The sequence below is a fragment of the Sceloporus undulatus genome, chromosome 1 (assembly GCF_019175285.1).
Source record: "Sceloporus undulatus isolate JIND9_A2432 ecotype Alabama chromosome 1, SceUnd_v1.1, whole genome shotgun sequence".
Lineage (NCBI taxonomy): Eukaryota > Metazoa > Chordata > Lepidosauria > Squamata > Phrynosomatidae > Sceloporus > Sceloporus undulatus.
The window spans coordinates 150,791,054-150,935,232 of NC_056522.1; the positions used below are offsets into that span (position 1 = coordinate 150,791,054).

Sequence of the window (144,179 nt, forward strand, 5' to 3'; positions counted from 1 at the left end):
AGAGGGTTCCCTATGACACCTCAGGTTAAAATTTGGGCTAGGTTTGGCTAATCTCAGTCATAAAACATTTTTTTTAGGTTGTTGTCCTTTAATAGCTGTGGATGGTGATTCCTACTAACCTTCTGACCTGATGATACTAGGCCGTCTGATGTGTGCTGAAAGAAGGAATGGGAGAGTACTTTGCAAATAAGCCCTTGCTTTGTACATATTTTCTCCAAATTTTTTGTTGTGTTGCAAATATGTTGGCTTATGTTGGTTTCCACATTTAAAGTGTGTGAGCCACAGCAATTTTACATAATTTTACATGTGTGTGTATCTTTGGATTCTGGACAGTGCTGGTCCTCAGCAGTTCAGAGCCAGAGCAGGAAGTGCATTCCCATCACCACCAATTTGGTGATAAAGTGACTCCTCAGTTGTGTTTGACCCCTATATATAGGTTGTTCCCTATACCTGCCAAAACATTCCCCTTTCAAGATTAATCCATGGTATAAATAGCTCTGATACTGAGTCACTTGTATATTGTCACTGGAAATTATTTAATTGTATAGAGCGTGCACATTTTAAAGTACTAGTCTCCTGTTGTTAAGAAAAATAAAGGCTGCTGTTCCGTTGCAGAATTAGAGCAATATGACACTGCTTTAAATGTTGTGGCTCCATCCTATTTAATCCTGGGATTTGTAATTTGTTGTGGCACCAGAACTCTTAAACAAATATGGTAATATCTCACAAAACTAGAAACCCCATAATTCCATAACAGTGTGCCACAGCAGTTAAAGTGGTGACAAATCCTATCAATGCTACTGTGCAAATGCAGTCAAAGACTGATCCTCAGATACCCATACTGTCTTCAGTCATGACTGCAAATAAAGGCTATCCCATGCATGAAAAGAGAAGATGTATCTACTAAAGGCATTCAATGGCCTCAGGACTGAGTTCCATGCAACCAGGACTAGTTCAAGACACTTTAATGTCTGAGGCAAAGTAATCTATTTCTCTCACTCATAGCAAGGTGTACAGTATTCAAAGCCAGCCCAACTGTTTTGGTAAATGAGGCAGAAGGTTCCACCAAAAAAATTTCTTCTCATCTTTGCCAGATAAAAAAAATAACAACTAGCAATTTGCTGCTCTTCCAGCTCTGAAGTCTGAGGCACTCTGCCTCATAGCTGACTGTGATCATAGCAGCTGAACAGGATTTCTGTCTGCTCTCCTACTTGTGTGAGCACCCCTGAGCCTATTGATCAGAATATTTGGCAGACTTTGTCCTCTCAGAAAGGGCTACTTTGCAAGCACGTTTTATCTCATTTAATCTAATTAAACTAATTCTGCCCCAAAGCAAATGTATTATAGATGCTTGTGGATTTCTGACTGAAAGTCAACCAGGAGCCCCAAAGTTCAGATTTCCTGAAGCAAGGCTCTGATTCAGACTTGCAATCTACCCAGAGATCCAGGCCAAGTTTTGCTGTTTTCTAGACTGCCAAACCTGTTTTAGAACATGTAAGAATGTGTTTATACTACTATACCTGCCAACATTTTGCAGATGATAATGGGGCATGTAGGGCCAACCAACATCAGAATACAGTAGAGGTGGGAAAAGTTATTAATCGGGAAGAACATATAAGCTAGGCAAGGGTGTGGCAATTTGCCTGAGGGTGCATCTACGTCTCTTAATTCAGGGCCAGCCTGGAGCAACATGCCCCAGACTAGCCTCGACTAGCTACAGTGGCAACCAAATGTCTGGTGCAATGCTGTATCTTTGTGTACGTGGAACATCTTTGGGGCTTTCTCAGATTCATGCAATCCATATATCAGATTTTTTTCTCATTCACCTGTGACACTCATTTTACAACACCCCTATGGTTGGACATGATTTACAGAATGCCAGTGGGAGCAAAGAGATAGAATATTGGCTTTTGACCCCACATGTAGAACTTGAAAATGTTTCTTTCTTTCACCACTGGCCTGGTTGGTTGGGGATACTAGGAGCTATAGTCCAAAACCTTATCCATGTTCTCCTCATGTGTATCACAGAGACGGAAGTATTCCCCATTCAACTAAACCAAACCATCTTGCATGTCTTCCTTTCCTCCATAATAAAGGCATTCAGGTGTTTCTTAGAGAATCCTTATTAAACCACCTTCATCCTCTCATCCTTTCCCTTACCTCCCTCTCCCTCTCCTGCAGGATCTCACCACAGAAAATGTAAGGCAAAGCTCAAACTAATTGTTAATAGGATATTTTTAATAGGGATTGATCACTAATGGCTAATGGAAATATGAGCATTACCTTGTTTCTCTGGTGTTTTTTTTTTTTGTGTGTGTGTGTGTGCATCTTAGGTGGTAAGATAGACATAAGAAGATGGACACTCACATCCTGATTTTCTCATTGCATTTTCATAGGCAGCCTTTTGTGCATGCATTCTCCAAGTCAGTAAGACAAACATGTTTATGCATAAAGCACTTTTTAAAAACATCACATGCAAACATTTCTTCTGCAGAGACAATGTAAGGAAAGTACTTTTAAAAAGTGGTGGTGAGGAAGAGGTAATTCTTAGAAATAATGCAAGGAAGGTTTTGTTGCAGTACAATGGGCAAAAATTCAGCAAGTGATGCTTTTCATGGCACACACAATTGCACACATGTGGGGAGACATGACTTGCTGGGTTTCTGTCTGCTCCACAGCTATAAAGGGCATAAGGCCTCTTGGGCAAACAGGTAGCAACCTGACTGCCTTTTTATCCTGTGCCAAACACTTCTGAAAGATAATTGGGGCAACAGAAATACACCGCACCCCATTCCTTGTACAAAATGGCCATAAGAATTTGCCCAGAAGGTGACCGTAGAGGCTTGTTCTAGACCACCATGAGAGTCGATAGCTAAACAGGAATTTACACTTAGGTCAAAAGCCAATCATCTATCTCTTTGCTCCCACTGGCGTTCTGTAAATCATGTCCAACTTAGACTATTTCATCCTAAGAAGCCAACCGTAGGGGTGCTGTAAAATGAGTGTCACAGGTGAATGAGAAAAAAAATCTGACACATTGATTGCATGAGTTACACAAACTGTCTCTCTGCCCAATGTGCGGGTCAAGGCAGGCCATTACTTAGCATAGTGTTATGATTATCAGGCGCTACAATGCGCATATCCTGTCTCAACCTGTAATCATTGCATTGAGGAAAGTGATAACCTAGGAACAAAAGAATGAATCTGAGATCCATCTTTCCTGGAAGACAGCAGGATATTACTACCTTGTGCCATGGCTCTGAAAATAGAATAGGTTGCTATGCAGAGACTGGTAATCATGAAAGCCAGGATATTGAGGGTGGGATGATATTCTGCTTTTCTTTCTGAACATGACTAAGACTGAATCTACACGAGGGCTGTATACCAGCTCCACCTCATAGTATCCCTGCCCTGGATTGACCCCCTTCATGTCACACACACCTAGTTTTATCAAAACTGAAATCATTTTGGAAAGCCACAAGGAACCCTTATTATATAGCCATACTGGTGCAAGGGGCTGTTTCCATTGTATGCACATGCTCACCATATTGGTTTATGTTGTCGCATGACCACAGCAACTGTGGTTTTTAAAAAAATTCCTGCCACACATGCACATATTCACATATTTGCTTAAGCATATAGTCTTTGTTTACCCATCATTCCAGTTGCCCATCTGAGCTTCTATAAAGTGAAGCCGCTAAAGCTGTTTGGAGATGAAATGCTGACCTGAGAATGTGTGCCATGGTATATCTGTTATGGTTTGCATACAAACACTAAAGAGGAAAAAACAACATTGCCTTTTTTAGATGCCAGTGCAAACAAAGAAGCTACCCTTCCATGATCAGATGACTACCCACCAACCTGCCCCATCCACACCCCCAATGCCACCATGATACCAATTCAGGGGTCAAACCATACATTTTAAAAAACCCCAACCATATATACTCAACTATGAGTCAACCTTATGTCTAAGTCAAGGGCAGGTTTTGGGGCCAAAATAATAGATTTTTATATGACCCATGAATAAATGGAGGGTAAAAATTAGAGGCATGTAACAAAGGATGTAAAGGATGAAACAAAGGAAAACAATGTCGAAGAACTTACAAATTTCAGCAGTTATAACTGTTTGTTGTCATACTAAAAGCTGGATGGATGAGAGAGAGTGGAGGGTAGTCAGTGCTTCCAACACAGATTATATTTTTTGTCTTTCACCAGGGGATGGTTCCTTTTTTTTTTTATAAGAGTTAAAATCCAGTACTTACATTGACCCATAGATAAGTCAATTCAGGTTTTTGGGGTCAGATTTTTGACTAAAATTTCTAGACTTATACATGAGTATATACAGTAGTACTTCCCCAAAACAGCAGAGTAAACAGAATTTTTTTTAAAATTGCTTTAAAGCCATCAGTCAACATAAAGAAGTATTTTCACATTGGAACAGGAGGAACGTCATGTGTTCCAACAGGTCTGGGATTGAGGAAAGAACACATTACTTAGCCTGTGTAGATTCAGCTTAAATGGTCCCATTGTCCCACCTCTGAATCAGTTGTGTCAAACTCAAATGGGCAGAATAGCTCACCGAGATTTCTACCTCTTTCTAACTGCATAGCCCCATTCCACCATTTAACTGGTCTTGTTAGAACAGGGGTGGGAATTGTGAGATTCTCAAGATGTTATTGGACTGTGATTCCCCGTTTTCTCACAATCGACTATTCTGACTGGGGCTGATGAGAACTGTAGTCCCAGCCGCCTTCATTCACATTAGTCTCCTTAAAACCCAGTTTGGGAGAAAGGTGGAATAGAAATCCTATAAATAAGTAAATAAATAAATAAATAAAGTCCAACAACATCTGGAAAGCCACATGATTCCCATTCCCGTCTAGAGTGTATCATAATCTTAGGACCTTGCTGCTTTCTGTTGGTGCAGTTTTCAATGCAGAGGATGCTGCAAAGGACAATAACCACTTAACAAAATTAGTCCCTCCTGGATTGTGTTTAAGGCATAGTAGTTTGCAATCTGCAGCACATCTCAAATTATTGTGCTTTCTCTTTAATATTTTGAATCATGTTGGGCAACTTGTGCCCCTTTAGATGTTGCTGGACTGTAGTCTCCATCATCCCTCACCACCAGCTATGATGGCTAGGGCTGAAAGGACAACAACGGACACATCTACACTGTAAAAGTAATGTACTTGGACAACCTTTAAGTGCTATAATGTCATCCTGTGGAATCCTGTGATTTGTTATTTTACAAGGTCTTTAGCCTTCTCTGCCAAACAGTGCTGGTGCCTCACAAAACTATAAATTCTTGGGTTCTGTATGGTGGAGCCATGGCAGTTAAAGTGGTGTCAAACTGCATTATTTCTACAGTGTAGAGGCTATCGATATCTGGAAGGCCACAGATATTTCATCAAGTTATATACTTTGTCAATAACACTGTTTAGAAAAAGGTAGCTTGTAACTAACAGTTAACTGGATATAACACAATTCTTTTAACAGGGATGGATCACTCACAGCTGTAGCAAATGTGAGTATTATTTTGTGTGTTTCTTAGGTAGTAAATAAAGAAATACTCTGGGAATCTCACACAAAGAAGTGGGTTCCATAGATTTAAGTGGGATTTCCTCCAAAGGAAGTCTAATAAGCTTTGCAACATTTTCACAAAACAGCAGGTAGAGAGGCGGAGATCTATACAGTGCTCCCTCGGGTTACGAAATTAATTCGTTCCGCCGCGGCGTTCGTAACCCGATGCATTTCGCAAGCCGAAAAGGGCTTTCCGTTAGCGCTGGCAACGCCGCGCGTTTTGAATTTCGCGCCGAAAAAAAATTCGTAAACCCAAAAACCTTAGTATCCCGGAACATTTTTTTCCAATTGAACTTTTTTGTATCCATAAAATTTCGTAAGAGATCAATTCTATCCGGGTTACCACTGTGTGTGTGTGTGTTTGTGTGTGTTGTATGTGTGTATAATATATATATATATAATATATATATATATATTATTATATATATTATCAAAGGTAGTCAAGGCATACAGCATTCCGTCGACTGGAATTGAACTGGCAGTGTATTTGTTCTTGGGCCAAAAATGTTTTGTGTCAGTTCCTGGTTGGTGTAGGGGAGGACCTGGGTTAAAATAATAAAATTGAAGAGGGAAAACTGCATGGGTCAGAGAGCCAGAAACATGGCTTACATTTCCAGAGCTGTCTCAGGTCTGTACTAAATTGAACCTTTTTGCTACCACATCTTTAGAACTTCAGAGGTGCTCCCGCTAACCTCTCAGGAAGTTGTGTGAAGATTTTTCACAGCCCATAACTTAAATGATCCCATTGGGAGTGCCTGCATGTGAAAGCAGGACAGAGGAGAGAGCATGCCCTCCCGGCCCTGCCACTGATGGGGAAAAGATTAGGCCCCATTGACCCAGACACTGAGCAATATGATCAGGAAGATAACTCAGCAGAGAGTCTCTCCCGGCAATGATTTCACCCCCTTCCCCCTTTCCTTCCACCCTTCCTTTTTCTTGCTTTCTTGCTTGCTTTTCTTTTTATAAAATTGCAGCAGTTAAAAAGAATGTTTTCCTTGACAGCCCCCCTACTAAACTGGGATTAACTTCAAGGCTGCAAAGTGGGAACAGCTCCAGAGTGACCAGTAATCAAGACAATAGACAATGCTGCTTTCTTTAATCTCAGGCCTGTTGAAACAGCCCCTTGACAGGTGATGGATTAGCAGAAACTAACACAACTTCCTAATGTCTTCATAGAACACACTGTATGGTTTATCTTCAGACACACTGTGGCCATTATTTTGCCTCTTGCGGAGGCCTGCTTTCCTTAATCCTACTATTTCCCCCTTGCTGCTGGTTCCTTCTCCTTGGTTTATCCTTCTCTCTCTCTCTCTCTCTCGCATTCTCTCTCCAAGGCCACTAGAATCCCCTTAATCAGCAGCTAGCCGGCTGCTGTCACAGCAGGAAAATGGATAGGATCTGCATTGCAGATGAATCGCCAGAGAGCCAGATTAGCGGCATGAACGCTGAGGCATCCTCCTTTTGCGATCACTGGTGCTTGTTTCTCCAGGCACTTTCTTTTGTCTTCAAGTAAGCCTAAATGTGTGTGTGTGTGCATGCGCACATGAACATGTGAGTGTGTAAGAGAGAGAACACTGTCGGATACTTTCAGCTGTTAGTGCCAGCCAGATACATTTCTGCTGACAGATGGTGCAACTTCATCCCCACAGACCAGCCACAGCTCAAGCCAATCTAGATGGATCGATAAAGTGCGATGTTATTGGGCTGACTGACAGCATGCCTTCTGGACAAAAATTAAAAATGGTCTGGGGAAAAAAAAAAGAAACCACATTGCTCCAAGCTTCACAAAATGGCTAAGGGTATCTAAGGCAAGCTGCCTCTAACAGGAGTCCCACTATATCTGGATGCCTTGAAAGAAAGCATCCAAACCTGGACATCTGTTTCTTTGGTGATATTATTGGTGACATAAAATGGCATAACTGCCATCGAGTCAACTTTGACTTATGGGGACTCTATGAATGGGTCGCTATATAATCAGCATACAAGTTAAACAGGGTGATAAGATGCAGCCTTGCCCGACCCCTTTGTCAACTGGAAAGCATTCTGTTTCTCCATTCTGTCCTGAGAGTAGCCTCTTGTCCTGAATACAGGTTACACAGCAGGCAATCAAATGCTGTGGTACACTTATTTCTTTAATAATGATCTATAGTTTTCATGATTTATTTATATATTTACTGTATTTTTACCCTGCTCTTCAGCCAAAAAGTCTCTCAGAGTGGCTTACAGATAGTTATTTAGACATTTTTCTGCCCTCAGGCTTACAATCTAAAAAAGATATGACACAAAAGGAGAAGGGAATAGCAGTGGGAAAAGGAATAAGTCCAGTGGCTCTTCTCTCACTCTGAGGCCTGGACCATGGCAGATGGACTGGAGGGAGGGCTCTTCTTCTTACTTTTGGCCAAGTCTGATGAAGCTGGCCGGCCTTTCTCTCCCTCTGAGGCCAAATGATGTCAGATGGTAAAAAGGGAAGACTCGTCTTACCTTAGATCAGGCCTGATTAAGCTAGCAGGATTTGAACCCTGAGCACCAGAGTCACAGTACAACACACAAATCACCCTACAGGAGTCCTTGGTCATTTTGTTGTGTGCCTTCCAGTCATTTCTGATTTAGGGCAACCCTAATATCATGGTATTTTCTTGGCAAGATTTGGCAAGTAAGTTTCATCATGGCCAAGCTGGGAATCAAACCCGCTGCACCATGCTGGTTCCAAGAGCTACACAATCAAAGGTTTTGCTATAATATATAAAGCCAAGGCTGATTTTCTTCTGAAATTTTTTGATGTGCTCTATTATCCAATGTATGTTTGCAATATGATCCCCTGTGTCCATCCTTTCCTAAACTGAGCTTGGACATTTGGCATTTCTCACTTCATATATGGTAAAGGTATTTGTTGTAGATGTTTGAGCATCACATTGTTTGCATGGGAGATTAATGCAATGGTCCTGTGGCTACTACGATGGTGTACCCTGGAATGTATATTGAGTGTTTCCAGTGCCATTGTTTTGTTTCCCATATTTGCTGACAGATTTTAGTTAGAATTAGATTCTGTATCTATAACTTGAGCAGTTCTACTGGTATACCATCTCTGAGTGCTCTGAATACAGCTTCTACTTCACTTTCTAAAACTGTGATCTCTATGTATACAAATACCTCTTTGCTTTCTTGAAGAATGTGTTTGCAATGAACAATGTGTTGGCCTCAAAAATTCAATCAGTTGCTCTCCTACTTCATTTCTTGACCCTAGGCCAAATTTTCCGATAGCCATTGACTCTGCACAGTTTATAACTTTTCCATTTCAATTGCCTATGATTAACTACATATCCTGTTTTAGTGTGTGATTGATTTCTTCCTGGACTCCACCATAGAATCTTTCAATTTTGTCATCTTCTGCCTCTGCATAAACTTTGATTATGGTTATATTGATGGTTATATTTCCTGAAGTTGTATTGATATGATTCGATCAAACTTTGTATTATATCTTTTGAATTATTGTGCTACATCTCTCCTCAGTATTAATGCCACCCTATTTCTTCTCATATTTTTATTTCTTCAGTAAAATACTGTGTAATTATCTAACTCAAAATGGCCATTCCTGTCCACTTTAGCTCACTCACCCCAAGTATTGAAATGTTTATAAACTCCAGTTCTTAGGCTTTCATGGCCAGCATCCATAGTTTTCTGTGGGTTTTTTGGGCTATGTGTACCATGTTCTAGAAGAGTTTATTCCTGCCATTTCACCAGCATCTGTGGCTGGCATCTTCAGAGATGGCTGAAGGTGCCAGCCACAGATGCTGGTGAAACATCAGGAATAAACTCTTCTAGAATATGGGCACAGTCTGAAAAACCCACAAAAAACTCCAATTCTTGTTTTGCTATGTCTAGATTCATCTGATTCATGTTTCTCACATTCCATGTTCCTATAATATGTGTTGTGCAGCTTCAGACTCTCCTTTCACCTCTGAATATGTCTACAGTTGAACATCCTTTCAGCTCATGTCAGTTGCATCATTAGCCACAGTAAGACTCATAGATATAGTGCTTTACACCAGTAGATCAGTGAGTGCAATCTGACCTGGAAGTTTCATCTTCTGGTACTATCTCTTGTTTCATTTTGGATCATCTCATCATAGTTTTTTGTTGTTGTTGTACAAGGCATTCAGAAAGGACTTACTGTGCTTCTTTCTGTGCAGTACTGTAGTGTTAGCTACAGAGTTGTTAACCATTGTCTCTGACAGATACTCTGACAGATACTCCACCAGTGTCATCCTTCCTACTGCTGCTGCTCAGTAATTGTTTGGCACATTCATTGTGGATCCTTATCAAATATCTGTCTGATGTGAGAGACCCTATGTACTAGGAGCACTGGCACACATGTAGTGAAAGCCTGGTGCACTTCCTAAATGTCAGGGAATCATCAGTTCCCCTCCAGCCTTGATGAATCATTCAGGGAGAGGAAATTTCCCCTGATCGCAGAGTTTCTGTTCTTTGTATCTGGCACAAAGCTATCCAATCAATTTACAATTGATTACAGTTTTTGATTACAGTGTCAAATACATTGTAGATCTTAAATTATAATGTTATGGGTTTATGAATGTAATGTGCCTTAGAATTCAGTTTGAATTCTCTAACCTAGAATTCTTACCCCAGCCCATTCATTCCCATATGGGTAGAGGGTGCCTGTGGCCACACGGTGGTATGGGACTAGCACATTGTAGCCCTAACAATCTATGGTATCGCTCCCATGCAGTTCCATTTTAGGACATTTAGCAGTTCACTGTGATGTTTTTAATAATCACTTCACAAAATCTCTTGAATAAGAGCCACCTTAGATGCCATCATGATAGCAGAAGTTGACACCGGGGCGTCCAGTGACTGTGAGTAGGATTACACTGGATCAGTTCCAATTGGTGAGTAGCACTCATGTGAACAAGTTGCTGAGGCAAGTAATGCAGACAACTTGTCCTCTTGATCACTGTCCTTCTTGGCTGGTCATCCAGGGAGGAGGTGCAGTTAGATTCCAATTACAATATATTATTAATGCATCTTTCATGGAGGGAAGTTTTCCATCATGTTTAAAAGAAGCAGTGCTTTGACCACTTCTAAAAAAGGCTTCCCTGTGGATGTAAATAATTATGAACTGGTATCAAAAGTCCCTTTTATGGACAATGTGATCAAGAGGGTAGTTGCTTCGGAATTCCAGGGAGTCTTGGATGATACATGTTATCTAGACCCATTTCAAACTGGCTTCAGACCAGGATACAGAGTTATGACTGCTATGGTCACCTTAGTGGATGATCTTTGCCTGAGCACTGACAGGCGAGTGTTTTCCTGCTGGTGCTTTTGGACCTCTCAGCAGAATTCGATATGATTGATCATGGTATCTTTCTGGAACACCTGAGGGATTTGGAAATTGGAGGCAATGTACTTCCGTGGTCCTGGTCCTATCTCTTGGGCAGAATCCAGATGGTGGTACATGGGGATAGCTGCTCCTCAAAAAAGGAGCTGTTATATTCCATACCAAATGTGCCATTCTATCCCCAGCGCAAGGTCTGGAGGTCTGTCAACCAGTTCTGGATGGGGTTACGCTCCTCCAAAAAGAATGTGTTGACAGCTTGGGGGTGCTTTTGGATCCATTGATCCAAATGGCAACTCAGAAAGCTGTGATGGCCTGGAGTGCTTTCTATCAGCTTCAGCTGTTATGCCAGCTGCAGCCCTACTTAGAACCAGAGGACCTAAAGATGATAGTGCAGATGCTAGTAACCTCAAGGCTGGACTTCTGCAATGCACTGTACATTGAGCTACCCCTGTACCAAGTTCAGAAACTTCAATTAGTTCAAAAAAAGGAGTTAGATTTGCTACATTTGTTAATCAGAAATGTACTGTAAAACGCACTGTACAGATATGTTTTTCATGGGACAGCTTAGTTTTCTACATGGTTCCCCCATCTCATTGCAAATCTCAGGAAACTCAGCTTTGAGCAAGAACTAGATGGTAGTGTTACTTCCATTGCAACAGCTACTCAACCAGGGTGCGAAATGTCACTTTAAAAAAAAATTAATTATATGACTCATTATTCTGACTTCTTATTGTTATTGCAGTCTAGTGAAAGAACACACAGCATTACTTATTCTTAATGAGTAGCTGCTACTCTTACTATTGTGCTATTAAAACAATTGGCAAATACAAGAAAATGCTCTCTGGTGCACCCAAGTGACCAGTTCAGGTTCTGCTCTTCGTTGTTTTCTGAGAAAAAACACTCCCCAAAAATCCTTCCTGTCTAGAGTCCTTGGGCTAGAACCATCTCATATAATCCAACTGGAGATGAGATTAACACCAGGCTGCATTTTACCTGTTTAATTTATACACGGAACATAACCTACATAAAGCAGGATTAGACTCAGAGGAAGGAGATGTGAAAACTGGAAAAAGGAATATCAACAATCTAAGATATACGGAAGTCACCATGCTATTAGTAGAACATAGCAAAGACTTGAAATGGTTATGGAATAAAGTCAAGGAAGAAAATGCAAAGGCAGGGTTACAGTTGAACAGCTGGAGAAATCTAAATGGTGCACAGAGTAGGAGAACTGGCATGCCCTCAGGAGGTGGTTTCTTTTTAGCTGTTCTCAGACAAAGCCCTCAACAACTGGTGCTCGTAAATAATTTCCTCAAGCACTTTTCAGATTGGGAGTGTTAACACTTAAAATATGGCTAGACTCCAAGCTGGGTAAGTCTACTGCATACATGCCCAAGTATAAGTTCAGTTGTCTTTGCAGCCACTAGGATGAAAGCAGAGTTTCGAAGTAAGCAGCTGCCAATAACCTAGGCCTGGATTTTATTGGTATTCCCAAATGGGAGTAGACCCATTAGAGCAATGAGATTTACCTAAGTATTGATTCAACACTCAGCAGTTGAATCAGTGGGCTCAATTTAGTTAGGACAGCCAGTAGAATTAGTTCCTTTTTTCACAACAGGGACACAATGGAGGTATGTTTAAAAAAGAATGTCATTGGTGGAAACATAGCTGCAGCACTGATATTAAAGATTAACATTTTCTCAATTCACCTAATTTTATAACCTGAAAAATCCACAAAAAAATTTTTTCTCAGGGCCTCAACAGATGGGCAAAAAGAGCTGGCCTCAGGGCGGAGTGGGGGTATGGCATCTGCATGCCAGCCACCTGGATGCCACCCCCATGCCACCCGCCTGACCAAATGGCAGGCATCATCAAGCTGCGTCTTCAGCGCAGCACTTACATGTGGTGCTCCGATGAAGTGGCGAAAAAGCACCGCAGCAGCAGCTAGGGCATCCTTTTTGTGCTGCAGAAAGGCCAGATCAGGTCCATGGCGTGCAATTGCCACATCCCTGATCTGACAAGGAAAGAGGCAGCGTCCTGTCATGCCTTAGAGGCCATCTGTACAGCCCCTGAATTGCCTTATCAACATTCTCTTCTGAGGGCAATTTTTATGGGCAATTTTTACAGACATTCGCCAAGTTTTGGAAAGATTTTTACAGGTATTTCCCAAGTTCTACTTATCAATGTTAAATCCTTTTCCCAAATAAAATTATCAAAAGTAACGGGGAAAAAACACTATGGTTAATGCTAGTAATAAAACTAAGTGAATTTTTAACATTGTAACATATCCACAACAATGAATTACTCTTTCAAAACTATTGTGACGTTTGAGGACAAACTAAAAGGAGGAGGGTGTAGGTTTGTTCTCTGCTGCCTCGGAGGGTAGAACTAGGCCTAAATGTTTTAAGTTGCATGAGGGCAGATTTAGGCTGAACATTAGAAGGAACATCTGGACATTAAGAAAAGTTCAGCAATGGAATCAATTGCCTAGAAAGGTGGTGGGGTCTGAAAATGTAACTTTCAAAGCTCTGGTCCAGGGTAAGCAGTTTATAAGCCTTGCACAAGTTGGATGGGGACTCTTCCAGCAAGCCAATGGCACAGGATGGTAGGAGTTGCAATCCAACAACATCAGGAGGGCCACAAGTTGCCTGCTCTTGATGTTGGCAAAGAGGATTTTTTGGGGGAAAGAAAAGGCAAAGTGAGATTCTAAGCATTTTAATGCTTATCTCTATGGTACAGAGTCAAGCATCTGGCTTAGTCTGGATAATACTGCTGCCCTGTGTGTGCTAGTTTGGACAAAGACAAGAAATGGCTCAAAGCCATGAGCAGCAGCATTGCTGTGATTTCCAGTCCCATGCTGACAGCTGCAAAGACAGGTGAAGAGCATATCTAGTTTGCTAGCCAGCAGCTGATCACACTGGGCAGGAGCCAAATATATATATATATTTAAAAGTCTGTAGTGGGTCACCCTTTTTTTGGGTTCTGTGTGTGCCATTCCTCTTCTAAGAGCAAGTGAGTGAGCGGACAGAATGCCTTTTATTCTCTTTGCATCCCTGCCCACATATTTTTCCAGCAGGGAGATGATCACAGACAGCTGAAACAGCTTGCTTTAAAAGACGCTATGTTGGGAGGGGGTTAGATTTATTTTAATTTTTTTTGGTTTTGCTTTTTGGCTCAATATTTAGAAATGGTCAGCACCTGACAGTGAGGAATACATCATTAATGCACCATTCTATTAATGTACCACTGATGCTAGGTGCTGTGCAGCCAGGACGAGGGCATTTGAACAGAATAAATACAGCTTAAGGCTGGAGATGAAACTGGCTTCATTGATCGTTAAGCCTGGAAACCTTTCCAGGTCCTGCTGAAATGGCTGCTTTGGTTTTATCCATTCATCAAGGGGGCTGGCAGATGGTGTCAGCATTTGTGAATTAAGCAGCCTCTTAAGCACAGCCAGACATTAAGGCGGAATTTTTCCTGGACTGTCAGGCTTGCTATAAAATTTGTCACCTTCTTTGTCTTTTAGCTGTTAAGTCAGGTTGTGGGGCTTTATGATAAAATCCCTTGAGTTGTGAGCGGAAGCGTAGTGCTACAAGAGAGAGGAATTACTTGCATTAAAGCTAGCTACTGAGCGATACAAACCAGGAGAATCCAATGAGTCTAGCTTGGAAACTACCTTCTGTTTTTATGAGCAGCTTTAAAGGAGGGTCATAACAATTCAGTGAAGATTGCTCTGTCAATGGCCATGACAAGTGAGACCAGCAACATAATGCTGTAGTCAATGTTCACAGAGCTGGGCAACACTGTGTACCTCCTGCTCCTTTTTTTTATAACCCTCCAAATGCCTGCTGTGGAAATTGCTACTAAATGAATGCATTGCATTCCACTAGCATGAAAGTGCAGGTACTGGAGAAGTGGTGTTTTTCTTTCAAAACAAAGTGCATATACAGTCATTCTGCCAACAGGGGAATTCTAGTGTGGGAGTTGCCATTGAGAAGGCTTTCTCCTGTGTCCTCACCCCCTTGAGGATCTTAAGATTTAAGGCAGGTTTGTATTGGCATAGATGGGCTTTCAAGTAGTCTGGACCTATGCCAAACAGGGCTTTACAAGTCATGACCAGCATTTTGAACTGGGCCCAGCATTTTGAACTGGTAGCCAGAGGAGCTGTTTCAACAAGGGAGTAATATACCTCTGACCATATGGGCCCGATTCTGTCTTCTGTCTTATGCAGGGATGTAATTCTTTGCTCATTTTATGTTCAAATGAAACAACATGTAATTTTAGCAGTTTTGTTTCTCCTTGTGAGAAAGCATGCAGTTTTCAACAACAATTCACAATTAAGAACTTATTCTGTGCAAAATCGTGGAATTTTTGCATACAAAACAGCATAGTCTGTGCAGGAAAGATACATGTAAATTTGGTCCAAAGATAAGCTCCAAGCTGCAAATATTCTGATCACTCTCCTCATCAGTGTTTTCTGGAACTTGAAAAACACATTTTCCAGCCTTTTTTTTTTGGGGGGGGGGGGCGAGGGTACATTTTCAAATATCCCTGCTTGATAGTGCCCACAATCTGAGTGTGCTGTCAAAGGGAGTAATAGTCAGTGGCATTTGGTGGGTTTGTTGTCAATATAGCTGGGAATCTACTTCAAGTTTAGTGCAAGCTTTAAATGAGCTATCCTTTAACATCTTTCAGAATATGGTTAAACAACTTGAGTAGCTCCTCTAAATCTGACTAAATGCCAAACTGGATTCACTGCTTCTTTGAGATCAAATCCATTAGCTACCACTGACTATAGTTGTGTGGATCCTTCAAGTACAGAGGCAATTGGCTTTATTATGCCTTGGTTGTGAAATCTTAGTCTTTAGCCTTGACTTCCTGGGGATACCAAGATGTCCATGAAAGTGATCCTGATGACATGTTAGTCTGTTTCTGCAAGGCTCTTCTGTGCCCCAGGTGGGAAACCAAGCTGCAAAAGATGGTATACGCCAAAACAGCCAGCAATGCCTATTTTATAAATTGCTATTTTTGGGGTGCAGCTATAAGAGCAGTTTCGCTTTCTATTAGGGCGATATTAGGCTGGGTGCATAGAAGGGCCTTGAAATCACCTCTTAAACCTGGTCCACTGTAGGGATCCCTGAAGCAACCCTTGCACATATATTCCACTGAACAGGAGGTGGACCAGATTTTCACAGAGCATCTTTTTTTGTACCCACACAGGTGTGAGAAATGTGTCCCTCTCTGGACAGTCCTAGATTGCAACTCTCAGCATCTCTCTCAACCAGCTGTGCTGGCTGTATCCTACTCAGGCATTTGAGCAAGAAATAGTGAAAACAACAGCGATCAGGACCAATGGCTGAAAGATGAACATTGCATCCCCACCCAGACACATACACCTTAGTAAGCCACCAGCAGTTCAGTTACTAGCAGTAAGAGGTTTAAGCTCAAATATACAGGTATTTTCTGGTCTCACCCACTTGCTTTTGACTCCTGCCACCACTGAGATGCAGCCTTTGGTGGGTCTACATTAGCCAGAACACTCTATGCTGCCCCTAGAGTATTCTATCTCAAAGTTGCACTGAATCCCTGCTCCCGTTACCTGCACATTCTGGAGTGACACCAAATGGATATTTACATAGCAACTTGCTACACTGCCCAGCACCATCGCTGCACGTTGCTCTCTCTGAGGTCAAAAACAAGGCACCCAGGGTGGATGCCTTGTTGTGACCCAGTGGCACTGGGTGGCACAGCAGGATGCAGTGGCACAGTAGGTGGCACAGCAGGGCAGACTCCCAGCATTGCACCAGAGTGCTCTGGATTTTACTGGAAAATCCAGAGCAAAAGCTAGGTTTTAAAAGCTGGTATAATTATAATTGTTATTGTTATTATTATTATTTGTATTCCGCTTTTTCACCAAGTAATCAAAGTGGATTCCATCAGTATAATTAAAACATCAAACAATTAAAAATTAATGCCAGGGATGGTCCAGATTTGGCATGGAACTCCTCAGATGAAGACACTTTGCAACCACATCAGGGCTTTGGACCTGTGCCATTCTGATAGGGTGATGTGAGGGCAGGGGGGGGGACTGGTTTTAATGGCCCATGTAGACATGCACCTTGACAATTTATCTGAAAGTGAATTTGACCCATTGGTCTCCTTGCACAGACAGGGATTTTCTAAAGAGGACAGCCTCCTCTATCCATGGAAACTCTTCAGAAAGTTATGCTCCACACACCCACATGAAAATCTGGGGGTGAGGACTAGCACACTCTCCTTCCTCATGCATTAAAGTCTCCTCTGATTCCTGGTGGCTAAATAGGGCTTTTGTCTCTTTCCTTATTGGAAGAGCTCATTATTTGAACATTCTTTGTGCTTGACAACAACCACGTCCCTGATGCTAGCCGGCAATAACTACATTGAAAAGGGAACCAATACAGAGGTTAGCAAAAGAAAGGAAGAAAATACCATTATTTCTACACAGCAGATAATACACTAAATTATTTTCTGATACCACAGCAGCAAGCAATCCAGACGGCTTCTGTGAACTCTCTCTCTCTCTCTGTTCTTCACTTTGTTTCCTAGGTTGTTAGTATTCCCATTTCACAGCCTGATTTTACTGCATTAAAGGGCAAGGGAAGTTTACTGAACAAAGAGACCTTAGAGTCTACAATATCAAACAGTGAGGTGACCTTAAAGAAAAACATATTCCTTTAAGGGAGAAAGTGGAGGAGAAACAAAAGGGGGGGGGACTAACTCCCAAAACAGAAATATAGTTTCCTTGGAAGCCCTGTTGTTTAACCCACCCATATCTGCTTTTGTGGTAACACATGTTTCATATGAGCCTACATTAAGATGAATTTTAACCTACAAATAACTAGATACAGCTATGCAGTAGGAGGGAATTCCTCCAGGATGATGTCAGGTTTCTTAAGCAGTCAAATTAAAAATAGCACATAAAACCTGACCAGTCATCTTGGCTCTGAATCCAACCAACACATTTGGGAAACATTATCAGGTTTATGGGGGGGGGATGTATCACAGTAAATCTGCTTCTGTTTATATATCATTTTATTATTCATTTTTGACATATTCCTTTTTTCTCCAACCAGTTCTTCCTCTGCCCTCAGCAAATAAACATTAGCGTTAGTTGAAATGCAAAACAACAGTGTAAGATTTCCCCATGCCCCCAAGGCCCAAAAAATCTACTTTGAAGCATATACAAATTGAAAAGTTACCATTTAGAAGCTCTAGTTCCTACGAACTGAAATCTAAGAAAAGTTTTGAGATCGAGTACTATTTGTCTTTTTAAAAAACTCTGAAAGAAACAACACAAGAAAAACATGTTTGATGGGAAACAGATCAGACATATTTAAAATGGCACCAGACACTTTGCATATAGCACATTACGACTGAGAATTCAACCAAAAAGTGGTGCTATAGTACATGACAATAAAATACAACAGACCATATTCTCTTCCAGTCCAGTAATATGTTTCTTAAAAATAGAGTATCATAAATTTCAAACCCCAAACTTTAGTACGATGGTTTTAATTGTATCAAGATTAACAACTTGAAGGCAACTGCCACAGTACAGAATGGCTATAATACTGGCCACAATTTATAGGAGATAGGATACAAAATCCTTGTAAGATAGGAGTTTGTTTTTGTAGGCAAATAGCAGAGTAATTTCAGGTGATGAAGTTAGACCACTTTCAGCATTCACACTATAATGCCCCATTTGTACAAATTTCCTGACTTCTGAAATCATCTGATCTTGCCAAATGTCAATTTGTTGGCTGGACCTTGGGATACATTTAATGGGTCCAAATTTGCAGGTATGGATCAAAATCTTAGTCAAGGTGGCATTTAAATATGGTGGGTAGGCTGATGGGGGGGATATAGAATACCTCATGGGTATAGAATACCACATTGCAACTTTTCACACTTAAAATCCAAACTCAGCTATTAACAGTCAAATATGGATCTTTGTGTAAGAGTGCACATAGGTGAATTTAAGTCATGCCCAGGCCCTTCTGATGTTGTGCATCAGATGGGTCTATTTGGGCACTCTAAAATCAAGCTTAATAAACATACAAGTGCGGGTAGAACACTAATCCTACTCCTCTTTAAAAATCTCCCTCCGATTTAGAAGGTGACTGTGAAAGAACAAACTTCTATCGATGAAGACTTAACACATATTTTAACTCTTTATTTTTTCTGGGCTTAAAATTGCACCAAGAGCCTCTGTTCATGGATTGACGGTCCATACAAGCAATGACATGGGATAGAGCTAGTACTCCACTTGGTTTATATTTGTCAACTTTAGAACACTGGAAGAAGGTGAATGTCCTGTTGAAATAGGGCTCTATATGCCTAAGTGTTTCCATGGTTGGAATCCTGTTGAGACATTCTACTAGTGTACCTTGGGCTTACACCAGAGCTTATACCTTTTGCATACTTGCGTAAGGTGTTCATTGCATCTTTATGCTAGAAATAGGAAGAATGTTCTAAAATAAATTAAAATCTCTTGAAAAACATGTGTTTCCAGTGTTGAGAAACCCCAGTAAGAATCCTGAACTGACAAAGAACCTTTGTAGTTTGGGACAAAATCAGCACAAAATTTGCAAAAAATAATATTCTGCACAAATATATGTCTATCTAGAAATGGTTCCTGTGCAGAAATGACTGTTTTCTGCACAGAAAATTCTGTAATCGAGGACTTGCTCTGTAGAAAATTCAGATGTGGGTGATTTGGAAAAACAGCTTTTTCCTCACAGGAAATAGTATTTCTGCATAGAAAATGCTGTGTCCTGTACAGAAATGCTTTCTTTCTGCACAAAACAACCACATGCAAATTTTGTGCAGAATTCATTCCAAATTGCAAATAGGTTTTCTCATAGTAGGAAGAAAATGGCCTAAATTATTCATTACTTACTTCAAAAAAGAAATTTTGGCCTGTTACAGACAGCCAAAATAAAGCTGCTTCGAATCACAGTGGTGGTATGGTGTTTCTATGATGCATGCATCCTAAGAGTCCAAAAGTTGCACCAAAGCCACGCTCCAGCTCTAAGGACGCATGCATCATTGAAACACCATACCTCCACTGTGACTCGAAGCAGCTTTATTTTGGCTGTCTGTAACAGGCCTTTATGAAGAATTGCACTTCTTCTTTATGGAAGCAGTACCACATTTGCCTGCAGTACATTGTATTGGCCTTAAAGACTGTCCTGGCATGTGGGCACAGCTCTGCTACTGCCCTATGAACTGAATAGCCAGTGGGACATTTCTATTGTGGCAGGGCCTTATGCAAAAGTTGATTTGTGCTGGCTGATGGATCCATTACTGACCATCAGCATCACTTGGGTCAACCTCTCCTCCTTGCGGATTGCTTGCTTGCCTTCTCCAAGAATGTGATCAGAGCAAAGAGGGGGAAAATGGAGAAACAACTTGGCTTTATTTCTCCTGGGCAGTGTTCCAGTTTGGCCCAGTAGGAGACAGCAAGCAAAAGTGGAGTGGCAACATTGGCTAAATAGCAGCTGACCCAACAAGGAGACACTTGGCCAAACTCTCACCCTCCTAAAGATGGAATGAAGTGGGCATGCTTGCAAAGAATTATTATTATTATTATTATTATTATTATTATTATTATTTATATCCCGCCTCTCCCACCCAGGTTCTAGAGTATGCAACTGTTACCCTATGGGGTAAGCATTAATCCTATTGCTCAGACCAACATGATTACATTTCTATTCTAATGTGGTGGCTTAACCAAATATCAAACATTAAACACCCAATCTGGAGATGTTACGACATTCACCGAGTTGGAATTGGCCTGAAAGTCATTCAGATTACTCCAAAGCCACGTACCTGCTTGAAATCCCAGGAATAAACGATTAGTCAAGAGTCTTTTGATTAGATTTAAAACCAATTGTGCTTTGAGTATCAATGTCAATTTTATCTACACTTTATATTAATTTGACCCAGATCAGATAGCAAGTACTTGCATTATTTCAGACCCCTGATTCCCATTGCAAATTCTGCCCCCGCCTCCAGCTTTTTACCCAAGTGCTAAAGCCAAACTTTTGTGCCAAAGCTTCCACTCACAGTAGAAGTTCCTTTCCCTCCTCCCCATGCAGGCCCCAAAATCTGCTTTAGAGGGTCCTGCTATTCTGTACAGAAAATTTTGAGCATGTATATGGGTTCTGGGTGGATATTTGATGAGCGCACAAGGATTCAATTGTTAATATATTTGCATGGAAAAGGTAATGCAAAAGGCCCAATGTGCATTATTATCATTCCTGAGCACCAGCTGGGAAAAAAACCCCAAGAGTCTATTTCTTGAAGTTATATTTGCCTTACCTGTTATTTTTATGCTGTGTTTTATCTAGTTTAAATGGCCTTACTTTGTTCTTTTATAGTATTGTGAATTACTACAAACAGCAGCCCAGAAATTTTAAAACTTACAATGGCACATTTCCAGTTAGATCACCACGGCTAGGCCCTTTGGGAATAATAAGAAGATATTACACTTTTCACCTCATTTCATTTGTATTTTGTCTGTCAAACTGCATATATCTGTTTACAATGATATATTGTACCTACCCAAATAATAAATATAATTAAAAAAATTATTTCCATAAACCTCAAAACAAACATTTCTTATAGCGCACTGATAGGTATGCACAGCTTGCCACTATCACAAAATAGCTTTTAGAACTTTTTATTATATAGAAGACAATAAAAGTTGCTTCTTCTGACCTTTATTAGCATTGTTAAAACATTAATTCCAAGTACAGCTAAATCGTGAGTACTCAGCCATGTAAATCTATCACATCGCCAGCATATGTACAGAGTTGGTGTAGCCTTTCTATTTTCTTGTAGCACAGAAACAGGTTGCTTAATGTGTGTAGAGATAAGCAGTGGATCTGCAGTAACTATTTTTCCTTCCACTGCTCCCTACTTCCCTAATAAACTCCTAGCACCTTTTCTCTTGCATCAAGCCATTTTGACATGTTAGCAACAGAATATGGAACTAGTGATACCACAGAAATACTCCTATATGCAGCACTCTAAAAACTGGGAGTGTGCTTTTAAATTCCCATATTACAATTCCCAGAATCCCTCAGTCAGCATGATCAGTCAGAGATACTTGGGGTATCTCCAAGGAGGTAATTTTTAGAATATCAGGGAATAGAGGACAAGAAATGTCAATTCAGTAATCAGTTTGCTGATTATTTTATCTCGCTTTTCCCTTTGAATGAGGTCAGGTCACACAGTGAAGGAACAGTGTGTTGCAGTTCTTTATTCTTTGTTAGTGGGCACACTCTCTCACCGTTATTGGAATCTACCTTTATATAAACCATCAATCATGATGCCCTAGTTCCTCTGAACATCCAGGGTTTATTCACTGGGTCTCAAGAACAGCCAAGGCCTTTGTGTTCATCTGCAATCAAAGGTAGGCTAGATCACATCACATCATGTACTGGCAGTTGTTAATATTTCAGAACAGAGGCTGGTTCAAATCAGAACAGACCCCTGTACAAATTAAAGGAGAGAAATACAACTAGAAAGCTACCCTTGCCCTAAGCAATTTGTACTAAGGCCTGAAAGGTTGAAACCCAAATAACTTCCTCCAAACCAACATCACCATGACTAATCTGAAATATTTAGCTTTTGGATTTGTAGTGAGACACTGTAGTTTCCAGCCTAGACGATCTTACCTGTCTACATTGTCAGAGTCCCAAGTTTCCACCTACTCACATAAAGACATGTCAGCCAGCCTGCACAAACCTGACTAATTCAGAATAACAACAAAGTAATAATTTGGCAAACTACATAATTTAAATATATAAATACCATATGCCATACACAAAAGCTGTCATACTTAAAAAAAACTGTATAAGCTACCCACATCACAACTGCTGCACATCACTCTGAAGATATATTCAAAAGTGAAAATGGCAAAAAAGTGCTCTTTGACTGGGGACTCCAGTCTGTAATACAAGAAACACAGCTGAGTGCAGACACTTTGCTATCTGGAAATGCGACATTTGGAAATGAAACATAAAGCTCATGTTCCACACAGTGGCCAACTGATGTACACATCAATAAATGGAATTGATTGACATTCCTGTAAGCAAATCATAATGGAATCATTTTTCCCCATCATCTTATCCTTTATTAACCTGAAGTAAGCACCTGCAATGTCAGTGTGGTAGAACAGCACACAAGCGCTGTGTAATGTACACACTTTAAGTCTGTGCTGTGCAAAATGTTTGTCTTGATGCTAAGTTGCATCTGGTTTCTGAACCTAAGAAAAGCAGTGGATTTATTACCAACAGTAACAGCTGTATTCTCATGCATTATAGCTGGATGGCATCAAACGTCCAAGAAAATGGCATGTGTTGGCAATATCAACACATTTCAAAGCTATCTGATATTCCGAGACAATAAACATTTTAGGGCTTATGGAGCATAACCTTTTAAATACATTTTAAGAGTATTTATTTCTAGATGTTTGTCTCCACTATGCGGAAAGGTAATATGTGTGAGATAACATGCCCTTTTCAGCAACACGTCTCTACATGCCCATGGCAGAAACCCGAAGCCCTTTCACACTACAGTATTATAGCACTATTATTCCACTTTAACTGCCATGGTTCCATCCTATGGATTCCTGGTATCTGTAGTCTGTTGAGTCACTAGAGGACCCTGTTGGAGAATTCTAAATGACTTTTCCTAAACTACCAATCCCAGGAATTCACCGGATGGAACCATGGCAGTGTAGTGTGAATAGACCCTGGGTTGTTTAATCAGGAATTTATGCACTGGCTTCCTAATATTAAAACTATATAATACTGAAAATAACTTAGATTTGTGTGTTCTCTTTAGGATGTTGTTGCCAAGAAAGGAAACCATTAATTTTCAGAGCAGCTTCCCAATACCCAAGTGTTCATGCAAGAAAGGGGAAGTTTATATCATAGGAGTGGAGGCATTAAAAACGAGAGTAATGCTGATACAGTCAATTCTCTCCCTCTTCTCAAGATCACATGGCATCACATGGTATCATATTGTGTGATACATTGAGTGTATCACACAATGGCTACAGATTTAGTTGAGGGCAGAATGATCAGGTCCTGTCAGCCTTTGGAAATTTCTCTACCCAACTATTACACCACAAATATAATCAAGATTTGACCCACAGGAACTAAAAAACAGAGAACAGCTTATTGTTTATTTTGTAATTTTCTAACATCCTGTCATGTGGCTCAACAGAAACTCTGTAAGGACAACTGAAAACATTAAAATATACAAAACAATTAAAAGAAGTGACTGAGTTTAAATGGCTTGCAGTGAGCCTCAAATGATGTGAAGCTTCCGCTAAATAAATCTTTCACAAATGGTGCCCAAAAGAATTGGTTCTTCGGGAAGTTTCGTCCTTGTGATTCCCAAACGACTTCATAGGGACTTATAAATAGGCTGGGCTAGGAGGCCTATGCTGAATCTAAGCCTGCATCAACAGATTTCCACAGTGAGGGAACATGTGAACACCAAGTCTGGTACACTGTCTGGTTAATAAATATGAGTGGCATCACCTGTCACATGCAGAGATCTCTGAGCAGTGAAGAAAAGCATAAAGAGAAAAGCAAGAAATTTCATATAGAACAAAGCCAATCTCAGTGCAATTTATAATGAGAGCATACAAAACCAGGTAAAGATATATACAACAGTGCTGCCCACCTCTTGTTGGACTTCTGAGCATTCCCACATATTGGCCTGATTCAGATGTTTGTTATGTTTTGCCCTAAGCTGAGATATATATGAGCTTTGTTCTCCAGTATTTTGTCTGTGCACTCTTTTCCTCCAACAGTTTGAAGTTATTTTAAGATCTAGGCTTGATTCAGTTCTGGTAATGAGAAGTTTCCCAATCTGGATGAAACAGCCATGGTGAACTGCAGCATGCAGAGGAGGAGGACTGAATGGCACAATTATAGAATGTGTGGGCACAAGGCTTTTGCATATCTTGGCTCAATAAGCTAAGATATATACATCTGAACCAGACCAATATTTCTTTGTATCAATAATTCATATTACACTTACTTGCCAAAAGGCACTCTGCAGACATATGACTACAGAAGGCTTAGTTTGTTTGTTGTTTGTTGTATTTTTTTTAAAAAAAATTAGATGTACATATGCAGGCCCCTTTGCATAACTTCTTTAAGTTATCAGGAAAAGGAGACCCCTTCCACCTAAACAGAGGGCCTCAACACCTTACACAATCTGTGTATTAGTGTCAAAGGGACTAATGTACTCAGTATCCATTGTGTGATACACTCAATGGCTACAGATTTAGTTGAGGGAAGAGTGATCAAGTCCTGTCAGCCTGTACAAGATTCTATACACCACGGTCTTTATAAGCCAGAGCTTGAAAACATTTACCTTCTTGGACTACTAATGTCAGAATCCCCAATATCTCCACTGGCCATCTGATTGAAGGGTTCCAGGAGTTATAGGCCACAAAGTTATGCTTCCAAGCTCTATGGCATGCCCATTTGTGGAACTGCTCAGAAACCACAACAAAGAACTTCTGCATACTTCCACAAAAACAAACAAACAAATCCCAACCAACCAACAACAAAAAAGCAAGGCACATAGACCATGTTGTTATTCATATATTCAAATTAAAGGTATCTTTTAAAACGGTTGAAAATCAAGACTAGCCATATAAAGAAGTTGCTGTGGCTACAGTCAGTCAGTCATGTTATTGATACAAAGTCCACATATTACAGCAACAGGAAGAAACCAGTTGTTCTATTGTGTAAACTACGCATATGTATTAACACCACACACTATTAAATTATGTAAACAAACATGTTCTCTAAATAATACAAAAGTCCATTTGTCAAAGGAGGGTGCTACTGAAGCATAGCTCGAACTTGTTTTGAAGTAGATTCATCGTTCAGATGTTTCGTGGTGAACCTAGAAGTTACAAAAAGGGATAGTTAAAACTCTTATCATGTGAATTTGAACCACAATCATTTTCACGCTTCATTCATTGCCTGGATAAAGGATGCTGCCACATCTTGCTGCTTTGCAAGATACTGCAAGCACATCTCCTTTCTCCACATCTTGTGTGCCGGTCCAGCCTCCATCTACTTCCTTTACCACTTCCTATCCCCTTTCCCTTCTTCATCCCCATAATTATGCCATACCTTTTTCCTTGGTGAACTTGTATTACCCCATTTTCCTCCCTTCCCATTCTGATACTTAAAAACCTATGGCCCTGTGCAAACCTTAGAAAAATTACCCTTTTGGATTTCAGCTCCCAGAATCTCCTAGCCAGCATGGCCAGCAGTCATGCTGTTTGTCTGCAGAATTCTGGGGATATAGCTCCCCCCCAAATTATGTCTCCAAGCTCTAGTTCTGCAAACCCACTTACACATCTCAACCAGTATGCAGCCCAATTCTGCTCTAGTACTCATCCCATATTACAGCATCCCACCACCTTGGCCTCCTGCAGCAGGAAAGATTTCCAGTTACACTGACAACAAACAGGAGAGCTTCTCCAAATTGCAATCCGTCAATTTTAATTTTATTACTCTGTGGGTGGTGCCACACACATTATGAATATAAAACAACCAGACTAGGAAAAATTAAGAAAAACACTTACCTGAGTGCGTTCAAGAGTCCTTCAACAGTGTCTGGTGGCTCTTCCCTTAAAACCTTTATGCAACCCTTCATCTGAGGAAAAACATATTCAAGAATAAATCCTAATTCGTTTTTTAAAAAGGGTGGGTAAGAATCCCACGTGTAATTATCTAGTCAGAATGTGAATGAAACACAGACTGATTCTACTTGCAGACAGCCATGAGATCACATAGCTCTCTTTTGTTCTTCACACAATTTATTCTGTTTCTAGGCTGCCCTGTAACAACTAATCTCTGGGTGGTATTCATAGGTGATTGTAAGCTCCTCTTCCTGTCATTTTCAGTTTTGAGTCAATTCAAAATATCGTCTTCATGGTGGGAGAAGATTTCACAGGGCTCTCTCAAAATTCTATGACAAGTACATCCAGGGGGAACTCAGAATAGTTGGGAAGCACAGACTAAGGACTGCACTGACTGAGTGACATTAAAGGCAGACGATCAGGTCTCCCACCTATTCTTCAAATAAAATAATAATAATAATATAATAAAATTTTATTTGTATACCGCCCTTCTGAAAATCAGGGCGGTGAACAGCATCCAATAGCATACAATTAATCAAAAGACCATACAAATACATTAAAAACAATTCAATAAAAATAATAAAATTATCATGGCGGCATACAATGCTGACAACGGGGGGGGGGGGGGAATTACTGGTCAGGGGTAGGCTTGTTCGAATAGATGGGTTTTTAGCCCCTTCCTAAATTGGGCTAGGGAGGTGGCTGAGCGGAGCTCGAAGGGCAGCGCGTTCCAGAGGTTTGGGGCTAAGATGGAGAAAGCCCTCCTAGAGGTGGAATTATATTTCACCTCTGGAACTCTTAGCAGTAGCTGCCCTGAAGATCGAAGTGCGCGGGGCGGATTGTACGGAGAGAGGCGGTCCTCCAGGTACCCTGGGCCCAAGCCATTTAGGGCTTTATAGGTGATTACCAACACCTTGTATTGCGCCCGGAAGCAAATAGGCAGCCAATGTAAGTCTTTAAGGACAGGTGTTATATGACTGGCCCTGGCAGTGCCAGTGACCAGACGGGCTGCCATATTCTGCACAAGTTGCAGCTTCCGAGTATGGTACAAGGGTTGCCCCATGTAGAGCGCATTGCAGAAATCCAACCTAGAGGTTACCAGGGCGTGTACAACAGTTTCAAGGTCTCCCCGGTCGAGGTAGGGAGTTAGGGAGTTAACATGTAGTTAACTCTTTTCTCAATATCCTCACCTACCAATTCCCTTTCAATGTTATGTTCCCTCACTGTAGCCAGGTTATGAAATGAGAAAAGAACTCAGTTTGGAAAAGCATTTGCAGCAGAAAACAGGTATACAGAAGAATGAATGTGTGCTTGCAGACCCCCAGCGCCTGCCAACCAACACACACACACACACACACACACACACACACCATCTCAGCAAATGTGGATTTGTTAATATGCATGTATGCGTTTGCCAAGGTTACTCTGCTGTTTTTTCTAAGCCTAGAAAACAGCTCATGACTAACACATCCACTGTCCTCTTGACAATACCCATGAATTTTTGCTGAGAACTAGAAAACTCTGGTCTACATTATTCTTACATCTATCTTGGAGGCCTTGCAAAAAGCTCCCACAGGATGAACGTGGTCATACAGAATGATGACGCCAACCATGACTCTCATGCAGAACATAAGGCTTTCTTCACTGGTGAATCTACTTCTGTATTCTCTGGAAAAAAATGAAGGGGGAGTGGGATCAATCACAGCTTTTATTGTGCCTTGATTTCCTCTTTCAAATTAAACAATTTCACTTTCAAATTAGCAAAGGGGTTTAATTCATGATAAAATTAAAGTTAAATGACAATGACCTCAAAGAAACTGGCACCTCAACTATTCCTGGAAAATCAAACGAATTTGTAACAAAGGGGAAATGAAAAGTAACTCACAAAGATGAGAGAGATTTATATATGTCTAATAGGATTTACATATTAGTAAGCATGGTACAGTAGTTAGGATGTTATGTAGTGAATCCTGGATCGATCGTACTCATCCCCCTTATGCAAGCTTTTGCTGGTTTGAGGGAGAATTGTAACTGGGGTTCTGCTTCAGTCTGTTGCACCAAAAATCACTCACTAGACAGGGTAGAAATGCCAGCCAGCTGCTTCTTAATTCTAAGCAACTCGGGAACAGACTCCACAAATCACAGTGGCTGATTTTCAGTAAATAGTGACTGGGGGAATTGGTCTGATATTCACTGCATAGCACCCTAACTATGGTGCTTATGCATCCCCAAATCCTACATAGGATTTTGCCTCATATTAACATACCTTGATATGCTGGGGTTTCTTCTGTAGCACTTAAGAATGTAATATCTAGCATGAAAAATTAACATCCTCTAGGTAGCAGTAGGCGGTAGAGAAAGAGTTCAGACCCAAGTTTGAAAGAGAGGCAAAGCATGCTTAGGATGTATATATACTCTCTGTAGACCTGATTCAAGATTAGTGGCCATGCTCCTTCCTTACACAAATGAATTTTCCTCTACTATGGCTTCCTGTACTCTACTAGATTCTCTACTATGATTCCCCACTTGGCCAGCTGCAAGCAGCCCGCCAAAGGATTTTGGGTGGCCTGCGAGGATGTGGAAAGACTTCAAGGCTCCTCCAATGTTTGGCATTCTCCTGAGGAGAAAGCCAGGCAGCAGAGGAGAAGGACAAGCAAATGCTTACTGAGCAAGGCTCCTCCAACATCTGGATTTCTCCTGAGGAGGAGGCCAGATTGCAGAGGAGGAGGAAGACAGGCAAATACTTGCCCTACAAGGCTCCTCCACTGCTAGGCTTTCTCCTGAGAAGGCCAAGTGGAAGATGAGGATGGGTGAACACTCGCAATGCTCCTCCACTGCTCGGCTTTCTCTTGAGGAAAGGGTCAGGCAGAGGAAGAGAAGGACAGAATTAATATGAAAATATTAGCTAATATTTATTAATAGTTAATTTAAACCTATCTGCTGCCTGAAGAACTTAATTTATTTTAATATTGGCCCTTTCATACTGCCAAGTTGTGCAGGTCTGCCTTAGGCAAATCATATGCTCTCAGGGGCAGGCAATGACAAACCTCCTTTGAACAAATCTTCCCAAGAAAACCTCATGATAGGTTAGCCTTAGAGTCGCCATGTTGGAAATGGCTTGAAGGCACACTACACACACACACAATGGCTTCATGGTATATTTTACAACAGGGGCAAAGTGTGGACCTCAGGCCACATGCCTATTCTGGGACTCATTTTGTGGCTCCTGGAGGCCCCCAGAACTCCTAGAATGCTTTTAAAAATATAATGTAGCCAAAGAAGCTTAAAAACACTGCCACAAAGAATTGAAGAAAATAAGAAATAATCTACGAAGAGTTTAGAGATTAGAATAGAAGAATGTTGATTAAGATAAGAGGAAGATAAAGTAAGTGAAGAGGAAGGTAAGAGTAGGTAGAGTTTTAGATAAGAGAAAGAGATAGGAGAGAAGTGATAGAGGAAGGAAAGTGGAAAGGGAGAGTTTAAGGTAAGATGAGATGGTTAAGATAGGATATAGAGAATAGAGAGAGAAGTAACGAATAAACTCTTGCAATAGAGCAATAAGACTAGAGCATAATGTATAGTTAATTATTATATGTTTATTTTTGTATGTCTTGGTTGTATTATTATTGTTTTTCTTTTTTGTTGGTCTGTTTTGTTTTTGATTTCTTTCATATTTGTTTGTGGTCATAATTGTATTATATTGTATATATTACGTATAATGTGTATTTTTAATAATAAAAATTTATAATAAAAACAAAACAAAACACTGCCACAAAAAAGTGATAATTTGGGTCTCCTTCCTCCCATGGCCACTCCAAAACTCAAAATAAATGTGAAACTTGGTCATATTTTTGGCAGATCCCAGAACAAGAAGTGATGTACTGGGAGTGACTACATGGCCCTCAGGAGAGCTGGGTGTGTGTGTTAATGGATTCTCTGCAGTTTCCTTCCCTTGTTCTGAAATCAAACAAGTATTAGAAATGCACCATAAGTCTCCAATGTTCTCTCTTTTCAGAAAAACAAAAAACCCAAAGCCAGCCTCTGTAATTTCTCATTACCGAGCTGAACAAGCAGCATTAGGAAATTTTAATATTCAATATTTAAAGTTGCCTCAGGATCTTTTCTGCAGTTTTTGCCACAAAACTGTTATTTTAGGCTACTTTACAGGAACGCTGATTTTTAGAGATTTGTAACATGGATTAGAGATTCATAACATGGATGTATGGATGGATGTCCTAAAGTTTCAAACAGCAGGGAATAGTGATAATGTTTCAAATAATAAATAAACAAAAAGTTAGGAAAAGATGAAGTGCAAATGTTTGCACTGTCTATAAACAATCATGTCAGCATGGGTGATGAGCACAAGGTTCATTAGGTCTCCCTGACAATTTCCAAACATCAAAGCTTGTAAAAATATACAATGGGCTAGAAGGGTAAGTCATATGGAAAGTGACCTGTTTTAAAGAACTCTGACCCATCCCTTTCTGTCCTGCTGTATCTCCCCCCGCCCCACTTTAAATATTTGTACTTTAAAGATATATTGATAGCAGGGCTAGCGTAATTAACTTAAGCATTAAACTCTTATCCAGTATGTCCTTTGTCGACTTAGAGAAAAAAAGATCTTTATAAACATTTTTGCCTCAGCTTGGAAAAACCTCAGTCAAAGAGTCTTTTGAAAACATGACAATAAGCATACAAGAACCATTAAAGTAATATTAAACATGGATGATGACTTGGATTAGGTACTGTGTTTTTAAAATAGGGTTAAAACTGAAGAGGGCTCCTGGCCCTTTAATGGCTGTGCAGCAGAAGGAATTTCAGCAGGTGTTACTTGTCACACAACCAGATAAAAAGCAACCTCTACAGAAATTCCTTCTCCCCACAACCAATAATAATAAATAAAAAATAAAACTTTACTTATATACTGCCTCTCTGTCCTTGACAATGAAAACAGGAGCCCTCTCCAACTTTTATTCTGGCAATCCCAATTTAAATCACAAAGTACAGTTCAGCCCATCCTCAATTTATGCTCATTCACACAAAACAGAACTGAATCCCGCATCCTATAATGCACTGGGTCTATAACCATGCCCAATTATTATAGGAAATTGAAGGCCCTTGTATACCTCTAGCAACTCAGTATGGTGAGTTGCCATGTGCAGCAGCGAGGAAGAGTGAGGAGACAAAGTTTTGGGGAATTCGGTCACATCTGGTGATGAAGGACAAAAACTTTAAGCAGCTATAGTTATAATTACAACTGAATCAATGCTAGCAAAGACTGTCGAAAACAGCCTTTTTGGTTAAGTTGTTTCTACTTGTGAATGTTTCTAACAGCCTTATCGCATGAGAAAAAAAGGCCGAAATGGAGCATGAGAGTAGTGGCTTTCTCTGTGCCTCTCTGCATGCTGCTGTAGCGCTTCTATTCTCTTTCTCACAGAGATGGCTGTAAAAATGTGTCTTTTGTCGCACTGGAAAAATCGACAAAAGACACGCTTTTACGACTGTCTACCTCGGGAAACCAATGGAAGTGCTAAAACAACACGTGGAAAGGCGTAAAGAAAGTCACTACTCTCTTGCACTATTTCAGCCTTCTTTTGTCATGGAATAATGCTCAAAATAAGTTTCTAGTCTGCTTAAATTATTCTTTGCTGCTTTGCATTGTAAATGGTTTTAAAATTTAAAATGTGATTTAAACTGTACATTACCCTGGAATCCTATGATACAGCCGAGATATAAATATTTTAATAAATGAAAGAAACAAAATAAAAATAAAGACGTTTCACAACATGGAAACTTTATTTTGGCCTGTCTGTATGGGGCTATTATTTTGTATTGCATACTCCCTTACTTATACTTTATAGCTGAAGCAATTATATAGTTGCCATTTGTTTATTTGCATTGAAATAATTATATAGATGTCATTTGACTGTATATAATCTTATAAATTGTTATATATTCTTATACATTACTTTGCCTAAAGGCTTTTGTTGTTTTTTATTCTCCACATTTCTCATGGTGTTACTCACTTCCCTATTAATACTTTTTTGAATCTCTGTTCAGAGTTTTCTCCTTCAAGTTCTATACAGAGAGGAACACAGGGAAATTTGGGGTGGGGTAGAGGCTAGTGTCCCTCATCGTCTTTTGTATCTCATCCCTCTTTCAGGTCTACTTGTATTCCAGATTAACAGATGTAGAAAAGAGATACTGACGACTCCCCCACGTATGTCTTGCACCCATTAAGTAATGGAGTGGACTAGGAACAGTATGGTGTGATGGCAGGCTATACATAGAATTTCCCTAGATAATGGCACTATAAATAAACAATAGAAGCAGCAGCAGCAGGAGGTAAACACTTTGTATGCATGCCCACTAAGTTTCTTTAACACCAGTGTATTTGTTCACACATATTTTGTATGTTTTTCAATGCATGAAAAAAAAAAACTCAAAAATTGTTTAACTACGGCTGATAGGGAGATGAAAGCGAACAGCCAAGTCTACAATGCTTCTTTCATACTCTCTGAAATAATCTGCCTGTTTTACTCCCTTTTTCTACCCTTAGAGAGAAGGTTATAAATGAACTACTTCTACAAACGTTTAGTAAATTCAGATTTCTTTGAGGCATTACATCAAAGTAAATACATAAATAAATAAAATGAAAACATATGTGACCATTGCTCATAAACAACTTACGGTGTTTCCAGCATGACTTTACATACACTGGCCATTGTACTCAGACAGTCAGTTGTATTCTCGAGTGGCAAAGTTTTGTTCTAGGAAGATTAAAAACAAACCAAGAGAAATAATAATCCCAGTCATTCTATCATTTACCATAATTTGGTTCCATTTAAAAAAAAATTAAAAAGGAAATATTAAAAATTTCCTGATTGGCAACAGAATAAGTTACTGCAAGTGATTTTAATAACATATGTTACTGTTTTATCACTGTTTCATCACTAGACTTTATGGCATTTTTGTTCTTAACACTATAATATCGTAAACCATTTTGAAGAAAGTGGTACAAAACAGTTTTAACTGAGCAAATGAAAAAAATAAATAAAAGCACCACTGACTTCTGCAACAAAACGTGTTGTGGCATTGCTCAGAGTTTTCAGCACCGGTGTAGCTTCTGCATAAAACAGGGACATTCTATTAGCCATCTCGTTGTTCACTTCACTCTCAATGTCGAGCTGATAAGAAAAACAAAGAAATTCTATTTTAAAAAGAAAAGAAAAGAAAAGAAAAGAGAAAGAAAGAAAGAAAGAAAGAAAATAATTCTACTCCAGTGGCTGCCAGAATAGATTATTGGTCAGTTGACCAAGCGACCAGTCCATCATTTTGCTCCCAAGACACCCGGAAGCTGACCAGCAATCACAAGGGTGAGGCTTCAGGACGTTTCAGGGGCATGATGTTTACATGCTGCATGCTGCCAGTGTCTTGTGGCCAAGCCGCTTAAAGCGGCTTTTTACTAGCTCAAATAGGACCGGCTCCAGAGAAGATTGTGGTCACGGTGTGTGGTTGCCATGGCTCAGGAGCGACTGGCTCCGGGGTAGCCCCAATCAGCCCTTTTTGGGCAGTATGTTTTGTCCCCCTTTCTTATTGAGTAATTTTAGCAATTTTCTTCCTGATTTGAGAAATATATTTCTGTACAAGATAGCTGGTTCCTGCATAGAAAATGCTGTTTTTTCTGCAAATCAACTATTTGTGAATTCTGTGCAAAGTAAGTTCTCAATTATAGCATTTTCTGCACAGGAAACAACTTCTGTGCACGAAAAAAAGCACATCTACAGTACATAGAAATATAATTTCCTATGAAAAAAATCTTGTTTCTTGCCTAGAAAATGCTATTTTCTGGGCAAGGCAACCATATGTGAATTTTGTGCAGAATAAGCCCTGAGCTGCCACACTTGAAAAACACATTTTTGATGATTTTTCAAATACTTTTCATGAAACCATCGAAGAAAAAGGATAGTTTAAAGAAGATAAATTTTAAAATCCTAATGAATATGCACAAGTCCTTAAGTACACTTAAAATAACTCTTTATACCCTGCAGATACAAGTAAATAGAAACATCAGGAAGGGGCAATAGCTCACTAGTGGCATATGATGTACATACAGAACAGCCCAGTTTGAAACTGAAGCATATTCAGCAAAGGCTGGGGAAACACTGCAGTACAGCTGTCAGTGTGTAAAAGCGATACTGAGATAGACACTGATCTGGTGAAAGACAGCTTCCAATGTTCATTTCTTAGGGTTTACAGGTGTCCCTTATTATAAAGGATGTCCCTTATTTGAGATTTGGAAAGCTTTTCCTGTTACTGGTTGAGTCTCCCTTATCCAGAATTCTGAAATCCAAAATATTGTTGGCCCCCTACATTCACTGACTTCTCTTTTGCAGGTTTGATTAAGATGTTCTCTCTAGGAATCTCTAAGTTCACTAGTGAAATTCTATGATCAACTTCTGGCAGAAATGGCCATAGAGTCACAATGGAGGACCCAGAAATTACTGGAGAAGTGTTCTCTCATGTTAAAAAAAAAAAAAACCAGCATCTGCAATTTTTATTTATATATATTCATGGTTTTTCCACTTTCACGGGGCACAGTTGCCAAAATCCAAAAACCAAATCCAAAATAGTGACACCTCTGCTTTCTGATGGTTCAATATACAAAGATTTTGTTTCATGCACAAAAGTATTTAAAATGTATATGAAACATTAATTAATTGTGTGTTTACACTTCGGTCCTGTTTCCAAGATAGCTCATAATGTATGTGTATGCAAACACAGATATTCCAAAATCCCAAAAAATAAAATAAAACCCAAAATCCAAAACACTTCTTGTCCCAAGCATTTCTGATAAGGGATATTTAGCATGTATACAGACCAAACAAGACACCAAAAAATCCTGTATTTTGTGGTGTGAGATCTTCATACAGAACTGTGTGCACTATGTAATTTATGGATATGGGCAATATGTTAATTTTAAAGAAACACATGAAATCTATATTTGCATTTGGTTTTGGGGTTGAATACCAACTTGTTAATAACTACTTCCTAATTGTCAATCCCATATGTCATGAATTTTGACTGACCCTTTTTGTTGTGAAAACCTGGCAACACTACTGCTTATACAAGGCTCAAGATAGTTCCATATTCAGCTATGTACATCTATATTAATACTAACACAGAATCAAGACTTTCTTCCCCTTTCTGCTATAGTTCTCTATAAGGTCAAAAAGCTGTTCCAGAGCATCCCTCAGACCTCTAGAATATAAGGCACATAAAAGGAGGGAAGAGGCATCACCAATTTTGGCAGAAGCAGTAGAGTACAGCACAGTTAGACCACAGGATCTTGGCCACAGTCTCCCAGTACAGTATGGTCTCCCAAATTCCCAAGAGGAAGAGTTTACTTACATGCATGTTGTTTATTCTGTTGCGGCTCAGTGTCCTCCGATAATAGCTGAAGTCATTTTGAATTGCTGGGTTTCTCATCTTAATAGAAGAGAACAAGAGAAAAAGAAAACAAGAGGAGAATCAGTCTCCAGAGCTTTTAAATCAATAAAGCAATAAGATATTTTTGTCTTAGTTGATTATCTCTTCCTATTACCAACCTTGAGTTCATCAAAGCGGAGAGTGAAATGTAAGATCTCTGCAAACTGCTTTGCTAAGGCCTGTTCTCTCTCTAAGTGCTGAGTTGGTGTATAGGGAGGACAAGTCAAAGATTCCAGTAAGCTCTGCAGTGCTTTCTCTGGGGGAAAACAATGCACACACAGAGAGACAAACATGTAACTTTATTTCTATTTCAAAAGCAGAGCCCTTCAAATTATAGCACATGAACTTCTATATGCCTCTGTTTGGTACAACTGTGTCAGCTAATAAAATAATTTTAAAAGAATTACAGATTGTCTGACCTTTTACTTAACTGATTAAAGGTGTAAAGACAATGTACCTCTATAAAAACTACAGAGGATATTCAAGGAGGGAGGCAAATTATCCAAAGTATGAATAACTTATAATTTAATAAATAAAGCTATAATTTAATAAACAAAGCTAAACAAAGTCGTTATAAGGCATATCTACAATGGCTGCTTAATCTGAGGGCAGTCCAGAGCATTATGCCTCAGATTACCTCCAGACCAACCACGACAGCATCCACACACACTGGGCTGAATCCGGTGCAATGCCACATCATTGTGTACATGGGCCAACTGAGCCAACACTGCTTCAGCCTTGCTAGCCCATCCCCCTTGGTAGTGCTACTACCAATGCTGCAGCCTCACAAGCCAAGCAGTTCCCTGCAAGAGCCTATCCATTGCCATTGCTTCTGCTGCAGGTCACATCTGCTGGGGTCAGAATGGGGTGACCAGACATGGGACCAACAAGGAGGGAATTGCTCTACCTCCTCCTTGTTGATCATATGGGCACCCTATTCTGATCTCAGAATGGTCAGGCTCTCACAGGGAGCTGCTTGTCCAGCAATGCAGTAGTGGCAGTTGCTCCAAAGAGGATCTAACCCCTTTCTTGCATTGCTCAGTGCAGGGTAAGGGAAATGGGACATGTTTACTGTCAGGCTAACAGAACCTATCCAACTAGCAACCAATCCAGCTGTCCAGGCAGCCAAAAGAACTGGAGGCACTCCTAAGTTTCTTGGAGACTCTGGAATAAACTGTGGGTTCTCTTAACACTGGATATATGGCTTAAAACAGACATGGCTGTATGTCATCTGGAGAGACTGCGCTGGGACCAGGATGAGTCCTGTGTATATCTTTAGAGCAGACAAGCTCTTAGAAGAAACACCTCCTCTTCCAAATACACTTTTATAATATACACTTTCATGGAATATAACTTACTTTATCATATGGAACTGATGTGACTGATTCAATGAAACCTATGCCATAAATGAATTAGTTTTAAGATGCCACAAAATTCTTGTTTGCTGTTGTCGTAATAAACTAAAGCGGCTTCCTTTCTGGAAATTTTATGCAATATTTTCAAGACTTTCCTTTTTGGTGGCCTCTTTCCAGTCCTCTAAACCCATGTATTAAAGAGGCATCATTTTCTTGCTTACAGATGGCTAGCAATACAATACTATTCCTAAGGGTATTAAAAGAGATTTTTTAAGATTAGCAGTAAGCCACTAGACAAAAAACAGGAGAATGAACAAATGCACTTATCTAAGCAACAACAACAACAGCAAAAACACCATTGAGGAGCATATATTTCAAAAGAAAGAAAACAGAATGCCACTGTCTAAGTAGTGGAGCAGAGGATAATCTAACTGAACATTCAGAAGCTACTACATTCCTTTGATGCTAACAGGTAGCTTCTTACCTAGTCGAAGAGAAAATTCGTAGAACCTCTTCAACCTCACAACCAGAGGACACACTGAATTCCAGGCTCTTTCCTGAAGCTGGATATCATTTGGATTTTGTATTGCCTGGAAAAGAAACACAGTGAAAATTTAATCCAGTTTATTTACTTTATAAGGGTGGGTACGCATTGCTCAGATAGATAGCATCTGAGAAATATCAAATACATAAGAGTGCACAGAACAGCAAAAGAGTAAGTTAGCAAATACACAAATTTGCGTATCCCTGAAAGAAATGTCTCAAATTCATTTATGATGGGATGGGTGAACTGCAGCCCTAATTTTATACATTTCTTAACCCAACATCACCCCACCCCCACTGAATGATGTATCCCTCCCCTTTTCAACCTATAGGGAGAAAAACAGAAAGGAAGATATCAAAAAAGGAAAGAGATATTCCTACTTGATCATTGGCTTTGGACCAATCCACCACTAACAGGTGCCTCCTGAAATTACTTTTGAAGGCATATGAATCACCCCAAATGTATTAGAAGAACGGTTCTAACTGTTTTTCTTTGGTCCAAAACATACTGCAGAAAAAATCCAGTTTGAGACTACTTTAACTGCACTGGCTCAGTGCTAGGTAATCTGGCAATTATAGTTTATTGTGGCACCAGAGCTCTCTGAGAAAGCAAGCTAAATGTCTCACAAAACTACAGTTCCCAGAATTCCCAAGCACCGAGCCAGGGCAGTTAAAGTGGTCTCAAGCTGGAATATTTCTGCAGTACATTTTGTTACCCTTGTCCTTCCCACTTTAAGCTTACAGGGCAGACTCTTATTATGTGTTTTTTTCCTTGCAAATGCTATTCTGTAAAGTATTATATAGATTGATAGTGCTTTATAAATTAAGAGCACATCATCATTCATAAGATCCTGTAAGATCTTAGGAAGAACTTCCTGACAGTAAGGGCTGTTCGACAGTGGAACACACTCCCTCGGAGTGTAGTGGAGTCTTCCTCCTTGGAGGTGTTTAAGCAGAGGCTGGATGGCCATCTGTCAGGGATGCTTTGACTGAGAGTTCCTGCATGGCAGGGGGTTGGACTGGATGGCCCTTGCGGTCTCTTCCAACTCTGTGATTCTATGATTCTAAGATAAAACAAAAAGGCACATACATCACCTCATCATGCTATGGTAAAGACTATATTTGAAGTCACAGCTATATAAAATCTCTCTTTGAAGTTTACCACACCCCGGCAGGTATGTCAGAAACCCTCTTGCCAATGGAAGTGCACAGGTTCCATCATCCATTACTTGAGTCATTAAAATATGTGCTTGCACTTCTTAGAATTAAGGCCAACCCAAAACAAAACAAAACAAAACAAACCCACTCACTTCCAGGCACAGATGAAATGCACAGCATCTACACCTGTACCATAAAGTGAAGAAATCTATGTGAGTCAAATTTGGGGTTGGCCTTAATTCTAAGAAGTGCTAGCACATATTTTAATGAGGTTATTGGTTTGTTTTTTTCCATCTTTGATGGGTTTATGTGCAATGAACATGAATGTCCTCACAATTTGTAGTTTTAAATTTTGCAACTTATGAACCCACACTTAAAAAAAGAGCTTCAGTACAGTCCTTGGGTATGCAAACTGGGGAGGGGGGCACCACTTCAGATTATTTAAATCTTTTTTTTTCTTCTTAGAAAAGCTTTGGTGTCACTGTATGGTTTAACGCACATCTCTAATCTCTTGTCCAGCTCCTTTGTAAGACTGCAGGTCGGACAGCATGCTTTCTGAATCCTGTAAGACAGCATTGACTTGGTTCCATACTTCCCTTTCTCCATCTGAAGGCTGAGCATCTAAGCAAAACATACAAAACAGGTATTTTAAAAAGTGTTGGAAAGGGTATGAAAACACAATTAACCTTTGCAGATTACAGTACACTGGTGCTTGATTTATACTTCATTAGCCAACAGACAATTCAGGTGATGCTTCACTAGTTTTCAGACATATGCCTTGGTTTTCAGGTCAAACATAAGTAGGATTACTTATATTTGCAGGATTATTGTTCTGATCTACTCTCCAAAAGGCAGATTGTTTGCAAAGAGAAAAAAAATGGACACTGATTAGTTTAAACAAACTGCAGGGCAGGCAATATCATGGATGCCAGTCAGTCAGTATGTTGGATATACTATGAAAAATGTAGGTCCAAAACACACAGGCCAAAAGAAGCAGCTTCTGGCTACTTTGGGGACACGGTGTTTAGGTGATGCATGTCGCCAAAGAGGTCAGAAGCCACTCCGATGCCATTCTCTGGCCCAAAGGACTGGGTCAAAAAGGAGCCATTTTAATTCGGTTCCTGTGGCATGCATCTTGGGACTGCAGGTGGTGGCCCACTTTGGGAGTGGGTCATGCAATCGCCATGGTGCCAGCCCAAATGCAGCCAGAGGCTGCTCCTTCCCAGCCGTCTGCTTCGCACCATAGCCCCAAACCTTCCTAATGGGCATTTCTAGTCAGAAGTCAATAGAATTATGTCTGTACTCAAATGATGCTAGAAAATGCTATGCTAAGACCAAATGAAAGAGAATCTTCTCCCACTCATTATAGTTCTGTGTTACCCCTGTCTATGACCTAATCACCCGCAAATGGCTAGAAATAGAAGGTCAACCTTCACAACATCAGATTTAGAAAGAATACAACAAATATCAATTGATTAAAAGAGCTTGCTGAACAAATGTGGGGGGGGGGGGGGGGAGCAAAGGCACAGATTTACAGAAAAACTGTGTACAGGTTCAAATTAGCCAATTATTTAAATTACTTAAATAATTAGCTAAATTAACTGTGTGTGTATATGTGCCTCCAAGTTGCCTGTCATTTTATGGTGAATCCCTGAATTTGATAGGCTTTTCTTAAGCCAGGAATACTCAGACATGGTTTTGCCAGTTCCTTCCTCTGAAATGTAGCCTACACGATCTGGTATTTGTTGGCAGTATCCTATCGAAGTGCTAACCAGCACTGATCCTGCTTAGCTTCCCACATCAGATAGGATCTGGCACCTTTAGGGTATGTAGGCAGCTTAAGTGCTTAACTATTGGTAGCCCATTTCAAGGTGCCTTCTTTCTGTTCCTCTTGTTCTTTAAACCATTCAAACAAAGGGCTCTAATCTAGGAGAAATGGTTATTCTACCTCACTGGGAAAATGACTGGGCCAAGAAAGCTGCCTCTCTATACCATTTGAGCCTTAATTTCAGTTAGATGTTTGCTTGCAGCTGAGTACTTGGTGTTGTATTCCTTAATAAGTTACTGCCCGTTGGGGTGGGCACTGAGAGAGGATTCATGATCCTTACCAGAAACAGAGCACATTAGAAAAGGAAGCTTATCTCTTTCATCCCCAAAGCAAATGGAAGCTGAAACCATTCACTTCTTGCATGCAAAGGTACACCTAAGAAAAGCTTTTTTAGCAATGGCTTCTAAATGTAGTGAAGAGACATCACTCTTTCCCCTCCTAACAGCTTTGTCATGGCAATTAATAGCTAGACACTTCTTTTCCAAAATTTCCTTATGGGCCTCCAGCTGAACTACAGTAAACACATAATACAGTGTCACTTACTGCTGGGAAAATAGTATGCACAGGATTCTTGTACTTCCAAGACTAATTAAGCAATAGAAGTTGTAGCATAAGCTTTCATAGACTTGGTCTATTTCAGGCCAAAGTCTATGAAAGCTTATGGTGCAACTTCTTTTGTACAGTTTGTTTCCGAGGTACTACAAGATTCCTTTGCAAACTAATATTCTAGACTAACACAGCTATGTCTCAGAACTATACCCCTGCTGGGAACAGATGCATTCAAAAATTTTCAGACATTCATGAATTCACAGTCCCATTCTAGCCCAGGGTTAAGGGATGTGTGGTCCTCTGGGTGTTGCTGGGGCTTTAGCTCTGTATGTTCTAGTCATCACAGCCAAAGTTCAAGGATGATAACAATTGTAGACCAATATCTGAGGGACCACACATGCTCCAATCCTGCTCTGGCCTCTCAATGAGCAATACCAAAATTACTTAAACTGGCATTGTCTGCTCAACTCTAACATGATACAACCAGAGGCGATTTTTTTTTTTAATGATGGTGGTGGGAAACCTTATGCTTCAGTTCTTTGAAAATACATTTGGTGTACTGATGTACTCAAGAAGAGTGTTTAGAATATGAAGTCGAAGGCTTTTAGGAATGGCATCCATAGTTTTTTTGTGGGGTTTTCGGGCTATGTGGCCATGTTCTGGAAGTTTATTCCTGACGTTTCACCAGCATTTGTGGCTTGCATCTTCAGAGAAGTGTTTAGAATAGTTGTCCACCTTATTCTATATTGAATGATGTGGATAACTATTTTGTATCAGTGCTTGTATCAGTGTATCATCTGTCAATGGGGATGCTTGGACTGAGAGTTCCTGCATGGGAGGGGGTTGGACTGGATGGCCCTTATGGTCTCTTCCAACTCTATGCTTCTATGATTCAAAGGAAATTCATGAGCATATGATGCAAACATTGTGTGACAAGTGCCTGTCATATTCTACTGAGAAGAAGTGGTGTGCCAACTTTTCACATGAAGATTTTGAGACCAAAGATGCAGCAAGGTCTGGGAGGCCATCAGCAGCATTAACTCCTGGAACTGTTGAGTGTGTGATCAGTGAATCTCAGCTAAAACATTTGCTGAAACACTAGAGATATCTCAGGAATGCATAGGGTTTATAAATCATGAGCAGTTGGCTATGCAGAAGCTGTCAGTCAAGTGGGTGCTGAAATGGTTGAATGCTGACGAAAAAAGAAATTCAATGGATACCTTCAAGTTGATTTTGACACTTCAGTCCCTAGTCTGAAACAGGATAGCAACATGTGCTTTTATTGCCAGTAACAGTGTACATGAGAAAAGCTTAGAAAAGTTACTTTTTGGACAACAACTCCCACATTTGTCACGTGTTATATTCCAAAGTCATTTTCAATGAAGTACTCACTTAGAACAGTAATGTTCTTGATGATGGTGACAATATAGATTACATTTTAGAAGAGGTCCTATAACTCTCAGCATTCCTCTGCCTGCATGGCCAATGAGTATGAGTTATTTGTGTATGTACTGTATGTATGTATTTATGTATGAAGTATTAAGTATGAGTATTTAGAAACTCTGGAAGTTGCAATCCAAAAGAGGAACTTTCAGAAGCTCTATTCATGGGCCAAATTATTACTTACGAAAAGCTCAATATGTAGCTTTCTGCTTCATCTAGGGTTCCCTAAATCAGACATGATGTGTGTTTATTTAAGATTCCAAAGCCCTCGTATAACTAGGCTTGGAGATCAATTTTGGGGACTGCAAGAAGGACTCCCCCTGAAGATCAGTTTCTTCCAACTTTATACACATCAAATGAAGGGCTTCTAACTTTTAAATGCAGCTGTAAAAACTACCAGTACACATTTTATGAGAAAAATGCCTGCTGCACAATAGCCTTAAGTGTTCAGAATTCAGCTTACTGGTTATTAATTTTCGGCAGGTACAAGGTCTAAAAAGGCCTAAAGAGATCCTTAGTTTTAACAAGATTCATTGTGATGGAATTCACTGCAGGTGCAAACGAAAGGCTTTCATTAGGAGGGAGAACTGCAGAACCCAAACCGAGCTAAGGTTCAGCCCCGCTGCCATCATTTCAGCAATGTTGTATGTCAGGATTTGGCTGGTGAAACAACTTTAAAAACATAATTCTAATATTTTTATTATGTGTGTGTGTGTGTATATGTATGTGTGTGTGTGTGTGTGTATGGACAGGTTACTCACCTGTAACGGTATTTCTTCGAGTGGTCATCTGCGAATTCATACAAATGGGTTTCACTGCGCCTGCGCAGTGCTGTTCGGATACTTCTAGAATCACTGGGCAAAGTACACTTTGCAACATATAGAAACTTTTTGGCGGTAACCCCGCCCCCCCCTCCTATAAAGCCCCGGTTCCCGCTCTTTTCCCCAGTTCCAAATTTTTTCCGCCAAGTAGGCGATGTAAGACAGAGCCAAAGTGAGCAGGACACCGAGGGGAGGATGGGCGGGATTTGTATGAATTCGCAGATGACCACTCGAAGAAATACCGTTACAGGTGAGTAACCTGTCCTTCTTCTTCGTGGTCTCTGCGAATCATACAAATGGGTTTAGACTGACAAGCTTAGGTATACGGCGGAGGGAGTGTCCTGAAACCCAAGCTATGGTAAACCAAGTAAATTTATTACAACAATAAACTGTGAACCATAAAGAGTCGTACTGTTTTTTGTACAACACTCAGTGCAAACATGACATGTAGGGCATAAAGAGGGCATGCAGGGTCACGCACGACCATACCCAAAGGCATTGCGCAAGCATAAACTACAATAACAGTGAATAACCTCTGCAGAACTGAGGAGAATTTATAAGGTTATGCAACTCAATGTCCCTGAAAGCGAACACAAGTGAGCACATTATAGACCAATTCAAAGGTACAAACAAGTCATCAATGCAACCCAGAAACCAAGACAGCCCTCCCAAAGGCTGCGTCCCGAATTGCCCTAGTGTCCAGTCTATAGTGTTTTATAAAGGTCAATGGCTGGGACCAGACCGCAGCCTTGCAAACATCATCTAACGGAATGCCCGCTAGAAAGGCAGAAGATGCCGCAACCGCCCTGGTCGCATGCGAGCGGACCTTGACCGGTATCGGTTTCCCCGACAGTTCATAACAAAGGCGGATGGTGCTGGCCACCCATTTCGAGAGTCTCTGGGGCGACACCGGCAAGCCCTTTCTTGGTTCCGAATAACATTGGAAGAGTCTTTCGGAACGGCTCGAACCCATAGTCCTGTCCAAGTAGAAGGCCAAGGCTCTCCTAACGTCCAGCATATGGAGGCTACGTTCCTCCACCGTTGTCGGGTTCGAAGCCAAGGTTGGCAACACAATGTCCTGACACATGTGGAACAGGGAGACCACCTTAGGTAGGAAGGTGATATCAGTCCGGAGCACCACCTTGTCCTTGTGGAACCGGAGGAATGGCTCATCCCTCCGCAGGGCACAAAGTTCTCCCGCCCGGCGAGCCGAAGTGATGGCCACCAGGAAGACTGTCTTCCAAGTTAATAGTCTTAAGTCCGTTGTGGCCAAGGGCTCAAAGGGCTTGGATTGGAGGGCGGACAACACAATCTCCAAGCTCCAAGCCGGGGCAGGGAGAGAAACCTGGGGGTAGAGGTTATTACACCCTTTTAAAAAGTTTTTTTACCAAGGGGTCCCTGAAAAAGGAAGGCAAACCATCATATTGAAAATGAGAACAAATAGCAGACAGATAACATTTGACGGATGTGAGACATAGCCCCGCATCCAGCAATGACATCAGAAAGTCAAGCACCACTGGCACAGTGATGCTCTCTGGCGATAGATTCCTTTCAGCAAGGAAAGAAAGGAACCTCTTCCATTTGGAGGCATAGGATCTCTGAGTCGCAGGCCTATGCGCGGCACGGATCACCCTCCGCACCGAAGGTGTCAGCGCCGTTAATGCAGGAGCCTCCAAGCCACCATCGGCAGCGAATCGATGTCGGGATGCCGAACCCTCCCCCCTTGGAGAGTGAGAAGGTCCAGCCTCGGCTCCAGCCGGAGAAACTCGCCGTTGGAAAGGTGGAGAAGCAGCGGAAACCACGGTTGTCTCGGCCACCACGGGGTGATGAGGATCGCATCGACTCTCTCCCTCGACATCTTGGACACCACCCTGGTCAGCAGCGGAAACGGGGGGAAGGCATAAATCGTTTCCCGGGACCAATCGAAGGCGAATGCATCTCCGAGAGGACTCTCGTGTCGCATCCGAGAACAGAACTGGGGACAGTGAGTGTTGGAGGCTGTCGCAAACAGGTCGACCTGGGGGGCTCCCCACCTGCAAAATAGGTCGCCGACTGTCTCTGGGTGAAGCCGCCACTCGTGGCAGGTTGATGTTCTGCTGAGTTGATCTGCTAAGATGTTTTCTTCTCCTGGTAAGTGAATCGCCTGGAGAAGGATGTGTCTGTGGATGCACCAGTCCCAGATCCTCAACGTGATGTCCAGGAGAGTTCTGGATTTGGTGCCTCCCTGTTTGTTGATATAGTACATTACCGTTGTGTTGTCGGTCCTGAGCAGAATCACTTTGCCTGTGACGGTAGGTTCGAATGCCTTGAGAGCCTTTTCGACAGCCAACATTTCGAGCGCGTTTATGTGAAAAGCACGCTCCTGCAGGGACCACTTTTCTCTCACACATAGATCCCGAAGGTGTGCACCCCAGCCTTCCATGGACGCATCCGTCGTCAGGGTCATTTGTGGTTGGGGCTGGACGAAGGGCATACCTATGCACACGTTTTGGGAGTCTAGCCACCATAAGAGGGAGGAAGTCACGGCCCTCGGTACGGTGAGCCACTTGTTTGGTGAGTCTGTCAATGGGTTGAACACGGAGAGGAACCATGATTGAAGCGGCCTCAGGCGCAGTCGTGCCCATGGGGTGATGAATGTGGTAGAAGCCATGTGTCCCAATGCAACCTGGATATCCCTGGCCCTGAGTCTCCTGCTCAAGTGGACGGTGCGCACTGCAGTTGACAGGGCCTGAAAGCGGTCCTGAGGAAGGTAGGCTATAGACTCTTCGGAGTCGAGCACGGAGCCGATGAAACGGACCTGTTTGGATGGGGTCAAGTGGGACTTCTCCAGGTTGACTACCAGTTCCAACTCCGACAAGAGGTTTAGAGTGAAGCAGATTGCGTCCTGGAGCTCCAGTCTTGACGGGGCTGTCAGCAGCCAGTCGTCTAGGTAAGGAAAAACGCTGAATCCCCTCTGATGGAGATAGGCTACCACTGGGGCCATGCACTTCGTGAAGACTCGAGGAGCTGTGGCCAAACCGAATGGGAGCACATTGTAGTGGTAGGCGACGGAGCCAATGGCGAAGGCGAGGAACCTGCGGTGGGATTCCCTTATCCCAACGTGAAAATAAGCGTCCTTCAGGTCCACCGTCGCGAACCAGAGGTCCTGCTGGAGCAGAGGCAAAATGGAAGCCAGCGTTACCATGCGAAAACGTCTATATTTTAAGAAAGAGTTCAGTTCCCTTAAATCCAGTATAGGTCTGATTCCTCCATCTGGTTTTGGAACCGTGAAATATCTGGAGAAAAAGGCTTTGGGCCATAAATCCGGAGACAAGGGAGAGATGGCCCCTTTTTGAAGGAGGGAGCGCACTTCGTCGAGAAGGGTGCCCGAGGGGGCAGTAGAGATGAAAGCTCCGGTGGGCGGGAGCTCTTCGAACTCGAGGGTATAGCCCCTTCGGACGATGTTTAAGACCCAAGAGTCGGAAGATATGGAGGCCCATGTGGTGGCAAAGGGCCTAAGGATGTCAAGAAAAAACAAACTAGAGGAGGCGAAGTGCGCTGGGGATCTTCATGCCCTTTTCTTCCCCTGGTCGGGCTCCTGTCGGCGGTTCTTTCGGTACCGAGACTGGTTGCGACGGCCCGAGGAAGAGGACTGCTGAGAGGGGTAGCCCTGCCGCTGTGACCCCTGTTGATGGAACTGACGTTCCTGATAAGGGGACCTCTGGAACTGACCTTGGTGGTGTTGCCAGGGACGAAGGCGCTTGCGGAAGGAAGAGGGGCCCAGTGTGGACATGCCATGCTTGCGAGCGGCCACCTTCATGCGGAACTTCTTGTTGAGCCGCTCGTCCGTGTCGGCATGGAATAACCCCGTACCGTCGATAGGCATGTCCTCGATCGTGGACCTCACGCTCTGATTGAGGTCCGAGCCGCGCAGCCAGGCATGCCTTCTCAACGCAATGGAAGCCGACATAGCCCTTTCAACGCATTCCGTGACGTTCCTGGCCGCAGTGATCAGCCAGCTGCCAATCGAGTGAGTCTCATCCCTGATCTCGGTCAGGGTCCTCTGTACCTCATCGGGAACGTCCGGCACAATCGGGGAGATGCCCTCCATCAATGTCTGGACATAAGCTCCCATGCAAGCGGTGTAACTAGTGGCCTTCGCCGCCAGTGCCGCTGCTGCATATGCCTTCTTGGCCAGGGCGTCTATCTTTCTGGCCTCTTTATCAACCGGTGAGGTGGTTTGGCGCTGGGTGGAGGTCTGTTGAGCTCCTTCCACTATCGCTGAATTCTGGCGAGGATGCGATATCAGCCACGGAGCATTGGGAGCCGCGACCTTGTATAGCGACTCGATCTTCCTTGGAGGCCCGAGAGGTGACGAAGGGGAGTCCCAGGAACGCTTGAGGATCGTTTCCAAGGATGGCAAAAACGGGACACACGGAGGTGTTGGAACCCGGCCATGGACCAGACGTTCGACTGGGTCTGCTGCATCCGCGTCCGGGTAAACCAGGTCGATGTCCAGGGCCCTGGACATCTTAATGATGTGCTCCGCGAAGGAACGGACATCATCCGATGGGGAGGCCGCCTCTGGGTAGTGGAGATCCTGCGGCGATTGATGCGGGAGGTCTTCCACATCTGAAGGGTCTTCCGTCCCGACCGAAGCATCCGCCTCGGAATCGGAGGACTCCACCTGGACAACGATATCGCGTCTAGGTCTATCAGATGGTCGCGGTGCCGGCTGGAGCAAGGCAGCTCTGGAAGCTGGAACGGAGTCCCGCTGGCGTATTTCCAGCTGCGAGGCCTCTCGGGGACGATCACGGGGGCGATCGCGAGAGGGCACCCTGGACATTGTGACGTCCCTGGACACCTTTAGGTAGAACTGGTCTGCCTCGGAGTCGTAGAATATACCATCATCAGCGGGCACCGGTAAAGGAGACAGGGGAGCTGGCGATGGGGACCTCGGGGGCCGTTCACTCCGCGCTGGAGAACGAAGCGCTGGGGATGGAGACCGCGAAGGCAAATCCCGAGAAGGAGATCTCGAAAGCCTGTCCTGGGATTCTTCCTCATTCGAGAGGAGAAAGGGCACGGTTGTTGACGCCGAAGGTCCCGGGGTCGACAGAGTTCGCTGAGCCTCCCAGGGTGAAGGTCTATCGGATACAACCGACAGGGTGTCTCGCCTTGGAGAATCCTTCCGGATGCGGGGGCGGGTCAGTGGCTCTGGTTCCTTAGTCACCTCAGGCTCCTTGTGAGGGCGATCCTTAAGAGTGCTTTGACTTCTTGGAAACTGTAGCCTCTGAAGCTGAATCCGATGCCTTCCTCTTCTTGGATGACGCGGAGCCCCGCGGAGCATCCGGAGGGAAGAAGGGGATAGGCGACTCCGTGAGCCTTCCACCCGGTCTGGGTGCATCCTCCTTACGGGGGACTGTCTTCGCCCTGGAGGAGGTGTCTTTGGCGGTACCTGATCCCTCTTTCGGGTCCGACGGAGCTTCCTTGCGGGACTTATGCTCCGGTGCCGGCCGCGAGGTCTTAGAAGGGGTCTCCCGTCTCCGCGACGAAGTCGATGCGGCGGCCATACCCACAGACCCAGATTTATGCGGGTGCTTGGTGGGCTTGGTGGTGGCACTGGGCTTGACAGATCCACGGGCCACATCAGCCTCAGTGTTGGGCTCTCCGGAACGATCGGAAGTTGACAGGGGCGCACTTGACGGGCCATCTCTGGCGGAAAGAGCTGCCGACACAGGAGCCACAGGGGCCGAAGACGGGCGAGGATCCCCTTCCCGGATCTTACCCTGGGCTATCGCTGAGGTGAGCCGCGATTCCCGGTTCTTCCTAGCCTGGGATGACATGGATTTGCAGAGGGAGCAAGACTTAACATCATGCTCCTTCCCGAGGCAGAAGAGGCAGGAGGTGTGGGGATCCTGCACCGGCACTTTTCCCCCCGCAAATATCGCACTTCTTGAACGGAGGAGACATCGCTACCGAGGTCGCCAAAGCCAACACGAATTCCACAATCAAGGTCAACAGTCCAGAAGTCCAGTACACGGGGGTAGAAGAAACGCCAAAGTCCAAAAAACAGTCCGAGTCAAAAAAAACCAGTGATCCAAACGAGCTAACAAGAGCGAAGTTCCAAACAGCAGCCAAACGCGGCGGAAAAAATGGAACTGGGGAAAAGAGCGGGAACCGGGGCTTTATAGGAGGGGGGCGGGGTTACCGCCAAAATGTTTCTATATGTTGCAAAGTGTACTTTGCCCAGTGATTCTAGAAGTATCCGAACAGCACTGCGCAGGCGCAGTGAAACCCATTTGTATGATTCGCAGAGACCACGAAGAAGATATATATATATATATATATATATATATATATATATATTGTATTTGTATACAGTTGGTCCTCTGTATCCTCCAATTTTTAATCCATGGACTCAAGCATTCAAGGCCTGGAGTCCTAGAGTAATTTTGATCATGTACATGGGCTGAAAATGTGACCAGGACACAGAACCCAAAACTGATCTAACAACGGGTGAGAGTCAAGTCTAGGGTCTAAACAAATAAGGTTTAATCTGCACTGCAGAAATAATACTGTTTGACACTGCTTTAACTGCCATGGCTCTATATTATGGAATACTGGGATTTGTAGTTTTGTGCAATATGTATCCTTCTCTGTCAGAAAGGCCTGGTACCACAACAAACTATAAAGCCCAGAATTCCCTTGACCCATGGCAGTTAAAGCAGTATCAAACTGTATTATTTCTGGAGTTTTGACCTGAGATTGTTAGGAGCAGATAATATGCTTCATTTCCATATTACTGTAATTATATCTCCAGTAGAGCCCTATTACTTCTTTACCAACCTGTGCAGAGCTGTCACTCATTCCAGTAGTAAAAAATCAAGTTTAGCAATTAGGGACAGTGCTATAGTGGTGGCAAAACCAGAGATTGGGAATGTTACTTTTTCAGGTTAAGACACCCAGGGCCCCCTAGTCAGCAATGTCTATGTTGGTTCAGTGGTTCTGGGAATTGCATTGTAAAAGGTAACTTTTCCAGGATCAACAACAAACCTTCCCATTATCTCACACAGATAAGGGCTTAGCCACTAGATGTAGAGGAAGAGGGAAAAGAAAAAGAAGATGAAGGGAAGGTTCATCACAGAAGAGAAGGTCTGTTCTGCCTCTTTCACTCTCTGAAATGAGCTTCTGAACTGACAGACAGCCATCAATCCTTTCCCAGCCACCCAGGAAACTTGTAAGGACTTTAGCACAGCTAAACATGTACAGCAAATTTTTGTGCATACATGGATAAAAATCCCAGGACTCCCAACACCTCAGTTCTGAAAGATTGTTTAGTCTTTCATTTTTCTGAGGAGATGATTTCTGAGATGGAGAGGGTACTTTTCAAACAAATCTCGAGCAATCTGTCATGACATATATCTTACAAGAAGACTGCACTGTAAAAAATTTATATATATATATACTTGGAAGTCATTTTGAAACTTGTTTCCTTAGATACAAACTTCTCTCACTAAGCATTTACCCTCTTACCTCTCAGATCCCACTGACTTTTGGGGGCTGATGGTTTTTTAAATATCTCCTCCACACAGAAATATATATATATATATATATATATGTTGCTGTTATGTTGCTTTTGAAAATTTCCACCCTTTCTTTCTCTCTCTGAACACTCAGAGATTCTACAATATTCTAATCAGATAAATGTTGCCTTTGATATCAAGACAACATACAAATTCAATAAATCAATCATGTAACTGGTACCTCTAGATTAGTGGTTATTAATAGATATAGATATTAATGCACTATGGGAGCAGTTGAAAGCCCGTGGAAGGCTAAAAGTCTTCTTATTTTTGTTCTGTTATTGTTGTGTGCCTTCAAGTTGTTTCTGACTTATGGTGACTCTAATGCAAACCTATCATGGGGCTTTCTTGGCAAGATTTGTTCAGATGAGGTTTGCTATTACCTTCCATTGAGGCTGAAAGTATGCGACTTCCCAAGGTCACCCAGTGGGTTTCATGGCCAAGCTGGGCATTGAATCCTGGTCTCTGGAGTCATAATCCAACACTCAAGCCACTATGCCATGCTGGATGTACTAAAAATCCTCTAGTGATGGTTTAAACTACACTTTACAAGGCATCCTGTCACAGCATTTGTTAATAAATGGTTAGTTCCACAGCAGAAATGGCTCCTTGCTGATGTTGAGCAATCCTGACATTATTTATCTACAGACAGTCATAGGTAATCTTGTGCAAGGTTACCAGGAGGCTTTGAGGAAATGCAAGTATTCAGACAAATTTATTCATTTATTTTTGATATCTGAAAATTGAAACAGAATTGTGGATTAAAACAGACCAAGTGGCCCTTAGAAAGTTCATTCCATAAAATGTTAATTATGAAACATGGCAGCTTTTGCTGAAAAGCAACCTACACCTGTTTTGTCCATATTTTAAAATGTACTATATAGGAAACAAAGCTGGGGTGTAATATATCTTTAGGGATGAAGGGAGTTTAGTGGACTTCCTGGTAAGTTTCCAAATCAATGCTCAAGTTACATGCATGTAAACAGTAAGGAGAAAGACTGTATTAGCTGTAATCCGATGAAAGATGTGATTAGAAAATTAACATGCAGAGTATGTTAATTACATTTCACCAACGTATGTTAATTACATTTCACCAACTGATCAGTACAGAACTAAGAGAAATGCAATCAAGGGTCCACTTCAATTATTATGTTTTCCTTTGTTTTACACGTAATAAAGGCAATCCTACTGATTTATATGTCGACAGCATCTACCCCATCCAGGTGTGGCCTGTGACCTCCCCAATGCCCATAAAGATACCATCTCCCTTACTGTCAGCTGAATAGTGCTGTAGACAGTTTAGAAATGTGCCAAACAACGTGCTCCTCAGTTCTTCCCTTTGTTAATTTACTGGGCCATGTAGCTGGGAGAAGCACACAGTAAGAACTCAACATGCCAGGATGGAGGTTTAAACCTCCTCTTTCTCACATGCAGAGATTTCAGGTGTGGGGAGAAAGGCAATTGCAAAGAGTCCACAGATCAATTCTCACCTCACTACAAACCTACATGGGCCACCCCTGCTCACCCAACAGTGCTCACAAATACCCAAATCTTCCTCAGAGCTTTCTCCACGTCACATCACTTGCTGCCATTTTGGGAAGGACAAAAATAGAGGCATGAGGGGTATTGTGGGACTCTGATGAACTTTCTGTATGGGACTGGGTCCCTCCCCCAGATTTTGGGGGGTGTCTTCTATGTGGCTCAAAAAACCCTCAAATCACACCAAAAATATCCTTTTTTTAAAAAAAAAAAAACTTGGGAGTTGGTAGGCTTTGCAGTACAGGTGGTAGGTGGGTCACGGGCCACAAAACAGGGATCATGTGTCCTCCAGGCCATACTTTGTCCACTCCTGATCTAATCCATTACTTAGGTTTATCCTCCACACCTAAAATATTAATTTAGATCTCTCATAAAATGTTGAAGAAATCAGACAGAAATATGAGAAATCTCAGAATTTGACTCTCTCTTTTTATATGATACTTAGATTTTGAAACACTAGGGAGAAAAAGGCGTCTCCTCTCATATATACTAGGCCTAAGAATATTCTATTAGTCTGTATCCATTTCAATAAATTGTTAAAAGCAAAGCCAAGCAAAGCTCAATACAGGCCAATTTGTACAGATTGTAGTGAGGGGAAGAGAAGAAGAGGGCAAGCATATGCCATTGAGCTCCACTCATCCTCTCCCCATAGGAAAACCCAGGAAGGAAACTCAGGTCTTGAGAATAATCCATTAAGATTCACTAAAGCCTTCTGTTCTCTGTAAATAGTAACAACAATATTTTAAGATGGATACCACTGGACCAAAGAGTCACCTTCCAAGAATACAAAGGCAATGCCAGCCCATTAGTCAAGCACTTTTTAATTAAAGCTGAAAACAGCAAAAAATGTGGTTGGATTCTGAACAATCCAAGCAGCTAGCATTTGGGATTAAGCAAGAAAAATACATGTGCGGTGCACTGCACTTCTTGTTTATTTGTTAATAATACATGCAATTTATCATAGGAATAAAGAACCCGAGAAAATGAAGCAAGCCAGGCAATGAGTTTTGCTCACTTTCAAAGTCAAGGAAAAAAAATGGCCCTTGATCAAACTCTGTGCAAGTGAGAACTTTTAAAAGATTTCCCATTTGGTTCCTGGAAAATAGAAAAGGAACAGGAAAAGTGCTCAGACAACAACTTTTGAATACATTAAGTTAGATCATTTGCATTGCTTGAACATGTTTATCTGTCAAAGCAAATCAGGCTTAAACATTCCTTTCGCAACCAGTTCTTAAATCAGGGGAAATGATGTTCCAATCTTTGAACTTACTTTCAAAATCCAGGAAAAAATGTGGGTAGTTTTCAATTTCCCTGGTAAGGACTTTAAGAAGATTACCCATACCAGCAAACCTAGTGAATGCAACAAAATCATAAAGAGTTATATATGCAAAATTAGAATGTTGAAAAAAGTAAGGGCTTGACATGCACTGCTTTTTCTGATTGAAACAATAAAACTTACGTTGTATCCTAAAGCTATGCTGAAAGTGAGTGCCATACTAAAGACCCACTGGGAATTCTTCAGTAATTGTGTGCAGAAGGGCACCCAAATAATAAAAAGGGCAGAAATTCAACTTGGTTATTGGGACTGAAGACACAGAATTTTTGAGAAAGTTTTAAGTACTGTATTTTCTGGTGTATAAGACTAATTTTTAACCCAAGAAAATCTTCTCAAAAGTCGGGGGTCGTCTTATACGCCAGGTGTCGTCTTATAGGGCAGGTGCTGAAACCTCTGAGCTGGACTGGAGAATCTGCACTACCGTTCTGATAGTCTTGGAGACAGGAAGGGCTGGGCAGGCAGGGAGAGCTGACCAATCCAAGCAGGCTTTGTATACAACAAGTTTTTCTGCTAAGTAAGTGCATGCCATAAGCATTTGAATTAAAATTACCATATTGAAATCAAATCTGATGTTTTTAAAAATTTTATTTGGTGTGCATTGAAAGAGGGGTAGTCTTATATGGTGAGTATATCCCAAACTCTATATTTTAAATGGAAAGGTTGGGGGTCGTCTTATATGCCCAGTCGTCTTATACGCCGGAAAATATGGTAGTCTGGTAGAGGCATCATTCCTTGGGATGTGCATACTAGTTTCTTTTGTACTATTGTCTGTGGCTAGACACTATGCACAGGTTTGGAGTGTGATAAAAAAAATATGAGGATAGCACATTATGGTATAATGTTGCAAGAATTTATTCTTGTTCCAGATATCTTGTATCAGGGATGGGCCACATCTAGAATCATGTAATGGATTACCACTGATGGAATGGGACTTTTCCTTCACACCTCTATATATCCTTCCCTTCTGCTCTGGAGAGCAAATTTCTAGAGCAGATTGGGTTGGTATGTGGGGAATAGCTCAAGAAAGGTGACCAATTCCATTGGTGGATGGATATTACCAGATATTAACTCAATATATCCAAGACAACATGGAAGATAAATTGTTCTAATTTAGTCACACAAAATATGTGTGAACACAGTTGGAATCCATAGTGTTCAAATGGTCATCATTTCTTAACTAATGTTATATTCAAGTCCTTAAGGCAGCTTACTGTTTCTGTATTCACTATGGTTTTACGTATATTACTTGAGCTTGTAATGAGCCACTAACTTATTTGCATCCAGATGGGGTGTTGGTTGTTTTCCATTTCTTTCAGAGTACTGTTATGTTGTAAATGACTTATGTGCAGTTAATCCAGTATATAAAATATTTCTGAATAAATAATTTTTCACTGTGCTGTTTGTCACACTGAATTAACTCAGAATTGATTTTAGAAGTAAGTGTAATGTTAATTATTAAAAATATGTTGAGCAGTTGGTTTTCGGTATTGAAAGGACAATAGCCAAGAAGGTTCAACAAAGCATAGAAGTTTATCACACTAGCAAGATCCCGCTATATTAAATGAGTTAAATTAGAGAAAACCCAGAAATGCCCGAAGTTTATCACACAACGTCGCTGTTAACATGAAATAACGTGAAGTTAAACTGAAGTTAAACCGGAGAAAAATGGTGTGATAAACTTCCCAAATTTGTGGGTTCTGTTTAAATTCGATTTTAACTCTCATTTAAATCTTATTTTCCCGTGGGATCTCGTTAGTGTGATAAACTCCATAGATCTGTCATATTAAAAAAACAAGTGTCACTCTAATATTATATAAAATGGGACCTCTTCATAGAGAGGCTGAATCTTGAGGCCTCTGAAGATATTTTAGCAACTTTATCACTGAAAGGGGTATGAGCAAAAAAAGGCCCACTTGTGAAATTTACTGCTGGATGCATTTCCACCGCCAATAAGTCTCAGGCTTACAACTTGGTTCTCAATACTTAATGTACATTTGTGCCACATTTACAATGCATGTACCCTCCCTAGAAGCAGGCATGTCAAACCCTTTCAATTAGTAACATTTTGCATACAATTTATTAAAACATGCAAGACCAACACAACTTTAAGAAAGCATAACCAGTTTATAAGAAAATAAGGGAGGGAATCACATTTGTTTTTCAAATCAAAATTTGAAATATGATGCAACAAAGGTAAAATAATTTAACATACAACTATAACTTCCAAAGTTCTCGGAAACTTTGTACTTAATCCTATCTATAACTTGCACTATCACTATCTCACCATGCTAAAGTGTCAGTTTACAAAACTCAAATCATGCTTTTAAAAATGCATTTTGAAAGTCAGTTCATCTCAGATTGTAATGTAATTAGGGATTACATGCTTCCACTGTTAATTAAAAAAACACAACTTACCTCATTATTAACATGAAATGAAATAAAACCCCGAAGTACATTTTAATCCAAAGTATATTGTAATTTTAATTCCAGTGTATATTTAATTCCACAAATTACCCTAGTTTGTATCAAAGCATTGTTATTAAAAACAAACAGGAAGCTCTCATGGACTCATATACTAATGGGTGTACCTGTGTCTACACAAACAGCAACCTATATCTGAGTTCCACTTACACTACACAATTACTGTGCTATTATTCTACATTAATTAACGTGAATGCTTCCTATCGAATTCTGGAGTTTGTAGTTTGATCAAATCACCAGAGGAGCTCTCTGGCTGAAAAATCAAAATGTCCATCCCTAAATTGCCTAAAGCATGGTAGTTAAAGTGGAATAACAGTGCTATAATTTTGTAGTGTGAATGGTCCCCTGAGCAGCCAAAACAGGGACCTTTCCAAGAACAAGCAGATCACAGCCAAGTGTCCCTGTCCCACATTTGAAAACTCAGAGCTAAGAAAAATTAATTTTGAAGATTTCAATTCCCCAAATCCTCTACCCAATTGTCCTGCTAGTTTGAGGATTCTGTGTGTTTTAAGCCAAGCAGTTACTTTCCAAGCTCTGCTTATGCAACCAGGGAAAAACCCAACAGCAGTCATTTTTACTGCTGTTTAAGGTGCAAGTTGGCTCCAAGTTAACTGGGAGATGTTAAGAAATAGAGGGGGGACGAATTGGAAGTGTTTTACACCTAACACTTTCTGCGCTGCTCCATAGCCCCCAAAAACAAAAACAGCAGTATCTGCATTTTGAAGAATCAACAAGAAATATGCCATTAGTATCATCTTGCTTTTTTTCTCCCTGTGAAGTTGCTGGTAGTCTGAGGCAACATCTCCAGAAGACCACCAGGATGCATTCTATGTATGCTTTCTGCATTTCCTCATAATGTCTATCCTTGTGCTTCTTTCCAGCAGACCGATACACACAGAGTACCACTAGGAAGGCAATTTTCCCCCTTTCCTTGAATTTGGTAATCACAACCAATTTATTTTTCTTCAGTATTCCATGAAAATCACACAGCTCTTTAGGCTACCATGTTCAGAGCTCACTACCTTGTCAAAACATTTCACACAGATTTGTTTTCTTCCTCTGCAATACCTAAGCTCTCCCCCTTCCTTCACTATAAATAGTCCAAATGTAAAATTGTGGAGGTGTGTGTAGGTTAAAACTCATTTTTCACATTGGTTCTGTTCAAATATATCTCTCCAAGTAGCAGCTGGTAGTTTTCATGTTAATGGAGAGATGAACTGAAATATCAGTTTTAAAGGATTCATCCAAGGTGCTGAGTCTATTTGGGGGATTGTGTTCAGCATTCTGGACAGCTCCTTTAAATTTCTGGCAAAATTCCAGAGTAGATTCCACTATAAGGAAGCCACTACCTGCTCATGATCTCTCATTACTCGCAACGTGAGAGGCTGTAGTAGTGGTGCATATGGCATGATAGTTAACTAAACTGGAGTCCCTTTTGAGAGCCAAGAGTGTGTGACTTGTCCAAGATCACCCAGTGGGGTTTCATGGCCGAGTGGGAAATCAAACCCTGGTCTCCAGAGTCACAGGACAAGACTCAAGCCACTACACCATGTTGGCTCCTGATTTATTACATAATTATAGCACTATAATTCCACTTTAACAGCCATAACAACATCTTATGGAATCCAAGGATTTGCAGTTTAGGGAAAGGTATTTAGATTTCTCAGCCAAATTGCTCTAGTGTGCCACCAGCATACAAAGCCCAGGATTCTATAGGATATTGCCACAACAATGAAATAGGAATATAGTCATACTATAATTGCAAAATGTGAATGCACTGAAAAGACTGACAAATCTCTTGTCAATGATAGTTGATGTATTAGGAGCCAACTTTAATGTTGTTTTGACTTTATTTTTCCTGCTACTGAATGTAAGACTTAGTCTTAAGAAGTGTTATAGTCTGCTTAAAAGTTTTTATATACGGTATGTATTTACTGTTTGAAATATTTTTACCAGTTGGGCAATGCCTTGGGTTTCCCCGGTGGACTGAGAAACAATGCAAAAAATTCTGAAATATATAAGTCAAAACACAAATATCATTCATCTTACTTGTCCTAAAATTTAAAAATAATAAACCCCTGATCATGAGGTGTAATGAAGATACAGTACTACCCAAAGAGTAAAGTGAAAAGATTTTTTTAGTATGAGCGGAAGATACATTTATGAGACTAGGGCCAGAATGTTGCTACTTTATCATGATGGTGCTCGAAGTAGTTTCATAAGGGAACAGACCAAGAAGCCATGAAGGAGGTCAGGCATTGAAGAATTAGGCTGCTCAGAGCTGGCAGATCTCGTCTATCTTCCCTTGCCACTACTGCACATTAATGGAGAAATTGCTAATGCAGAATTCTCACCAAAAGTTGTATGTTAAGAAGAGAGCTTAAAATAAAGGAGGTTTTTTTTACTGCAACACCATATACTGTAATGTAATAAATGTATTGATGCCTAACATGCAACGTGATGTAATGAAAGCATTGTGCCTAGGAGAGTGTGTGTATGTGTAAATCTATGAAGGCATATAATAAATAGACTAAAAGATGTGACAGAGAGCCTGCTCATTCTCCCATATGAATATCCTGAGATTCCAATACTTAAGAATGTTTAAATGATGTTAAAGCTGCCTGTAAAGATTTCATCATGATCACAAGTTGGATGCCCAGGAGGCAATAAAAGAGGCCCCAGAAAGATACAAATTAGCTGACAAATGACAAAGGAGCCTCAATCCCTCAGTCTAAAGAAATAAGGCAGGAACCCCTTGTTTCACATCCCCACATATCTGAAGGTCATCCAGCTTTGACTAATTCTTGAGAAATGTTTTCTCTCCTCGCTAAAACAGCAGCCTATGCTACTTATTTCATTTTTCTGATACATTACTGCTGTGAATCTATTTGCATTTTTGGTTGTACTGTGGAGTCCTCAGATTGTGGCAACATTTAGCAGGGAATCAGGAAGTATAACTTCCCTTATTACATTGTCACATGCCCTCAAACTACAGTAATGTTTTTGTACAAAAGTACAAAATAACTGGGCTTTCAGTTAACATTTTTTTCTGCAAAAAACACAATTTTTGTACAAATTACATTTTCTCACACATTTTTTAAAAATCTGAAATGGGGGGGAGGGACTCGTAGTGGTCAACTATTTTGTTTTTTAACCAGGGTATTTCTATGTGCTGAAACTCCATTTGATACCAAGAACAAACAACAACAACAAAAGAATATTCTGTGCATCCCTATCAGGGAAGCATAATGCTCTCAATCCTGTTGGGCCAGAGACTGTAAATCAACTGAGCACAAGAAATAATGTTGGGAGGTATGCAAAGGGTTCTTCTAGCACCTTTGACACTAATGGTGTGAAAGAGTTGTCACACAAGCTTTCGTAGACTTGATCTACTTCCTAAGATGCATGGAGTGAACCCGTATAAAGGCCCAGCAAGGACATTTATAATCAAACTGAATGAATAGCCATAGAAAATCAAAACTTGTCAGTATGGTGATAAGGTGACAATTTCAATTTTAGCAATGTTTATTGAGGGACAAAGGCAAGAGGAAAGATCTTGCCTAAGTTCAGGGTAGTAGGAGGACGATATGAATTGTGCAGGAAGTTTGGTATGTTGTGTGTGTAAGCCTGGGAACTAGAAAAGAGATAAACTGGCTAAGAGCATCCTCATGAGGCTTGGTTGTTACCCAGTGTTATATTATGTGTAGTGTGCCACAAAGCTGTTGTCTCTGTTCAGCCCACTTTTGGATTGGAGTTTGTATGGAAAGTCATTGATGTGGGGTCAGACTTTAATCACCCCCACCCTGCAGCAATCAAGACCCTGCTTCAGGATTACTGAGTGAGGTAAAAGCTAAAGATTTCTTCAATCCCAGACAGGGCATACTATTTCTCAACTTCCATTAGTGGCACAAAAGCAGGAATCCCCACTGTTTAAGCATCACTTAGGGAGGAGAAGGCTAACGCATTTTCAGCACCATTTCCACCACCAACCACAGTTGGAACTGTTGCCTTCATGCTCCTGAGCTGGAGAAGTGGAGATCCAGCATACATCTGGTTCCCTGAGCAGTGCTGTAGACTGAAGGAGGACAAAAGGAGAGCATTGCCCTTCCAAATAATAATTCTCCCCCAATGAAATTTTCTTTCAGTCCCCAATTTTTTAGCATTGCAGAGGGCGAGACACTGAAAATTGTGCACACTTAGGGTCTAAATACACTAAAGACACCAGATACCATCTGATCTTAGAAGCTAAGCAGGCTAAGCTCTGGTTCTTATTTGGATGGGAACCTGCTGACAAATACCAAGTGTTGCAGGCTATACTTCAGAGGAAGGAACTGACAAAACCACCTTTGAGTATTCACTGCCTAAGAAAACCCTATGAAATTAATGAGATCATCATAGGTCGACAGGCAAAAATTCTTATAATTGGTGTTTGCATTCCCTTGGTAATTTTGCTTGACCCTCTTTTTTGGGTGCCTAAACTGTATTTCTAAACACTCAACTGATGTTTTAACATACTGCTATGCTAAGCATTTGGAGAATGAAGGAAAATGTTATTGGGGGAACAGAATTCTTATCGGAGGAGGCTGAAGGATAAGAATTTGCTAGCGACAAGTAATACAGACTACACATAATGCCTTGGAAGGGGTATATAAACACATCTATACCATAACCCTGGTACAGAAGAAGACCTACTCTATCAGTTTTCCATGCCAATGGTATTCCAGTTGCAGTGTGGCTTTCTGTTATTGGTTCATTGGGAAGGACAACAATGGATCCAGTTCAAAATAGGCTTGACATTGTAATTAATTAATTAGCTCTCACTTGTCTGTAGTATTGCCTGCTCCAGGCAATTCAACCCAACCACAGATGAAGCATTAACTAAGTTCTAAATTCACACTGTTTCTAATGAGAATAATTCCTACATTTCCTGAACATATTTTAAATAATCCTTGAAAACCACAGGGAGGGAGAGCTAGAAAGTGAGGAAGAGAGAGAAGAACATTTTCGGTGTAAGGCTGACACAGCATGTGTAATGGTGCAGCTCAAAGAAAATGTTTAAAAATATAAATAAGCATAATATAAGAAACAAGAATGAGGATGTAGAATGAGAAGGGGGTAGATATAAATCAGGACATGTCATTCACTATAGCATCTAATTCTACACCACATTTTGGCCAACCTAAGTTTAGATAGCTGCTAGTTAGTGTCTTTAATTAACTTATGTGGTTTTGCAACCTTCTATTTTACTTCATAGTAAAGCCTTAGAAGTGGCCCAGAAAATTAAAATAATCAAAACCATTACCAGAACTCAGCAAGAAAATGTAATTGTCCCTCTTTAGATGTTCACTGACAGTATTCATCCTGCTATGTCTAGTGATTACTAGGCAATGTTAGATGGATTGTCTTTGAACCAGACTCAAACAAAATTTGGAGAGGTGGGTTTGCTCCGCAGAGTAATTTGACCTACCTACTGCTCCTGCTCACATTATGCCAGTGTTGATCTGCTATGACAGAAGTTACTCTAGACCAGTGGTTCCCAAACTCTGGTCTTCCAGGTCTTTTGGACTTCAACTCCCAGAAGCCCCAGCTTGAGTAACTGTCAGGAATTCTGAGACATGAAGTCAAAAACATCTGGAGGACCAAAGTTTGGGAATGAGTGCTCTTTTTCAGACCTATGTTGGTCAGGACTATCCAACAGTGTTCCCTAAAAGAGGTATAAAATAGTGTCTTAGATGCCTGGTAGCTTCATTGCTTTCAGCAGCTTTGAAACATTCCCTTTGAAATTTGGAATAAAATGTCAACTCCAGACCACCTCAGCCTCATCTGTATGTCTAAATGCCCCATGAGAAAGTTGAACTACCATTTCTGCTTTCATGGCAAGGAATAAACTCTTGTGTACATAGTGCTCCTGATTCTGAAGCCACTGAGGAAAACATGGCCAGAAGAAGGTACCAGCCTTCAAAAAATACCCCTCCATATCATCTCTGACTGAGAACAAAAACAGCAAAATATAGGCCTATGACATTTTCATCTTTTTTCTCCTGTATGGTTTTTAACAACTTGTCTAATGAAGAAGCCAGTGGAGCTTCAAAAGCTTGCAACATGTATATTGTGCATTTTGGTTGGCCCCCTAAAGGTATCACTATTTGGTGGATTTTTGATGTTAGAAGAAGACTTTAGGTATGGCAGCTCTCTTTTGTTGGTGTGGTTGCTGTTAAATTTATCTATGTTCCACTTGTGGCGTACACATTTGAGATCCCGTAGAGGAAAAGGAGTGGAAATGGTTTCCATGGGCTTGTATTCGTGAAGCTTTTGTTGTTGTTGTGTGCCTTCGTCATTTCCGACTTAGGGCGACCAAAGGCGACCTTATCATGGCGTTTTCTTAGCAAGATTTGTTCAGAGGTGGTTTGCCATTGCCTCCCCCTGAGGCTGAGAGAGTGTGACTTGCCCAAGGTCATCCAGTGGGTTTAACAGCCAATCAAGGTTCGAACCCTAGTCTCCAGAGTCATAGTCCAACACGCTTTGCCACGCTGGCTCATTTGTGAAGCTAGCCCACAACTTTTTCCATGGGGTTCTGTGCACTAAGGAACTGTCCCTCCTTCATGAATGCTGCTTAAAGCAGGAAATATAGAAGCAACCCTTGATTAGCCCTCCCACACTGATGTCCGCACTTGTTGGCAAACCCAAGGTCCCTAATTAAATTCAAGGGAGCTAAGAAGTGAGGATCAGTAGCCCTAATAACCAAAGGAACATGACACTTGTGCAGTTCGACTATTTTATTTGAACAGAAGTCAGCCCAACTGAATTTAGTGAAGTTTACTTCTATGTAAGGTATACAGAACCGCATCCTTTAAATGACTGTATAATGTTTAAAAATACTGATGTTTTAACATGATAGCTTGTTTAATTGTGCTTTAACACTTTTGATACTAATTTTTAATTGGTGTGCTTTGTTGTAACTCATGTGTGAGTCACCAAAAAGGAGAGAAGGAAAACAAACAAACAAACCCTTTAACTGACATTTTGGACCAAAAACAATGCTTCCCATAGTGAAACTAGTGTTGAGGGAAGAAATCTGAACTTATTTTAAGTGTATCCATAAAATTCTTTGCTGTTTCATTTTCTTTTGGTTCTTCTTTCAACCATTCATAGGCGATCTAGAGGGAAAGAATCGTGGCCTACAGGAAGCACGCCCAGAGCTGTCCAGCCCATGCACACTTTTTATTATTAATAGTGAACAGATCACATAACAGCTGGACACATATTAATGAACAAGAAGTATCACCTCTGTATTGTATCCTGGCTGAAACAGTAGAAATTCTTGGGCAAGACATCAATCAGGTTTAACTAGAGAAAGGCTTAAGATCAGCCAGTCCTGTTCAATCAATTTATAGGGCAAACATTCTTATTGTGCCTTATAACAAGAGCCTCTTGCTTAGAAAAGGCAAAGTAATGACTAGTCTGGTAATAAAAAAAAATGCAGCAGCTGATTAAAAAAATGTTCTCAAATACAAGCAAGCACACATTCCAAATGAAGAACTGTAAAATGTAAATAGTGGTATTTAAAAAAAAGTGGTACGTTTAATAATAAGCAACTAAAAACTTATCTCAGTTTAGCAGTAAAATCTAGACAGTAACATCTTGTTAAAACAATTAAGTTTACACAAAGTCCCACTTATATAGTCAAGATCAACTCTGTCCTAAAACAGCCAGTTTTAAGCCATGACAAATCCACAGGATGATTAATCACACACAGACACCCTTTATGGCAAATATCATTTGCTCCTTTCATAATGCTTGATGCACGTGACTTAAGTGATCTATTATACAAAGAAAACAGACATTGTTCAGTGATGTGAGCAAAGTTAAACATATGCACAGAAGTGGACATTGTGCAGTTGTTTGGACAACCCTGCAGTGCTACACAGTGGATTTCCTGTGAAGGAGACATTTAAAACTCACAGACCAGTCTATAGACATTTGCTCATTCAACATTGCTTCACATGAAGGAAAGGGAGGGAAGGAGAAATGGAGAGGGAGAGAGAAAGACTAACACCAGCTCAGAATGGATTTTATTGAATACATAGTGCCCTCTGCTGTCTGACACTAAAACTAGAAGGTAAATGTCATTCACCCTCCACTCCCTCCTATAACCAAAATGGTATTGGTATCATATTCAGCAAGGGGGGGGGGACCCCACAATTTATATACATCACAAAGTAAAAAAAAGCTTGGGAATAAGAAGTGTTGAAATATCTTTGATGGCTTCAGAGTAGATTGTATATTGATGATGTTCTCTATGAAGTTGGAATTCTCACATATATAACTGAGTAAGATCACAACTAACTAGGTGCCCAATTAAAATGCAACATTAGAACAAGTTTCATGTGAGTGCTCTTTTGGCAAAGGAAATGAAAAACAAACTAAATATAACAGGAGGCTGTGAGTTCAACAACCCCTCTTAAGATATCCCATTTAGATAATTAGCTCATGAAACAAAGGGCAGTTTGTTCTGTTTGGGAGAAAATCTAGTTGCTACTCCCACCTAAGAGTAGACCTACTGAATCATTGGAACTTAACAAAAATGTTGACTTTCCAAGGTATCAGTGATTCATCAGGTCTACTTCAGTTAGGACTAACAGCTGGATTTATGCTACTATTTTGTCCAGAGCATGAAAACCTTAGTATAATCAGAAGGCTCTAAAATGTTACACATATTCAACCTAGACAATGAGGAAATAGAAACAGTAAAAGAATTTTCATACCTGGGATCAGAAATCATAAGACTAAGAATGGGGAGGGCAGCTATGAGAGAACTAGAAAATATCCTAAAAGGTAAAGACATACAACTGAGCATGAAAGTTGGACAGTTAAGAAAGAAAATTAATTAATTAGAGATGTGGTGCTGTAGAAGAATGCTGAGGATCCCATGGAAAGCCAAAAGGACAAACAAATGGGTCCTAGAGCAGATCAAGTTGGAAACCTCCCTGGAGGCCAAGATGACCAAACTGGCCGTACTTTGGCCACATCATGAGGGGGCATGCCTCACTGGAAAATAACAATAATGGTAGGAAAGTGGAAGGAAGCATTATGAGAGGAAGGCAACATGCTAGATAAATGGACTCTATTAAGAAGTTCATAGGTATGAATTTGCAGGACCTGAGCAGAGCAACGGAGCATAGGGAGTCTTGGAGATGTCTCATCTACAGGGTCGCCATGGGTCAAGATTGACTCAAGGGTGGATAACAACAACAAAACCAGAATTCCAAGGTTTAAGATGTGGCACAGAAATTTCACCTGGCCTTGCAACTATTGGTGCATATGATCTTGCAAATACTGGGACCTGAATGTCTGTGAGTTTTTCTTTTATTTATTCATTCATTTAATTTATACTCTGCCTTTCTGCCACCAAGGAACTCAAAGCAGTTTACAATTTAAAAAAGTTTAGCTAAAAATGTGTTTTTACAAAATTAAATCTCAGCTCTTGTTATTCATTCTACAAAGTGCTGTTGTTTTAAGATTCCTAAGTGAACTATTTTTGGAAACCCTGAATATTGTTGGATGTTAGATAGAAAGTGATGGGAAAAGTAAATACAGGTTGCATCTCCCTTATTCAAAATGCTTGGGACAAGACGTGTTTCAGATTTTGGAATACCCGTATTTGCATATATAAGATATCTTACAGATGGGACCCAAGTTTAAACACAAAATTCATTAATGTTTAAAATCTACCTTGTAAACATAGCCTGAAGACAATTTTATGTAATATTTTTAAATAATTTTGTGCATGAAACAAAGTTTGAGTACACTGAACCATCAAAAAACAAAGATGTAACTATTTAAGCCACTCATGAAAAGAGTTTTGAAGTAACTTGGATTTCAAAATTACAGAAAAAGGAGCCTCAACCTGTATGCATATTTTGTATATCACTTTATGTTCTGTAGGAAGCTACAACCTGGGCTGAAGAAACTGCCAGCTTCCAGGTGCTCAAAAACAAGACCCAGAAAAGCATTTGTGGAATCAATAGCTCTTTAATCCTCACAGATTCATTCTCATCCCAAGTTTCATTGCATGAAGCTAGTGCCAAGTGATTCTTGACTGTTTGTCAGTTTTGAAAATTCTGTTGTTTCAGAGATCCCATAAAAATCAAGCATCTTTTTGAGCAATGCCTTCATTGCACAGGTGGAAGCATATCAGGTGATCTCGAGATACTGCAATGACACACAATGAGTAGACAGATACAAACAAATGCAGCATTTAATGATCATGACTATGCCCAGTGTCTACAGAGAACTTGAACTTACTGTGGATCAGCACAAGTATTAAAATAAAGACATGACTCCCTTTCTTGTTCTCTCTGTAATTAAGGTATTTGTATATGCTGAAAGGAATGTGAACTCGAACAAAAATAACCAGTAAATAGCTACTGGGCTGGACATCACTGGTTAGAAATATTCACCTGTTGGCAACTAAGCTTTCTTTAAAAATGCAAAAGGGACATAGTAGTCCACTTGAGTAGTTCACTTCCCTTTTCAGTGAGGCATGAATTCTTTTAACTAGATTTTATGCTTTCCAAAAGAAATGCTAACACACTGAGAATTATTAAACTGGGCTCACATACAGAATATGCATATGTAATAAAGCACACATCTGGAACACAACAGGTCTCAGATTCAGCTTCTGGCATCTCAAAATGACCTTAATAGATTAGAAAGCTGGGTTGAAACTAACAAAATGAATTCCAACAGGGAAAAATGTAAGGTACTGAATTTGGCAGAGAAAAGGAAGTGCATAGATACAGAATGGGGGACACCTGGCTTGACAACAGTACATGCGAAAGGTATCTAGGAGTCTTAGTAGACCCCAAGTTGATCATGAGTCAACAGTGTGATGTGGCAGCTACAAAGGCCAATGCAATTCTAGGCTGCATCAATAGAAGTATAGTGTCTAAATCGAGGGAAGTAATTGCACCACTTTATTCTGCTTTGGTCAGGCCTCACCTGGAATACTGTATCCAGTTCTGAGCAACACAATTAAAAAAGGATGTTGACAAGCTGGAATGTGTCCAGAGGAGGGCGACTAAAATGGTGAAGGGTCTGGAAACGATGCCCTTTAAGGAGAGACTTAGGAAGCTGGGTATGTTTAGCCTGGAAAAGAGACGGTTAAGAGGTGATATGATAGCCCAGTTTAAGTATCTGAAGGGATGTCAGATTGAGGATGGAGGAAGCTTTTCTGCTGCTCCAGATAATAGGACCTGGAACAAAGACCTGGAGCAAGTTACAGGAAAAGAAATTCCACCTAAACATTAGGAGGAACTTCCTGACAGTAATAGCTATTCAGTAGTGGAACACACTCCCTTGGGGACTGTTAGATTCCCCTTCTTTTCAGGTTTTTAAACAGAGGCTGGATAGCCATCTGTCACAGGGGGTGCTTTGATTCTGTCTTCCTGCAGGGCAGAATGGGGTTGGACTGGATGGCCCTTGTGGTCTCTTCAATGATTCTATAAAGATTTTTGCAAAAGCACTCACCATGGGTTAAGCACCAGTAAATTGCCAGTTAAACATCCCTGACACGCGAGGGTGTGAAAGCCGGTTGCGTCCCCTCACTTCTACCGTCTTTGAATTGTTGGCAGAGCAGCAATTTCCTATTAATGGGAACTTTGTGTTAATAGGAAATGACTGCTCTGTGAACAATTCAAGGACAGTAGAGGCAAGGGATGCTTCACTGACGTTTCACTTACACTTACACACTTCAAGGACATTTTACTGGCGCTTTAGCGGCGCTTAACCCACGGTAAGCGATGGTGTTAAAATCTTCTATGATTCTATGATTTCAAGACAGGAAAGACTGAAATTCTCTACACAAGTTTGAATGAAACTTGATTACTTGAAATAAACCTATCATGTAGAATTCCTAGTCAAGTAGAGGTGTTCTGCATTTATAACTTCTAATGAATAGCCACAACATGCCTTCTGTTTTAGAAACAAAAATTCCATAACTCAGAGATAAAACCCAATGCTAGCAACTGTCACAATATTTATCAATAAATTTGATTCACAATCCCATGGTAATGTGTATTCCTCACATTCATACATCATGTCTGAAGTGCTTAATTTTCTAATTGGTATTACTGTTGTCTTTTAAAGAAGCTGAGTTTCAGCAAAGAACTTCAGCTAAAGGTTCTGGAGTAGAAATCAGAGTCTTAGTTATACAAGAGATTTTTTTTTTAAATGAACAGTATCTTCGCTTGACTCTCATTTCTGATAAACTCAATAACAAATTATTATATGGAACATATTGGGCTTTAGCAATATTTCCTTGCAGAGTATCATCTGAAACCCAGGGTGCGTATGCACTACAGTGATATTCCAGGTTGACACCACTTTAACTGTCATGGTTTTATCAAAGAAAAATTTTATCAAAGAAAAACTGTTCCTCAGTTATTATATGGAGCAGAAATCTGGGGATACAACAGTGTCTCAAATTTAGAAACTGTTCAGAACTTATTTTTAAGATCCCTGTTGGCTGCCCCTAAGTGTACCCCTGTTTCCTTTCTGAGAGCAGAAACAGGCCAATCTACTCTTCTAGCTGGTACACATACTGCTCTTGCCTTCTACTGGGTAAAGTTGTTATCCATGAGTGATTCTAGGCTCCCCAAAAAATGTTTTTCAGAACAAATATCTCTTAATTCACCAAACTCCTGGGTATCTATACTTAGAACAATATTACAGAGATATGAGATTAATGTGGACTCACTTCCAAATTATGTCACCCGTAGAGTCAAGCAACTGATCAAAGAGAAAATTTATCTTGCTTCCAAATGGGCTGATCTTCTTTCACTTTCGAGTTCTTCTTTTTCTCTTTGGTACTCATTGTACAAGACTTCATTTGGGTTAGAGTATTACTTTATTAATCTTACTTTGGCCCCTGCCAGAAAAGCATTTACTGCTCTAAGATTCCAATGTATGCCTTCTGCCTATTTGACGGGCAGATATAACAACACTCCTGTCCATTTAAGACTATGTATCTGCAAAACTGGGGAAGTGGAGAATATAGAACATTACCCTCTACATTGCCCTCTGTATATATCTCTTAGACAAAGGTTTCTTGATTGTATTTTGAAATCACTTTCTGGTAGATCTTGCTTTTAGCAGACTTGTGTCCTTTTGGATGGCAACAATGCATTTGTTACTTCTATGGTAGCAAAATTTGGTTTAGCTGCTAGCAAGATTAGAATTAGCTTTCTTGATGGGAATGATGGCTAGTTCCAGTCTAGTTTTATGGTTATATTATTTTATCATTTATGATGTATTATTGGCCTTTTGTTGATGGATCTCTTTTATTAACTTTACCATGTTGTTTTTGGTGATTGTTATGCTTTTTTTTTTTAAAAAAACTCTATTTTTGTATTTATTGGTTGGATATATTTTATATTGTGACGGCTTTTAGTTTTTAACAATAAATAAATTTCTATTTCTATTTCTAACTGCCATGCTATGGAATTCAGGGAACTGTAGATTTGGGTGACATTTAGCCTACTGTATCAGAGAGGTCCGGTGCTCAACCAAACTATAATTTCCAGAAATCCATTGAGCCATGACAGTTAAAGTGGTGTCAACCTGGATTATTTCTGCAGTGCAAACACAGCCCATTGGAAGTTTAACAGATGTAAATGTTTCTTTCCTGGCAGGTAATAAAGCTGCTTACAAATAATGCTCATCTGACAAAAAAAATCTATGAAGTAATCTATGCTGTTTTAAATGCACTTCTAATTATGACAATGGAAAGCTATAGGCAGATCTCCACATTGTCAGGAAATGCATTTTCCAATAATAGATGGGATTTGTTAATCTTTTCTCCATTTACCAATACTTCTCCGCAACTTCTCCACCCAGAGCACATGGATGGGACAGTAAGAAGCGAGGATGTGGAAGAAAATTTGTCAGTATGGAAGAGTTAAGCAAACACATGTGCATGTACAGTGAACACACACACTACCTGCTTCCCCTCTATCTTACAATGGAAACATCCCCACAGTACTATGTGTCTCTGGAACTGAGAATCTCATGTTTGTATCATAAAATTTGGTCTTTCAGTCTTCCCTTTTAGGGACACAGAAATTTAAACTGGCTGAAGTTGGCACATTAAAAAAGACAACATGTTTTTTCAATGCTGCTGCTACTGTTGTGTCCCCCTGCTTCTGCCCATCCTCTTCTCCTACAGAAATACTTTATATATGGGATTAATTTGAATTCTTGTGTGGAAACCAATGAGAATGTTATGTAGCATTACTATGTATAGCAACTATTAGCACTAATTTTCTTTTATATTTTGTTTCCTTCAACATTCTGTTTTTTATGTTAACTGCTAAACAGACTGTTGAGGCATACATGTTTGTCAAAAAGACAGCAAAAAATTATCATTAAAAAACTGCAGATCAAATTCAGATTTATTTTGAGAAACTCAGCAATCAAGCCCAAACTCCTTCTATGAAAAAGCAAACAACAAAACAAAAAAGTGTGTGTGTGTGTGTGTGTGTGTGTATTGAAGAGAATGCAGTTTGAGGAGTCATCCACTAAGTGGCAATATTATCCAGGCAAAATGAAAAACAGCTCCCAAAAATCGCATTGCAGATGCTTGCTTTTGTTTTGTTTTAAAGAAAACTGTAAATTCGTATGTTGGATAATCATTACTTCTTACTATAGATGAAAAGCGATAGTATTGTTTGTACTAGAAAAGGACAAAGCCACATTTATGTATTTCAGAATCAAATAATTAAAAGCAAAGAGGGAGTAACATGCATACTAGATCACCTAACCAAACTGCAGGATCCTTAACTGAAAAGGAACCAAGTAGGTTTATTTTAAGCCTACGCCTTAAAATGCAGTTTGACACTGCTTTAACTGCCATAGCTCAATGCTATGGATTTCTGAGATTTGCAGTTTTGAGATATTTAGCCTTCTCTGTTAGAGTGAGCTGGTACCACAACAAATTAATCCCAGAACTCCACAACATTGAGCCATGGCAGCTAAAGTGGTGTCAAACTGCATTATTTAGATTAGGCCAGATTAGACCTATGACTGAGTACAGGTGAATCCAGTCTGACTGAAAATACTAGAAAGTCTCAGATTTTGATCTTGTTCTTTCCCATCTTGTTTTGGAGATCTGCAGTTTTTGTTTATCCCAGAATATTTTCTGCCAGCTCCAGTTATCACCAGAGATGTTTTATACCAACTCCCTGGGTCAATTTATATTAACCTGGTAAAAAAATTGAAAAAAACCAGCAACAAAATCTGAGTCTTTTTATTCAGTCTGGATGCAGTCAAAAGTGAATTAGCAAACACAAATGCATTCCTCATTCTTATAAAATGTTAATAGTTAAAAAAAAAATCACACAAGACACTGTAGATTAATAATCTGTAGGTGTGACTAAAAGGGCAGAGATATCAAGTCTAGCTCTCCCATTGTTAGACACAGCAGGTGGCGCTCCAACAAATTTAAGGATGCTATCAATTTTCTTTCTCCTGCTGACAATGAAGGTGAGAGACAGCCCTATCTATGCTCTGCAGAACTACATCACTGGACCTATGTCTGTTATCTCTAGGTGACACAACACGAGAATCTGCATATAATAAAAGAGGATGACAAGCAAAAAGGCACAGAAGGTTGCTTTCATCCTTCAGTTCCTCCACACAAGTGACATGCCTTCATCTGTTGTTCTCAAGACACAAATTAAGGCTTTAACAGCCTGCAAGGCATTACAAGTCTTGCTTATTCACTCAATACCGTCCAAGCCGGCTAGAATGATCAATGCTGTCAAGGGAAGTCTCTAGTCTGGCGTCTACTTTTATATAGATGTTTTAGATCTGAAGAGATATTTGGCATCATCTCTCATTAAACGGAATTAAGATCTGAACAATGTGCTTTGTTGCCAACACTTCTCGGCTCATCACAGTCTAATGTCCACTGAGATACTCTTCTCTTCAACATTCGTCTTTTACGCTAAACATATGGTAAATTTGCTTTGGGTGCCATCTTACAGTTCAACAAGGGGACACCTTATGGGACTGTGAGGGAGTGTCAGTGGGAATCTGATGCCTAGTTGTGAGGAATGCTCCCTTCTGGGATTAAACCCTCACTTCTGTTTCTGGCTTTTGGTCAGGGGTTTATGGCTCATTGATCAACAAGTGGGCTTGGTCAATGCCCAGATCCTGTCCCATGCATTTGCCAACCCATCTGCAGCTGTGTTCAATAATTAGTTGTGGCCTTTTTAACCAATTTATCTGATGTGCATTATACTTTGCCTGGAGCTGAACTCACCCTTGGACACACAAGAGCAATTCTAGAACCGCCTAATTAAAAGATTGTATGTACAGCGCTGTGTAAATTTACAGCGCTTTATAAATAAAGGTTAATAATAATAACAACAGAATGGGGATAATTTAAAATTCTGTTTTATATTTTCTTAAACACCATTGCTATTTAACCAAACTGCCCTACCATGGTCCAAAATGGAAAGGAGACCCAGAAATATAAATGGAACGCAAAGAACTCTATCAAGTCTGGTTACTGTTATTTGTTCACTGTTATTTGGATATGCATGTTGGATTTATAATATTCAGAGGGAAAGTAATTTATTGCACTAGATGAATGACTGAATGATCTTTTATAGCTGTGGCATGCAAGAGAAGTACACTATGCAGTATTAGAAGTATTTAGCTTATAAAAATAATAATGCCAGAGTGTATATTTTATTGAGTTTTCCACTCCTGGCAGACTGCATCAGGTTTACACTACTTGCAGATGGGATTCCACACACTATGGAACAGCATCCTGTTTTGCAACTTTGCTTGGGTGTGTCTCTGAGTCCACTTCTGGAAACATATCCTAGCATCCAGATTTATTCCTGCCACACAGGAAAAACAGAGTAGCATTTGACTCATCTGCTCCTCTTAACGGCACATAAGCAAAGTTTGTTTTCTAGATTTTCACTACTTTGGTAGCAAAATCCTTCTCCATATACACAGAATCCTTTAGCCAAGGGATATGGATGCCAAGGTGTTTGGTCTATAATATTCATCAGGCTACATGTGTTGAACTAACACTGACATATCAGAATTGAAAAGAATCAAACAATTTGGAGCTATGATGTCTGACATAGAACTGGGTGTCTCTTCTCAGGTAATAATAGCAAACAAGTAATCCTCCCTTCAGGATCGTTCTGCCAAAAGGAAAAAAAAAATCTAATGTAACAGCTACAAATATTAAAACAATGTCAACCTGATCCTCTATAAACTCTAAACTTAGAAAAGTTACTTTTTGGACTACATTTGGAATCTACTACATACCAACTGGCAGATTCTCACAGCAGTACAGTCAGCCCTCCTTATCAAAGGTTTTTATCCATGGATTCAATTATTCACGGCTTGAAAATATTTCAAAAATATATACATTCCAAAAAGCAAACCTTGATTTTGCTATTTAATATAAGAGGCACCATTTCATTATGGTGTTGTAAATAATGGGACTTGAGCATCTAAAGATTATGGTATCTTGGGGTGTCCTGGAACCAAACCCCAGCAGATACCAAGGGCCCACTGTAGTCCCAAAATTAACTCTTTCAAAATCGGCATAAAATGCCATGGTTGAGGCAGGCTTAACACAGAATAAAAGTCTGGAAGTGTCCCTCCTATGGCGCTTCTAGATGAAACTGTATAATCATGGAAGGTTGCTGGATTTCTAGACAACCCCATCTTCATCTTGTAGGTCCCTTCCCATTGTTTTTCCATTCTGCCTTCCATTATTTCTTTTTCTTACCAGAGAAAATCCATTAAGGAAAGAAGACAGAAAAAAGCAGCACAATGTTCTTGCACTGTGAGTGGCAGGGGTCTTCTGCATAGAAGCACCCTTTGTGATGGTGCCTTCTCCCCCTGGCATACTTAGCAGAGCCATTCCAGCTGCCCCCTCACCCTGTATGTCTTCTCTTATCAACTTAGCGGGCTTCTATTTTGGAAAGCATTTGGCTGTTACTGTTCAGCTGCAGGTTGATGTTTTTGCAGTCTTCTGACTGACAGCTGTTACTTTTCATAGTTCCCCTTCCATGCTGTACCTTTTCTTCCTCAAGTGGGCTTCATTTTCCTCATGAAAAGCAACGTATCTCACTTTGACACCAGAACTAGAAAAAGTAACTATTGAATTGTATAAATAGGATACTTCAACCTGAAACCCTAAGCCAAAGCCAGGATTAGCTTTTAAATTGCCTTGAGAGAAATACTGCCCCCCCCCCAATGTTCCAGTAGAGTTAATTACAATAGTCTTTTCAAGGCGATATCCCAAGTGGGTACGAGTGGAGGAAAAAAAACCCTACTGTCTATAGCCCATTCCTCTTATTGAGATTTCTCTTCAGAAGGACATGATGAGGCTTATGTAGATAAACAGAACAGCAGTTTCCTTACACAGCACATACACACAATGCCTCAGACATCTCACATGCAGTATTGGGCAAAGCTCAGATGTTCCAAATCACCAACACAAAATGCTGAAGTTACTAGCTGAGAACAGACAATAATTCTGGCCAGCAGAGAGGTTACAGCAGGAGCAGGAAGGTGTCTTTCCACCTTCTGCACCAGGAACGAGTGTCACACCAACCTCAAAGCATGGGAGTTTATTGCACAGGCCCTAGAATGGGCCTGTAGCGTTCCAAAAGAGAATGGGATGGGAATGGGGCCGATTTTCGGGAACGGTTTGGAAGTGTTCTCAAAAATCAGCCCCTTTAGGATGCATCCGGAACGGGATAGGAACTTGTAGTGGCGGTGGCAGCGGCATTCTCCTGTGCAGTAAGATCCGTTCTATGCCGCCTCCCGTTCCCATCCCGCTCCCTTTTGGAACGCTATAGGCCCGTTCCAGGGCCTGTTCGATAAACTCCATACTTAGGACTGCTGCTTCAAGCAGCACAGTCAACGGTGAAGAAAGATGGGAACTGCAGCCCAACAACACTAAGATGTCCCCATGAGTATCATCCTATTCTACAGCATGAAGATTACACTAGAGATCCTTTGTGTTCATGAAGAAATCCCCAAGGGTTTTCTTTTCGGCAAAAACAAACATGAATGGCTGTAACAGGGGAGAATATAGACTTGTGATAAATTAAGGAGGATAAAATTTTGTCCCTCTTCACCCCATTAGCCATGTATATCTCTACAAGCACAAAGAAAGACTCACTCATTGATCCTGGAAACAGGGAGAGAATAGAAATTTTGTTGGTGTACCGCCTACTCCACTTTTCAACTGTATCTCTTCATGAGCTACCCAGAGTAGTCTCATGGTTGGTGTTGGAGTCTCCACGTCTATTAGTGCTGGGGGACTTCAACATCCAAGGTGAGACTGCCCTTGCAGAAGTGACTCAGAACTTCATGGCCACCATGACAACCATGGGTCTGTCCGAAGTGGTGTCTGGTCCAACTCGTGCTGCTGGACACACTCTCGACCTTGTTTTCTGTGCTGGATTGAGTAATGATGATCTTGGTGTGGAGGAACTCTCCACAGTTCAGTTGCCATAGACAGATCATTATCTGGTCATGTTTAATTGGGACTTGAAACCTCTGCAAGGGTGGGGGACCTATTAGGATGGTCCGCCCCAGGAGGCTGAAGGATCCTGATGGATTCCTGAGGGCTCTTTGGGAGTTTCCTGTCATTTTGGCAGGTGATTTTGTCGAAGCTCTGGCTGACCTCTGAGATGGGGAAATGGCCAGGGCAGTGGACACAATCACTCTTACGAAGTGGAGCCAAGCCAGTCCCCTGGTTCTCCAGGAGTTGATGATGATGAAGTGAGTGAGACTCTGAAGATTTTTACACGACATCGTTATATCATTTCTTTATCGTCCCAAAGTGTAGTGGAATCATCATAACAGATAGGTGATTCCAAAAGATTTTCACATGAGGCTGTTAATGTTCTTAAAACGTTGATATATCAGAATTCAGCAGTTCAACTGTTTTGAAATCATTTTGTAATAATTTATTGCTGAATTCTGATATACGCAATGAGATACAGTGGACCCTTGTTATACGCTGGGGTTTGGTTCAAAGATCCCCCGTGAATAACAAAATCCATGTATGCTCAAGTCCCATTAAATATAATGACACAGCAAAATAGTGTCCCTTATAAAAAATGGAAAATCAAGGTTTGATTTTTGAATATTTTCAAACCGTGGATGCTTGAATCCATGTATAAGAAGGGCCGACTGTATTCAGTAGTTCCTGTACACCATCCAAAAGTGTCTCCTTGGAAGACCTATTCACAGGCAGGGGGAGGAGGGGGCAAATGATGGCTCAAGTGATCAAGAAGCAGCCTGTCTCGTCTATGCTAAAGAGAACAGAAACCAAGTTGCCCTTCAAGATGGGAGAATGATCTCATTTTTCTTCCCCTCTCAGCCTAGATAGAAAGCTTCTTGGTCATCTGAGTTGTATCTTCCCTTCCCTTCAACCAGTTTCATCCAGGATCTTGTGATGCATACTATTAGCACTGATCCAGGCTCTAAATCAGTAGTTCTGATCAGGACCTCAATCACTAGCTTTGTAAAATTAAAGATTTTCCATTTACTTCAAGCTGGAAAAAAGGTTGCACATTCATTCATTAAGGCTACTTAACTATGGAGAAACACCTAACTGGCTAGAGAACCACACATTAACAGAACCCTAGAAAGATATGGATTCAGGGCAAGTATATTTATATTTACAAGAAACAAAAAAGCTAGCTTTATAATATATGACCAACATTTCTTTTTTGGTATGCTGCTTAAGAAAATAGTTGATACACTGAAAAATTTCATACCTGGAAATGTATTCTTCTGAATTAAGTTCAATAATCTGCAACGATAACCTGTAAGAATATAATTGGAAAGTCAGGAACTATCTCACACAAAATACAGGTATAAGTATGCATACAAAGAAATGATTCAAACAACTCTTTCTTTATCCTCAACTGTTGCGTTTCCTCCTCATTCCCTTTGAATTTCTGAAAATCTTTATTACTAGTTGTCCACCTCAACATTCACCATATTTATAGCATTGTAATATATTTGTAAGAAAACTCTATGAAATTCATGGGGTTGCTGGAAGTAGACTGATGACTTGGAGGCACATACATACGCAAAAAGACCACAGAAGGATATCTTCGTATTCATCATCAGGTACAAAAGGTAGATATGATTGCCCGCCTGTGCATTGTTAAAAAGAAATAATATGCCAAGAGCACAAAATTTTGAACCAAGTCTCAGTCACAATATAACTACCTTCCCAGTCTCTGCAACAAGACAAGTGCCACTTTATTTATTTGTATTTATTTATTAGAATATTTATAGCCTACCCTATATCAAGAGATCTCAAGATGGCTTTAAGAGCTGTGTCAGGCAAAAAATTTATCACCCTGTTTTGTCATATCATCACCCTAAGGCATTCACTTAAATTTAATGGGGGCTGCAGACAGCTCTGTTCTCCACTAATAATCCTTCCTTCACTTTCCACTGCTGCTTCTGCCTTTTTCCTTACCACTGAAAATCCATGAAGGCAAAGAAAGCAGAACTGCTGCACTGTACCTTCTAATAGTTAGCATGAGGAGCCTCCATCTGAAACACAGCAAATGCGCCCTTATTTCTTTCTGCACTATTATGTAAATTCCCATGCTATCCCTCTGTGCAAGGTACACGCCTAGAGCCACATGAAGACCCCTGAATCCCCTCTTTATTTCCCCCCTAATTCTCTCTCCCAAAAGCAGGACATTTCCCCATTTTAAAAATGAACTGTTAAATATTTCAAGTTAAAGCCCCCCCAACCCCTGGCACCAAAACATCCCACAGATGTAGACTTCTGGCTACTTCTGGTTTTGTTTGCTTTGAGTCCCTACCGTCTGGCCATTTGGGGAGCATTTTGGCAGTCTGTGAGGCTCCTGCATATCCCAGGGCAGAACATTTGCCCCCAGACCCACTAGAGTTGGCCAGCCCTGTTTAATTGTAATCAAATATACAGCCAACCTTTCAAGATTACCTCCGAAGTAATGTGAACTGCATAAACACAGGAATGCCCCATTTAACAATAAGCTGGAGTACAGTGAAACCTTTTAAGGGACATAGCACATTCACTTCCTTCTCTCAATCATAACCTGCCTATACATAAGTTTTTGCTGGTTTGTTTAAAATGCAAATTGGAAATATTATCCCGAACACTTAATGCTTTGGTGTGTGGAAGTCATTCTGAGCAGCTCACCCAAATTTAGAGAAGAAATTTCATTTTGCCATATATCTTACCTTCTGTTTGAGTGACTAAGGGACATGAAAGTCTGGATGGAAGCAATGGGAGCAAAATTTTCAGGGCCTTCAGTGACTAGGGGGCCCATGCTGCTGGTGATGCTACACATACACACACTTCTGGGGAGGCAGGGGTTGGAGATCTCTCTTTCTCTGCCTCTCCCAATGATTGATAGCATTTACTGTCCATCCCTGGACCCATTTTACATCTGCAGAGCAAGTGAAGAGGCTAGCAGCACGTTGGAACCAGTGTCTGGATTTGCTCAAGCCAGCTGAGACACAAACAAGGTGATGCTTGGATCTGACCTTTCCTTTGGGTCTGAAAGAGGTTGACTTTGGCCCCACAGACAACTGCTCTTGGCTTAACACTCCACAAGGCTTTGAGACATCCAACATGGGAGCTCACACACATCCACAAAGAGGGTAGCTAGATTGTTTTTTTTGGAAATCCTCCAGGGCCCCAAACTCCTTAATCCTGCCTTGGTAGAGAGAGATGTAAAAACATCAGTCACACACATTAACTATGAGTGACCACATGTTTTTGAAAAAAGCCTCTCTGTCGGATATAAGGGGACTTGACAATCATAAGAAGCCGCTCCCAAAACTTTTCCTAAGATTGTGCCAACCAACTCAGGCCCAAGCAATCTAGTATGTGTCATTTTGGTTCACTGTATCACACATTACCCAGCCTTCCCCCGGGATCTTACAAAAAGGCAGAAGGAAACCAGGGTGGAACAACTCATGCTGTAGTGACAGGCACAAGGTGTATGTGTAGTTGTGTACAGCAAGAGAGGGAAGGGATAGTCTATCATTTATTCAATTCATTTCAGAAACTTTCTACTTCAATTTTCAGATGACATATCCCCAAGGATCCTAAAGGCAGTCATGGATGAAAAATATAAAACAATTGTACTGAATAAATATCACTAAATTTGGTGGTACTTATGTTTGAGTAAGACTACACACATCATTAAAAGAACAGAATAAGAGAGAAGAAGGGAATACAATAACTGGATCATTTTCAAAATACATTGCTACAGCAGGAAGTTAAAATGGATTAACGGTACAATCCTGTAATGCGTACTCCTCTGTAATCCCTGGCATGACTGGGTTCAACGAAATTTATTTGCTGGTTAGTGAGAACAGGACTGCAGAATAAAGGCACAGCAAAACATTACTATTCTCCTGAAACCTGAAACCTAAAACAGAAGGGCAAACAGACTTCTTCCAAGAAGCAGTCCAGGAAGCCAGAACTGAAAAAGTGCTCTGACCCTCTTTTCAAGACTTATCCACAGAAGATGTCAAACCAGTTACTCTACACAACGCTCTGGAAAAACCTTTAAACCACAAAGTGGTTCTACAAAGGACTCTAGAACACTTCAATATTTATTATTTATTTGCACTCCTAGTGTCCACAGTCCTTAGACCCCAAACATAACATCAATGTAGAGTTATCGGCCCTAGCCTCAGACTTATTACTGAAGAGATGAGATTCAGACTGATCTTCCTACAAAACATCCAACTACAGGGCTTCCAATTGGGCAGATGGTTAGCTGTTTACATGGTATGTGTTTTAATTATCTCAGGATTCAGTGTCCCTTACATCACTGAGAGTCATCAGCCTTTTCTACAGTGTTTTCCCAAGTGTGTTAAATGAAGCACTTCCCAACCACAGGCTGATGCTGGTTATATACAGGATGACTTCAGTAAAAATCCTTTTCTCTTTCCAAAAACTCACTGTCCTCTTCTCAGAACTTAAGTACTTTCAAAAGAGGAAGGGCACATTATATTACTATATGAGTATTGCCCCAATTTGATTGCAGCTGTCAGCATTTGCTGCAGGGAAAGTGATAGAGGAACCAAAGAAACCAGCTATGAGCAGGACCGAAAAAAATCTAGCACTATCTTAGGCTGCATCAACACTGCATATATATTACAATTTGACATCACTGTAACAGCCACAGCTTAATGCTATGGAATTCTGGTATTTGTAGATTTGTGAGATATTTAGCCTTCTTTGTCAGGAAGCTCTGGTAACACAACAAACTACAAATCCCAGGATTCCAGAGCATTGTGCCATGGCAGTTAAAGTGGGGTCAAACTGGATGATTTCTGCAGTACTGGTGCAGCCTCAATGAGGATGGGTGAGAGGAGGACATCAGATTTTCTAGTCATGGCACAGTTTGAAAACCATGGCTGTATCCTATACGGTGGATATGAATCATTTAAATACAACTGCACAGATTTAAAAAGTTGAAATGAGATTGCACTTTTTTGTTTTTAAAAATGTAAATACAGCACATACATATTCTTAAAGAATTCACTTGATTAGTATTAAATAATCAGAATATGAGCATGTTAGCTTTGGAGTAAAAACTGAATCAATACCTTTTATGCTATGTTAAAGGCATTTATATGTAAACAAAAATTAATAAATTTATATCTCAGAATTGAGTATTTGCATACAGTGGTGGGCAAAGTGTGATGTTATCAACTGAATTTTTGATGTAATTTGAAGATGATATCAATTGAATTTGGGTTCCTTGGTTCTTGCATGCCAAACATGCACTCTACTACTGATTTCTTTACCTCATGTTTCTTGACTGGACGAAGAAAAAAGGATGCAGTGATTCAATTGTGCAGAACAATCCTCAGAGGCCTTCAAAACATTTCTGATTAAGAATTCTCTGTTTTGACTCACTGAGTGCTATTTGTGGTTACCCACGTATTGCTGTACTTACAATGGAATCAGTGCACTGTAACAAAAATAAATCACTCCTTATTGACCTTTCATAAGCAAGGCATTTGAAGAGTGAATTAACTATACATGTGGAAAGAAAAGAGAAATGCAGAAAAGTAACAAATTAAATTCAAGCGCTTGTGATATGATATCCCTTAGATTTTTCCATTCTACCAGTTCCAGCCAATATTATTAATATGGATTTTGTAGTCAATGTGGAGAAAAATTCTAGGTTGGATGGGAAGAGGAATTTTGAAACAGTTGATAACAAAATGTGTTTCTAGGATCCACAGGGACAACTTCTACACCATTCTCTTTAAAGCCCATGGTTATGCCCTAAAACCAATGTTCTAAACAACAAATTAGCTAACAATAAATTAAGCAACAAAACAAATTCAATTATTAGTGCTGATGGTAATGAATTAATTTCACAATTTTTACAATATTTCACATTATCAATTTCCAAACCTAACATCCCAAGCTTTGTGAAGAACTGCTTCTCCAGCCCTAATTTAAATCAATGTTTTTAATCCATTAATTCTGGTTTCCAATATAGCTTTAGGTAAGTGTATGTTGTCCCCATGAATTATGCGAGATAACCCGATGAATTTCATACGGTTTTCTTACCCAAGGAGTACGCAGAAGTGGTTTGGCCAGTTCCTTCCTCTGAAATATTTTATTTATTGGATTTATACCCCACCTTTCTCTCCTACAGCACATGGTCTTAATTGGTGGTCTCCTAACTAGGGCTAAACCTGGTTAGTTTCTGAGATCAGATGGGATCTGGGGCCTTTAGGATATGGTAGTTAGACCTCTACGCCAACAAAAATGGATGGAGGAGGAGAATACAGTAGCTATCTAGGGAGAAAAGTACACAACATAAGAACAGTCTAACGAGTGTGATCTTACCTCTATTAGAGATAATCCAAAGCCTCCAACAGATTTAAGAGAAGATCGAAACCTGCCAAATTTAAATTCAGAACATTAATTTAGCACCATTTATTTAAAGCTTTTCTTTCAAGAATTTGACCATAACTTACATTTATCAATCTGCATAGGCAGAGCAAAACAAAACAAAAACATAATCAGAGTTTCAATTTTTCATCAAATTGGTACTTGGAGATTGGAAGGGTTCTATGCAATTCACACCCTGCCTTTGCACACAAATTATCTCCACGTTTCCTTTGCTAATGTTAGCCAAAATATGCTTTAAGCCTATACCATGACTATAATATGGTGAGCTTTGAAAACAGGGTTAGAAGGTGTTTTGCAAATGATGATTCAAGCAATCTTATATAAATATTTGGAAAGCTACTATGAACATGGAGGAGCCAGTACAGTGTAGCAGTTTGAGCATTGGACTGTAACTCTGGAGGCAAGAGTATGAATTTCTCTTTGGCCATGAAAACTAAAGTATTTGGAACTGTATTTTAATACTGTATTATAATTTTATATTTGATTATATGTACTAGTTGTCTTTACCACTTTGTATTTTAACTGCATAACTTGCTTAATTTTGTATAGTTTATTTTTTATGACTTTTAGATGGCCGGTTATATGCTGTTTTGATGATGCCTGTATAGTGCCATGCAAACTTATTATTATTATTATTATTAAACTTTATTTCTATAGCGCTGTAATTATACACAGCGCTGTACAAAGTTGGTAAAATTAGGAGTAGATAAAAGCCTGCCCAAGGCGTACATTCTAAGATAATAACAATTAAAAGAGGAATAGATAAAATTACCATCTAGAAAGGAAGAAACAGATTAAAAACATCAAATATCAAACAAATCACATCACATCAACTATTGTCAGACAGCCAGATAACAATCACAAATTTCCTGAGAACGCTTCCCTAAACAATATGGTTTTCAGCTCTGTCTTAAAGCTGGTTAGGGAAGTGATGAGCCGTGCATGCGGAGGAAGAAGGTTCCAGGAATGAGGGGCAGCTAGGGAGAAGGGACGGATCCGGGATGGGGCAGAGAAGATCCTGGGCTGAGAGAGGAGATTTTGGCTACCAGAGCGGAGAGTGCGAGTAGGGATGTAGGAAGAGAGAAGATCAGTTAAATAAAGAGGGGCCAGCCCATGCAGAGCTTTGAAGGTCATTAACAAAAGTTTGTACCTGATGCGGAAAGGAAGAGAGAGCCAGTGAAGGGAAGACAACAGAGGGGAGACATGATCATAACGGCGAGCGAGTGAAATAATACGTGCAGCTGAATGCTGAACAGAAATTAATGGGTGGAGGTGAGAGAGAGGAAGCCCTGCCAGGAGGAGGTTACAGTAGTCTAGTTGTGAGACCACTAAGGCATGGACCAGTGTTTTTGCGGTAGAAGCTGAGAGATATGGACGGATTTTGGCGATATTATAGAGAAAAAATCTACAGACTTTGGCTGTAGTCTGAATCTGTGGGATAAATGACAAAGAGGAGTCAAAGATGAAACCGAGACTACGGGCTTCCTGGACCGGCTGGATAGAAATGTTATTGACAGAAATAGAAAAGGAGTAGTGAAGGGTGGGCATAGGAGGGAAAACAAGAAGCTCGGTCTTGGACATATTGAGCTTCAGACGCCGATGGTACATCCAGTGGGAGACAGCTGTTAAACAGGATGACACTTGCTGCTCTAGCTCTGGTGAAAGGTTAGGGGTGGAAATGTACAGTTGGGTATCATCGGCGTAAAGATGGTAAGAGAAACCAAAAGAACTGATAAGTTTGCCAAGGGAGAGTGTGTAAAGAGAGAACAGAAGGGGACCCAAAACAGAGCCCTGAGGAACTCCAACAGATAAGGGGACAGAAGACGAGGTCTGACCACCCGAGACCACTGAAAAAGATCGATCTGACAAGTAAGATGTGAACCAATCGAGAACAAGGCCCGAGAAACCAAGGTCAGCGAGTACATCTATTAGGAGACAGTGGTCCACGGTGTCGAAGGCCGCAGACAGATCGAGTAGGACAAGGATAGAATAGAGGCCATTCGCCTTGGCCCGCAAAAGATCATTTGAGATCTTAGTAAGGGCCGTCTCTGTGGAGTGCCGTGGGCGAAAACCAGACTGGAAGGGGTCCAGAATGGAGTTGGTTTCAAGAAACTCAAGACAGCGTGAATAGACGACTCGTTCCAACACCTTAGAGAGAAAAGGAAGAAGAGAGATTGGGCGATAGCTAGCCAAGGAAGAGGGGTCAAGAGAGGGTTTTTTCAGGATAGGGGAAACTAAGGCATGTTTGAAGACTGAGGGGAAGGAACCCGAAGAGAGAGAGAGATTAAAGATATAGAGGAGGGAGGGTAACAAAGAGGGGGGGCTATAGAGATTAGAAGACGAGAAGGAAGTGGGTCCTATATAAACAAATATTAACAGCAATAATAATAAAAACCCACTGAGTGACCTTGGGCAAGTCTCTTAACCTCAGAGGAAGGCAATAGAAAACCTCCCTTGAACAAATTCTGCAAAGAAAACCCCATGACTCTAACTGTCCATGCAGGCAATGTCACTAAGGCAGTGATGGCGAACCTTTTAGAGACCAAGTGCCCAAACTCAAAGGCATTCCCGCACCCGATGTTATCTGGTACTGGGGGGAGGGGGGACTTTCAGGCGCTGGGACTTCTGCCTTCAGGGGGGGGGGACTTCTGGGGAAAAGACTTCCCCAGAGACAGCTGAAGGCCCAGGAGGGCAAGAGAAAGAGAAACAGGTGCACACCTGTTTCCCCTCTTCCGTCTGTCCTCCCAGGCCTTCAGCTGCCTCCCCAGAGAGGCAACTAAAGGCACAGGAGGGTAGCGGAAGAGGAAGAAGAGGCATGCACCTGTTCCTACTCTTCCCCTGCGCTCCCATCTCTCCGTGTGCCCTCAGAAGTTGCTCTGTGTGCCAGAGAGGGCACACGTGCCATAGGTTCACCACTATGGCCCTAAGGTCGCCATAAGTCAGAAATGATTTGAAGGAACAGGACAACAGCAGCAACCAAAATCTTGCTTATCTGTTATCTATCATTTCAAGTTGGTCATGCATCTCATTTTACAAATGGATATGCCTGGAACAAGAAATAGCAATGTTTCATATAGCTTTGTAAAGTGAGCCAGTGATTTGTTCAAGGGCAGCACTGTCCACCTGATCATTTTAGCTCTAGTGCAATACTACCTGAACCAAGTATTGCAAATCAGCTTCAAACCCTTGTTTAAATCCTTCAGTATACCCTTGGCTACAATACCTCCTACAAATCACCTTTTTATTTCTTACTAAACGCTCTCTCAGATCTTGCAGTTTGCAAAAGTATTGTCTTTTCATTAAAGAAGCTATTAAGTATTGAAATTGAGCCTTACATTTACAGTAGTTATTTATACATCATTTTAGGATGATATATACAGCATCATCTACTTACTCCCACTAGTGACATTAAAGAAGACAAGCACTATTCTGGGAAAGAGAATGTTCAAACACAAAATGCTCACACAGATATTTACATGTGGAAAGAAACGTAGAAAGGAAAGTAATAACTGGGGTTAAAAGTACTAAGGGGATTAAAAAACACAGAATGGGAAAAGGAAAAAATAGGAAAGAACAAGAAAAATGGCACATGAAGGATGTCCTTAATAGTTAAATGGAATATAAAACCATCACACACTATAGTATGATATATTTTTTAAATTATTTTGAGAAATCTAGAAGTACAAGTGCACAAGTTAGTCTCATCTAAGTATCCCAATATTGTGGTTATTTCTTATGATTATCAATACTTATAAGTTGAGTATCAGCTGATGTAGTAAAAAGATATTGTCCCTGAAAGCCAGTGCAGGGATTCCCCATATGACCTAATGCTCACTATAGCCCTAACTCCAGTTTTTAGTGTCAATTAGTCAAAAGACAACAACAAAATAAAAGACAAATGAGAGCTTTCCACAATTAACAAAAGTGGGCTTTTTCATCCCCATATGTGCTGCTGTGGATAGTGGCCAAAGAGCTACTTTATCCACAGCAAGTGAATTCACAGGGGGCTGGGCCTTTGAACAGTAAGCCTCTATGTCATATTACAAATTGGGCTTGAAATGCATTGTAGTTCCAAAAGTAGTTGGCAATGTAGGAAGTCTGGAGGGAAGTGGAGAAACATGCTGTAACTCCACTGTACGTTTGGATACAGAGAACATGGGTGCAGTATTGTGTTCCTGATCCATATATTCCAGCAATTTTTTTAAAAAAGACTGATACTTATTACAGCCTAAGTGACACCTAGCAAATCCATTTAATCATGGGCATGATGTTTAAAAAAATGTAAGGGTTTTGCCATCTTAAAAAAAAAAGCTCATTTGGTACCTGTAACACAGCAGTCTACTGTGTGTTCTGAGAGACAAGCTTTGTATACATACATGCCAAGTTCCAGCAATCATACTTTACAGTCAATTTAACTTAAGGCAATACACAGCTGCTGCTTTGGAAGTTTCCTGCTGTGAAAGAAATAATGAAGGCCATATGATCAGTCTTACAGCATGCATTAAAAATTAAGCCATTAGGGAGACAGTGCAATGGCAGTTGTTGTTGTTTTTTAAAAAGCCTTCAACCATGAATAGTAAAGTTTCCTAAATAATATATAAAACAAAAAAAGTCCTCTGAAATTTCTCATCCAAAAATTGTCTTCATCTACTCTAACCCTTTGAATTGTTGTTTGTTGTTATGTGCCTTCAAGTTGTTTCTGACTTATGACAACCCTATGGGATTTCCTTGGCAAGTTTCTTCAGAGGGGGTTTGTCATTGCTATCCTCTGAGGCTGAGACAATGTGATTTGCCCAAGGTGCGTTTCTGTAGCTGAGTGGGAATTTGAACCCTGATCTCCAGAGTCCATTGTATGTATGTCATGATACACGTCATGATAAATAACAAATCCTTACTGGAAATTAGTTTATTAGAATCAGCAGATCAAGGCAGATTGTCCCTGTGATTCAAATACTCGTGACGGCAAGGGAAGTAAAGGGTTTTTTTTCTTTCTTTCAGTGGTTTTACGTAATTTCAGAAACATGGAAGGATGAAATTAGGGAACATGAAGCTATAATACTTCCTCATCGGGATGGTGTCTTCAGAGGGTTACATGGGTTTGCTCTTCAAAAGAGAAAGCTAAACCATTGCCACTTATAAGGGGATTTTTTTTAAAAAATGAGCTAATGGGATACTTTACTCTTTATGCAACCAAATGAGTCAAATGAGAATGAAGTTGGAGAAAAGCTGGTTTAATGGTTTCAATTTTGGATTGAGTTCTACAGTGGCCCCTTGGTATCTCCTCGGGTTTGGTTCCAGGACCCTCCGTCGATACTAAAATCCATGGATGTTCAAGTCCCATTAAACACAATTGTGTAGTAAAAATGTTGACTCTTGGAGGCTTTGATTCAGTCGACAAAGAACCCCTGTATATGGAGGGGCTGCCTCTATTTATGTGAGTTCTGAACTGCAATAAATCTTTAGATTCTGCAGAGCCATCCAGAATGTTATAAATAAAAGATTACATTAAAAACATTCAACACTAGTGATCATTTTACAATCAACAGCAAGGCTGTACTGTATAAGAAAGACTAGGTTTTCCCAGTAACAAAAAAGGGAACATTATTTTCTACATCTCAGGGGCTACTACTGTTAATTGTATGGAAATGAAGTGTGACAAATCCAGGCTAAACACCAACATTGCGGCTTCTGAAATAAGGCAGTGTTTTGATCTTGTGATTTCTCTCTCTCTCTCTCTCTCTCTCTCCCTCCCTCCCTCTCTTTCTTTTCACTATACAAGTCATGTGGCATTGCTTTTCTCCTTTTATGGTAAAAAAAAGCAGAAGGAAACCCGTTCGGCTCAAAAAACTGCCTACTTCAGATCCATGAATTGAAGGCACTGCAAGATGTAATGAAAGTCTTCCGTTCCCACCCCAATAATGGCACATGCAGATTCTGACACAAGAACATAAACCTACCCCTGTCTCTTCAAATGTGCAGCAAGGCAATTTCTGCAAATTACTGCTTGAGGCTTAATAATATTTTTTTAAAACCAGACAATATTTGTTTAAAAAAAGTTGGACTTGCAAGTATATTACATGCATTTGCCTTCTTTTATATCCATTATTGTGTAAGTGTGATAACAGCTTTATCATTATTACGCACAGCCTGTTTCCCCAACCCCCCAAGCAGATATACTGATAGTCAGAGATCAGCAATAAAAACACAACCCTTGCATAATCTGCCGTTTATAAAGCCACAGATTTCTACAGATGTCCTATAACATTTCAGCATCTGCCTCCCACTGCTCACCTGCTAAATGTTGTTCAGAAAGAACCAGAAAATAGCTGGCTGTTTTAGGAGAAACCCACCATTCTGCCAAACTGAGCAAAGATTAGTATTTTAGTCTGGGGAAGATCTATCTAAACATGTACTCATCAGTTAACAAAGTAGATGTGTTCATGAACATGATCTCTTTAATAGAGAAATTAAATTAAATGAAATTTTATTACAGACGATGACCAGCACAAAACAATATAATGCAGTCCAATATTATACAATGACCAATAGGAAAAAAACAATGCAAGCTGTACGATACAAATACAAAAGGAATACAGCTTGGAGATGCCTCAAACAATACTGGGTTATGTATTATTGTACATCAAAGTTGTATCAATTTTCTCAGTATTTCAGTATTTCAGAAGCTAACCGCCCTGATCTAAGGAAGGCGCGGTATATAAATAAAACTTTTATTATTATTTATTTTATTAAATGAATTCTAAGAACTATATAATAAAAAACTATTCAAGTAATAAAAAGGATTGTTAAAATTAAAATTAAAACACCATTCTGCATTGGCACGTTGTTGGGACGACACAAAAATTTGCCAGCTTGGCTATAAACCCTGGCTGAAGATCAGCCCAGAGGTAGTAAGGTTTGCCTGATATTCTTCATAAGATTGATGCTATAAAACAATGATGAAAAAACAGCATGTTAGGATGGGTAAAATTATACCTCAAATTTAATCAATTTTATCAATGGATCAAAACCTAGGTAATCGAAACTTTCGTGCCAGATGCAGAAACAACATAAGAAAGTGCCATATACTTCTTGCATAGTGATTTTCCTGACTAACATGGCTATGTCTTTGAATTATAAGAATAGGAATTCGTTTCCCAATCACATCAAAAACAAGTTTTCAGCACACTTTTTTATTCAAAACAAATTATATAAATAAACAAAAATATTTTGTAACTTTCGGAGCCCACTTGAAAGAGTCGCAGTGGTGTAGTGGTTTCCGCTTGTACTATGACTCTAGAGACCAGGGTTCAAATCCCCTTTAGCCATGGAAACTCAGTGGGTGACCTTGGGCAAGTCACTCTCTCTCAGCCTCAGAGGAAGTCAAATCTTACCAAGAAAACCCTGTGACAGGTTCACCTTAAGGTCACCATGAGTTGGTAATGACTTGAAGGCACAAAACAAGAGACTACTGAAAAGCGTCTTCTGTTTATTTACAGCAACACAGCATGCATGCATGCATGCATATATATGCAATGTCCTGTTCCTCTGTCAACCCAGAGAAAGATGTTTCTCAGGGTGTGGGAATGTGTGGGGCGGGTGGAAAACCTTCCTTTCATATAAAATGTGAGTATAATTTGAAAACACAGCTTAGTAATAACCTTTAGAACTGAAGCAAATCCAACACCATAAATCTGTGTTGCTCCATCCCCCCTGTCCTCCTAATACCAATGCTGTTTAAAAACAAAACATCATCTAGCTTGACAAAAGACAAGGAGGAAAAGGGAGGATGGTTGGGCATAAAAATCGTTTGTAAAAAGGAACTTCTTTGTCAGAGGCTTTGTTAACTGAGGTATGCCTCTAGTTGCTTAAACCAGAAATTTGTCTCTACACTTACATGACCCTCACACAGATGCAGAGATAATAAAATGGTAATGTTTGACTGAGATTAATGAATTTAGAATTATTTCCTAAGAACATAAGAAGAACCATGGTGGATCACACCAACCAGAAGGCAAGACACGAGAAAAATACCATCCTTCCACCCATGCTCTCCAGTTTGCAAAGGAACCTTGTAGTACCTTTGAGACTTACTGAAAGAAAGAAGTCGGTAGCACAACCTTTCATAGACATGAGCCTAGTACTTCCTCAGATACATGATCTACAGTAACTGGTATACAGCCCCTGAAACTAGAGGTGATATATAATCACTGAGACTAACTGCCATTGATAGACTCTCCCCTCCATAAATTTACCTTATTTCCCTCGTATAAGTCGACATCCACAGTCTTATATTGTAACAGTGAATTCCACTGTCAATGCACTGTGTCCAGATGTATTTCTTTTTTAATCAGGCCCAAACTGCCCAACAGTCAACTTCAGGGGATGAGTCCAGCTCCAAGTAACACTCAATGAGAAAAGCTTCTTTCTACCTACTTTATTCACATCATGCGTAATTTTATACACCTCAGTCATACCTCTACTTACTCACTTTTCCTCCCATTCTGAACAGTTATAATCAAATCAACCTTTTCATAACCAGAACATTTTGGTTGTTTTTTTGCTACGTCTCTTCCAGAAACACAATATCCTTTATGAGCCTACAGTAGGCCCTTGGTATCTGCTAGGGTTTGGTTCCAGGACCTCCCATGGATATCAAAATCCATGGATGCTCAAGTCTGATTAAATACAATGGCATAGTAAAATGGTGCCCCGTATATAAAATGGCAAAAACAAGGTTTGCTTTCGGAATTTATATATTTTTAAATAATTTCAACCCATGGATGCTTGAATCCATGGATAAAAATTCTGTGGATACCAAGGGTCAACTGTACAGCATATTGCTCCGTGAGACTTACAGCATTTTATTTATTCAAGAAATTTATAAACCATATTTCAAAATACAGTATTTTCCCCAAAGTGGCATACAAGATATAATAAAGTTGACAAAATGCACACATTAACATTAAAAGCCTTATATGTTTTTAAGAGACATGAAAGCATACAACTTCAGTCAGCCATTCTATCATAAAAAGATACACTAAGAATATACTAGCAGAAAAACAAAAATACCACTTTACTCCCACTTTGATTAAAAACAATTACCGTAGTATGGAAGAATCTTTGGTATTTGCTTATAAGAAGACAATGGATGTAGTCACACCACAGAAATAAAGCAGTTTGATACCACTTTAAATATCATGGCTCCATCATGAGGAATACCGAGATTTGTAGTTTGGTGAGGCATTCAGCCTGGTCAAGCTACAAATCCCAGGATTCTGTAGGATTCAGTGATGTTAGCTAAAGTGGTGTCAAACTGTTTTATTTCTCCAGAGCGGATATACCTAACAGTAGATGTAACTATACATTCCTTCAACATGAAGGACCAAGAAGGCCTTATCTCTTGCAACTTCTATTCCTCCTTGTAGTCACATATCTACAGTATATGATAATCTTAATGTTCCAGTGAGTTTAAATGAGGGTAGACACTCTAGGAATGGGAAGGGCGGCTATGAAAGAATTGGAAAAGATACTGAAGAGCAAAGACATACAATTGAGCACTAAATTCAGAATCGTTCAGGCCATTGTACTCTCAATTACCATGTATGGATGTGAGAGCTGGACAGCGAAGGAAGCAGACAGAAAGAAAATCAACTCATTTGAAATGTGGTGCTGGAGAAGAGTACTTAGGATACCATGGACAGCCAAAAAGACAAACAAATATGTTCTTGAACAGATCAGACCAGAGCTCTCCTAAGGAAAGGCCCTCTCCAGACGGGCCCTTTGCAGCGCATCCACGATGTGCTAGGGTTGCCTCGGGGCAGCGCATGCACACACCCCGCAACCCTAGCACGTCGTGCACGCACCACCATTACGCAGCGCCTTACACACGGCGCACGTAACTGTTATGTCGCAGCTGCACAGCTTCCATACGGAGATGCACAGCTGCAACGTATATGCACTGTCTTTGGCGCTTTGTGGCACAGCCAAAAGGAGCCTCTTTTTGAGCTACTTTTCTGCTGAGCGGTTGCGCCGTGCAATTTGTATGCTGCAGCACAGCTGTGCAGCAGAGAGAGGTGCCGAGGAGGCGCCTCTTCTGGGCAGTCTGTACCCCGCCAAAGATGATCAAGTTGACACTATCGTACTTTGGCCACAAAATGAGAAGGCACGGGTCACTAGAAAAAAAAAATACTGCTAGGAAAGGTAAGAGTGTAGAAGAAAGAAAGGAAGACCACAAACCAGATGGATAGACTCAATCAGGGGGGCTATGGGCAAGGGCTTGCAGGATCTGGGCAGAGCAGTGGAGGTTAGAGATTCTTGGAGCTGTCTCATCCACAGGGTCACCATGAGTCGGAACTAACTCAAGGGCAGCTAACAACAAGACACTTCTTTAAATAATTTAATGCCATGCTGTTCAAGGTTTTAAAGAGCAATATAGCACTTTGGACTCAGCCTGGAAACAAATAGTCAGTTAGTGCAGTTGATGTAGAACAGGTATAGTGTATGTCAAATAGATAAAGCCTACAAATCCTTTTTAAAGGAAGCACTTTGTAAACTGAATTAAAGCTGTCTAGTGTGAAATGAGTACAGTCAGCACCTCAGCATATAACAAGGGTCCACTGTACCTGGAACAAAATTTGCCACGTCCAGATAGAGACAAAGGGTTCTCTGCCAAACCATGTTTTCAACGAAAATTCTCACCTCCAAGCTCTTTGGTACTGTATCTGCCACTCAAAAGAAGAGATGGTATCAAGAAAGAAAAATAGTTGTCATTCTGAGTTAAATGAAGTAGAAGGAATAAATATGTAGAGAGATCTTGCAGCACTTTTGAAACTAACAGAAAGAAGTTGGCAGCATGAGCTTTCATAGACTTAAGTCTACTTCCTCAGATGCATTTGGATTAGAAGGATTAAAGGTAGAGATGAGAGACTTAAAAAAGGGTATGACAATAGTTCAAATAAAAATAGAACTGATGAAATTGATAGTAAGAAGCAGAAAGGGTGATATGAAGTCAAGCCACAACCTTTACTGTATATTCCCTACCCCCCCCCCAAATCCCTAAGAGTGCACAGCTAAATGGAACACCAACACATCTGACATATTCACAACACACGACAGAAGGTAAAAAGTTGCAAATGTCTCAGTCTTGTGATGTTTTATGTGTATACCTGTAAAAGCAAATGACAGGGAAAAAACAGGAACTACAACAATCCACTTGAGGAAATGGAGCTTTCAACTAAATAATTCAAAGATCCCAAGTCTCCTAAAGTTGCCTCTCAAAGTCTACAAGAATGACCAACCTACACATAACAGCAAATTGCAGCACACAACAAGAAAAAAACCCTACTGATTTTTGCAAAGCTCTCTTTGGCCAGTTGTTTACAGGTAAATAAATCCTTATTTGCCAAAGAGCCAAGGGGTCAAAATTCTCATCCATCCTACCTTACTCTGGGGTTAGGCATTATCTGCCACCTTCTTTTCAGAAGTCTTCCATCTAACTCTCCAAGCCTTTTCAGCAGTTAACAGCTACATGGGGGAAATTATTTATACTAATTATTCATACAGTATTATTCATGCAATTAGGGCTTTACAGTGCTAACTCAAGGGCTGTTTTACATGAAACTTGTTACAACAGAGAGATTAATCTCTTTGTCAAAAAGAGTGCATTCTAATGTTTGATTGGTGTCAGGAGAGTCATTTGGGGTAGATGATACATGATCCAAAGGCAGCTTTTGAATTCATATTGTATAGGTAGCAGAAAAGAAAAAATGGCTGAAACACACTCACTGAGCCCAAGTCAGAAGCAGATCATAATGGTATTGGTTATGTTGTTGTTGTTTTGTGCCTTCAAGTTATTTCTGACTTATGGCAACCTTAAGGCAAACCTATCATGGGGTTTTGTTCAGAAGTTTGCCATGGCCTTCCCCTGAGGTTGAGAGAGTGTGACTTGCCCAAGGTCACCCAGTGGGTTTCCATGGCCAAGCGGGCAATTTAACCCTGGCCTCCACTGCTTATGGCATCTATGACTTTGAGATAAAATGCTGCTGACCATGTTTGGGGGGGGGGGATTGGCAGTTTTTGCTCCTTGTAACGACCAAGTGGCCAAAGGGCTATAACTGGCAAGGTGTTTTCATGCTGAACTAGTCAATCTTTGATGCCCTTCACAGGAATCCCCAAAGAATGTAACCAGGAGCATATCCAGGACTCTCTTCCTACTAAACCATGGTCCCTGTCCAATGTCCAATTGCCAGTAATGTAGATTCAAATGTAATAACTTGAGTTGATATGAACTGAGCCACTCAACACACATAAGAAAATCAGCTCCCAGAGGAGTATCCCTGTTAATAGAGCCAGTGTGGCATAGTGGTTTCAGTGCTGGACTACGACTCTGGAGACCAGGGTTTGATTCCCTACTAGGCCATCGAAATCCACTGGGTGACCTAACCTTGGGCAAGTCACACTCTCTCAGCCTCAGGGGAAGGCATTGGCAAACCTCCTCTGAACAAATCTTGCCAAGGAAACCCATGGTAAGGCTGTCATAAATCAGAAACGACTTGAAAGCACACAACAACAATCCCTGTTAATCTGTTGTGGCGAAAGCAAATCATTTTGCAAAAAGGTTGGAAAAGAGACCCCTCCCAACTCCTTGTTTGCTTATTCTGAGGCCCATAAAATTCATTTCCACCACTCTCATCTGGAAACCAACATACACCACAAAGAAATACAAGAACTCCTGCAAATCTGGAAGTAAATAATCTGTATGCCAGGAAAACAATACACATACAAACACACACACACAGCCTCTGCTGAGACTTTCTCAGCCCCAAACATGGATGGCTGCAGTATAGTGTTCAATCTAAATTATTCATTTCATCCCACTCCTTCTGAGCTGGGTTGCCAATCCTGGCCACCATTATCACCCATAAACCCACAGCTCACCTGCCATGGAAGGCACTCCTGACTAATTTCAATTCTTCTATTTGACATTTACATATGCACACACACACACAAATAATTATCTACCGTACACATTGAGTCTCCCTTATCTGAAATACTTGAGACTATAAATGTTTTGGATTTTGGAATTTTTTTTCAAGATTTTGAAATATTTGCAGGTCTAAACATAAAATTCATTTATGTTTGTATACCCCTTCTCAACATAGCCTGAAAGTAAATTTATAAATAACGTAATATTTTTAATAATGTTGTGCATGGAACAACGTTTGTGCACACTGAACCATCAGAAAGCAAAGGTGACAATATCCCAGTCACCCATGTGGACAATTTTGGAGTACAGTATTTCAGAATTGCAGATAAGGAAGACCCAGCCTGCAGCAGAACCCTGTAAATGAGAACTCCCTCTCTAACTACTTCTTCCAGTTAAAATTTGCCATAGGGTATAGTTAAATCATGGAAACCACTACCAACTGTAGTGAGGGCTGTCGACCTAGATAGATATGCAAGAAGTTTGGGCTAATTCAAGGAGGATAGCTCTTACAGTGGCTACTCATCATGATCACAAATTGATGCCAGTGTCCAAACTAATACATCTCTTTAGAGTAACTGTGGTGAGGATTGGGAACACAATCAGGAGAGACATATAATGTAGTCATGCATGCATCAGATTCCCCATAAATGTCTACCTAGCCAGTGTGGACCTATTCACATTGTGCAGTTATAGCACTATTATGAGTCTTATTTTACCATTGGGGAGTAAGGGCATGATGGAGGAGTTTAAGGTTTTGGAGGCAGAATTCAAAAGATGAGTGTGACACAACCCCCCCCCCCCCGATATTCAAAAAGTAAATTGTTTGAGAAATAAAACAGTCAGAAAGAACATTATCAAGTCAAATGATGACAAGTTGTGAGTGTGGAATTAGAGGTCTCAACAAGGACACAATTATACATAAGAGAGCTACAATGTGGGGTAAGGCAGGGTCACAGAGAAACCTTTAAAGGACAAGGACAAACAGCTTAAATTGGATCTGAAAAACAAAGGGAACATACAAAGAGAACTAGGAGGGGGGGCATCTTGGAAATACAGAAGCTCACTGATGCAACATTTAACTTAAAAATTAGCTCTAATGATTTTAAAATTGCCCCTTGACCTTCCATGTCCCCAAACCTCCTTGCAGTTTTCTCTAGAAATAGCCACTATGTTGACACATGAACTACCAAAATCTTTAAAAGATAACACTGTTATCTAAAAACACACAACACTTTCAATATACCATATTGCATAAATAAACATACCCTTTCTAGAAAGCCATTAAATTGTTGCCCAAATAGAAAAGCTCCAAGAAACACTGCAGTCCTTATGGATGTCTACTCAAAAGCATGTCCTGATGACACTCCTTACTCTGAGAAAGGTATGTATAGGATTGCAGCCTTAGAAATAAGGCAATACAGTCAGGCCCTTGGAACCCATGAATTTTTTATCCATGGATTCAAGCATCCACATCTTGAAAATGTTTTTTAAAAATAAAAATTCCAAAAAGCAAACCCAGATTTTGCCATTCTGTATAAGGGACACCATCTTACTATGCCACTGTATTTAATGGGACTTGAACATCCACGATTTTGGTATCCATGGGGGTCCTGGAAACAAACTCCAGCAGATACCAAGGGCTGGCTGTACTTATGTAGAGTAAGAAAACCTTGTGATCTCTCTTTCCTCCTTATTCAAAAGTGTTCAGTTCCCAGGAACATAAGCAGCAGACTAGATCAACAGGCTTTCATGCCTCATAGGGGCGCAACCGTTTCAAAGCCCATTAACCACAGCAGTAATGCCAGCTTGAAAGTCTACCCACGCTAATATGCTGACCAACATGATACAAGACACAGACGTTTAGGTTTGCATTTAAACTTTAGTCACTGACTCATTTATTTTCCATTTCTGTCCTCCTGACCTATCTTTTCAACTGAGTGGAGGCTTAAAATATAACTACCATATGCTTTAAATGTTCCAACATGAGCGTTTCACCCTTCTGGCCTGCAGCGCTGTGAAGCACGCTTTATCTCCTCTTTGGATGACTCACAGCTGAATGCATTTACTATCTTGATTCAACTTTGTGATTTCATTCAAGCACACAAGTACTTTCTCATGATGTTGTAGATGTAGCATCATGTACATGGAAGTGAACTTTAAAATCATCTTAAGTATACTTAGCAGAAACAAGAAGAGCCTTGCGTGTGATTGGATCAAAAGTCCATCTAATACAGGCTCTAGTTTTTACAAATGATTTCTCCAGGAAGTCTAATTCAAGGAGGCCACACATAAAAGGCAACTATTATCCCCCACAACAAGTACGTATTTAGTATTCTATTTTTTAAAGAGACCATGGCAAAATATTGTGACATTGAACTGATAAATGAAGTACATCCCATTGTAGTACTTGAACTAAACCGCCAATTAATAAAATTGGAATGAAAAGTCTAATATTATGGACAAGGGTATCTCTTCTTACACCATTCATAATTTTAGAAAAATCTGTTGTCATCGTCATCATTATTTTTACTAAACTAAAAAGCCTCAGGGGTACTTTATAAGGTTTTCTTCTTCAGGAAAAAGGTGTCCCCACCCACTTAATCATTTCCATAGCTCTTTTCCATAGCTATGAAACAGTCATTTACTTAACCCTTCCAAATTAGTTTGTTTTGTTTTGTTTGCCTAATCTTGCATTGTGACGGTTGTGGGATATAAAAATGTTCCATGTCCAATAAAGTGTTTCTCCTTAATAAACAGAGCCAGAAAACACAAGGTGTAACAAAAATGAAAGAAAATTGAATAAAATAATTGTGCAAACTTCTTCAATTATCACAAATACATGCCAATGTGCTCCCAACAGAGGATATTTCAAATTCGCCTAAATGGGAACACTCTAGTCATGATGCAATAAATTTTGATTTGGGGATCATTACTTTATCCCAATCCATTAAGGTTAAGGTAGTCCCTTGACATGAATGTCTAGTCGTAACCAACTGTAGGGGACGGTGTTCATCTCCATTACTAAGGTGAAGAGCCAGCGTTGTCCAAAGACTACTCGGTGGTCATGTGTCCAGTATGACTGCACCAAATGCTGTTATCTTTCCACTGAGAAGTGGTACCTATTTTATCTACTTGCATTTGCTAGGTTGGCAGAAGCTGGGAATAGTGGCAGGTGCTCATCCCATCATGCAGCTCTCGGGCCTCGAACTGCCAAACTCCCGATCTTCCAATCATCAGTATTGGTGTCTTAACTACTAAACCACCGCATCCCTTTCCATTACATTGTACAAAAAACAACTCAATTGCAAAAATCAACAGTTTTTTGGGGAATATTTTTGTCTTGGTCATTGTTTGTTTAAAAAAATGTGGAGGGAAATAGTATCTTAACAAGTGGCTGAAAAATTGGGACAATATAAGCTGTTAAGTTTTTACATTGCAAATTTAGTTTTTGGTGAAATCTACAAGAAAAATGTGTCCCTGGGAAACTAAAACGACCCATCCTTGTGTAAGCAGGCCAAGGACATCTTCTCAGTCAACCTGAAGCAGGTATCTCTCAACTATTGTTGGGCCTCTTTACCCACAGATTTTTTTATCCATGGATTCAACCATCCACAACTTTAAAATACTGTACTAAAAATAAATAAATTCCAAAAGCAAACCTTGATTTTGCTATTTTATATAAGGGACACCATTTCACTATGCCACTGTATTTAATGGGACTTGAGCATCCCTGGACAAGTTGGTGATCACAGCCACAGGTTGTTGGTAGAATTTATATGTGGGATAAATCTATTTAGACACATTACTGCATTTTAATACTATGCTTTAACCTTTCAGTTCAATTAAAAGATGTTTTATAAGCTTGACTCTTAAACCCCATGCAGGATTGGACACAGATCTGGAAAGGAGGTGCGGTTACCAGTTTGACTACATAGTGCATGAAAGATTTTTCTGTCCTGAATCTCCTGCCATTAAGCTTCAAAACAAGGAAGTCCCCATATTCCTACATTAAAATACAAGTTTCAACAAAATTTGTCACCACATGTATTTAATTTCTTGCCTGTACTGTAACCTATTCTCACAGTCTCCATTGCAAGGATTATTCAGAAGCCTGAGGTTGAAGGCTTGGAGCAATACTGGACCAAAAAAAGGGAAAGAAAGGAGAGGAGAGGAAAGGAAAGATAAAAAAGGAAAGATAATGAGTTATGTGGGGGATTTTCCACAGGAAAAAGGGCAGAGCAACATCTCATACAAAAATGCCCTCTTCTGAACATCTGGTGATTATTAGTATTTATACTCCTTTTTAAATCTGCTACATGTGCAGATGAATCTGTGCCTTATATACCATCACTTGAAAAATGTTCAAGTCACATATGGGCTATTACGCCTAAAGAAATAATGTATTCCTTTGTCATACACCCACATACATCAAACACAGTACATCTGCAACAGCAAACGTGATCAATGATGCTTCACAGAAATCATTATATATCTTGGAATTGAGCACATCTTTCTGCCACATTTACAGTACACCCACAATCCCAGAAAATGGAGCCTGCTCTGGTTTAATACCTAGCAAACTGTTGTCTCACGACTGCACAACAGCTTTGCAAAGACCTGCTTCTAACAGGAGACATTACTACTATGAAAAGCCTGAAAAGCTGTGAAAACTACCTATCCCATTACAGAGGCATAGCTTTGTTAGTCTGGGATCTTCTAGAACCTTTAAGGTTAACTGAGCAAAAGATGTTGCAGCATAAACTTTCATAGACTTGCATCACAGGAAGTAGTCCAAGTCTACAAAAGCTCATGCTACAACATACTTTGCTTAGACTCAAAGGTGCTACAAGATACCTTTGCATATCACACTACAAGATACAGAACTGGTTTCCACTTCACTTCTGAGTCTAATTCAAAAAATTGGGCTCACCTAATAGCTTGGGCCACAGTGTCTGAAGAGGTGCTCTTTCTCTCTACCCAAACTTGAGTCCTCAGATTATTTTCAGGCACTGATGTCTTCACATACTGGGGTACAGTGGGGAATACTCAGGAGCAGGCCTTTTCAATAATAACCCCAGATACAGAAAGCCCTCCTCAGAGAAGGTACCTAGTTCGTTACCCAAGTATGTAGTCATTTTAGCCTCAACAAATAACTAAGAAAAATGATATCAAGTCTTTTAATCCTTCACTTTTTTCTATTGCTACATTGTATTTTTATATAGTTTTATGCCTTGGATAACGGGCCTAAATACCCTGAAGGCACTAGATCCCATCTGATCTTGAAAGCTAATATCAAGTGTTCTAGCCCATGCTGTAGAACAAAGCAAAGACAAACCAGCTGAGTACTCCTTACTTAACCAAACCCTATAAAATCCTTGTGGTTATCATAAGTTGACAGCTGATTTGCAGGCACACACACACACACCCCTCTGCTATTTTTAAATCTTGTGATGTCTGTTTTAGTTACTTCTAACTGAACCATGCCTTTATTATGTTGCTTTTGATTTTTGTGGGGAAAAAGTATGTTGACTATTTAACTAGAAATAGTATGGCTAAATTGCTAAGTCATTTTCAATATAGCAGTTTACTTTTTAGTTATCCATGTGTATCCAGAAACAAATGGAAACTAGTACTGTACAATTTCTAGACCAAGCCTGTCACATGCTCCCTGTAACGAGACTCCCGGGTTATTCAGACGTCAAATGCAAATCATCTCTCTCACACATTCCAGGTTTGTCATTCACATTATGGAACCTCTTTGATGCACATCATGGTAAGTTCAGTTGCTTGCATGTGCAAGCATTTAATAAACATGGAATCAATGATCCAAATGCATTCCAAACACATTCAAGGCATGCAGCATTTCATCCTGGGTCTATTTGGGCCTATTCACATTGGTTATTCACACTGCCGATGATATAGATCTTTTTTTAAAACTCGGGAGAAACCCAGATATCAATTATCCCAGATAAGTGGGTATTATTATTTTTTGAAGCCCCCACAAAAAAAATTGTAATCAAGTGCATTCATGATGCGTGTGAACAATGGAGATTGAACCAAGATTTATCCTGGATTATTTTCACAGTGTCAATAGTTCAGCCATAGCAGTCTGGATTGGCTGAGGCTTTCCAGTTTTAAAGCAGCCCCACAATGATTACTTTACAGAAGCCTAAACGAGAAGTTAACTTAGGGCCTGAACAGACAGGCCAAAATAAAGCTGCTTCAGGTTACTTTGGAGGTATACAGTTTAAATGCTGCATGTGTCCTAAGAGACCGGAAGCCACACCAAAGCCATGCTCCAGTCCTAAGGACTAGAGTGCAGCATTGGCGCAGCTTCTGACCACTTAAGATGTGTTTGTCATTTGAACAGCATGCCTCCAAAGTGACCCGAAGCAGGTTTATTTTGGCCTGTCTGTTCAGGCCCTAAGGAACGTGTCACTGTGGCCAGATCACATATGTTGAATTTGGATTCCACTTTTTAAATCACATCATCCTGAGGAGTAATGGCTATACAGCCACTACTGACAATTTGGGAATCTGAGAAATAGTACAGAGGAAGTGGCAGGAACCATTAAATTCTAAAATGTTTTAAAACTTGGCTTAAATTTGGCAAAGGAATAATGAGTCCATCTGCTCCCACTACATCTCTCTGACTTTCATTCACACCATGAGATACACACAATGCATGACAGAAGGATGTCTCAGAAACCACTTTGCTACACTCTCAAAAAACAGAGCCTGCCAAAAGATGTTTATTATAATTAAGTATATTAGGCCCTGTCTACGCAGATCAAAATGCTCACTCCCACCCTCATTCTGGCTTTGTCCTATTTGGACGATGCAAGGCGCAAACCCTGGTTCTGGTGTGCACAGTCTGGATGATATCCAGCATGTCCTGCACCAGAACCAAGGCACAACAGGAATAAAATGAGTATTAAAACTCTACCTGTTGCTCTGGATCTTCTGGGAACATTCAAAGCCTTCTGTTTCTGCACCACCACATGAGTGGCTTGCTAGGCCATCCAGGACATCCATAATTGCCACTGTATAGCACTTGTTCTAAGGTCAGCATGAGGCACCCAGCATATGACCCTCACTTGGTACCTTGCTCTGATCTCACACGGTGGTGTGCAGACATCCACCACAGCACAGAAGCCAAGAGAATTAGGGCAAAACAGGGCAGCTGTCAGACCAGGATACTCCAGGCTGCCCAGTGCAGTCATGGTCTCAGATTACATTCAAGAGAGATGTTTTCAATTAGAAAGAATAAGACTGAGTAATCCTGATGCTTAAAGTTAGCTATCAAGTACAGAAACCACAACAAATAAAGGCAAACCAACAATCCACTTCATTTATTAGGAAGATTCTTCTGTCTCCCCACCCCACCCCTTTTAAAAGCTTTTGATTCCATGTTATGTGCTGGACTACATTTTTGACTGCTGGCAAAATGGATGTGGTGGCAAAACAATTAGGCTGTACTTACCAGCCCATTAGCGTAAATTTTAAAAAAGAAAGAAAAACCTAACACTCCTATAGATGCCTCAAAGCAAGAAGAGCACTGGTCAGCATCAATCTTAATTCATGTGCATTCAATCGATACACTACTGCATTGAACTGATTACTATCCCATGACCTAGAGGTCTCCCTGAACAACCACAGCAGTCTGAACACATTATTTCCATCTTATTTTCAGTCTAATTTAGCATCTACCTTGGAAATTGAAAGATGAAAACCAACCGCATGACAGATTAAATTTTCATTAATAAATAAACTGCAATTTGAAAATATATATTAAACTTTGGACTCACATGTCATGAAGTACTACAACTTGGTATAAAAAGAGAGCACCATCAGGAAAAACTGAGCATTCAATGCCAGAACTAAGTAACATGATGCATTTCCTAAAAAGCAGGACAAACATCAGCATCATCACCTCTCACTACTAAAACTGACACAGAACACACTCTGAATAGCTTGACCATAACTACACTGCAGCAAACATTTAATGCACGAAGACAAACAGGAAAATATTGCTTTGAAATTGTAAGTACTCCCACAGACCATCCTCATGCACTTTAAATTGATCTACTTTCCAACCACTGAAGTATTTCTGAAGTGATCAATTTCTAGAGTAAAATAGTCGAATCAATATAACCCTAAAGCTATATAAGCCAAAAAATAGGAGAGAACAGTAGATTGGAATACACTTCTACCAGTCTGCTTATATCAGGCTGAATATTTTCCCCTCACAGAAAGCTCTACTGATCTCTACTGTACTAATCACCTGGTTACTTGGAGCAGTTACTTAGGAAGATCAAAGATGAAAGTGCAGAGGCAGGTTTAATGCTGAACATAAAGAAAACAAAAGTTATGACCACAGAGGAGATACATAAATTCAATCTAGACAATGAGGAAATCGAAATAATACTTAGGATCAAATATTAACCAGAATGGGAAGAGCAGCTATGAAAGAACTAGGAAGGCTCCTGAAGAGTAAAGATATACAATTGAGCACAAAAGTTAAAATCGTCCAAGCCATCATATTCCCCATCACCATGTGAGAGCTGGACAGTAAAGGAAGTAGACAGAAGGAATATCAACTCATTTGAGATGTAGGGCTGGAGAAGAGTGCTTAGGATACTGTGGACAACCAAAAAAGACAAAGATGGATTTTGGAACAGATCAAGACAGAGATCTCCTTAGAAGCCAAGATGATTAAATTGAGGCTGATGTACCTGAGCCATATAATGAGAAGGGATGGATCACTGGAAAAGCCAATAATGCTAGGAAAGGTAGAGGGTTGAAGAAAGAGAGGAAGACTGTATGCCAGATGGATGGACTCAATCAGGAGGAACACAGGCATGGGCTTGTAGGAACTAAGAAGTGGAAGATGGGGGTTTTTGGAGGTGTCTCATCCATAGGGTCGCCATGAGTCGAAATCAACTCAAAGGTAGATAACAACAACAACAACAAAATCACTTGGTATATGTGCTAGTTATGTTTGGTTGGATTACTGTATCTTGTTGGTCTAAGAATGTAGATCGTTATGAAGAAAGAGATGTACAGTATACAAAATAAAGGTATATTCTGACTGGAATATGGAATTTTACATATTATGCATTTCTATACAGAGAAATTTCCTCACACAAGGAAACATATAAACTGGAAATGTTAAAGGGCTTTTGTTAATCAGTCTAATTGTGGGTGGATGGGAGGGGAGATACCTAGTAATGAATACGTTTCATAGCAGCCTGTGATTTGTCTGATTTTATCAGATAAAAGATAATGAAGATGATCAAAGGTCTTGAAACCAATCTTTATGGGGAAACACTGAGGGAGCTAGGTATGTTTAGCTTGCAGAAGCAAAAACTGAAAGGTGGCAGGATTGCCATATTTAAATATCTGAAGGAATGTTACACAGAAGATGGAGCAGATGTTTTCTGCTGCTCCAGAGACTAGAATACAAATTGATGGATTCAAATTACAAGAAAGGAGATTCCATCTAAACATTAAGAAGAACTTTTTTTGCTGTAAGAACTGCTGGACAGTGAAACAGTCTGCTTCAGAGGGTGATGGATTCTCCATCTTTGGTGGTCCTTAAACAGAGCTTGGCTGGGCATCTTTCAGAGGCACTTTAGTTGTGTTTTCCTGCATGTCAAGGGGTTAGATGGCCCTTATGGCTCCTTTCAAGATTCTACAATATATATTTTTAAAAATAATGTTAGCTGCCATTATCCAAACCACACATCACTTTCATAACAATTATCTCAATAAATACTAGATCTTTCATATTCTTCTGGGTTTCAAGGGCACAGCAACTACATCTTGATACTGCACAGGTTCAAAGAACTGAGAACTGTGTTCAAAAATGAGACTCTTACATATATTTAAATTCTACTGAAATCAACTGGATATGTTTTCCAAGTAATTATTTTGAAGTCAGAAGATGGTTTGCTATGTGTCACACAGAAACTGATGGAAAAGTAAATTCAATTTACTTTTAACAAACACAGGCCATTCCAGGTTTATAACTCTTTAACCCAGAGGTTCTCAATCTGTGATCCTCCAGCTGTCCTGTACTTCATCTTTTCAGAAGCCTCCATAAATCTGGCTAACAATGACAGATTCTGAAAGCGGAAATCCAAAACATCTAGAGGACCAAAAGGTTGACAACCACTAACTCCTTTCAACCTTCATTCATATTAATTATTCCCCCAAGTCACACAGCAGGGTAAATTCAGGTCCTTTTGTACCACCTCAAGACCTGTCTGGGTGAAATTTCATTCAGTATAAGCTCTTTCTTTCAAAAAGGAATAGCAATACAAGAGAAATATGTGCTATGTATTTCTCTTTTTTTAAGAATAAAGCTTAAAATAAAAGAAATAGCAGAGCAACCATGGTCAGTTCTTCCATTCTCACTGCATTCTCCCGTGCCACCTCCTCTATTGTTCGGGATACTCCAAAGCAATGAGTGAGTGGTAGAGAACAGGAAAAGTTGGAAATTAATGAAGACCACCATCTCCCACTTCCAGTGAAACTGCTGCATTGGATTCCAAAGCCAATGGGTAGAACAGTACTACCCAAAGTGATGATCCAGGGGTCAATGCTGGTCCTCATATCATCAGCTATCTGTCAGTCTGCAATGAGTTTCCAAAAAAGAAAGAAAGAAAGAGTTTTACATGTTAGGGAGGGGGCGAACTGCCAGTCTCAAGATAGCCTGACAAGCAGTATTTTAGACCAATGAAGGAAGACCTGGGTCTACTCTTTTAATTCCAAATAACATTTTAAAATGCTTTTTATATTTTCCTGACAATAAATGAGATGGGCGAGGGGAGATGACACAATTTTAGACACGCAGGAAGTTACATAATGAAAACACCTTGGTAAAATCCAGGAACATTACAGCATGCTCTCTGGATCAAGGATTTTTCTGAAAAAAATCTATATCTAATTACCAAGCTTACTGAGATGTTAAAAAACTCTCTGAGATTTAAATATTATCAGAACTGCAGCCATAAAAGAATATGGGTTCAAGTAATTAACATGTCCCAATATTCAACAGTATTTCTACTGTGATTAATAAAATAGTTCCAAATTCACCAGAGGGGGAAAAGATTATGGAAGAAATTGGGTCATATTAAAGAGACACTGCCAACTTTAAACTGGGTCAACAAGATGGCAAGCACACAAATATCTGCAAGACAAAAAGGAGACTGAAACGATATGAAAAAGAAAAACGATTAATTAACAGCATGTATGCAACTGAAGTCTGCAACAGACGTTGTGCTGCCCTCCAGCCCAGATTTCCAGAAAACTGTATTAAAGAAATAATGATTTACATTTAAAATGTTAGCTGAATATTTGGAAGCAAATACAATATGCAACTAACCAGAAGGTTTACAACTTTCATAGGTTGTTTTTTTTTAAATGGCATGCACAAATAAGTACTGCTTTACTGTAATCAGATACAATGTCACCTCTCTAAGAGGTTAGCGAAACAAAGGTTAAGAATGTTGGAAGAAAGCAACAATCCAAGATTTTGTTTCCATGAGGTAAGCAGTTAAGGTGATCTCAAGACTGAATGACAACTGAATAAATTACAAATAGGTGTGCAAGCTAAGTTTACACCTAGAAATATATTCCAGCCCAAAGAATTTCTGAAAACATGGGAGCCAACTGCAGCTCAGATATCTGTCTTTCACTGTGGGCAAAACACACAGGTTCACAACTTGGCACAGAACAGAGATGCAGAGAAGCATGACACTTTTTACAAAAACTAAGCCTAAGATTAACTTTTACATAATGCACTTGACTAAATGTTTATTTTGAACATTCAAGCACAGGACCAGGGTTTGAATATACACTCAGCTATGGAAACCCACTGGGTAATCTTAGGCAAGTCAAACTCTTAGCCTAGAAGATGACAATAAGAAACCCTTTTGTAATTAAATCTCTCACACACACACACACAAAACCCTTGTTAGCTTCACCTTAGGGCTCTCATAAGACGGAAATGATGTGAAGGCACAAAACCAAATTATAGATATTAGCTGGAGAGAGAGATGAGAGAGATAGAATGACGAAATCATATGATGGCTTGATTAAGCAGGTTTACTGACAATTTCCAATATGGAACGACATTACCTAATGGAAAATATGATTTTGCTAGCACAGATATGTGCAATAAATTTCCAAATCATTTTATTTATAGAAAATGTATTGGCAGTAACAAATCCAAGTAATGTGTTGAGCATGCATCTTTGCTCATACACCTTGATTTATCCTGCCACCTAAAAGAAAATCAACAGATGTCTTTCCTACAATAATTCTTGTACAGTATTCTTTTATATCTTTGAAGATACTAAGAAAGATGGTAGACCTGCACAGAAAAGTGTTTGGTAAAGGGCAGATGAGAATTAAGAGTTCCCATGAAATTAGGTTCCCTGAGGAGAAAAAAATAATGACAGTTTAAGCAGAACTCTTACAGTGTGGATTTTATAAGAAATCAATACAAGTTATCAACATCTTTGCAGAGCAAAGATGTTACATGGCAGCCACTTGCCAAATCCAACTTTATCTTATTTTGATATTAAGGTTTTGTGTGACAATTCCCATCCAGGTAGCGCCATGACATCCTAGCATGGCACTGGCAAGGCCTAAATTATGCCTAGAGTGAGAACTCTATTAAGATGAAATTTGCAATACTGAAAGTGTCTTTCATCTTTTAAGCAGCTCAGAAAGAGAATAGCAGTTGAGCAAGTGTGAATGACTACCATCACTAGGAGTAAAACTCATCCCCTATTAAGGGTTTGCTAATAAATAATGAAAGCCAGGATCTAATAAATGCCACTAGCACTATCAAGACCTTCACAATGTCGGCCTTTGGAGTGGTTTGTATCTGTGTTCCCTAGCTTCTTCCCAGAGAATAATAACTGCCAGCTGTCACCTGCCATTCTCTGAATGCTACAGTGAGTAAGAAATTGGATATTTCTGGCATTGTGAGAAAGCAGCTAGGTGTGTGGTGAACGGAAGTGAGAAAATATGGTCCTGAAATCTATTTATAAGGAAGAAGAGAAAAGAAGTGTTTTTAATTAAAAATGCGTACATGTATTTCTCTTGGAGAGCCAGTGTTGTGTAATTGTTTGGTTGCCGGATTGACCCTGAAGACCAGGGTTTTAATCCCTGCTTGGCCATGGAAACACAAGAGGTGACCTTGGGCAAGTCACACTCTCTCGGGCTCAGAGAGGAGCAAAAATAAATCTTCTCTAAATAAATCTTGCCAAAAAAAGAAAACCTTGTGATAAGTTCACCTTAAAGTAACTATCAGTAGGCACCAACTTGAAAGCACACAACGACAATTTCTCTTGGACTTAACATGGTATGATCAAAGCCCGCCAGATACTACGAAGGAAAATACAAAACAAAATTATGGTCTAACACAAGAAAACAGAATATAACATAAGGCTAATATAACTGTGAAGGGGTTAAAAGGTGGAAAAGAGGTACTGTAAGAAACAAAATTATGTGAAATACATTTCCAATTTTTCCTACCACCAAAGAAGGAAAAACGCTCATCACCAATATCTATTTCTAAGAAGAGAGGAAAATACAAACCGGGAAGAGGGAGTGGGATTTTAAAAATAGGAAGTGTTTATCATTTAAAGGTTCTTGGAACAGAGGCAGTTTTGTGTTCATGGTTATTTGCTTTGTACAACAAAGGTGACAGAAGTGATAGAGAAGCACAAGCCTATATCACGGGGGAAGAAGGGGAGGAAAAAATAGGGAGTTCTGTAAAACTAAACTGGGCAAACACAAATAATAAAAGGAAACCCAATGCCAGACCTTAAAAAAAAACATACACCAGTGTAGAGAAAAGAACAAGGGGATGTACTAACAGAACACAACACACACTACAAAGAACCTTTCATGAGACATTCCAGCCTTCAGTTTAGACAATGTGAATCGTGATGCTTTAGGCAGGGGAAGAACCTAGTTGTGTGTCACAGCTAGGTTCCAGCAGCAACCAAAAGATAAACAGGCCACAGGAGAGTAATTAAGGCACAGCCACGCTTTTTTAAAGGAAACTGGATACATAACCAATGGCATTTTATTCTCTTTCTGTCTCTGTCTCTATGTGGGTGTGTATGTGTCCCTTCAAGACGCTGGTTGACTTATGACAACCTCTTGAATTTCAAGGCTTTTCTTAGTCATGGAGTATTCAGAGGTGGTTTGGCTTCCTTCCTCTGAAATACAGCATACAGCACCTGGTATTCAGGGATAACAAAGCATAGCTGCATTATGCTTTCCTCCTCCACTCATCATCTATATATCAGTAACAATGTGGAGAAAAATAAGAATATACATATCTAGTGAGAGTTTGGGTGTGCCTGTTCATTATGGCTCTAAGAACTGAGATCATCCTAATATCAAAGGTAGCACTGGTTCCCTTTAAAAACACAGCACTCCCAACTTTACAGCATTTGCTTGCTTTCCTCATCCACAATTTTTGCTCTGTCATTTTCTGTTCGCCTTGGCCCCCTCCCCTTATAGCCTGGCACAAGACAGCAAGCTGTCTGGGAAATGGATTTTTCCATCTCTTTGCTAATGTATTAATGAAGATCCTGGAACACAAGAACCCTTGTTGGCACCACAAGGCATTGCCGTGACCCAAATAAGTAACAACCACTGATCACAGCCACGTTACCAACTCATGATGGCCCCCTCCCCCCTCCCAAAATCTCTTTCTGTATTTGGAAATTTCTTCAAAGTCTTAACTGCTGAATCCAAACCTAGTTTTGAAAACTAAGAAGATTGTATCCTTCATGGCAAAGGGAAGAATGTTGAGTTATATGGAAGCACAACAAATTCTGCCAGCTCCTGCTTCTTTCAAACTGCTGCCCCACAAAAATGAACAAACAAACCTTATAAAATCCATAGCAGATTTAAAGAAACATGCTTTTATGTTTTAGGATAATACCATAATTAGTAGCAATCTGTTAAATAAAAGGAGCACAAGGAATGGAAAATCTAGCATCCTTAAAGAGCTGTGTGTACATGTGCCTTCATGTCGCCTGTTGATTTATGACAACCTCATGAGTTTTCATAGGCAAGGAATACTCAGAGGTGGTTTTGCCAGTTCCTTCCTCTGAAATCTAGCCCACAGCATCTGGTATTCCTCAGCAGTCTCCCATGTACTAACCAGGGCTGATCCTGATTAACCTCCAAGATCAGATGAGATCTGGTGCCTTACGGTATTTAAGCCCTCCTTAAAGTCCCACATCCATGTAAATACCATATTTTGAGATGGTTCTGAAGGTTTGTCATAGCACTGCCAAACATATACTAGTTTCAGCCTCAACCAGTTACTAGGTAACTGAAGGTAAAACCACCTGGATATAAAAGAAACCATTATCTAGCCCACCACACACTCCTTGACTGGAAAGGCTCCAAGAAAACCAGATATAATTTAATCTCCATTTTCCCAAAATGAGGGTAAAATGAGAATGGATAAAAAAGCAAAATGTAAAAACATGGGCACTTAAAACTGAATCTAATATACATGGGGAAATTTGCTTGTTTGTTTTAACTTGTCCTATGAAGTAGGGGAAACCACGTATTATTTAAGTGTGAGAATCATTCCTGGATATTCTCGTATTTTTGTTTTTAAACAAAATAATAAAAGCAGGGCCAATGAATTTATCTCACGTAGGGACCACTCTTGGGTGACATAGTATTTAAACCTTTCTCTTCACTTATATTCTTCAATCCAAATTACATACAATTTCCTCCCTATCTACCCAAACCCAACTCTGGAGGGGAGGCGAGGAAGCTAAAGCAGAGAGGTTAAGGCTGAAAAGCCTGCTTTCCAAGTAGCAGGCCTGCAAAAGTATCTGAAGTCATCACAACAAAAAACAAGGGACAATTTGGTTCAGAACTTCCCCCTGTTTATTAACATTCATCCCCTACTTCTGAAATACTTCTAATTATGTGAGAATTTAATCTTGAATATAGAACTCCCAAGAGGGATTTCACCTCTGATTTTTATTTTGAGGGTGGGGTGAGAGGCATGGTACAGATAGCATCAGAATTTGAGTAAGAAATCCAAATGAGTGAGTAGAGGCCTGTAAGGTCAGCATCACCTATCCTTCCTGAATATCTGAGTGACCCTTACTTTGTTTTGAGTACAGTCAGCCCTCCATATCCATTGATTTTGCATCCATGGATTTAATTATCCACAACTTGAAAATATTCCCACCCACCAAAGAAAAAAAAATCCAATAAGCAAATTTTGGCATTGCCATTCTGTATAAGGGAAATAATAATAATAATAAATAGTTTATTTATATCCCGCTATTCCAATTTTTGATCAAAGCGGCTTTATGCCATTGTTTATCATGGGACTTGAGCACCCACAGATTTTGGTATCCACAGGTGGTCCTGGAATCAAACCTCAAGCAATACCAAGGACCGATTGCATGAATAAACACCATGAAATTGTCACTCAGGGGAAGGGGGTAATCCAGGAAATTATGGTGATTTGGCAGAGCCTAAATACGCTAAAGGTATCAGATCCCTCTAAATCCCGGTTAGTACATAGATGGGAGACTGCATATGAATATCAGGTGCTAAAGGCTCTATTTCAGAGGAAGAAACTGGCCAAACCACCACTGAGTATTCCTTGCCTAGGAAAACCTTATGAAATTCATGGGGTTACCATAAATTGACAGGTGGCTTGAAAGCATGTACACAGGGAGAGAGCAATAACAATATGACCATTACTTGCAAACCATTTCTGCAAGAAATCCCTCACATTTGGAAGCAGCTCTGTTTAACCTACACAATTATTTGAAAACTACTCTACAATGTAGGGTTTCTAATTTGTTTTAAGTTGTTGTTTTTGCCAGGCCTTGAAGGCACCTGAATCCCATATAAACCCTGCCAGCCCCATATGACCAAGCAAGGAACAGCAGGGTAAAATACAGTCTGTGGACGCAAATACCAAGCAAAAACCCTATCTGACTTGATATGACCTGAGTTTCACCTCCCTAATTCGTCAAGGGACGGATAATATTTTTAAAAAAGTGAATTAAGACAACAGCCGGAAGGCACTACAATGTAATAGAAGAAAACAAGAATCCAAACTGGATCTAAAACATAAGGATGCCAGTTTCCCCTTAACAGGCTTGGGGGTGATGAAGGAAAACATGAAAAGGTTGGCAATTGCCTCCGCAAGGCCTCACAACACACATAATCCACTCTCTCCAATTCCTCATTACAACCTGACTTTGAGGGGGGTGGGGTTGATCGGTTGAACAAAGGTCTAATCTGCACTGCAGGAATAATGCAGATTGACACCACTTTAACTGCCATAGCACAACACTATGGGATCCTGGAATTTGTATTTCACTGTGGTACCAGTGCTCTACAAAAGAGAAAGCTAACAAAAATACAAACATGAGAAATCCATAGCCATGGCAATTAAAGCAGTGTCAAACTGCATTATTTCTGCAGTGCAGATTAGACCAGAGAGGCCCACCACAGGAAGCTCTGCATCCCCTTTAATCCGTTTAGCAAGCCTTCCATCCAAACCCCAGTTGAAAGTGAGGTCACCATGCATGCCGAAGGAGGCCAGGCCAGGCCAAACCAGTAACAGGTGTCTTTTCTACCAGCATCACACTCCAGCCCACCATCCGGTGCACATTTATTTGAGAGTGTATGGGAAGGCTTTTTTGGGTGGGGGGAGGAGAAGAAAATAAACCACATTCTAGTGGAAACATATTCAGTTGGCCATATAGCCAAGCACAATAACATCCCAAATTCATAAAGCAGAGATCCTTTCACTGGCAAACTAAAATGCACAAAATGCATGTTGCAAGCATTCAGAGCTCCACTGGCTTCTACATCAGGCAAAGATGTTAAAAATCATACTTGGGTGGGGGGGGGGTGTAATATTATTATGATGAGGTTAGTCCCAAGCCTGCATTTTGTCTAGATGTGGCTGTTTTCAGTTCAGGTGGTATTGGAGGGACATTCATGCAGGCAGCTTCCTCCTCCTCCTCCTGGCCATGTGGATTCTCCAGGAAATAAAAAATGCCTCTCCTGTATGATTTTTAACAGGAGTCAGGAGTGATGTAGTGGTCTGAGTGTTGGACTATGACTCTGGAAACAGCCACAAAACCCTCTGGGTTACCTTGGGCAAGTCACACTCCCTCAGCCTCAGGGAAAGACAGCTGCAAGCCTCCCTTGAACCAGGGTGACCAGATGTCCTAGCAGCAAAGGAGGGCAAGGCACCAAAAATGTAGGACACTGAAGAAAAATGTAGGAAATGCAAAAGAAAAGTTAAAAACACTTACCAGTAACATAAATATCAATTCATACTCCTTAGTCTGGCTCAAAATGGAGGACATTTTGGAATTCCTCCTGGAAGAAAGCTGAAATGGAGGGCATGTCCTGGAAAAAGGAGGACCTCTGGTCACCCTGCTCTGTAGAAACCTTGTCAAGAAAATCCCATGAAGGGTTTACCTCAAGATTGCCGTAAGTCAGAAATGACAGGACACGATTTTTAACACATCTGCCTGATGAAGAAGCCAGTAGCGCTTGGAAAGCTTGCATCATGTCTTTTGTGTGTTTTGGTTGGCCTCTGAAAGGGATCCCTGCTTTGTGGCTTTGGCTGCCTCCGCACTGCAGAAATCAGGCTGACCTACTTCAACTGCCATGGCTCAAGGCTGTGAAATATGAGGAACTATAGTTCTGTGACAAAGAGAGCCAGCGTGGCAGAGTGGTTTGAGTGTTGGGCTATGACTCTGCAAAAAGGTAATAACCCAAACCAAAAACCAAAACAGTATACAAACAGAAAGGTCTGGGGGGGGGAATAAATGTTCACAAAGTAAAACATGAAAATAAATTTAACATTTAAAATATATTCAAATGACACAATAACAATAAATTCACTAATGTCCAAATATACAGTACAGTGTACTGTATAAACAATGCAATACACTGTGCAGAGATGCATGGGCAGCAAAGAATAACTAAATAGCCAAAAGGAATTTGTGAAGACACTATTTTATTTATTTATTTATTTATTCCCCTAGATCTTTCTGTTTCTAATACTATGGCTCTGCAAACCAGGGTTTGAACCCACCAAAGAATCATACAATTGGAAGAGACCACAAGGGCCATCCATTCCAACCCCATTCTGCCATGCAGGAACTCTCAGTCAAAGCATCTCCGACAGATGGCCATCCAGCCTCTGCTTAAAGACCTCCAAGGAAGGAGACTCTACCCCATGAAACCCACTGGGGGGTGAGCTTGTCCAAGTCCCACTCTCTCAGCCTCAGGGGAAAAGGCAATGGCAATACCTTGCCCTGAAAAATCTCAGGATGCCCATAGGTTACAAACGAATGGAAGGCACGCCCAAGGCCAAAGTTTTGTGAGACACTCACAGCCTCCTCTGTCAACACAAACTACCATTCCCAGGCTTCCCTGGGATGGGCCCATGACAGTCAAAGTGGGTGTCAACCTGGGCTACTTCTGCAGTGCAGAGGGGATGGTCCCCTGGCGCGCCTTCTCCTTCTTTCCTTCTTCTTCCTTGTGCGTAAAGGCGCACCAGAGTTGGTGCCAAGGGGTCCCCACAAACCAAGCCTTGGGGGGCAATTTTGGAGGGGACCTCCATCCCCAAAGGGGGCCAGATCTCTTCCCCAAAGGCAGGGGGAAAAAACCTCTCCCGCTTACCCTGGCCTTTTCCTCCCTTCTTTCAGCAGGCCCTTCTTCCCTCTCTTCCTCCCTCCTTCCCTCTCCAAAGCGCCAACCTTTCCCGCCTTCCCTCCTCCTCCTCTGCCTCACCTGCTCCTTTCGCCTCCGGTCCAGAGCCCCCCAGCAGAGGACGGGGGGCTCAGCCATGCCCTGCCGGCCTTCCTCTGGCCAAGAGCACCCGGCCCAGCTCGGCCCAGAGGCAGGAGAAGGAGGAGAAAGAGAGGAGGAGGAACAAGGAGGCACCGCCGCCTCTGCTGCTGCTGCTGCTGCTGCTGCTTTCCCTTCTTCTTCTCTCTCTTTCTGTCTCTTGCGCCTTGAAGGGAGGCGCTGTGGAGAGGCCCTGCCCCTTCTCTGCCTCTTCCTCCCTCTTCCTCTTCCTCCTCCCTCGCCAAGGGGGCACCCCACCCTGCCACCCACATGGCTTGCAACAAGTATATTGTGCATTTCCGTTGGCCAATAAAGATACCACTGATGGCCTTTGTGAAATGGCCAACACAGCTGCCCCCTGCATGTTTCCTGTATTGTGAGATACTGCATTGTAGCTGCAACAGGGGAGCCAGACAGAGTAGTAGCCTGTGGACTGGCACCTCCATCCAACTTAAAACAATTTTAAGTGTATAAGGTGAAGAAGATTCCATTGTCTTGTCCGTTTTAATAGTCTTAACTATTGTTTTATTGTTATTGTTTACTGTTGTGGTTGGTTTGGGTGGGTGGGTTTATGGGACATTGTATTTTATTGTATTTTAAAAGTGTTTTTTAATATTGTTGTAAGCCGTCTCGGTCTCCTTGGAGAGGCGGGGTATAAATAAATTTATTATTATTATTAATTGTTAATCAGTATTTCTAAAATGGAAATTGTTATGTTTTAAATTGTAAATATTTCTTCTTCAGTTTGGACTGAATTTGCATGTTTCACCTCTCCATCAGCAAAATGTTTCTGATGCAAAAAATGGAGGCTTCTTGAGGAATCCATTGCTCTCTGCCTACAAAGAAGCCGGTGGCCTCACTGGAATAGAGACATATTGGATTGCAAAAGAGGGGTCCCTGTTGAGAGGCAAATGGACTTTACATTTCCTGGACTTTGAAAATCTCCCTATTGCCTCATGATCAGAAGGAGGAAGAGCCTGCAAAAGATATCCACCCCATCATAACATCTTTACTAAGGGCTGAAACAACATGTAGGCATCTGACTTAACATCTCCAATTGTTTTTTCTTCTTCTCCTGTTTGGTTTGTAACAGCTTGCCAGATGAAGAAGGCCATGGAGCTTCGAAAGCGTGCAACAAGTATGTTGTGCATTTTGATTGGCCAATAAAAGTATCACTGATGGATTTTTGTTAGTATGTGCCAATATCTGTCACACCTTTATCTGTTTCCCTCCCCCCCACAATATATATATATATATATATATATGACACCCATCAATCCTTTCCCCTCATCTCTGACCTTTCTTATGTTTAAGGTGACTTGGGGAAGGATTAATCAAAACCACTGGGAAAGATGTGCAAGGTTCAATGATGAGACCCTTTCCTTTTGTATGTAGAGAGAGCTCTTGTAGTAGGATTTTGAATTTGAATTGACATTCTCACATACCAATGGCACATATCTGTGTGTCCTTGGTTTCCACTCCACCAAATGCATCTGAGGAAGTAGACTGAAGTCTATAAAAGCTCATGCTAGTTAGTATTATTTTAGAGATGTTTTAATCATAGTGTTGTTGCTTTAGATTGGCAAGTTTTTACTCTTTTTTCTTATTTTATTTGACCCCTACTACTATGTAAAATGCTGTACAAACTTTATAGCACTCTATAAAGAAATGTTAATAATATAATAATTGGTACCAAGTTCTTTCTTTCAGTTAGGGGCTGTACAGACTGGCCAATAAGGCCAGCCTGGAGGTGGAGTTGGGGCATGACATCTACAGGAAACACACCCAACTCCACCCCCAGGTTGGCGTAACACCGCACACCACACAGCACATGGCGTCACGGTGCTCCTCTGGCACTGAATTAACATGATGCAGTGCCAAAGGAGCACAGAAAAGCTGTGCACTGACAGCTATGGCACCCTTTCTGGGATGCAAAAAGGAGCCACTTTTTGTGGCTCCTTGTTGTGCCACACAAAGGCAAGATTGGGGCATGACATGTAGTTGCCACAGCCCCAATCCAGCACTAAAAAGGGCAGTCTGTTGAACCCCTTAGTCTCAAAGGTGCTACAAGATCTCTCTACATACTGATTCTACAGACTAACATGGCTGTCTTTGAATTCTACCTTTCCTATTGGTTATTGTTGATGAACTGCTTCCCAATTCCAAGTTTTAGCCAAAGTTCTTGAACCAGGGATTCAGACAGCTTCCTTGGTATGGATGGGCAAGGTAACCAGATGTGTCCTAACCTCAAAGGAAAGAGAGGCACTGCAAAAGGGAGGACCTTCAAGACAAATGAAGGACATGACCAAAATAAAAACAAACAAAAACCACTCCTAGAAATACCACTTCCTGTTTCTTAGTCCTGCTCAAGAAGAGGGGCATTTTGGGATGTCCTGAACAGAAGGTTGAAATGTAAGGCATGTCTTGGAAAAGGAGGATATGTCATACACTTCTGAGCCAGCCTCTTCCTGGTTCTCTCTTTGGCAGGGATGGGCTGTGTGACCACATGTGTCCTAACCTCAAAGGAAGGAGAAAGCACCAGCAAATGGAGGATCTTCAAGAAAAATGGTATGACAACCAAAGAAGAGCTGGGGTGGGGGGAAACTATAAATTTACGCAAAATGGAGGACATTCAAGGAAAATATAAGACGTGACCAAATAAAAGCTAAAAAAAAAACACTACTAGAAATGTAAATTCCTGCTAAATGCATCTGAGAAAGTAGACCTAAGTCTAGGAAAGCTCATGCTGCCAACCTCTTTCTTTCAGTCTCAAAGGTGCTATATGATCTCTCTACATACTGATTCAACAGACTAACATGGCTCGGTTTTTCAATTCCTGCTTGTTAATCATGCTCAGAATTGTGAGCATCACAAAATCAAAGCTTAAGAAAAACCCAGTATAAATATAAATTCATGCTTCTTCATCATGCTCAAAAGGGAGGACCTTGTGGAGAGTTTCCCCCTACCTTGGATCAAATATTGACCAGAATGGAGACTGCAGTCAAGAAATTAGAAGAAAGCCAGAAATCGGATGAGCAGCTTTGAAAGAACTAGACAAGATCCTAAAAATGTAAATATGTAACTGGCGCATTACAGACATGCCGAAAGTACGTGCCAAGCACGTACTAGGGTAAGAAAGGGGCGTCCTTTCCAGACGCCCCTAACCCTAGTACGCACTCAGCGCATACAAAATGGCAGCGCTCGTTCTACACAGGCGCCGTCATCTTGAGGTCATGGACGCCTAGTGTACGCACGTTGCGCAGTGCTAATGATGCTGCATGTGTGCCATTGGCGCCTTGCTGCGTCATTAGCGTGCCTCAAGAAGAAGCTGCAATTTGCAACTTATTTTTGCTGCGCGGAGGAGCCACGCAGTTTGGCCGCTGAGGCTCCTCCACGCAGCAAATGAAGGTGCTTTGCAGACCGCCCTTTTGGGCGGTCCGTAAAGTGCCTCTGAACACTAAAGTGAGGACTGCCCAAGCCACTGTATTCCCCATCACTATGTAAAGATATGAGAACTGGGCAGTGAAGAAAGCCAATAAAAAGCAACTCAATTCATTTGAGATGTGGTGCTGAGGAAGAGAGCTAAAGATACCATGACAAATAAATGGATCCCAGAACAGATCAAGGCTGAAACCTCCCTGAAAGCCAAGATGATTAAACTGAGATTATGATACTTTGGCCATGTCATGAGAATGCATGACTCAGTAGAAAAGGCAATAATGCTGGGAAAGATAGAAGGTAGTAGAAAGAGATGAAGACCACATGCCAGATGGTTAGACTCGATTAGGGAGATCATAGGACAGCCTGCAGGATCTGAGCAGATCAATGTAGGATAAAGGGTCTTGGAGATGTCTCATCTACAGGGTCACCATGAGTCAGGGTCAATTTGAAAGCAGTTAACAACAATGACAACACAGTACTTTTATTGTTGTCCTCATCATCATCTACCTTCAAGTCAGATCCAACTTATAGCAACTTAATTTTTTTGGCAAGATTTAATTAGAGGAGGTTTGCACTTTCCTTCCTCTGAGGCTGAGAGAGTGAGACATGGCTAAGGCCACCCTGTAGGTTTCCAGAGATTAGTTAGAATTTGAATGCTGGTCCCCCAGAGCCTTGCATATACACAGCAGAAACAATGTACTGTAGTTTGACACCACTTTAAGTACTCCAGCCTCATCCAAGGGAATCCTGGGATTAGTTCAATATAGTCTTTCACCTCCTCCGCCAATACATGCTGGAGCCTCACCAAACTACAAATCCCAGGATTCTGAAGGATGGTGTCATAACACTTTAAAGTGGTGTCAAACTGCATCATTTCTACAGTGTAGATGTACCTCTAATCCAACACTCAAGTCCTATAAAAGAGGAGTTCAGCCAATACATCAGTCCTGGCCAGAGAACCAAGGAGAGGCCAAACCTCATACTCCCCTTCCATTGCATTATTTTACAAAAATTTGCAAAAATGTAGCTCCTCAGGTATTTTCTTGGCTTTTTACAGGGATCTATTTCCCCCATGAAACAAACAGATCATTTCACCCTGCATTTCAATTATGCTTTCATAATCATTTGCTATGGTTGCTGTGTGCCTTCAAGTAGTTTCTGACTTATGGCAACCCTAAGGCAAACCTATCATGGGGTTTTCTTGGCAAGTTCCTTCAGAGGGGTTTTGCCATTGCCATAATCATGTGTGAATCCCATTTTGGTATAAATCCAACAAATAAATAATACCAAGAGCTGTCTGCTTTGTTCATATTTTATCATAATTCCCACGTTATATGCCACATCTCTTCTGGTCTGGCCTTTATTTGTAGATGTACAACACAATTCAAGCAACAATTCATATGAGTATGAGTACTCCTGTCTTTTTACATGAGTAAGAACTGATCTAAACACCCAGAAGCAAAATTTAGGGTGAAATATTCCTATTAAATATACTACAATGTGATATCGTGTTTCAGATTTGCTACATAACCAAGAAATGACTACACAGTTGTTGAAGTTTCTTATAGAGAAAGAGGCTGAAATCTATGCCTGAGTAACTTACAGAGGAAAGAAAGGAAAATGGCAGGAAAAAAAGAGAGAGGGGAAAAGAATAAAATCAAAACAATGATGGCATGTGTGCAACGCACTTCCCTCACAACTACAACAAACCCTTTGGTAATGATGGAACAACACACTCATAATTGACATCATTCGGGATGAAGCTTTCCTTGTGCAGTCCTTGTGCAGTCCCCCTGCCAATGTTGTGAATACACAATATCGCCTTTCATTTTGTAACCCTTCTGTGTTTTCGTGCTGCTTTCTCCATCTGTTTTTCTTACCACAAAAAAAAAAAAAAAAAGCTGTTAAGGAGGCGGGAGGGGGATGGAATAGCTGCACAGTGTTTTTTTCAAATGTAGCTCTGGAACAGGGATGAGAATTGTTATTGGACTTCAATTCCCAGAATTCCTCCTCATTTGCTATTCTGTCAAGGGCTGCTGTGAGTTGTAATTGAGCAACATCTGGAGGGTCACACGGTTCCCACTCTTTGTTAGGCTCAGTCCTCTGAAAGCAACCCAAGTGAGCCCAGCACTAATAGCCTTATTCTTTACTTACATGTTTGTTTGGAACTGAATTCCATAGTCAATCATGTGCAGTTAGCTGCACCTACCTACACTAAACTGTGCCTGAGATTGGTAATTGCATAAGACAGGGCTGAGGATTCCCCCTCCATGCTATATTTAACATAATGGGGGAGAGAAGTTTAAAAGGCAAGCAGCAATTCAAGGACAGTGTGCAGTGAGTCAAGAGAGAGAGGAATTTGAGGAAGAGAAAGGGAAAGCGGAGGGAGAGAGAGAGAGCAGTAGCACCAATCTGTCTTCAGCTTTGTCTCTGTCAACCTTTGGCTTTGGCCACTGATGCCACACCCAGCTATGGCACACAGATTGCAATGACACCCCCCCCCCCGGAACAAATGTGGCTTTTAACCTCTTTTAACAAAAGAAATTCCTCTTCTCCCCTTTAATAGGTGGGAACCCTCCTTCTTTAATACTGAGGGCTGTATTCTTTCAGGTAAAGTAATTGATTAGGTGCTATGTTCTATGTTGGCGGGTCTCTTTAAGGCTGCATCTGCACTGTAGAATTGATGCAATATACTGTACTTCAATGTGATATCATGTTTCAGACTGCTTTAATAGTAGCAATAGCTGCTTCATTGATATACCGCTTCATACCACGTAAGCAGTCTCTAAGCGGTTTACAACAGTAAGCTAATTGCCACCAACAATCTGGGTACTCATTTTCGAGACCTCAAATGGATGCAGGCCTGAATCAAGCCTGAGCCCTTGGCTAGTATTGAACTCGCAAGTGTATGGTTTGTGAGTGAGTGGCTGCAGTGCAGGCATTTAACCACTGCACCACCAGGGCTCTGCTTTAACTGCCACAGCTCCATGCTATGGAATTTTGGGACTTGTGATCTTGTGAGATATGTAGCATTCTGTGTCAATGATCTCTAGTGCAACAACATACTACATCTCCCAGGATTCCATTGGATGGAGCCATGACAGTTAAAGCATTAATTAATTAATTAAACTGCATTAATTAATTAATTAAACTGCATTAATTCTGTAGTGTGTTAGCAGTCTAAGACAGGGGTGGTGAAAGTGCTGTCTGGAGGATGCATGCAGTGCCACTGGCCTCATGTCCAGAGCATCTCTGTTCTGTAGCCCTCCAATTCCCCACAAACCCACCACTGCCTCTGATCCCCCTCAGTTAAAAAATTCAGACACATTTTCATTCAAAATTGCCACAAAAATAAGCATACCACCACAAATACATAGCGCTTAGAAGACCCATACTCATGAAAAAACAAAATGCCCACCTGAAATGTGTATATATAACCTTTGCATGGCACACACACATTCAAGAAGTGCAGATTCTTCCTAGCAGGATATAATGTAATTGAAAATCTGAAATATGATATTTCTCGTGTCATACAGTCTTTAAGACATGGGTGTCACAGGGGGGAAAAAGATGGGTATTCTCATCAAAATTCGCATTTCACAGATTTACTTGAGAGGTGATAATGTCTGCCCTTTCTGGGTGACTAGTTTGCTAAAACATGTTAAAAGGACATAGCAACCATAAGCTTGGTAGTGTTATGAATCACCCCTCCATATGAGTATGAGAAATGTATGTTCCGATTATACAAGAGTCATCGGAATTGGTTCAAATAAAGATATTTATCTCACTTCTTGCAGACTGAAAAATTAAACAAGTGACAAAAGAACCAAATGTTCCCCTTAGCTATATGCAAATACCTCGGTGGGGGCATAATTTTGGAAAGTTGGTTCAATGTGCAATTCAACTTTAACGTTAATGCTATATCTTAGCTCCAGTAAATCGGTGTGACAGCTTAGCCACACTGCAGAGTTACTGTATGGCTCAATGCTATGGAGTGTGGTGGAGTCTCCTTCTTTGAAGGTCATTAAGCAGAGACTGGATGTCATCTGTCGGGATGTTTTGATTGAAATTTCCTGCATGGCAGGGGGTTGGACTGGATGGCCCTTGTGGTTTCTTCCAACTCTACGATTTTATGATTCTATGAATTCTGGGATATGGAATTCTGGGACATTTAGACTTCGCAGTCAGAGAGAGAGCTGGTGCCACAACAAACCAGAGATCCCAGGATTCCATAGGATGGAGCCATGACAGTTATAGCAGTGTCAAACAGCGTTAATTCTGCAGTGTGGCAGAAGCCTGCACTGCTTCTATTGTGATTTCATCAGGTTGTGCCTTCTCCTAATAAGGCTTGATCTGTCTAATAGCAAGTGTTCTTTCAATTGCACACTTCATCTGGAATTTGACCTCTATCTTCTTGATAAGAACTTGATCTAAAAAACTGAGCCATTAGATTGGCAGTCATGAAAATCAGCCTTAATATCTGACAGTGATACGTTGTCTCTCTTAGCTTCAGGAGAGATGTTTCTGAAATAATTTTTAAAGGACTCCTTGAGAAGGGTGCCCAGTAGTCAGAATCCCAAAACAAAACAAAAGAAAAAAACGCTTGGATTATAAACCCCGCGTTGTGTGTTTGGTGAATACGTGACTAGGTGAATAGATGTCAGCGTGTAATGTTTGGGATAAGAGAGGCAGCCTTCAGCTGTCTGCAGGCAAAGAGCCAAGTGCCAGGAAGAAACGGCCTGATTACACAGCTCCACGTCTCAGCATAATCTCCCTACACTGCAGAAGGTCAGGAGAAGAATAGGGCAGGACTGTGGTGTCAGCAGAAGTACAATCCAGAATGAAGCAGGCAGGGAATGAAGTGGGGACAGAGGCTGGCATACGGCAGCAGAGACAGCAGCTGAGAATCAGCCTATGAGCATATGAACATCACCCAGCAGCTTGCCAGGAGCCCGAGGCGAGGCAAGGCAAGTGATGGCTGAGAGCAGGAAGCAATTTCCTGCCACTGCTATGCACATTAACTACCAGTGAAAGGCAATTTCATTTCTTCACACACGAGCACAGTTTGCCTCTGGAGATTTGCCTTCAACTCCTTAACCTGTGGTTTCTTTCTATGTGGCCCTGCCTGAGTTTATATGGCTTTGGCTTGGATTCCAAGGCCCTCAGATCTCCTTTCTGTTACCCAAAAAGCTTGTGGGAGGACTGGAGGGGGGGCGGTTCCCAACCAGCTCTTTGATACTTCAAATGTTGGGAGAATTAGCTTTGCTTGAGTAACCTTTGGACCATGTGTACCAATATATTGCAGTACTAACTGGGAGGACTCCAGGTTTGGGATGAATTAAGAAGGTTTTATTTATTTAGAAAAAAATATGCAGAGTGCAATCACACACAGAAGATAGCAATCCACACAAGCACAGCATACAGAGCTAGCCAAAACAGATATATGGAAAAGGGATAACAGAGTTTTTAGGGGTTATAATTGTATGCCAAATGAGAAGACTGTAGGAAGCTGGAGTGGCTCAGACTGGGAGGTCCAAGAGCAACAGTGAACATACACAGTGCTGTATGTCAGCAGTATGTATAGGGGTTAGGTTTTGAAACCATATGCCTTAAAACTAGCCCTAGGTGATTGGCTATGTAGCCAGGTAACAAAAGCTCAATGGCTTGTCCCAACTATGGGATTCTGGACTTGTTGATGGTTTTAATTTTAGTTTTACAAAAATGATTGGATAGGGACACCCCTGGGATGGATGAATGGAGAAGTTCGGCTGAGATGACAACATGGGGTAAGCAGACAGAGATTGGCTCACTGTTTTGGGCGCCAAGAGATCCTTTGTCTCTAGTTTTGAGGGGAAATGCACATTACTTGGGGGTAGGAAGTTGATAGCTTTGGGCCAGTCCAGACGGGCACGATAGGATGCCCTTGTCACATGTGAGGGGCGGCACTTCTAGATGCCCCTTGCATGTGACGAGGGTCTCAAAATGGCAGCACCCTGTACAGATGGGCACCGCCTAGTGTCCGCACCTCGCAGTGCCATTATGACACCACAAGTGCTTTTTGCAGGTTCTTTTTGGTCTGCAGGGAAGTCCCACGGTCTGGAGGCTGCAGCTTCCCCGCGGACCAAAGCTAGGCACCGGGAGACCGTCCTTTTGGGACGGTCTGTCTTGCACCTTTGTTTCCCTGGATATCTACATACCTTAGGGGAAATGTTCCTTTTTCCCCTTGAGAACTTGTCCTAGTGTTCCTGAAAGGTCATCTATCTCTCAAAAACTTGCTATCTCCAGATATGAGATATGAAAATATGAAAACCCCAAAATACAGTGTGGGGGATGCAGGGGTCTTAACATTTCCACATCTAGTAACCTTGTGCATTTGGCATGTTTGGACAACAGATCTCAGAACCCACAAGCCAACATGGCCACCTGCTACCCAAAAAGTAACTTTTCCAAGCTCTCTGTATTGTCTCCCCTGTTAATAAGTGAGCGGTGTTGGTGCTATTACACTAGCAATATTCTTAACCACAAGAACGGCAGCAACAAAGTTCATCTTTTACACACACACTCATTAACTTATAGCATGGAGCCAGAGAAAATATGAAATCACTATAAACCTGCCTGAAGTACCTTCACATTGAATACCACTGATGTGGCTGAACATGGCTATAGGAAATAACAATTAAAAAATAAAACAAAAGCACCTCCCTACATATATAGACACAGTCTTCTGCTAAAGGAGTACATCTCTGAGCTTACATTCCTCCCACCACAAATAATAAAGGGACAGTATAAAGTGAATCAGGAAATTATTTTGCTTGTGCCATAGGAAGCCACATTTTTCACACCCCATATGAAACAACAACTACACGTTCTATTGTATAAGAAAACACACTCAAAACAAAATATAGTTATACAACATGATGATTCTTCCATAGTGATGGTTGGCTTGGACAGAATATAAACAGCATAAATTATATTTTGTTACAGACTGAGATGATTTCCTAGAAATGGGCAATAACTTCAAGACCATTCTTAATAATATTGCCAGATGTTGGCTCAATGGATTTGTCATCCTCACTTAGATCTAATTAATATCACTAGGTTACCAAACTGATTTCAGCTACTTTGTGGAAACATAGTCTTCGTTGAATTTCAAAGCCGTATCCTTGGAAACAACGTTATATTTTTGGATCCCTCACAATGTATTCTGCTTATTGTATGCAAGTGATTGCAAGATGCTAGCTCTGGGGCACAAATGTAAGATCAAAGTGTGAAGAACAAAAATTTGCTTAAGGTGCTCATAATGCTATCCATATGTTTATATCTGAGCCATTAAAATGAAAGCCGCGTCAACATGGTGTTTTATAGTTGTGCAAAAATAAATGGAAGTATTTTATTACTATTTACCCTTCATTTTATTTCAAACATGGGACAGCCAGGAAACATATATTATATACTAGTCACACTGGGTAAATGCAAAACAAGAAGGGAAAAAAAGAAAGTGGGGGGAGCCATGACATGAAAAATAAGTATAAACATTTCTAGCTTTTTTAAACCACCCCAATGGAACTAGATCATGTTGCAGCTGGAGCCAATCAATATGGCTGGAGTCCTGTTGGTAATGTACACTGTTGTGGTTGCCATCTTAGTTTGGCATAGAGTAATACTTACTTAGGTATTACTCTCATGTGTTAGCACATCCTACACCCCCATGCTGTGTGCGGTGGGTTTTTTTTCTTAATATTTTCATATGTAGAATCAGGCATATTCTTAAGAGGTCATGATGACCTTTGGAGCACTACAAAGTTTTCCAAGGGAAAAGCATGTGTGAAGGATCTATGTAATACCAAAATAAAGGTTAAATGGATTTGCTGATCATTCCATCCTCCCCCCTCCCCCCAGGCTTTCTGCAGATCCTCTTCTGCTAGAGAAAAATCTGGTCTCATCATATTAAGGCCAATAAGACAATATATCCTACTTAAATCCCACCATGTTCCCAGCCAACTTCCCTATCCATCTATCTTGAGGTTGTCCTAAAGTGAATCACTATTTTCTTAATCCAAAGTTAGAACCATCAATCTGGATTGCTCTCTTTGTCAGTTCCTGGGAAAGTACTCATACTCTGTACCCCATGTGGGAACATTAAGTACCCCTTGGAGACACCAAACATGATATACATATCAGACCCACACATGGTCACTCAGCGCATACAGCTGCTACCTACTGAAGCTCTGTGGAACCATCCAGAGTTTCCTCTTTCTGTATCATCCTCAGATGCCATCTGAGCCACATCCCGCTTTCCACAGGTCCTTTATCAGGACTGGTAAAGATTACTACCTCTAGGAAGCCTCTGTTACCCAATTTCCATACATCTATTTCAGTTAACTTTGTGTGGTCTTGTGGTTTGAATTGTTACTGTGTGCTTGCATGGTCTCTTGCGTATTTATAAATAAAAACGTTTATTCATTAAACTTGGAGTCCTACTGCAGTTAATACAGGTATACACAGGTGAAAATGATCTTCAAAGTTACCCAGCCTTTTGCATGCCTTCTGCTATTAAATTCTCCCAAAACTCACTATTAGTGGGGCCTCGAGTACCCTTCCACACCTTTTTTGGCAACAAGACTCACAACACCTTTCCAAAAGAACGCATGGCCTTCATCTTTTTTTCTGCCACAATTCTTGAAGCCTCTGAAAAGGAGCTGTCCAACAGGTCTTGATTTCATTGTTTTTTGCTGCCTAGCTTTCAAGACAGGAATAGTATAAACACATACTTTGTCTTTTCCTATATTAACTCCTTTTCTGCTATCGTTACAATTGTCAATAAGCATTTTGAAAGGTTTTGAAGTGTTTGCTGGAATGACATTCTACATTTGAGAGAGCAGCAGGAAACAGCAAACATATATTGGGGAGGAAAGCATTCATGAAAGATTATGGGGAAAAGTTTCATTCATGCAACAGTTCAGCTTGGTCTTCTTGTGTTGGATCAAGAACATAACAAGGACCTTCCCCAAGGTTGTCTGACTGAAGTTTTCTGAAAGACTGTTAGAAAGACCTGTATTGTGTACCAGATGTTCAAATGGAATGTTGAGGTTTAGTGTGGGAGTAAATATCACTACAAATACTGTGATCCACCTTGGTGTAGTGTTTTGAGTGTGAGACTAGCAGGAGATAAATGTTCAAATTCTGCTCAGCCATGGAAACCTGAGTGACTGAGTGACCTTAGGCAAATCATACTCTCTCATCCTTAGAGGAAGGTAATGCTAAGCCACCTCTGAATAAATCTTGTCAAGAAAACCCTAGGATATGGTGACCATAAATCAGAGTCAACATGAAGGTACACAACAATAACTACAACAACAACAATAATTCAGCAGCTAAGCCGGGAGAGGGGGGACAATGGGAAAATGTTGCCTCTTTCATTTTACTATTTACCTAATGTTTTCTTCAATGGAAAATAATCCATAAAGGGAAATACAAATGTGGAACCAACTGCTTATGCAACTGATATAGATGTTATTTGCAATTACAGTCCAAAGCACACTGCAGAAACAATTCAGTTTGAGACTGCTTTAACTGCCCTCAGTCAATGCTAGGGAATTCTGGGAACTGTAGTTTTGTGAGACATTTAGCCTTCTCTGTCAGAGAACTCTGGTGCCACAATAAACTACAATTCCCAGGTTTCCCTAGCATTGAGCCAGGGCAGTTAAAGCAGTGTCAAACTGGATTATTTCTGCAGTGTGTTTTGGACCTATATTGCATTACTAAGTCAGGCATCATGAATGTGGCTGGATGCATCTTATGATACAGATGAGGATATGCTCACATATTCTCTATCTCTTTCATACTTGATTCAAGATCAGGGTCAAAATTTCTACTTGGATTGCAAGCTGTGCCCTTAGAATGGCTCAGCATCCAAATATTTTAATGCTTTAATTCACTTCAGGCTTTTCTGTTATAGCAGACTTCAAAAATTAAAGTGTAAAAACAACAGATAATTATAAAAATAACTATGTCCACTATGGCAAAATGAAAAATAGTCAGGCAGATAGTTTTGGTTCATGTTTTCAACCATCTAGGTCAGAAAATACATTGTGGAAATTTTGGGAGCAGAGGGGTAACCACAAAGCCCACGCATGTTCTGGCTGGCTGGTTTAACAGCAGCCTTAGACTTGTGACAGCTTCGGCCTGTAAACACGCACATAGAAAACAGGAAAGGAAAGAATAAACTTCCATTCCCAGACACTGCTATAAAGCAAACAGTTTCTCCCATACATTTCCCCCGGATATCTCAGAAGATTAAAATGATCTTAAATGGCAGTGGATTTTGGCTGCCACAAAAGGATAGTACTTTACAGCAAGAGATTTTGAACCTCTATTCATAACTTCCACTTCTGGCATAGTATCTTCTATGGTGCAGACAGCTGGCTCTTAGCACCTCATCCTAAGCACGATGCCATGTGAAGAACTCTGAGCAAACCTTGTGTGTGTGTATCTGTATGCATGTTGCATACTACTGCAAGACCATTGTCACTTTGTAATAATTTGCAGTTCACTGTAAAAGGCTGTAAAAACCAGCATAGCATAGTGATTTGAATGTTGGACTGCAACTTTGGAGAGTCCCGACTTGGCCATGAAGCCCACTGGGTGACCTTGAGCATGTCACATGCTCTCAGCCTCAGAGGATGGCAATGACATACCTCCTCTTAGGGTTGGCACAAATAAAAAATGACTTAAAGGTACACAACAACAAACAAAAGTAAAAGGCTGTTGCTTGAAGAACTCCTCATGCAATAGTATCAGCTGTCATAAAACTGTAATTTTCTTTAGACAAGAAACACATACATAATTCACCATCCAAGTGATGTACAGTAATATCATGCCAGACAGTGGTCATGTGAAATATTCAGTATCAAAACAACTGAGACTTATGAAACATCACACTGGAAGAGATTCTGCTAGGGTATGTCCTACCATTAGGTAGACTAGACTGCAGAAGCCACCTCAATCAGCAGATTTTGGCTACCAGGAAAGAATGGGTTCTTTACTTTTTATTATTGCATTTTTACTGCTTCATGGTTCCCTATTGGTTTTCGGGCACAGTACAAGGTGTTGGTTATCACCTTTAAAGCCCTACATGGCCTGGATCCCAACTTTCTAAGGGATCGCCTACTTTCATACAATCTGCCTGCACACTCAGGTCTTTGAGGAGGAATTTATTGCAGTCTCTACAGACTAGATCAACTGCAACTTCCCAGAGGATTTTTTTCTGCAACTCCTCCCAGCTTGTGGAATGGCCTGCCAGATGAGATCCATCATATTACCAACTTAGGTGGGTTACAAACCGCCATTAGGGATGTCCTGAGGACGTCCCAGTCTGAAAAAGGGTCGTCTCTTCTAGAGGCTCCTTACCCTATCACGGACTCAGTCCGTACAAAATGGTGGCACCCTGTTTATACGGGTGCCACCATTTTGACGTAGCAGACGCTCTGGGTCCGCACGTGGCGCACCAGAACTGACGCCGCGAGTGCGCCCTTTGGCACTCGCGGTGCCTCTTCCGGGGCTTGAGAAGGAGCGCGATTTCCGCGCTCCTTCTCTGCAGCGTCCGGGAGCCGCGCCGTTTAAAGGCTGTGGTTCCTGGACACTGCAAGCGGAGGCGGAGTCAGACCGCTGCTTCTCAGCAGTCGGTCTGTAACGCACCTTAGACAGTTTATAAAAAGCTGTCAAGACGGATCTCTTCCAGCAGGCCTTTCCCAAATAAGGTCCTCGGCAAAAAAAAAAATCTTATTTTTTTAAATAGTCCATCGTTCATTTGATATTAGCGGTTTATTTTAAATTAATTTTAACTGTAATTTGTTTAATTCTCTTTTGAGGGGATATTGTAATACAAATGTATTGTATGTAGAATGTTTTTAATGTTGTAAGCCTCTTTGACTGTTTTATTACAAAAAGCAGGGTATAAATAAAAGTTTTATTTATTCTTTGTTTATGGTAAATGCTCATGTAAGCATTACTGCCTCATGCTCTACACTCAGTACTAAGACTTGTTTCCTGATTCCCCCACCCACCCAAAGCAAATCAAGGCCTGGCTAGTTTCCTCTTTTTAAAAACTTTCTACTTCTGGTATGTAATTCCAGTATCACTAAATTTGCTCCAGGATCTCCCTAAAATGGGGAAAGTCTATCAACTCAGAGTGGCAATACAATAAGAATAGTACACTTGCTAACCCTAATGAACTTCCTTCTATACAATAATTACATTTGTCATGTTAACGTTCTGTATCCTGTCAATGTGTCCCTCACACCCCAAGCAGGAAACACATGGTCATGTGCTCTTGCCATGAAAGCAAAACAAAAATAACATTAAAGTTAACTTTCTCCAAAAATGCCTACTATGTTTATTGGAGTACAGTATGTGTTTAATTTTGTCTTTGAGAAAAAGGTGCGTCCATACAGTGGGAAAGAGAAGCATATCTAGAAGTTTGTTTTTCTCACAATTCCATTGCTGTACAGGCTGGAAAGTATCCTGGGCTATTTCATTGTCCTGCTGTGCATCAAGGTTGATTCTGAATCCTCAAGACTATCATCATACAGTCAAAAACAAGCAAGCTTTGAAGCAGAGTAAATTTAAAGCGCTTCATAAATAAAGGTTAATAATAATAATAATAATAATAATAATAATAATAATAAGAGTAATAGGAGGGCCACACTACTGTTCATCTTAGGAAGGATCTACCACTTTAACAACCATGGCTCACTCTGGAGTTCCAACAGCCTACCTCCAAAGTGACCCAAAGCAGCTTTATTTTGGCCTGTCTGTTCAGGCCCTATGAAACATCACACTAGCCTACTTTACATAACTGCTGCTCCAAGAATCTGTCCCAACACAAGCACTGGGTATTTATTATCGTAACACCATTACCTACCTTTAATTACAGTTAACACAAGTGTCTTAATGTCATTGAATGTTATTTGTGACAGGTAATCTTCCCCAGCTCAGTTTGTAATGGGCTCATTCATTCTCAACTGTATCGGAGAAAGCTCAGGGATTTTTCGTCCCAAGAAAGAGAAGAAACAGAGAGTGCTGTTTTGTACCAAACCATACCATTTGATCCATCTTCCTCTGCATTGTCAAAACTAAGTAGCAGTGGCTCTCCAGGACAATATCTGCAGGCTCACAGTTAGGATCACTGAGCTATCATAGGAATCTCTGTCATACCATGATGGAATGACTTTGTTGTTTTCCTGATGAAATATTTCATTTGAAGATTTTAAGCGGAAGGGGGGGAAATTCTTCCTTAGAATGTTTTGATTTTTTTAAAAAAGAAAAACAAGATTCAACATTCTATCTGCCATCTAAGATAAGGCAGGGCTTAAACTGCGACCTTCTGCATGCCCTGCCACTTGAACTATAGCCATTTGCAGTTGTTTGAGAGACGGCCAATTGACTAATTGAGGGGCAGTTTCTTGCTAGACTTCCATTATATCCAATCTTCTGCCATCATTTTTCTCACCCCACCCATCTCAGGCTCCCTGGGAGAGACTGTTTATACTGGATACATCATTCTTAAATTCTCATCTAACAGATGATCCTGAGCATGGTTTCAAGCATCCATTACAGCTGGAAAATCGAGGAACCATTGCTTTCATTTTTTATGGGATTAATGGGTTGAGGTGGGAGTGTCTATTGTTTCAAGGCTTCCTAATGGGAATGGTGTAAGACTGAGGTCTTTGCTGCTTTCAGATTCTTTACCCCCTTAAAGCCAGTGGTATAGCTTAGGGAATGATGTTCTCTGCTACCTTTCTCTGATGCTGCTACCATCCACTTTTTGAAAGAGCAATCATCATGACTACTCTTCAGCACTGCACAAATATATGTCTTTGGCTGCAGGCTCCCTGCCATGGAAGGAGGAGAGGGAGACTGCAGCAGTAGCAGTGTATCTAGCTTCCCTCACATTCTGCTTGCAGGAGCCAAGCATCAGTAGAATAGAGAACTGGGGTAATCAAAGAACAAACATTTGCCTAGTTACCCACTCCAAGTGCTTCTATTTCTTCAGGAATTCAAAATCATAGCCATGCTCCATAGCATCCCTGCATACTAAAGGAGGAGGAGGAGGAGGAGGAGGAGGAGGAGGATCTGGCACTGCACACCACCAGACTGGTAGATTTCCACCCCTGTCTTCACTTTATCATTGTAAGAATAAAATTGATCTGATCACATTATTCCCATGTCAAAGCTGCTGTGGTATTGTTAACTGATTCCTAGACATGGGCCTCCAAATATTGCTGGACTGCAACTCCCAGTAGCCCTAGCCAGCATAGTCAATAGAGATCTTGGAATAACAGTCCAACAATATCTGCAGACACAAGGTTATGACCACTGAGCTATCATATGGCTCTCAGTGATACCATGATGGAATGACTTTGTTGTTTTCCTGATGAAATATTTAATTTGAAGATTTTATGCTGAAGGAAAAATGTCTCTTCCTTGATTATTTTTTTTAAACCAGACAGTGGTGTCTTATCCTTGCAACTATAGGGTTTCTCTATAACATTGTATTTTAATCACAGGTACTGACCTGTTTTACAGGTAGAAAATATATCTCTTTCAAACTCACAAAGGTGTTGTCTGCACTGGCAAAAAAAATAATAATCATACTCACCTTGTTGTTTTTGTGATCAGAACACATGGCATTCCTGATTATTCACATGGAATATAGCTCTTTTTGATGCCAGGCTTTGGACTTTAATCCAGTTTTTAAAAACTTGCCCTTTACCCCACATCAGGTGGAATGCTAATTGTATTTGCTTCAATGTCCTGTAATCATGTTTGCGGCTGGCATTGGTGGTGGCATCGCTGTGGAGCTGGGGATGAAATAGGTTTTGGATGGCAGAACAGGTTGGTGGGCATTGACTGGGTCACAAGATCATTCCCATCAGGAAATGGTACTGTACTTCCCTTGTTTGAATTTAGGTTTTGCTGCTTCAGTCACCATAGTTTATTCTGGATTACATTTCCAAGGCTGAAGTAAAAAAGGCCCCTCTCTTTTCACAAGGAGACACATATATGTGTTATGCATAGGATGATTCCTGATTGGACAAGGGAGAAGTTAACTTATATTTGAACATTGCTTCATCTGGTATTCCCTCACAAGGCTTTTGAAATCAGTTATGGAAATTAGCAGTTTTTATATTTTGTTTTATATTTCACAAAATGGACTTTAGAAAGTGTATGAAAAACATCATGATGGCAGCCAAGGGGATCACCCATTCAAATGGCTGGTAAATATATTTGTTCTGTTTTGATTATTTAAAGCAGACATTATGTAAGTGAGATGGAAAACATTACAGAGGCTTTTGCTAGTCTAGATGTCAATACTGAGAGCATGATGTTTGTCACATCCCCAGTGCACCCAGCCCTTTGGAGTCATTGCAAGTCTTTAAAATGCCTATTTCTTTTTTTTTTAAAAAAATGGTCTTGAAATGAAGTCAGTGAGTCCCTTCTTATTATGGTAGAAGATGGATGGTATGATTCCGTGACCTCTTACAATAATTTAGCTCCAACTGACTTGTGTAGGGCTATACCACTTATGCAGTCATTGGTTCATCTCTAATACTAGGGGCATATCTGTTTTTAATAGCCACAAGAGCATTCATCCAAGAAAGTTACTTTTTTTAAGGATCTGATTTTCATATCCTCTGTGAGATTCCTATAATAACCTTTTGGATATATACTTATTTATACTTACTCTTTTGCCTTTTACTAAATAATTTACTACTCAGCATGGCTTGCTGTATTCCAAAAGCCTTTTGCTGGAGGATATCACACAGGACGGAAGGCTCTCAATTTTGAAAGAGAAGATAGTGTAAGCAATTCGAAAATTCATGCAATTATGTGATTACTTATCACACTTTAAATTTGCTGTAATGGCCTCCCTGAAGGGGACCCAGATTCTGTATAAAGTAAGCCATCATATTGGTGGGTTCTTAATTGCAAATTGGCACCTTTGCGCATGCTCAGTGAGACTCCAGATGACTGGAGCATAGCATATTTAGGCGAGTGAGAGAGAGGAACCAAGGAACCCCACAAAGAGGTTGGAGGGGGGGTGGGAAGAACGGTTGAAAGAACGTGCTCTATTCCCATTAAAATGAGCATATATTCACTCTTGTCATGCTAAAACTTGAATATAATGGTTATCAAATAACTCCTGGTCCATGCCTCTTAATTAGCAGGCAGCAGCCACCCCCAGCAATGCTGAAGGACAAACGGAAGCAAAATTGAAGCGGAATTGCAGCATGGCTTCATGGGAAACCCCCCTTCCGGATGGGGGGGGACAGGACCAAAGGAGACATGCACATCCCACCAAACAACAGCGCACTGAGTGCGAAGTTGCCTAGGAACAGGGTTTGTGATTTCGCTAGTTCACCAAATTTACTTAACTGTGGATTGACACATGATTGCGTTCAGAGTGCGCTCGGACTGCCAGAGATTGCGTGGGGTAACCTTTTCTGCAATAATGTGAATATGCATGATTGCGTTCAGGATGACACTGGATTATACTTCCAATTTCAGTTGTGTGATATCCTCCAAAGTCACAGTGGTTTGTTGTATTCTGGTCAGAATTTGGGAGTATACCCGTCTCTCCACATTTGCTGGGGTTAGGGGTACAGGACCCCCGTGAATGTGGAAAAAACGCAAATAACAAAACCACTATATTTTTACCTGAGAGAACGCCTCTCTAGGAGTCTCTAGGTCCTCCTGTACAACTCTGTGGTCAACATCTGTCAGATTTGACCATAAACTTGCCCTGCCTAGTGGAGTGTTCTCTTTAGGAATCTCTAGATCCTTCAACATGATTATGGTTAAGGTTGACCAAAGAGTTGTGCTGGAAGACCTAGATATTCCTAGACAGAATATATTAATAAAATCAATGAATAATCAAATCTGCAAAAGTCAAAGCTGCAAATGTGGAGGGATGAGTGTAATGGCTAGAATTAATGAAGACAGTTACAAACATGTAACCGAGAGTTAGGCATTCTTCACTGATATGTATTCACCATCCCTGCCATTAGAGTAGGGAATACATAGAGATAATAAAAGTCCCCTAATTCAGATTTGCTGAGCATCAGAACAGTGATGGGGATCTGTTCTGTTAAACAGGATGCAGCAGACTGATATTTCCACCCTCTTCCTATAAGGGATCTCCAGTGCAAGGAGGAATTGCAACAGGGATCTTGCTTCTCCCTGTCACACCGGAAATCACTCATGAGAAAAGGGTGGAAACATCACTCTGCTGTATTTCAATCAACATAAACAGACCCCCACCACTTATAGCAGCTGCTGCCCAGCAAGTCAGAATTTGGGTGAGGGGGAGTAGGGTCAGGAGATGCTGCTTAGCTGTGGAACTAAGGTAATTATATAGTCTAGTGCATGTAAAATTTTTGTCAATATTTATTGTCAGGAGTTACTTTTGAGGTAACAAGACTTAGATGGAGTAACATTTCAAAAGTAATGCAAATAAGGGTGAGGGCTGTTTGACAGAGGAACACTCTTCCTCAGAGTGTAGTGGAGTCTCCTTCCTTAGAGGTCTTTAAACAGAGGCTAGATGGCCATCTGTCGGGGATGCTTTGATTGAGATTTCCTGCATGGCAGAATGGGGTTGGACTGGATGGCCCTTGCAGTCTCTACCAACTCTACGATTCTATGATTTTATGTGAAGTTACTTAGTGTAATGGGTAATGCTTCCCAGTTACTTTCAAAACTTAGTATTAAGAACATTTCTAAAGGTATTTTGTCTAGAATTTTCAAGTTTTATTAGTTCTCTTATCACTTCTCAGGGATATTTTTCGCTTCTCGAGGAGATATCAGAAAGCAACCGGAAAGAAGTATTCACTGTAATGGTTAATATAACTACCAATATACAGTGTCAGAACAAATCATATTAAATCATTACTTTTCAATCGCAGCAATGAGTTCACAAGACTTAACTAGTTTTAGAAAGTAATTTTCCTAGTTCCAGTTCCATACATGTCACTGAATTCCAGTAATTTCTACTACATCCTTGCATCCCAGTTACCAATAGTAATAATCCACTCCATTTTGGTATAATCCTCACCACAGAAGTTTCTCAACTGTGTTGTCTAAAATATCCTATCTCTCTCCTTCCTTCCTTCCTTCCTTCCTTCCTTCCTTCCTTCCTCAAAAAAACAAAAAATTGCATTAACTCTCAATATTTCGGGCTTTAATGTGGAAATAAGTTTTCTTGCCCTACAAATAACGTAAGGACTGCCTCCCTTGATCTTGGGGGTTTTGGGCAACAAAATGAAGGAACAGACAAGATGACTTATATTGTGTTCAGAATGATGGAAGACATCAAAGGCCTTTTCTTCCCATTAAGCAGGGGCTTAGATCTACCGCTGTGCTCCCCTGGAGGATCACCATCTGAACCACGTCTTTTCCCCCCTTCTTCTCCTGCTTTTGAAGCTAGCTAAGCAGCAGTGGAAATGATTTGAAAGAAGAGAGGTTGAAGTACAACTAGGCTATTCCAAGTCACAGGCTTTTTTTTTTAAAAAAAACTGTTATAATCATGTCCCATCATAGTTAAATAAGTCTGCATGTTAAAACAGTACCCAAACATTCTCAATACATCAGGTGACCTGTGGACCAATTTTACGTTAAAAAAGGGAGAGCAGGAAAAAAGCAGAGAATTGTTGTTGCTTCTGTTGTGTGCCTTCAAGTTGTTTGCAACCTATGGTGAAGCTATCATGGGGTTTTCTTGGCAAGATTTGTACAGAGAGGTTTGCCATTACCTTCCTCTGATGCTAAGAGAGGGTGCATAAGGTCACCTGGTTGGTTTCTGTGGTTGAAGGAGGATTCAAACCCTGGTATCCACAGTATCCAGTGCTCAAACTACTACACCATGCTGGCTCTTAAATGGAGAGGTCAAAATCTTCTCCCATTTACAGCACTTTATAAATAAAGGTTAATAATAATAATAATAATAATAATAATAATAAGGATTTCTCAAGTGACTTTTGCATTGATGGACAGAGAAAGTACAATTAAGATGCTATAGGCACTTTAGGTAAGGAAGGAAAAGAATTTTTGTAGTTTAGAGATTCTTGACAAATTTTCCTGTTTTGCATTTCTCAAAATTTGCCAAGAAACAACTCACACCTTACCCATAAAACTGCACATTTGTGACGTTTTGGTGTGTTTCATGCGAGTGAAATAACTGATATATTTTAAATATATAAATGGCTTACAATTCATAAAAATGAAAAAAAAATGTGTTCTAGTCAGTGGGACAAGGAGTCACAAAATTGCATAAAGACAAGTGAAGAAATAAAGCATACATTACAGGAAAATATACACAAAATTCCAAATGGGAAGGAAAACAACCCTGCTTAGCTTTATTTGGCTACATCATGAGTTTTGGCTACTGCTTAGTCTGTGCCTAAGGACCAGCAGGTTATGTGAACTATTTCAACCTTAAATTCTTATTTATGGGACTTCTGTGCTAAATCCATTGGTATCAATCTAGACAGTAAGTTCTAAATAAAATTATCTAGTTATTTTGTGGGGAGGGAGGTTACCTAGGTAGCTTATTTCTCATTTTGGTTGGACCTAATGAAGAACTGGGTTTTGGTCCCAGCTTCCCCCTGTCCCTGAAGATCATTTCCACTTTTTCTTTGAAGTTGCAGTCTCAAAAAGTAACTTTTCTAACCTCTCATTTGGAGGGCCACTTGCCGACCCCACCTCTATAGTTTGTCTTGTTCTCTTCCTGTGAATCTATTCTCGTTCCTATTAAACCTATTTTATTTCCAAACACTTATATAGTGATTTTCATTTTTTTAAAAAAATCATAAAATGGTTCACAATAAAAACAGATACAATAAAACAGAGGTTTAAGGTTAAATGATAAAACAATAAAACCAAGGGCAACTAATAGATTTTTTAAAAACAGAAAAGCGAACAGGAAAATGCCTGAATAAACAAGTAGGTCTTCAGCTAGTAGTGGAAACACGCAATGGTGGAAGCCTGCCTAGTTTCAGGAGGGAGACCATTCCACTTGGAGGGAGCCACAACAGAGATACCCTGCTATGCTGTACTATAGTTAAATACAACTCATCAGGCAAACTAGGATTGACTGCATCACTGGAAGTATCTTGCCCTAATCCTTAAACTGCATCAAATGATGTTAATCCTATTGGATCAGATAAGATGATGGAGTAGATACCTCATAAAGAATTCCATATTCTCCAACTGTCCCAGTTTGGCAAGGAAAATGGTAAATACTCCTCTGTCATCACGCTTTTTCAACTGCTTCTAAATTGTCCCAGTTCCTCTCTCTTCCTCCCACTTCCCCTTTTTTGTCTTTCGTTTACTTCAGTTACTACAAACTGAGTTCCAAGTGTAAAAGTAGTTGGGATTCAATTAACTCAGCAAGGGGGAAAGGAAAGGATGGGGATGAAATTTTGCCCTACCCAGTAGGCTCAGGCAAAAACAAGTTGCTGCAGTCTCTCCTAATTTGTGTGTTCTTTCTCACAATTTCCTTATACAATATTGGCAACTCAACCACACTCTGATGTTGCTTGGCCGTGTGTCCCAGTTTTCAATTGTGAAATGTTGGCCATGCAAGTTATGTTAGCCTCAGTGTTATGCCTCAAAATGCCTAACCAGTTCCTCACATTGGGCTTCCAGAAGTGCCAATGTATTGTGCTGAAGTAGATGACAATACACCACACACCATTCAGAAAAACTCTGTTGTCTGGCTATTTGAGGAGGCAGAAAAATTGGCCTTTTCCACTGCCCTTACAACTTTTAGGACTACTGTGTACTCTCACATGCTTTCAGTCATCTCCGCAATGAGTCCTGTGCCAAAGCATCTGTAGCTGATGTGCATATTTTTACACACATATAAACATCTGGGGAGAATGAAAAGCCTTGGAAATATGGTAATAGACTTGTACTTAAAATTGGAAATTAATGGTGGATGGTGGACAATATTGCCATCTAGTGGACATCATAAGATTTTTAATGGTGATGTCTCTTTTCAGTCAGTTCCATTAACTAATGATAGCGAATGAGGTAAAAATAGTATTGATCCTAGTAGTTGGGGTGGAAAAATCCAACATTCACAATTGGGTAGTACCATTAACGGAAACCTTCATATAAGACTCCCTTTCAGTTTTCAAATATAAGAGGTACAAAAGCATTTTTTAAAAAAGACACGCAAAAGCAAACATGCCAATATGAAACTGAATCTGCACTGCAGACTTAATGCAGTTCGACACCACTTTAATGGCCATGGATCAATCCTGGGAATCCTGGGATTTGTAGTGTGTCATGGCACCAGAGCTTTCTGACACAGAAGGCTAAACATCTCACAAAACTACAAATCCCAGAATTCTATAGCATTGAGCCGTGGCAGTTAAAGCAGTGTTAAACTGCATTATTTCTGCAGTACAGATATAGCCAAGGATGGGAAGAAACTCCTGGTGAAATTTGGAGAAACAATGAAATAGAGACTGAAGGATTAAAACTTGCAGTGGTGATATCAGCCTAATTTGGCATCACCACTTTCAGCTCATTCTCTATGGTGTCAACTGCTAAACGTTATATGCATTGAGTTGGTGATAGGGCAATCCTTTGGCCACTTAGAAGCTGTCTTTTTCAAAGGTCTGTCCTGAGTAGGGTTGCCATAAGTCAGGACCTCTAAACCGGGACAAATGTAGGACAAATGTAGGGCCACATTTTCAAATGTAGGACACATTTTTTTTGCTCTGAGCCAGTTTGAAATGGGTCCAGATAATCAGTTTATCAAGAGACAGCTTGGAGTTGGAGGCAACCGCTCTCTCGAACACCTACCTAAAAATGGCAATAGTGTGAAACCGGCCTATGTTGTTTCTTACGGGGGAAGTTCTGGACACCTCTACTATTGTCTCTGATAAGTGCCAGAGTCAAGATCAGCCCTTATCCGGAGATTTTATCTCCGAAGAATTGTTAAAGTTGTCACAGCGGCCTTAGTTGGTTCTAAGATAGTGTTCAGGGCAGGGGTGAGCTGAGTTAGCTCCCTAACCACCCTGAACAGCTTTGCTGGATGCGACTCTGCAGACGCAATACGTGCAGCATAGAAAGAATGTTTTGCTGCACCTATTGCCACTCCATAGACTTCAAAAGAGCCGATGGAGTGTCTTATCGGACAAACGGTGGTGTCTCCGCCAGCTGCTTTCTAGTCGTTGCGCAGCTGCTTCATTTCCCTGAGTCTTCCGTGTACCAGGGTTCTTATTAGAAGCGGGCCAGAAAGGACGTCGGAGCGATGCTGTGTATAGCCCTGGAAAGGTCATTATCCCACATGTCAGTCAGGGCATCAAAGAGTCGCCGTCAGATTCCACCATAAGCCCCTCTAAGCTTTTTGGAACCATACACTCGATGAAGTCCATCTTCCAGACAGGGTTCCTGGTTAGGGTAAGAGTGTTTTTATGGACGAAGACAACACCTCCACCCCCACCCTGCCCACATAACCTGTGTGCTCCTGTGATGACTGGTCTCCCAGTCACCTGAGGACTTCTCCTGAACTACAAAGGGTTATCTGGGAGGAGGTACATGCTAATGAGAGATGACATCACATGCTAATGGCAGCTACATCATAGCTGACGTAAGGCTCACTGTGCCAATCAACAGTGCCAGAGCGGCAGTTTCAAAAGATTCACAGAGAGGGCTTTAAATACCCCTGTAGGACCATGTGTCCTTTGTTCTCCATCTTGGCTGTGTTTGGGGAAACCAGAGGCTTGCCTCTGACAGCCAGAGGACCGGCTCATGAATGCAGGTAGAATTGGCAAGGAGCCAACTCCTGATTCCAAGAACTCCACAAAGACTACAAATCCCATCATTGTGAGTAGCTCAGGAACAGTGTTAGTCAGTACGTCTAGGTTGTTTTGTTAGTTTATATAGCTTGCCTGAAATGATTCTTTGTAACTGTGTTTTCTGACCTGCAAGGCAAGGAGGCCTGGCAGGAGTGATACCTTCCTATTCTATACTATTTTTTAAAATAAACTTCTTTCTTTTAAAAGCATCTGCTATCTCTTTGCTCCTGTACACGCGCCTTAACTCGGTTACTGGTTGCTCTGGGTTAGCAAGAAGGAACTAGATCTCTCTCTTTCAAGCAAGTCTCAGTGTGTGCTTGAAAAGAAATATAGTTCATTGATAAGTGGTGGCAGCGGAAAGTTCTTTTTTTTAAAGGGATCCCCTGAGAGTAATAGCCACGCACAGGGCTTTGCTCTCAAGGACTCATCACAGCTCCTTAACAACATACCCAGCTGGAGAGCCTGTGCCCACACTGCAGTACTCTCGGCCCCCAGCCAGGTCTCAGTAATGCAAGCCAGGTCACATTCCATACCTCCAAAAGGTCGTGAATAATGTGGATTTATTCGTGATTGACCTGGCATTGCACAGGAGCAGAGACAGCGTCTGTGGTATGATTGGACTGCCCTCGGTTCTATTGGTTAGCAGGGTGGATGGAGAGCAGGATAGGTATTAAGTATCGATCCTGTCTTCCCTTATATTGTGATTCACCCTCCTACGCTATATCTCCCCTTGCCCCCACACTACTTCAATTTGAGTTCTGTCAACCCGATCAAAATTCACAATACACTCCACCTCCCCACCAATCCCATAACCAGTGTGTGACATAATTAATAGCTGGAGGAGAACTGTATTAAGGACATTCCTCAAGCTATCGCAACTTATCCAATCACATACACCAACCCACTTAGCCCCACTTCAGTGCTCCTCAGGGCCGATAACACAAACCAAGTCCTGGGGGCACAAAGCAAAAACAAACGCACATACGCAGAGTCCTGGGGTCGGAAACGGGGAGGGAGCAGTGAACGCAGTTGGGGCAACATATAGATTATTGCATAACTGCGCACCTGCGCAGTTCTGCAGCGTCCCTTGGGTCAGCAGGCAGAGTTCTCCAGGGGACCTGTATTGGAGGGGAGGGGTCCAGCACAAGCCTGCTTTTGAGTGTGCCGCTCTCACCAGCAACCCTCCCTACTTGCAGATGTTAAAGCGATCAGGCTCCCAGTTATTCCTACACAGGAGTTGCACAGCTGAGCAGCTCCTTGCAGCATCCCCTGGGTTCAGCAGGCAGAGTCCTCCGAGGGGCCTGTATTGGAGGGGAGGGTGTGCTAACCAACCCATTCTATTTAATTGGACTTGAGCATACATGGATTTGCTATCCACGGGGATCCTGCAACCAAACCCCAGCAGATAACAAGGACCTACAGTAATAATAAGAAGAAGAAGGGGAAAAAATGACAAAGGTGGTAGTAAGAGTACTTAAAAGTGCAGGGGAAATAATAATATGAAGCGTTTTCTGTGTAGAGTCTCTGGATCAGCAGTTTTGCCAGAAATTGAAAAGTTGTGTCTTGATGCGCCCGCACCAATGTATAACTCCCTTTGAGAAAAGCTGGATTTTGGACCCCTGGTACAGGGATATCACTGTAACAATAATAATAATAATAATAATAAAATAATAATAATAATATTTATGTATTACCGCCTCTGGCAAACCAATCCGGGCGTGTAACAACAGTAAAATATAAAATATGACTTAAAAAACACTTTATCCCTCCCCCCCTTAAGACAGTATTAACAGTATAACATATTAAAAACCAATACAGGCATAAAACCAGCAGTTAAAACTAAAAACCCTGAATTTTTTTAGCAATTTCCAAAGTGATTTGGATATCATATAAAATAGATAAAAAAAATGGCCACTGATCATCCAGTGTCAATCTCCCATCACTACGACAAGCTCTATCTCTATATTTTAGAACTGGAGTGCTTCAAATTTCAGAACTGAAAAGTAGTCTTGTTTCTCAGTTCTCTAGTGTAACTCAGCAATAGCTAAGCTTCCCCATACTATTTTTCTTTTCCCCCATTCTAAACTACTTATCATAATTGTTATCTCACATTAACTAAGTAGATACTATAACCCAATCCCATCTATAGCTTTTATATGTAACAGGAAGAAATGTAGGAATGCAACCTCATAATAG

The 144,179-nt window shown here is 40.7% G+C and overlaps 1 protein-coding gene across 4 annotated transcripts; it reads right to left on the reverse strand.

Annotated features, from left to right (window-relative positions):
- Window positions 1-24,150: 24,150 nt before the first annotated feature.
- Window positions 24,151-115,811, reverse strand: CYRIA (CYFIP related Rac1 interactor A). Of its 4 annotated transcripts, XM_042464316.1 has the most exons (14): window positions 115,621-115,747; window positions 82,725-82,776; window positions 77,605-77,652; window positions 54,227-54,306; window positions 53,972-54,051; window positions 39,714-39,835; window positions 37,998-38,103; window positions 36,278-36,414; window positions 36,081-36,158; window positions 33,740-33,856; window positions 33,360-33,439; window positions 28,211-28,337; window positions 26,613-26,683; window positions 24,151-25,921 (listed from the first exon to the last, which is right to left on the reverse strand). In XM_042464316.1, the coding sequence occupies exons 5-14, from the start codon at window positions 54,042-54,044 to the stop codon at window positions 25,858-25,860; spliced, it is 975 nt and encodes a 324-aa protein (XP_042320250.1). In that variant the 5' UTR covers window positions 54,045-54,051; window positions 54,227-54,306; window positions 77,605-77,652; window positions 82,725-82,776; window positions 115,621-115,747; the 3' UTR covers window positions 24,151-25,857. The 4 variants fall into 4 exon arrangements, with proteins under 4 accessions (XP_042320250.1, XP_042320257.1, XP_042320243.1 ...); XM_042464323.1 differs by lacking the exon at window positions 53,972-54,051; XM_042464309.1 differs by lacking the exons at window positions 53,972-54,051; window positions 82,725-82,776 and having other exon boundaries at window positions 115,621-115,811.
- Between the last annotated feature and the right edge of the window lie 28,368 nt (window positions 115,812-144,179).

Bases quoted from the DNA above. Each gene is read 5' to 3' on its own strand.
- CYRIA (XM_042464316.1), bottom strand. From the start codon at position 54,044: ATGGGAAATCTTTTAAAAGTTCTCACTTGCACAGAGTTTGATCAAGGG. The intron at 39,836-53,971 runs GTGAGCAAAACT...TGTTTTGCTTAG, and splicing joins TTTTTTCCTTGACTTTGAAA to ATGCTCAGCCTTCAGATGGA. The intron at 33,857-36,080 runs GTAAGTAAACTC...TTTTCTTATCAG, and splicing joins ACAGAATAAACAACATGCAT to CTCGACATTGAGAGTGAAGT.